Source organism: Clinocottus analis, unplaced genomic scaffold (genome assembly GCF_023055335.1).
Source record: "Clinocottus analis isolate CAN_PGR_092001 unplaced genomic scaffold, fCliAna1.0.p SCAF_7, whole genome shotgun sequence".
NCBI classification, from domain to species: domain Eukaryota; kingdom Metazoa; phylum Chordata; class Actinopteri; order Perciformes; family Cottidae; genus Clinocottus; species Clinocottus analis.
In genome coordinates, this window is record NW_027176229.1 from 17,982,523 (window position 1) to 18,118,318 (window position 135,796).

At 40.8% G+C, this 135,796-nt stretch overlaps 7 protein-coding genes across 18 annotated transcripts; 3 read left to right on the top strand and 4 right to left on the bottom strand.

Moving 5' to 3' along the window:
* Window positions 1-9,965: 9,965 nt before the first annotated feature.
* Window positions 9,966-18,248, bottom strand: ndc80 (NDC80 kinetochore complex component). The gene is made up of 17 exons (XM_068605309.1): window positions 18,125-18,248; window positions 17,580-17,681; window positions 15,714-15,797; window positions 15,182-15,308; window positions 14,737-14,909; window positions 14,335-14,437; window positions 14,091-14,180; window positions 13,897-13,990; window positions 13,660-13,760; window positions 13,196-13,340; window positions 12,585-12,790; window positions 12,199-12,348; window positions 11,868-11,957; window positions 11,663-11,755; window positions 11,367-11,497; window positions 11,082-11,184; window positions 9,966-10,748 (listed from the first exon to the last, which is right to left on the bottom strand). Exons 1-17 carry the CDS (start codon window positions 18,130-18,132, stop codon window positions 10,620-10,622), a joined length of 1,929 nt encoding a protein of 642 aa, XP_068461410.1. The 5' UTR covers window positions 18,133-18,248; the 3' UTR covers window positions 9,966-10,619.
* Window positions 18,249-18,998: 750 nt separating this feature from the next.
* On the bottom strand, window positions 18,999-46,241 carry nipbla (NIPBL cohesin loading factor a). 6 transcript variants are annotated; one of them, XM_068604586.1, is made up of 49 exons: window positions 45,878-46,241; window positions 44,196-44,272; window positions 42,267-42,411; window positions 41,823-41,988; window positions 40,951-41,051; window positions 40,718-40,829; window positions 40,249-40,409; window positions 38,672-38,820; window positions 37,826-37,916; window positions 37,338-37,559; window positions 36,187-36,429; window positions 35,337-36,082; window positions 33,549-33,762; window positions 33,247-33,423; window positions 32,978-33,151; window positions 32,657-32,818; window positions 32,460-32,569; window positions 32,280-32,366; window positions 31,793-32,024; window positions 31,206-31,357; window positions 31,007-31,087; window positions 30,755-30,855; window positions 30,449-30,578; window positions 30,246-30,328; window positions 29,667-29,799; window positions 29,190-29,333; window positions 28,977-29,063; window positions 28,414-28,634; window positions 28,196-28,298; window positions 27,898-27,996; window positions 27,532-27,678; window positions 26,606-26,740; window positions 26,309-26,407; window positions 25,932-25,985; window positions 25,734-25,842; window positions 25,462-25,592; window positions 25,141-25,281; window positions 24,951-25,044; window positions 24,588-24,742; window positions 24,336-24,426; window positions 23,969-24,142; window positions 23,608-23,798; window positions 23,185-23,292; window positions 22,539-22,739; window positions 22,028-22,174; window positions 21,538-21,890; window positions 21,212-21,386; window positions 20,321-20,518; window positions 18,999-20,220 (listed from the first exon to the last, which is right to left on the bottom strand). In XM_068604586.1, the coding sequence occupies exons 3-49, from the start codon at window positions 42,328-42,330 to the stop codon at window positions 19,873-19,875; spliced, it is 7,596 nt and encodes a 2,531-aa protein (XP_068460687.1). In that variant the 5' UTR covers window positions 42,331-42,411; window positions 44,196-44,272; window positions 45,878-46,241; the 3' UTR covers window positions 18,999-19,872. The 6 variants fall into 6 exon arrangements, with proteins under 6 accessions (XP_068460687.1, XP_068460692.1, XP_068460691.1 ...); XM_068604591.1 differs by having other exon boundaries at window positions 35,907-36,082; window positions 37,338-37,556; window positions 42,267-42,414; XM_068604590.1 differs by having other exon boundaries at window positions 35,907-36,082; window positions 42,267-42,414.
* Window positions 46,242-47,686: 1,445 nt separating this feature from the next.
* slc1a3a (solute carrier family 1 member 3a) lies at window positions 47,687-59,499 on the bottom strand. The gene is made up of 10 exons (XM_068605250.1): window positions 59,393-59,499; window positions 58,390-58,723; window positions 57,456-57,593; window positions 52,343-52,547; window positions 52,214-52,256; window positions 51,407-51,675; window positions 51,077-51,310; window positions 50,593-50,787; window positions 50,128-50,262; window positions 47,687-49,516 (listed from the first exon to the last, which is right to left on the bottom strand). The coding sequence occupies exons 2-10, from the start codon at window positions 58,571-58,573 to the stop codon at window positions 49,309-49,311; spliced, it is 1,611 nt and encodes a 536-aa protein (XP_068461351.1). The 5' UTR covers window positions 58,574-58,723; window positions 59,393-59,499; the 3' UTR covers window positions 47,687-49,308.
* Window positions 59,500-70,090: 10,591 nt separating this feature from the next.
* LOC137805311 (G-protein coupled receptor-associated protein LMBRD2B-like) lies at window positions 70,091-76,995 on the top strand. 2 transcript variants are annotated; one of them, XM_068605164.1, is made up of 18 exons: window positions 70,091-70,200; window positions 71,044-71,261; window positions 71,513-71,622; window positions 72,117-72,215; window positions 72,380-72,547; window positions 72,617-72,827; window positions 72,954-73,028; window positions 73,114-73,218; window positions 73,324-73,504; window positions 74,090-74,271; window positions 74,445-74,578; window positions 74,763-74,868; window positions 74,999-75,096; window positions 75,295-75,398; window positions 75,627-75,673; window positions 75,789-75,897; window positions 76,132-76,231; window positions 76,344-76,995. In XM_068605164.1, the coding sequence occupies exons 2-18, from the start codon at window positions 71,088-71,090 to the stop codon at window positions 76,405-76,407; spliced, it is 2,067 nt and encodes a 688-aa protein (XP_068461265.1). In that variant the 5' UTR covers window positions 70,091-70,200; window positions 71,044-71,087; the 3' UTR covers window positions 76,408-76,995. The 2 variants fall into 2 exon arrangements, with proteins under 2 accessions (XP_068461265.1, XP_068461266.1); XM_068605165.1 differs by having other exon boundaries at window positions 71,087-71,261.
* Window positions 76,996-77,471: 476 nt separating this feature from the next.
* On the top strand, window positions 77,472-85,409 carry golm1 (golgi membrane protein 1). 2 transcript variants are annotated; one of them, XM_068605376.1, is made up of 11 exons: window positions 77,472-77,754; window positions 78,921-79,062; window positions 79,697-79,876; window positions 80,066-80,120; window positions 80,245-80,347; window positions 80,494-80,617; window positions 81,007-81,169; window positions 81,357-81,584; window positions 81,701-81,865; window positions 82,008-82,106; window positions 82,727-85,409. In XM_068605376.1, exons 2-10 carry the CDS (start codon window positions 78,934-78,936, stop codon window positions 82,103-82,105), a joined length of 1,245 nt encoding a protein of 414 aa, XP_068461477.1. In that variant the 5' UTR covers window positions 77,472-77,754; window positions 78,921-78,933; the 3' UTR covers window position 82,106; window positions 82,727-85,409. The 2 variants fall into 2 exon arrangements, with proteins under 2 accessions (XP_068461477.1, XP_068461478.1); XM_068605377.1 differs by having other exon boundaries at window positions 81,010-81,169.
* A 2,166-nt stretch (window positions 85,410-87,575) lies between these two features.
* On the bottom strand, window positions 87,576-95,820 carry naa35 (N-alpha-acetyltransferase 35, NatC auxiliary subunit). Its single transcript, XM_068605375.1, has 23 exons — window positions 95,462-95,820; window positions 94,307-94,435; window positions 94,162-94,195; window positions 93,750-93,864; window positions 93,527-93,601; window positions 92,907-93,074; window positions 92,631-92,697; window positions 92,456-92,499; window positions 92,301-92,351; window positions 91,732-91,815; window positions 91,532-91,646; window positions 91,162-91,340; window positions 90,984-91,043; window positions 90,681-90,787; window positions 90,454-90,520; window positions 90,001-90,099; window positions 89,255-89,433; window positions 89,010-89,146; window positions 88,811-88,878; window positions 88,577-88,717; window positions 88,274-88,396; window positions 88,021-88,101; window positions 87,576-87,888 (listed from the first exon to the last, which is right to left on the bottom strand). Exons 2-23 carry the CDS (start codon window positions 94,425-94,427, stop codon window positions 87,829-87,831), a joined length of 2,175 nt encoding a protein of 724 aa, XP_068461476.1. The 5' UTR covers window positions 94,428-94,435; window positions 95,462-95,820; the 3' UTR covers window positions 87,576-87,828.
* On the top strand, window positions 95,562-121,085 carry agtpbp1 (ATP/GTP binding carboxypeptidase 1). Of its 5 annotated transcripts, none has more exons than XM_068605369.1 (27): window positions 95,562-95,891; window positions 97,386-97,444; window positions 98,530-98,660; window positions 101,898-101,965; window positions 102,508-102,571; window positions 102,895-103,041; window positions 103,289-103,420; window positions 103,595-103,688; window positions 103,903-103,940; window positions 104,179-104,387; window positions 104,505-104,682; window positions 104,977-105,018; window positions 106,046-106,146; window positions 106,683-106,799; window positions 107,208-107,947; window positions 108,463-108,546; window positions 108,710-108,799; window positions 109,045-109,193; window positions 109,438-109,525; window positions 110,364-110,508; window positions 111,027-111,177; window positions 111,907-112,087; window positions 112,312-112,441; window positions 113,069-113,200; window positions 114,001-114,177; window positions 115,356-115,507; window positions 118,880-121,085. In XM_068605369.1, exons 2-27 carry the CDS (start codon window positions 97,413-97,415, stop codon window positions 119,058-119,060), a joined length of 3,753 nt encoding a protein of 1,250 aa, XP_068461470.1. In that variant the 5' UTR covers window positions 95,562-95,891; window positions 97,386-97,412; the 3' UTR covers window positions 119,061-121,085. The 5 variants fall into 5 exon arrangements, with proteins under 5 accessions (XP_068461470.1, XP_068461473.1, XP_068461472.1 ...); XM_068605372.1 differs by having other exon boundaries at window positions 118,883-121,085; XM_068605371.1 differs by having other exon boundaries at window positions 106,049-106,146.
* Window positions 121,086-135,796: the final 14,711 nt, after the last annotated feature.

Below are 135,796 nucleotides of genomic sequence, written 5' to 3' on the forward strand. Positions count from 1 at the left end.
AAGTGTCAGCTAAATGAAATGTAATGTAATGTCTCAACATGATGGTTTCAAAAAAAAAAAAAGATCACCATAATGCAAATCATCAAAACATACAATTTAAGTCAGGAACCAGCTGGTTTTTAAGAGAAAGACATTGTGGACGCAGCATTATGCCAGCTGGCGTGAGAAAAGATACTAATGATAACCTAAGTGCAATCACGGTGATATCACACGTGTCTCGGGTCTTTATGAGAGATGTCAAACCACTAGAAGCTCTTTGTGCCACTGCACTGGAATCTGTCAGTGTGACTCAGGCTTTATGACGAGTCAATTGTAAAGACAAGCACAGAAGGAGGCATCACAGATGGAAACAATACGGCTACCAAGTCAAGACTTATAATGACAGCACCATACTGATGCTGCCCCACCCTGTTTTTAAAATCAAAAGAGACTCCAAGATTAGTTATCTTCTCAAACTCACAATCGGATGAAGTAGTTTGTCTTGTGTGAGTTTTTTAATCTGAAATCTTTAAAAACTTAAAAGTCATGAACAGAAAGACAAACAGAGAAGGGAGGTCTAAGGGTTTTGGCGCCAAGTTCAGGCTAAATTAAATTAAGATAGTAAAAAGTCTAAAGAAAACACTGGTATTTTAGTGATTCATACAAGAAGCAGGCTCTGAGCCACAGTTTAAGAAACACTGCTGTGCTGTCTTTGGACCGGCTACAACACAAAGCAGAGGCAGAGGGGATTACCACGGAGCTCTAACAGCACTGCACTGATCATCGTCAACTGGCCTATCGCCAAACCCTCAGTCTGGACCACCAGCCAAAGGCTCCCCACTCATCACTACTACTACCACACACACACACACACACACACACACACACACACACACACACAGCTATAGTGAACTGCAGATGCAGTATACGCTCGGAAGAAAACTATCATGAAAAAAACACCATGAAGACAGTGGCTTGGTATTTAAGAAAAACCTTCTATTTTTAAAATGTCAGCTTCTCTGGAATGTGTATGGCATTTTACAGAGGTTTTAATATGTTGTGAGCTTGCTTGATTATGATGGAAAAGGTTATTGAAATACTTAATACGTATAATGCAAGCACTTGATATTCTTTCATTTAAGTGAAATGAGTCATTTGAACTTCAGTAAACTTGAGTAAGCCTGACGTGGCTCAGACACAGATGCGCCTGTGGTGGATGCACTTATTTGACATTTGACTTTTAGAAATGTCAAGAGGTGTGAATGTAACACTATCGCCTGTGTGTTGTGGTGGGAGAGAGGTGTTCGCTCAGATGGTTAAATATTCAAGTGCAACCTGAGAATGTGCATTACGAGGCTCTGTCTCAGCCTTACACCTGTGGTACATGATTGTGTGTGTGCGTCTGTGTGTGTGTGTGTGTGTGTTTGTATTTATGCAGGAAGTTCAAATCTCTATTTGAGTGTTGTGGCAGAGGGCCAGTTTAAATAGATTTGATTGGAAAAGGTTGCCATTTTAATGTCTTTAAAACGGCAGAAGTTGCAATGAGAACCTGCTCTGTTGTCTGTGTTCCTGCTGCCCAACAGTGATGAAATAACAGAAGTTGTTTCAAACGCTCCTGGGACTACCTGAGTGTAAACCCTTTTCTGTTCGAATGCCCTCGCACCGAGCAGGCAAAGCCGAAGGTTTTGACAGGAGGGTTTCAGACGTGATTTTCCTTCCACTTCTGTCTGAGTTGTTCAAGTTTAATGATAAGAAACAGCTCACAGGCAGAGAGGACAGGAGCCCTGCTGGAGAGGAAGCTGGTCGCTTCAATGTGACACACTGCATCAATCAAAGAGGAAACTGCTGAGATGATGTGACGGTCTACTTGAAAACAGTGTGATCCTGAATGGCATCAACAAAGACACGCAAGCACACACATAGTCGTCTTTGGATTTATTCAAAACTGTACTACTTTCAGCACAGTAGCTTCAATATTGTACTTGCTGGTGACTACAGAATGACAAATGCATGCACAGCTCAGAGCCATTTCTACTTGTCCAATGTATTCACAATGTTTTGTCTGAGATCACCGAACACTTGTTTCTAAGATCAGCTTTTTATTGTGGACCCTGCTGTCAAGAGCTTCCGATTTTTATCTAGAATATTAGAATTCATTCAGAAAAAAACAATGAACTAACCTCAAGCAAACTGTTGAACAGTCGCTAAACTAAACTATTTGCTAACAGGAACCAGACGTTCCGGTTTCAAGCCGAGTGTCTCGAGTCTTAACAAATATCTGTAAAACATTAAATGTTGTCCTTGTTCTCAACAGTCACTGCCAAAAAGTCAGCTTTCCACAATTAAAATAATACTTGTTTTCAGAGCTTACATAGACCACTTACATTCTGTTCCACTCATTATTGCCTTACCCAATATATAAACATGAATAATTCACCATCTGAATTCAACACAGATATGTCTGTAAACTTCAGGAGGCTTACTGCTGGCAATACGAATGCTGTATTCTACACACACTGCAAGACAAGGCTACATTTTGGTTGGCACACAGTGGACAGCATCAACAGCCAGATAGTAATACACAATAGCTGGTAGAGAATGTGTCACAGTCGAACAGTTAGTGGCCAGTTTTCAAATAAACTCTGTTTTGGTGAATATGCGGTGACGAAACATATTTGTCTTTTTGTGTCTGCTGAGGCACTGCTCATGGTGTGTGTCTACAAGTGCACACGTAAACATGCAGTACCCTTAACGTTCCCAGTTTGTGGGGGGTTTAAAAAAATATGCTGACCGCATGTCAGCCAACCTGAACAAATGTTTAAGTCCTGAACTGAACTGCAGAAGGACCCAAAAGCAGAAGAGAAGAATAAAGTGTAAATAGTGACTAGTGTGTAGGTTGCAGCAGGTGAGCAGCAGTCCTGGTGAGTGAAGGGCTAACGAGGGACAGGTGAAACTAATTAGGGCGGGGCAGACAATCAACTCGAATCCATATGCTCAAACTGTGCAGAAACATTATCCGTACAATTTGAGCAATCTTTCTGCTTGTTTACCTGCTGCTGTGGTCGGGGTCAGAACCTATATCCCTAAAAAAAAAAAAACGGCAATTACGGTGAACATCCAACACAAACTTTAAACAGCTGTAACAGTCATAAAATGTCCGTAGCATGCATTGTCAATACACCAGTGTACATTCCTCTCATCGTGTACACATCTGGCTATGAAGGTACAGGGTGGAACTGTCTAATCCCCTTTGTAAACACAGCAGAGTGTGTGTGTGTGTGTGTGTGTGTGTGTGTGTGTGTGTGTGTGTGTGTGTGTGTGTGTGTGTAAGAACCCCAGGAGGCAAACCAGACCATTGGTCTCACTATCATTCTCCTGCTCTATCCCTCCATCCTCCTGGTATCTTTTACTAAAAAACCTCCCACCTTCCTCTTCCTCTCATCCCCCTGTGTTTTGATGTCCTTTAGCTTCATCCATTAATGTCCCCCCTGCACTCAGCCCTCCTGTTTTCATGTTCTCTTTTGTGAATGAACTCAAGACTTTTCTTGCTGTCTGCAGCTCCCTGTTTGTGTGTGCGTGTGTGTGTGTGTCTGTTAGTCCACATGCACTTGTGTGCGTGTGTCTGACTGTATATTCCCTGGTGTCAAAGACAGGACCCTCTCACTTCCTCCATAAACACCTCAGTGGTATGCAAAGGATCTGTAGCGAGCACCTCTGACTCCTCCGCCCGATGCAACTGCAGTCGTGCCTCGTAAATAACACGCATCTGCAGTTATGGAAACGTCTTCGTTTTTCTCAGAGTAGTCATACCCTGGGAAAAACAGTTCTTGGCACAGCATTAAAAAAAAAGAAGAAGAAAAAAAGAATAGAAGGAGAAAAAAAATGTGTTTCCTTTAAGGATTGTAGAGAACTACTGGGCTTCAGTACAGTGAATTGTAAATGGATCAATAGAGAATCTCATTCAAATTTCATCAATTGTTGAGGCAAATTTCACCAATTGTTGAGGCTACACTCCCTTGAGAGAGACCCTAAATACATTTTTTTACAAAAGATATTTCATTATGAGAAAGTAGGGCTAAGGTTAATGCTAGCTAACATTATATTCTGTGATCTAATAGAGCCTCATGATAAAAATATATGATAACAAGTCCTGAGAACTGGATCCATAATTAGGTGTGCCACATATGTTCAGAGAAAGCAACTTCTGTTCTGTTGTCTATTCATGCTGTGTAGTTATACTGGATTTTGTTTTATATTTGCTTTCCTGGGGAGTTATGTCCACTTGTAAATCATTGTCTTTCCTCATCATCACAACATTGTATTTGTGGCCTTATTCATGCTTTGTTTCCTGCCTTTAATGAATCACTGTAATTAATCGGCACCTAAATCAAAGTTTTACGAACTTCCTTCTCAACTTCTGTCTTCATCGGCTCTTTATCCACACAAGATCAAACATCTGATGAAACATTACGCAGATTGGCGTCAAAATGTAACTGACAATATAAGTACTATGTCCTTATCATCTAACACAAACCACATCTGTAATCTAAACTCGTTCCAAATGGAAAAAAGACAACACTGCAGCGTGCCAAGAGCTGACATAGCACCAAACCATGTGTGTATACATGGATGTACAGCTCGTCAGGGCACTAAAACAGTCAGGGCTTCTCAACAAGTGAGCATTCCTCTGTGATAACTGCACTGCACAAGTGTTTCCTCTTCTTTGTCCTTTTCAACAGCACAAAAACTAAAATATAGAAATTGCTTTAAGATAGAAAACAATCTAGTTAGTTTTTTTATATTTCAATAAAATCTAAATATTGGAATTGCACTGTGTATGGCCATGTTCATATTGTTTTTGCCTTACGCGATTGCACGCAGATGATAGAAACAGGAGAGATGTTGCAGAGTACGAGTCCTCTGAAGTTCCAACTTTAGACTCACAACATTTTGATCGCACACCCAGATCAGCCCACTGATCCAGAAGGGTGCGAGAAAACTGAAAAGGCCACTGAAGAAATGCGTCAAAAACACATCAGATACTCAAAATCAACAAGCGAACACCTTACGAGTCATTACTAGAACATGATTTCAGTGGAACAGCAAGCTTTCCACCAAATGTTGCAGTTATTAGCTTCTGATCAAATTAAAAACAGAAAAATACCTACACAAGTATTTACAAGCCTGACAGACATCTGTTTGGCCCCTGAGGTGAACGGACCCTGAAATGGATCCTACTAAGCCAGAAAGTGACTCACAGAGCAAAAGCAGGGAGCAAACAGTTCAAACCTCTGACTCACAGCCCCTTTATAACCCCTCTATAACCTCTCATAGTCTAGACTGACCTTCTTATGACCCCCATCCAGGCCCGAGTGAGCAGAGACAGAACTGATGGAAATCTGATACCTCCTGCTCAGTTGCCCTGTAACACACATCATCATCAAGCTGTGACAGAACTCCAGAGCCAGATTGCAAGCGTGTACGTTCAACAGTTAGCGGACACATCAACACACACACAGGGACCCATGTCTAACGGTTTTAAGGCTACTTGTTACCGTGATCTCGCAAAGGGGAAAGCAGAAGTCGGATAATAGCGTGGCATGTTTATTTGCCCTTTGATTCATTTAAGTTCTGCCATATGGTGGAAAGTTCCCCTGGCCACTGGGAAGTGGACACGTTTTTAACATACGTTACCACAACAGGAAATAAAACATTGACCTCTGTAATGTTTCTGCCGCGCTCTAACCTTTGAGGTACACAGAACAACAGCAACGGACTAAAAGAACAGCTCCTATCCACTGTGGACGGAAACACAAAATCACGACCACGGGCTACTTTAAGCCGAGTTAGTAGCATTATTAAAGACCTAATAGCTTATTTTAGGTTTTCCAATAATATATAAAAGGTTAATATTTTTGGAAATGCACTGATTTACTTTCTTACCGAGAGTTCGATGAGAAGATGGATGCCACCTTTTTGTCCTGCACGTTAGCTGGTTAGTTTAGCATAAAGACAGGAAACCATGGGAAACCATAAGCTAGGGAGAATATGACGTTGAGTTGCATTATGGGAAGTGATCCAGTGTTTTTGGAGGTGGACCCATACAAAGGACTGTCAGCCGTCTTTTTGTAGTTTGTCGTTCACGTGTCACAAGTGGGAAACAAAAAAATCTGTCGCTCACCGTTAAAAAATACTGAAGCCTTTTGAATTCTTCTGAATGCTTGCTTTCAATACATAGAGAGCAGACAGCTTCTATTAATTTAGTTCAACTTTAATCATGTTTTGTATATTTTATAGTCAAGCCTATGTGGATGTTTCACTTGACTGCAACAATAAACAGGACAAGGGCCATGCAGTATTTTGTCTCTATATCAAGATGAGCTGTATGGTGGAAGAATACAACAAAACATGTTCTAATACCCAGTAAAAAAAAAAAAGAAGCACCATCTGTAAAGTCTAAGTAAGTTTCCAGCTGCCTTTTCTTTATTTCTTGTGGAGCTCTATGTGACTGTGGCATCACTGTGGGACACACTTCCTGTCGTGTTTTATGGCTAAATCTGGGGATTTGGTGGATAAATTGTGCTGACACAAAAGAATAACATTGAAGAAACTGTTATGTTTCATGCCTTGGCTGAATTATGAGCGCGGTAAAACGGAAGAAAACCTGCTGTGCACTGCGAACCGGTCACTCACTGAATCTATTATTCAACAAAGATACCCTGATTACAGCACTTCACGCTGAGGCTGAACACACAAGTCAAACAGGACGCCGCTATCACGTCAACGCAGCAGCACACTGTGATGGAGGGACTCAAAACAAGAAGGAACCGCCGGCCACACACACACACACACACACATACACACACACACACACACACACACACACGTGGTAACAGAAGTAAACACTCGACTTGTTTACTCCGTCCAGCTATATTGTGACACTACTTTTTCCTAAAGGATACTCTAGTGATTTAACCCCAGACAAAAGATACAATATGTCTTGATGCACATCCATGTAAATGTTATTAAACTTAAAGATCATGGCCCTAAAGAAAACATGACGGAAAGGCCACACGCCTGTCCATCCAGCCGGCAGTGGGTCGCGGCACAATACAATCGGATGATCTCAAAGAAGCAGACACTCAAATGTAACAATTTTCAGCAGATATGATATTTTGAACTGAGGTTTCCCATCTGAGTCTGTGAGTACTCCTCTTTAATTCATGGGGACAAGCACGCGTTGCAGATTCTCTAGCACACAAAGAATAAACTAACCCGAACCAAGACTCTGCCGCTGGAAACCTGCACACATGTTTTCTTTCTCATCGGGCTGAAACGAGCACTCTGCCGAGAGCAAACACTGCACACAGCACACCGTGTATTTAACAGCAACAAAAGATGCATTATTGTTATTAATGTCTGTGCCGGAGTCGAGTTTCTTAAATCTGAATCTTGTTAGTTGCGTCATGTGGTGTGTGTGTGTGTTTGTTTGTGCCACAGCTAACAGCAGAAGTGGATTCGTCGTCTAAATCTGGAGACAATTAGCTGCCGGGGCAGAAATCAAAATGCCAGAGCTGTAGTCATAACGTCGGTCTAAGGAAGACAGATTTCAGCCGCACAATGGTGTTTTGACAGGGAGCTGGGAGACAGAAAAATAGTAGAGCATGGAAAGACGGAGCTCCCTTTCTCTTTTTATCTTCTCCGTTCTGCTCCCATTTCCCACATCTGTAGAACAGATCATTGTGGTGGCGGATGGGTGGGATTAACCCCTAATAAGACTCCACATTAACACCTCGTCGCTAGCGTGTCTGGCTGTCGCTGGTATGACAGATTAGCTGCCGAAGGCCTTGTGGTCCACGGTAGAGCAACAACACACACCTTGTGCAGGTCACGGAGCAGGGACCAAGATAACCTTTGAATTTACCTTGTACGTCTCCATCTGTCTCATGCGCATCCACACCGTCACATCCCCGCCTCCCTACATCTCCCTTCTATTAGAGGCCCCGTGAGAACTAGACGCACACACACGCACACACACACACACACACACACACAAAATCCCTAGAAGAGTTGGGTCTTTGCCCCACGGCCGGGTTAAGTTGACTCCCCCTGTGTGAGAGTGAGAGCACACAGTTTATTCAGAATTCATGGTGCATATCTTTGAACGCAATGATCCATGACAGAATAGGTCCATGCAGGCTGAGGACCACAGGCAATATGGCACGCACACTCTCTCTCTCACACACACACACACACACACACACACACACACACACACACACAAAGAAGCATGGAAACAGGCAATGAGCAAACAAATACAAGCAGAGGTCTATGCAGAAACGATGTACAAGGAGTCACACGCACACACGTTCAGGTAAGCATGCACATGCCTCCGGGCGCACAAAGATACACACAAATCATGACATTCATTTCCTCACACATGCAAAGACGCGGAGACGCATACACGCACTGTCAAAGTCTTGTGGAATGGCATTTATGGATGCCACCTGTCCACATGGAATCTGATAAACACTCCATTAAGTCACCGTATTAACACACGGCACCAGCCTTTCTCCTTTGCTTTGACTTCCACGCGCACGCACACGCACACACGCACACACACACACACACACATGTTGTCTCCGCTAGTGGTGGAAGTTATCCATCACATTTTTCATTCCCTCTCTCCATGGAGCCGCTCACAATCACCTCATCTTTTCTCATCTCATCTGCCAAAACATTTCTCTCACGCTCGCAGCCTTGGCGGTTTTTAAACGCCCCCCTCGTAAAAAACTTCCTCCACTTTACTGTATAGACACAAAAGTGGACTTTTTGAGGGTCAGGCCCCTGAAGAAACTTCATTATTCTAATTAATTTGATATTCATTTGAACAGTAATCTCTACAGGTCCCATCATGCTTTTTAACAGAAGGAAGGAGCAACAAAAGAACTACTGGCTGGGAAAACTTAGGTTGTTAAGTGATGAATCAAAGCAATTTAGTGCAACCATTTGCTTAAAATGAAGATTTTTGGTACTGAGGTCCTGTTTTTACATGTCGCTCTGTCTTCATGTTGATGTATCCTGTTCACCCATTTTTCGATTAGAACTAAAACTAAAAAAATGCAAAACCAAAAGAAATGATGAACCCAAAAGTATTTTAACGGTGTTCGGCTGCAGGAAAGTTTCTTACTTTAAATGAGTGAATTGGAAAAACATGCACTTCTGCACAATCATAAATCAACGCCACCGTGTCTAACATTAGCAGCTAAATCAGAAAATACTGACATCTGTATTTAAAAAAAGATTCCAGGGAAAACACTGCAAACCCTCAAGCGCCATGAGACGGTCTGACAAACACTGGATCAGATCTAACATCAGATACACAAAAGAAATATGCTTTTGAAAACTTAAATCAAACAAATGGTGGTTTGAATTGTGGACAGATGGCCACGAGATATCTGGACTGGCTATAGATGCCGAGCATGCAGAGTGCACTGAAGAAAGAAAAAGTAGGAAAAAGGTACAACGAGCGATGTTGACCAAGACAAGGAGAAAGCATCGTGGAGAAAGATGGCCGACTCAGTTGGAGTCCTCACAAACTTCTAAAATAAACACTTCCTTTGCCTGCTATTTCATTGGTAACCAGAGTTTGAGTCAAATATACATAAATCCCCAGATTATTGGGTTTGGATATCTAGAAGTATAAAGTTGAATTCATTTAGTTCTGATGGTGGAGCTGCAGGAATGCTGAATTAATTCCAGTGTTTGCATTTTTTTTGGATCGACCTTTAACAAGTGGTGCTATCAGCTGCTGTAGAATCCCATTGCACTCAAGAGTGTAAGCAGGAGATTCAATGTAAAACAACTAATACACATTATATTAGGTGCTTACTTCAGTCAAGAGATGTTAAAAGGCGTTTGTTAATGTCTGAATGATTTATTAAACCCAGTAGATATTGAAGAAACTGCAACATTAACAATATCCAATAGGTACCAGAGGAAAAACAGTAACTCTATGGCAACCTGAACCGGAGGCGAGTGCTGCCCCCTGGTGGCTTCAGTACAACACAACTATTTGACGAGGTAACGTAAGAACGGTGAGGATGTTTACAAACAGAATATTGACTCAACCTTTAAACAATAGTTTTTTTTGGGGTGTGTGTGAATAACAATCATTGATTAAAATGTATTTCAATGTTAAACAGTGAAACATTTTGAAGGATTTTTCCTCAGGCGCAGAAACTATTATATAGTATATTGTATACACATTTGGGAGTTTAAAAGTCGTTTTTATTTTATTCATTAATAACAAAAACTGCAAAGTGTTGACAAAAATGATACAAAACATGTTAAATACGAGCACTAAAAAGGACATGCGTTAAGACTTCAAAACCTCCATCTTGAGGCAACCGCTTTGAATTTAAATGCATCTGCGTTGGCAAAAAACACAGCTGAATAACTTATACAGAGAAAACTGAGAATGACGATTTTGTTAATCTATGGTTTTAAGTGATATGATGCATTTTCCACAACTTGTTCAGAACTAAGAAAGTAAGTTTAGTTTTTTCAAGATGGATAAAACTAAAAACAAGAAATGACAGGGAGAACTCTCCCGTCTCTGAAAGGCCTCCTTCCTTCCTTTACAGGCTGTTTGCTTTGGACGTGAAGCTCTTCAAAGTTTCCCTCAGCTTCTGTACAGCAGCTTCATCCTCTTCCACATCCTTGGAGCAGACACGTTGAACTCTGCTGTGCAGATCGTCCAGGCACTTCTGTTGTACAAGAACCACAGGAGTCAATGGGTTGTATCACACACACACACATTGATGTATTACAATGATACAAAAGCAGGTAGAGATGCTGCATGTTAATGACCAGTATGCATGGAAAGGGTTAAGATGTCGAGTCACTGATGGCACATCTAAACCACACTGACAGACTCACAATGTTCTGGAATCAGACGTGAGCTTGTGATGTTTGAGCTGGGTAAGAAATCTAAATCTACTTGGATACATAACTCCTTTGCTTGCTAAAACAAATTGAAGAATGTTGGAGACCGAGATTCGTCCGAGCAGTGCACAGAAGTAGAGTTGTAGGAAAGTTACCTCTGTGATCGACAAGTGGTTAGTAGCTGTGGAAAATACAGACGCGAGGTTGTTGGCTACTGTTCGTCTCTCCTCATTGGTCTCCTGCAGCACCAGGTGGTACCTGAAGAAGAGACGGCCGCAAGGGTTTTACTCCAAAAACAAAAGAAAACCTCCAGGACATTAAAACTCACACATCAAGCACCGTTTGACGAAAAACAAGAATGAACGAAGTCCATTCGACAATGCTTTGTTCTGTAGTGACCTCCGGCTCCAGCAGGATGAAGTAATCATTAAGTCACTCACTGTTGTTGCGCTGCCTTCAGTTGTTGCACGGCCTCGTCGTAACCGGAATTAACCATCTTCTGAAGGATGGTAACATGGTTCTCTGCTGACTCCACCTCCGCTGCCCAGTCCTGTTCCTCTTGGATAAGTTCCTTTGCAGACACAAACACACAGGAAACATACCGTTACTACATGAATGATGCCCCTGTGCGTGTTCCCAACACCCTTTTTTCAGCTAAGAAGACAAATAGTTGACATGTTCTATCTGGTGAAAGCAGTGCGGCGTTTCTAGCTACATAAAGCAGAATGAACTATACCTGCATGTCAGAATCCAATCGTTCATCCAGCTTTCGAATCTGCTCTCTCAGCTGCTTTAGGTCGTTGGACTTGTCCAAGATGTTGGAATTCACCTTAAAGACACATATACAGACACACATGTTTAAAAATGACCAATGAGAAAAAAACATTTTGTTATAATGGATGTCAGTATGGTCCAAAGTTAAGTGTGCAAGATTATTTTACCTGATCATTTGACCCCTCCAAACTGAATTTCATGTTCGCAAATCGACTGCTCTCTTCATCCACATCACTGGCCATCTTTCTCAAGAGCATCTGTAACACACAGCATAGATTTGTTTGAATCATCATCACACACACAATACACTTTTTTTCTATTCATTTCCAAGGCCTATAACGGTGTAAACATTTAAATATATTATGTCCAAAGCAACAAATAACCTAAGCATTGAGACAGTAAACTAAAGTGTTCACAGTGAATTGAATTAAAATCTATCAAAATACAAAAGTCTGGTTCTTGTACAGATTAAAATAAACAATTCTTTGCTGGAAGAACCTTTATCTGCGTTTCATGTTGACCCATGCTGCCGGGTCCACATCCAAATGGCTTGATCTCAAAATCATGACCACAGGCGTTCTCTGCAGACAGCGGTATCAGCTTCAGTTTGCGTGCCAGCTTGTGGTACTCTGCTTCCTTCAACTCCACCTGGGTTTGAGGAAAATAACAGGATAGGAAGGGCAAGGAAACAAGTTAAATTAAAAAGGTCAAAATGTGTGCCGCTGGATGAAAAACATTGGCTATAATACAGACTACAAATGGGTGGCAAAAATACACAAAATATCATTTTACTCTCAAATATCAAGACTTATGTCATATTCACTATCTTTAAAAAAAGTGCACTACTCCTGCTCCTTTGTGCATACATACTACAGTCGAGGTACCTTCTCTTTCACTTTGGCCAGAGCAATCTCCTCGTTCCACTGGTGCTGTTCAGCCTCTTCAAGAGACTTGCTGAGACTGGAGAGGGTCTGTTGGAGTTCCATCTTCTCTCGGTTGATCCGCTCGACATCGGCTGGAGTGAACTTCTGCTTCTGCAGGAGGAGTTGCAGTTCCTTTTGCTCATGTTTTAGAGACTCCAGGTGACTGCCTGCGAAGATAAAACATCAAAAAACATGACATATTCTAAATCAGACCCAAGCCCATGACACTATTTAATAACCACATGCTAATTTGACCTTGAATACTGTTAAGTTACTCCATAAAAATGATGTTACTTGGTGGGAGCTTTCTTTGCACTGAATAATGAGACATGTGCACTATGTGCAGTTTTAATAACACTGGAAAGTATGATGCTTATTCATTAAAAACAGGAATGTTAAATGCTTTGTAAGGACTCAAACTGAAAACGGAAGAACTTGGTTTACCTAAATGCACAGTAGTAATTCAGACATCTCCATGGTGACTTAATACTAAGACCCACACATATCAGATGCAAAAAAAGACCCAGTGAATCCTAAAGTCCTGGCTAACTGACATGGTTATATTTATTTACCAGTTGTCTCCAGCTCATCACTCAGTTCTGAAGCTCTGTTCTCCAGGTTGGCTCTAAAGGACTCCAGGTTGCTCCGATAACTCTGGAGCTTCTTGAGGTCTGCCTGCAGCTTCACCCTCTCCATTCTCTTGGTCAATAGACGGTCCTGAGCAGGGACAGAGAGACAATTCTTTGTCAGATTTATTGTTACCCACGCTAAAGATGTTTCATACAACTGATGGTGATAAATTGATTGCATGACCCAAAGTATTCTGGCTACCATTTTAACACATGTGCACCTCCAATAACTGTAATATTCCCTTTTCGGCCATATTATATTGTTGCTGATGCTCACCTTGACCACTTAGAATTATTGCAGTACAATTCATTAAAACTGTATTTAAGAAATGGTAAGTATCAACATTTTAAAATCATAAAATAATCCGTGCACATTGGGATGTGTAGATATAAAAAGGTCTCCTGACCGCTTGGCTCTCCTTCTCCAGTCGTTCAACCTCTTCACTGAGGATTCTGTACTTCTCCTCCATCGAGGCCAGCAGGGCCTCGTCAACGTTGTACAGTTTCTCTGTGAAGACAGTTTGTACATTTTGTGAGACTTACACAAAAACTAAATAGAAACTAACAATATTCTCAAATATACAAACAAAGCAATTCATTATTAAAAAAAAAACAATACATTTCATTAGAGAGGCTGTGCTTACTTAGTTTATTGAGGAACAATTCATCCACTTCCTCAAATGCATCTTCACCCTGCATGAACTTGGAGTATGCCTCAGCTGTGTAGTCCTGGAGGAGCTGCACAGAAGAGTGTGAAAAAGAAGAAAACCCACATGTGGTTTGGATTTAGACCGACAAAATAAGAGTAACCATTTAATGTTCAGTTCTGTTAGAGCACCTTGTTATACTCGGCCCCCTCCTCGATGTTATCCTTGTCTTCACAGAAGTCACTGAACAGCAGCTCCTGCTTACTCAAATACCAGGTGATCTGACACACAGAAGAAGCACAAACACTACTTTCAACTAGTTTCATTAAACACAAAATTGCACAAGTTTAGTTTATGCTGCATGCTAAGCAAATTAACCTGGTTTTATTCCACAGAAATTGATATTTAAAAATTTAAAATTTTTTGTCTTCTCACCGTGACTTGGTCAATAAGCCACATGAGAGCACCGAGTGCCTGAGGCCAGGTGTGGGGAGCTCCGACAGAATACATTGAAGACTTGGAGAGAACAAATGGATAGCTGAAACCAGAAACAGGGAGAGAAATCGAGGCAAATGATCAGCAATGTTGCTTAAACTGTAGAAAAAGAGTCAACATCAAGGCTCACAACCAATAGTACGGTACCTTAATGTTCAGACATCTTGTATCGTGATTTTGTTATATGCAGCATCCATTTGTAAGATGTTCTCTCTGTTGTTTTTTTTAAAACTGTCTTTAATATAACCCCACTCATTAAAGTCCAGTGGTTCAAAACTGCCTGAATACACTTAGCTCAGCTACCAAGTGCTTTTTTTTCTTTTTTTTTACGATGAAACTTACTTTACGGCTTTCAGGATAGCTGGAACCTCCTCTTCAACTTTTGAGTTTGGCATCTCAAAGGTTGGGTCCAGCTGGTGGTAGACAAACTCAAACACCTTCACAAACTCCTTGGTAGAGGGAGACTGGAGGGTCTTGGCTGACAAAGGGCCCGGGTAACCCTGATCAGTCAAGAACTGGAAAGACAGGAGAGAGAATGTCAGGCAGGGTCGAGCAACAGTATAGCTTCCCACTCATATTGGTCAACACCATCCTACTCTTTGCTGCAAATGAAAGTACAAAACAAAGTTCAGCTACAATTCGATTTCACACTCACAGATATCTTCAGTAAGAAACGAAATGAAGTGTCTGTTGCTGGCTGCCAATTAGTTTTTCTGGACACAACTACTAAGAGGCATCTTTGTGCGTGTGTATAAATGATATGAGCTGAAAAATAAAGTGTTTTTACCTCATGCAGCTGTCTGATACATTGTTGAACAAAGGATTTATCGTGCAGAGGTCTGGTGTCTTTGATCTTCTCCGTTCCTCCGAACCTTGAGATGGTGCTGTTGCGAGGCATGCTCGCTCCTACAGTCCTGCAGGCAAAACAGTAACACACCAAACAAAATCAAATATCACGTTTTATCACAAACAATGAATCTAACTTATTTTAACTTCTTTAATTTACTTATATATATATTTTTTTAATTCTGCCAATTTGTGTTTGTGACACTGGTTTAAATGTAGTAAGTAACTGAAGGCTCATTGAGAAGAAGTTTTCACAGAGACATTACTCTTTTTGAGATCATACTCACAGGATATTTATGTACAAAACTTTCCTTCTACACAATGTAAGATACAGACTACACATTTTTACCACTTTGTTTTATCTTACTACTGTTGTAATTGTACTGGTACAGTCTGTGATTCTATTGATGTACATACTGTATGTTCTCGGTCTTTTACAGTTGTTTGTATATTTCTAAATATTATTCACTTACCGGGCACCAAAGAAGCTGGTTCGTCTTTCAGAGGTCACAGACTGCGGTTTGGGTATGTTCAGCTTCCCAAAGGAAGGCTGCTTACTGTAAAGAAACAAAAGCATGAACAAATGGATGTATTTCCCTTTCTGACTCATTTGCTGCTACTACTCCATTCTTCAAGATTATTTTAAAATGTATTTAACTGGAAGAAGCTTTTTTGAGATTAAAACTCATGCGACAGGCAGCAGCGGTTTCAGACGCACAACATTTAACAGTTACGAACAATAAAAAATGTCCGATCACGGCATGGGTACTTATTAGCTCACATAGTGACAAATAAAGGTCATAGCATCCACAACCTGAAGTACCTTTTTTTTAACTCCTTCAATTTTTTTTTTTTAAACACTTAAAAAGACCAGCTCCACAAATTAATTTGCAACAAATCTGAAGCTGTGGAGCAGCATGCCTAAAACAAATTTCCTCGATTCAATACTGAAACTGGGGATAGATAACGGTGGTCAAGTGAGCCCACGTCCGCAGAGTGAGCCTCAATTGCAATTCTGAATGCACCTCTGTTCAAGGTGTTACGGTACGGGGGCTACGCAGCACAGAGAAGCCAAGCTCAAAAGCTCAAATGAAATGATGATATTCATATTCAAACGGCATATCCTTAAACTTGTAAATTCAAAAGTACAACGGAGTCCTGTTCAGACTGACCCCTGCTATGTCCATGTGTATGGCCTTGAGATTTTACTGTCAGCTTCAATGACATAATGATATTCATGTCACAATTTCCAATATTCAAAGGGCTACAAAAACAGATCCTTAAACTTGTAAAGTGAATTCACAAGGCAGTCTTGTTCAGACTGACCCATTCTATGTCCATGTGTATGGTCTTGACATTTTACTGTATAGTTTGAGAAAATTGACTTCAAAGTCAGCTTAAATGTAATAATGATATTTATAACTTAACAATTTCCAATATTCAAAGTCACTTTTCTCAAACTGTAGAGTAAAATCTCAAGGCCATACAGATGGACATAGCAGAGGTCAGTCTGAACAAGTCTGCGTTGTGATTTCACTTTACAAGTTTAAGGATCTGATTTTGTAGCCCTTTGAATATTGGAAATTGTGACATGAATATCATTATGTCATTGAAGCTGAATTGGAATTCACTTTTCTCCAAAACTGTACAGTAAAATCTCAAGGCCATACACATGGGCATAGCAGGGGTCAGTCTGAACAAGACTGCCTTTTAATTTTACTTTACAAGTTTAAGGATATGTTTTTATAGCGGTTTGAATATTGGAAATTGTGACATTATGAATAACATTATGTCATTGAAGCTGACTTTGAAGTCAATTTTCTCCAAGACTGTACAGTACAATCTCATAGCCATGGACATGTGCATAACAGAGGTCCCCCTGAACAATACTGCGTTGTAATTCTACTTTACAAATTTAAGGATCTGTTTTTATAGCTGTTTGAATACTGGGATATTACGTTTGAATACTTTTTGTGCTATCTAAGCCACGGTAGACCAACATACCGTAACACCAGCAATAGACAGTCAGTTATTTTTGTAAAACAAAATTACAATTACAAGTCTAAACAATGAAGCATCTCATTTAATAATGACTAGTGTTTGGGTCGGGTCCCAATTTGGCTTAACAGGAATATGAAACATCGTAAAACATATCTGATGTAATATGTTGGATACAAAAAGTATTATGAGACGTAGTCAAAGAGTAACGTGTAACGTATAGTTGTTTTGTGGGTGTGACTAACGTCAGGATATATGTGCCTATTGAAAGAGCGGACTACGCAGTATCTCTGCTTACTATACAATTAAAATGTATGACTTTAGTAGGACTTCCAACCAACCTCTTCGGCGTTGTGTACACCATGCTCATCCTGTTACCGTCTTGCACTCGTAAGACTGCAAGATCCGATGGTCTGCCGATTGTTCCTCGACTCATCCTTCCACTGGACGCAAATACAATAAAGATAAACAGATGCAGTTTGCTAACGTCATAATAGTGTTTTACAAAGTACACACAAACACATTCATATTGGAGTACTGATGTCGGCCACAGTATTAAATGAATGCCCATAACGTTAGGTATGTCCCAAACAGCCTGACGCTAACGTAAGTCAGGTCACTTAGGTTAGCTAAAAACAACTAGCGTTAGTTAGTTAAAATTCCTCCTTCGGTTACCTAGTATCACACCGGATTAGTCGTGTTCTCACTCAATATAATACGCGTTGTTACAAAGTACAACTCACGTAACGTAACATCGGTTAAATTAACGGTAACAGCAGCTAGCTAACTGTAGCTAAAGCCGAGCCACAATAACAGCGACGGGCATGATCTTAAGCAAAACAAAAAAAATACTTCTTATGCTTATTTTAGTAAAATAAAAACATACCGCTCCATATTTTAAGGTTGAAAAGTTAATGTTTCCTAAATGAATCGAGCATCTGAACGGACGAAGTCGCAAACCCCGCCAAAAAATACAAATATTGGCTAGTGATCACGTCACCGAAGTACGGAAACCCACTTGTTCCAAGAAGGCTTCGTAATGCCCTTTACAAATATGCCTTGTCCACAGCGTCAGACGCACACGCATTATCAACTTTACAGACCATGTTATCATCCCATAAAAGAAAGTATGTTGGAAGATCAGTTTAATATTTACATTCCGAAAATGATAAAAAAAAAAATAGCATATGAAAATGAGCAAATAACTTGCTGTATGAATAGAATATTTGAAAAGTTGAGGAAGTCCTAAAGAAGAATTTTTTTTCCAGATCGTACTACTAATGACTGTAATCCCAAAAGTCTGGCCATTTTTACTTTAGTGATCATATTGCTTCATGTACTAAATGCAGCTGGTATAAAAAGTTGCTTATGACTTCCGTAATGGGTAAGAATGATTCTCCAAAAGGGCAAATTCAGTAATACACCCCGGAAATGAACATTATCGATTGAAATCATGGTACATTTCATATAGTATAAAAATAATTAAGATCACAAAATATGACTTTACATCTGGTTGTGTTTGTTTTTAGATATTTAGACCAAAATACAAAAAAAGGTTTGTCTGGCATCATTTTGAAGGCTCTCCTTCATAAAGAGGAACTCTCCTTTCAGGCCTGTCTGTTTTAGCAGCATCCAGGCCCTAAACTTTTCTTCATTTATAAAATGTAAAGATCAGATTAACACTTTGAGCAGACAAGTGACAAAGAGAAGTAGAAAATTTATTGCAGTATTTGTTCCACCAAAAGGGTATAAATCCCCTTTCTTCTTATTACTAGGGTGACCTAATACAACAAAATCTACATTTACAAAATATCCTCCTGCAATAGGCCACATATACTGCATGCGTAGTTCGAAATAGAATAAATTATGTTCAGAGGACTCTGCCATTGTACAGCATGGACAAATAAAAGTGAACAAAAATAAAAATTAATATTTTTTTCTTTTTTCTTCTTTTTCCTTAAAATATCTAAAAGCTAAAAGGAAAAAACCATCAGGGTGCTAGTATATAATAAACTCCAAAAACACTTTAATAAGAACATCAAAAAGACTAATTTCCAACATTCACTTAAGGTTTTATTCTTTTTTTACAGCTTTTTTGTCTTCAGAGATATAAACATTTTAGGTTTTTGTTGTGTTAAACTATGATACAGTGGGAGTAGAAATGAGCGACTAGAATCTGCTGCACAACAGCGAAGGAGCTCCCACAACAATGTTGACAAAACATTTCCCCCCAGGTCTCTTTTCTGATAGCCTTTTTAAGGGATAATTTGGGTGAATTATTCCTTTAATGCCTTCCGGATTCTATCCTCTGCACTTGTACACAAACAAAACGTGAGCAGTCCCTCTAATATAATAAGTCTTATGTTTTGTGTCATTTTTGCAAGAATAACTCATGTAAAAGTATGTAGTGTCAAATATTCTTGCCCTCCTGTGTTTTCTTACAAAAATGAGGAAGGAGAGGAGCAGGTTAGGAATCCAGTGAAGTTTGGCTGTGTTGTTGGAGGTGGCAGGTCGAGGAGGAGGAGTAGGAGCAGGGAAAAGGAGGATTTTGATAAAGTAGAAATGGAGAAGGGGGATCAAAAAACGAAAGAAAAAAAAAACGAAAAAAAAAAAAAAAACACCACACAGGAGCCATTAGCTAGCTCCTCCTTCCCGCGCTGCATACAGTGAGCGTAAAGTCTGTACTACTTTGTTGCTCAGTTTGTGGTTGCTGGTCAAGGCAATCTTCTTGTAAATTATGTCCGATTCCTTAATTGTGTCCACCCAAGGCACCAGTTTGCGGCCGTCGCGTTTCTTGGCCTCCGCCCATGGCCCCGAGTAGGAGCCGGCCATCCAGTGGATGCTGTATCCATGGGAGGTCTTCTGGATGACTCGAGCTATTTGCGGCCGGTCCTTGTATTTGGGGCAGGAAAGGGCAATCACATCCATAGAATCCACTGTCTCGTTCATGGAGTCACCTGCTCGCCTTGACCTTCGAGAGGACTGCGGGGGAAGACGGAAGAAGAAAGAAAGTGTTGCACTATTTTCACACACATTTTCAAATGGTATTTTATGAAATAGTGTGCGTTTCAATTTTTCTCACCCCTGGCGTCCTTTCGTCTCCATCACTATAATCGTCATCAGTCTCTGGACCTGCCTGATTGCGCGGACTGGGTCCTGACATGGGGCCAGAGCCTCCCAGTAGGGCGCTTATGGCTTTGTTTCTGATGTTGGCGCTGGCGGACGCTTCTCCCTCCTCATCCTCTTCATCTGGGTCCAGATGTTCCATCAGAACCTTAAACTGTTTGGAGTGGAAAAGACAAGAAATTGACTTTGAGATGTGTAATTTCTTTCAAGCCACCAGAGGAAAAGCTTGGCGATAGTATAAGAAGTAACAAGGCAAGGTTATACACGTTGAGGTTGGTTCTGTAACAGAATATGCCAGCGTCCACTTCAGAAAAGACTTGCCACCACTTTGTTTTGTGGTACGCGTCTACACTCTTCGTTATGGAAAGAGATAGTAAGACCTGACTTACTGTGAAAGTGACCAAGAAATGATTTCAAAACAAAAGTTCCCTTCTGGTGAATGTGATCAGCAATTTCACATTAGTTAAGTCTGTCAGTCAGTCAATAATGAATAAATATATAATAAAACATAATAATTATTATTAAATAAATAAAAGGACTGGAGATTAAAGGAATTAAAGCAGCCAACTTAAATATTAATTATGTCAAAGATAGAGAAAGGTGTCTATTATGAGTAGAAAAGGCCTGAGACCCACTGCGGAGCCTCGTTATAGGTCAAAACGTCATTTAACATGAATACTGGACTTCCTTGACCCTGATTTTTCACATTTTACTACATACTGTTAACTTTCTTCAGATAGTTATAATTTACTTCGTAACTAAAATGCTGGCAGATTAACTGGCAATCGGCAATGTCAGCCTACATAACACATTGGCAATGATAGTCTGATGCAGCTGTATTCCTTACATCTAGGTATTGTCTGACGATTCGCTTCTTGACATCTGTTGACAGTGTGGCGCGTGCCATGTTGTTGGCGATGAAGTCGATGGTTTGTCGTGGGTGGAAGTGAACAGTGTTTTTTCGGTTCACTGCCTTATCGTACACCTTGGCTGACTCTGTCGGAGAGTACTTCTGAATTTTACTGTGGAAGACAAAAAAAAAGAGTTACACAGGTCCTACATTTCCCAAAGTGGTTTAAGGTTTGAACTGGTCAAACGAATCCTTAAAAATGTCGGTATATTTATGTATTGTTTTATTATGTTTATTATTTTATTTTATTATGTAGATCTCACCCGTCAGAGAATCCATATTGGTTTTTCAGATGCTGTTTGAGCACCAGCAGCAACAGGATGCCTTGAACAGCATTAGCAAAGTCCAAGAGACCTGAAGGATTGTCAGGGATGAGCCTCATTACTTTGTCCACATCCTCTAGATCCAAATCGTCCAGATCAGATTCGGACTCCGAGCTCTCTACAGGTTTTCTGGTCTTTTTCGGCCGCCGTACAACACCGTCAGTGTCGCAGTTTTCTTCCCCATCGCTCCGAGGAGAATCGCAGTTCATGCTTTCCTCTTCATCCTCTCCATCTGACGTGTTCTTCCACACCTTTACCTTCTTTTCCTTACGCCTCGGCTCCTTTAGCAGAAGCTGGACAGGAGAAATAAATAAATAAAACTCCATATAAATACTTATATAATTATAATAATGAACATAAATGCATTTCAAGATGTGTTCCGCCCTATGACGCAGACAAATGCAAGCTACTTTTCAACATGCTATCCTACCTCTTTGAAGGTCTGCAACAAGTTGCTGCCAGAGACAGACAGTGTGATGTCTATGTGGTGCATGATGAAAAGAGGCTCCTCCTGGCTCTGGTATGGGAAATAGGCCATGTTGTCTGCTACAAACAGCAGCATGTTTACTTCCGTCTTCTGCAGAAAGAAAGAAGAGAGAGAAAAGACACGATGGAGAGTCAGTGCCTGACAAACTCACACTGCAGTGTTTGTTTATTTAGTATACCTACACTTCTAAAATTTGCAAAATAGTAAAATAATTGGATTCAACATATTTATAGACAATAGTGTTCGTCATTTCTTTATTTTCTTTGTTATTTTGTCTATATCCCCAAGAATCATATTTAACATGTACACATTTTATGCAATTCTTACTAAGACACATTGCTAGCAAATGTGTTTAGAAAAAAAAAGAAAATTTCCCTTTGGCATGTTGTTAATGAAGAAATACTACTTTAAAATGAGTGCCAATATATGTCAGTATGACTGCAGGTTCACTCACAGAACTGTCATCGAAGAGGTTCAGCAGTGAGATGAGGAAAGCCCTCCGGTGTTGCCGGTTCCCCCGGATCATAGAGAAGAGGTGGGAGCAGAGTGCCGTGTTCGTCTCGTCCTGTCGGAAACCTCGTATGATGGTCCTCCGAGACGACTCGATGGCCTGCTGCAAGTTGAACGACATCTTCATCCCAGCCACTGCCTTCATCTGTGAAAGAATATGTTAAAAGAGAAGTGTTATAAACTCAGCATTTCAGAGAATAGTTCAGACAGCTGCTGCCAAGACTATCTGTGCCAATAAAATAATAACACTCAAATTTGTGTTGGAGTATTTCTCTAGAACAACAAAAGCTCCATCCACACTGTACAAAGAGAAGACAAACAATATTGTATCGAGAATTTGGATGTAATGCTTTTTTCATGCGTGTGCTCCCGGAGGTTTATCTGCAGGCCATTAATGGAGGAATAAAGTTCCACCACAAACCATTTCCTGCACTAAAGCACCTATGGAACATGGCTGTATCTGAAGTGATACGTATTTTATATTGTCATTGATAAACTTTTAGCTCTCTAACATTCTACCAACGGTGCTGAGAGGTTGCTGAGTGGGAGACAAAGTTGGAATTCTTAACCAGTTGGCATTGAACACTCACATGGATGAATCCTGTGTACTTCTTGTCAATCTCCACCAGTTGCGTGTCAGATTTGTTCCTCATGCTGGCCTCCGGGTCTGTTCCCATTGCAACGAGGTAAGGCACACACTGCAGAGACGTGACAAACAGAAGATGTGACGCTCACATGCTTATGTTCATATTTCTGTTAATAAAACAATTTAAGTTGAAGTAAATGAGGGTTCAATTATAATAGAGCATATGAAATATGTTTTTTTAAATTTTTATTTATGATTTAAGATGCTCTCGCACACGCGCACAAAAAGAATTGTTGAATATTATATAAAAATACCGCTTATATCTATTAACACAATTCTTAAATTCTATCCATATGCAATATTAAATTGAATTTCATTATTTATCAATTCCTGGAGGTGGAGTGGTTTGACAGCTTTTGGCTCTTACCTGCACAGGATGGATGAGACCCTGGTTGAGTGTGAGCGCGATGACGTTGAGAGCAAAGTGTCGTACACTGGACTGGGTGTGAAAGAACGCCTCCAACACCTGCTTTAGATAAAGCTGCATGATGGAGCTGCTCATCCCTGAAGAGATGTCTCCCATCTCCTTCAGATCCTCCTGTTTGGACAGTTTCTTCCCTGCAAGAACACAAAATGAAATGCGTTGCACCAACTTTTACAGGCAAAACTTTAAAAAGAAAACCATTTATTCATGACTTTGTACACTACAGAGTCTGTATGACCGCAGAGGATGTAACACTGGAGTGCTGAATCAAAAATCAAAAAAGTACAGCAACAGCTTCACTTACATTCTCTGTCGGCTTCCTGCATCCGTGTGTCTTCCTCCTGAAGGTACGTCTGGAGGTTTTTGAGGATCTGGATTTTGAGGTTGATTGAGGAGGCACGGTCAGCCAGGATGCCGTTGTACAAGGTCTTCACCTCAGGCATAAACATCTGGCTGGGATGCATGATCACAAGGAAGCCTGAGGGGAGAGAATGACACACAGCAAACACATGGGAGAACAAGTAAGCAATGCATCTCCATATACCTCATCTCCACCTGCTGGGGAATGAAAATGTGGACTGAGACACACAACACTCTATGCTGTTTTGCACACAATAAATATAGTGACCTTTACATGAGTCAAACCGAATAATTTAAAACGGTGTTCTTGCCTAAGCCGATGATGGCTTTGGTCTTGACCTCCTCGTCCTCATGTTTGGTGAAGTATACCAGCAGCTCAAGAACTTTCTCCTTGATAACAACCTGCACACAACACACAAAACACAGAGATGGTGTACATTTAATTATTTCTAAATTTCCAAAATTCTAGTTTACTTGCAGCAGAGCCCAAAACTAGTTTGAACGTACGATTGAAATCCATTGCTTCCCACAGCTTAAATGTCAAAGTTAAAATGCAATTCTACCTTGTTTGTGCCCTTGAACTCCTCCAGATCAAAATCAAAGTGCCGTGCCAGGGCACCCACAGTGAAGAGCGATCGCAGCAGGAAAGGCTTGTTTGCTACCAACGTCGTGCTGTTGGGATCCTCATGATGCTGAACCTTTAGCTTGTTAAGTGCTCCTGGAGAAAGAAAGAATACATTTCAAGTTACTTAGATTAACAGTGTGTCCTATAACACTGGTGGTCTACTCTTTTCTAAATTGATACATTGCTGAAATGCAAGTTCTATTTTCTCATCTTGGAATGTGGTAAAAGTGAAACTTTTGGGCTCAATACTGCAGACTTAAACTGAGCACAGGAGATCGGAGTTGCTAACTGTGTATCTCACCATAGAATCTGTTGAAGCAGGCCCAGACAAACTTATAGTTGTGCGTGACTTTGTTGACAACAGCTCCAAGACAGCTCACACAGTGCTGGACCACCTAGAGGAAAGGAAGAAAGACATCATGTCATCTCTATGACAACACCGATTAAATTTCACAGAATTTATTTTCTAAAAACAAGCCACTGCCACGCACCGTCATGCCGTATTTGATGATAAGCTTCATGAGGTCTTCTTCGATGGTGGCAAGGTAAGTTTCACTCGGGTGCTCCATCAGAGGAACCACGAGCTCCAAGATCTTAGCCACGTTGCAGATGACCATGAAGTCGTTGGCAGTCTGCGGGGAAACAGCACAACAGTCACTACTGGGGAAGCTGTGATAGATTGGGCAGCAACAATGACTAGATTGGGGGTCCTTAATTTTGCCACGCTGATATAAAGGATCCTTCATTTTATAATAAGCATATTTTCTAAATAATGAAGCAATAACTAAATGGATTATGTACAGACAACTTACATTACACTTTGTGGTCAGGTAGGGTTGCATGGTCATGGCATGTTTGACCATGAGCTGGGCCCGGATCTTGCTGAATAAGTACAAGGTGGTGATGGACGACACAAGCCGCGTTGAGTTTACACCTTTGGTGTCTACAGAGGAAAGAGGACATCAATTATTCTACTTTGAAATTGTATCTCAATCTTATGATAGAACATTGATTAACTCCACTAGCAGTATAGAAGGTAGTTTAAGTCAACTGCTGCATTACGGCACAGTTTAAGTTTGCAAACCTGAAAGAGACTCCTCGTATTTGAGTATGTGTTCGACCAGATTGTCAACGAGCTGAACACAGGCCTTTCTGGCTGGCTTGTACGTGGCATCCTCTTCAGTCTTGAGAAGCTAAAGCCAGAGAGACAATAGTCATTTAAAGAATGTTTGAAACTTTGATATATTCCCCAGCAAGTTAAGAAGCAAAATCCAATACTTACATTCTGAAGAAGCTGCTCAAACCAGTCATAGCCGGTGTCTCGACAAGCTGAAACCTGAAGTAGTGACAAGTGATTATGTGGTTGTAGGCCTCGGCCAACCAGTCATTCAGACACAGGTCGGATCTGTGTGTGTCTATGGACAATATTATGACCCAGACACGATGGCGTTTGATGTTCCGACATTTGTGGAACAAGCATAAAGCAGAACTCGTGGGTATTTCAATGGTACATGATGAAAAACAGTAACTGTTTTTACGGAGATAAGGCGGGCCCCTTTTCCGGCGCAAATACACAAAGTATTAAGCGAAGTGAGTTAACTCACATGAAAAGGCGTTGCGGAAATTCTTTTTTTTTTGTGAACGCAGCATTAAACTTACCACATCAGTGATGTTGAGGATCTTTCTGGTCATGGTCTCTTTGTCTTGATTTGGAGTCGGAGTAAACCACAACTTCTGGAATGTCTCATTCACCAGTTTCTATAAACAGCACAAGTTCATGTATCGTTAGTTTTGATCTATACTTCCTACAAAACATTCAATGGTTTTAGGGATGAATTTATTGGACCAGAGTTTATCTTAAAAGAGGCGTAATAAATAAAGGGAATACTAATGACGAAAGAATGGATCTCACAACAATTAAAATGGTGGAGTTACGAAAGTGCAACTGATCCATACCTTGATACCTTCCTCATCATTGACTCTGCGGATCATCCTCACACACATCTCAGTAATCTTGTTGAATGTTGGCTGCTCCAGACAGATGTCTCTGAGGATCTTGATCACTCGTTTTCTTACACTGATACCAGTGTCCTGTGCACCAAAACAAACATTTGCTTGGGGTGTGATTGCACTTTTCTGGCAATAGGTGGCAGTATAAGACCGTAATGAAGAGTGAACTTCCCATGAACCCTCTTGAGCATTTCCATGACAACAGGCACAACAATTTGTTCATCTTTCAGATGCAGAGTACAGAGAAAGAGCACAACAAAGTGTGTGTGTGTGTGTGTGTGTGTGTGTGTGTGTTGTACTTCATTTCAATTTTGATCGTGTGTATTACCACAGCAAAGACAATGCTCATGTTGTAATTATATCCAATCAAAATAAACTTAAAACATCTAAACCAGTCTTTTTTTCTGAAAACAAAATTGCCCTCCTATTCAAGAGCCCTGAATGGGACAAACCTCCAGTCTGAGCCGTGCCCGACCCTGGCACGCCGAAGTCTGCCATTTTTCAGCCTGAGCCCAATACCAATAACTCTAAGCTCTCTTTGATACACACAAATACACACACTCACACTCTACTAAGACTACAGTGTAATGCACATGAGTAAACTGCAACACTGCCTCCAGTAAAGTAACATAAAGTTGGGTGGCTTGGGCCATAACGATCAACAGCCAGTGCACAGCACGATGTATAAAATAACAATAGAAAAGAGCAGTGCAAAGAAAAAGTAAGCGCAGTATGTCACGTTACTGTCAGCTTATGAATGGACTGGCAATGCCCTGATGATGTTCTGTTCTGATAAATCAAAGTTCATACTGGGAATGTAATACCTCACAACACAATAACAAGTCTACAATGAGTCTGAATGAGCAACTTACCAGTATCCTCTCTATGAGCATGTCATAGTACTGCTCGGTGAGTTGGGGTCTGCTCAGCACAAATTTGCCAAGCAGCTCCACAGCTGCCTCTCTCACACTGGTAGAGTTGTCCATCAAGCGACCGTGGACACCACGCTGCATGTCAGACTGCAGAGAGAGAAGAGTGTGTCAGCATACAGAGAAACGACAACAAGATAACTTGCATGCACAGAATAGTCTAGGTAAAATAAGAAAGTACATCTTGACAGAGCCAAAATGTGACTAAAACAGAGACTAGGATGGCAAACATTGTGTGCAGTATGTGAAGCATATGCCCCATTTGGACATTGGAGAAAATTGTCTTTTGTGAACACAGCTGTAACATACCCTTGCCAGTATGCTAGGGTCCACAGCCACAACCTCAGAGAGACATTTCATGGCTTTAGTTCTTACAGCAATGGCATTTTCCCCAAGGACTCGCAAGATCTATAAAAGAAAAAAAGAAATGCACCAGCCTGATTACAAAAACTGATATTTTTCCATTCAACAGTTGACAAAACAGACAAACCAGTGAAACCTTAATAACCCCTTTACCCTACTGTGTGAGCGACTAATAGATTATTTTACATCGCTGCTGTAATTCATTCAAAAGAAAAAGATATTTAAAGTAATACTCAATTCTTACCTGTGTTAAATAAATATCAAAGCTCTGGGCGAACGGCCTCATGGAGGCCAAATAACGCACAATCAGACAGGAGTCCTCATAATCCACAGTGTCAGAGTTCATTCTGGGGAGAAGGGCAAAGAGGACAAATGATATAGGATTATACTCGCATCATGCAGTCGACTGACAAAGAGACTATAACTGACAGACAGCTGGCACGACAACAAAGAAATCTTTACTTCAGTGTGGCGAAATGAGCAGGCATTGCCTTGATGATGTTGCGCAGGAACTTCTTGCGCTTCTCGGCACGCTGCATAATGTCACCGGTGGTCTCCATCTCCTTGGCATGTTGTGGTCCGTCCGATGAGTCATCATCCTTGGAGTTCTGGTTCCTCATGGACTTCTCAGCTTCTGTTGTGGCGTCCCGAAACCACTGGGCAACGTAGAACTTTCTGGCAAACTAGAAGACATAGAAGGTGTCAGTATCAGAGTGAGTGGAATCAGAGAATATGATTTATTTAGAGCAATTTATCAGTGAATTAAAAATTCCATTAAGACGTATGAGTGATACTAGGATTCAGTTTTGTTATGCGAGCCTGGAGAAATTTATTTCTAAAGAATTAATGAGCAGACCAACAATTTTTAGTTCATCAGTCTTATGGTTACATAGGGTGTTTTTTATGTGGGCAAATAGCCCCATGAATCGAATAAATTTAGTCAGTCAATGTGACACTCAGATGTCATACATCTCCAACAGTGTTTAAAAGTCACCATTAGCATAGCCAGTCTAATGTAAACCCACCACCAGTGAGGCATCAGTCTCAGCATTCTCCTCTAAGTAGTCCAGAAGGGCCTTCTGCAGCTGCTGGGTCTCGTCAGTACCTTGAGACTAAACAACCAGAGAGAGCACATAATACATTTTCTGCTTGTTCCGTTTAACTTTATCTTTGTTGCTATAAACATCCATTACGTTCAGGAGATAGTGAGGTCATCAAATGTGAAGTTGTTCTTCTACCTGTTGCAGGATTCGATCGATTGATCTCTGGTCCATCCTGCTGGTGACGCTGTCCTTCCTCAAACGGGCAGCCACCGTGCCCAGGTAGTCTAGAGATGCTACTCTCAGAGCCATCTCTGTCTGCTTGTTACTGAACTGGTGGACCTGATCGGAACAGACAATTTCATATATTTTTTTACACTTCAGACCAAAATTGACCTTTACTTAAACCTTAAAAGAAAAAAATAACCAATCTTATCACAGCATTCAAGATGAATAACTTTCATGGATCTTTTTAAGTTGTTATATAACTAGTGTTATAAAAAAAAAAAAGTACAAAAGAATTATTAAAATGAAAACAAAATACATACGACAAAGGGATGTATTTTACACATGAGTTGCAAACTCTTCAGTCTTAGTCTCAGTGTTAAAGGAAGGTAAGTATGTCCGCTGCCTAGTTGCATTTCCAGTGGAAAGAAAGCGCTCTGTCATACTAACCAATAGTCGACCAAGCAGACTGAGCAGCAGCTCTGCAGCGGGCCACTCTGGTTTGTTCACTGTTGAGAGCAGGTCCTGGACAAAGTTCTCAAACAATGGCCGGTAATCCTCTTCTGCCTGCTTGCTGCCACATCTTAAGGACGGGGAAAGAAGAAGAAAAAGATGGAAACAGAAATAATTAATTGTAGCAAAAATGATTAGAGGCCGAGGGGGTCAGAAAATAAAGCAACCGAAAATGTAAAGTAGTAAATTGATATGCGAGGCCTAAATAGCCGTACTATTGATTGACTAATTCCATCAAACATGAGGAAGTGTTTGAGGACTTGACAAGCAAGTAGAATTAATTTGCATATTGTACAATACCCAGCATGCACATGGGAAACCATGCACACCATGAGGATGGTGGTGTTATGATACATATTTTTAGTGACTACAGAGGGTAGAAATAATGGGAAAGAGAAACGGTAGTGATTCTCCGGCCTTTTTCTCATGCATTGACGACAGTTTTAGTACAGTGCCACTTTGCAACTATAAGTACAAAGCCTATTGCAAGGCAGTACAGACTGGAGTGGTAATTACTTTTTGAGGAAGACTGAGAGGAAGTTTTGTGCTGTTCTCATTGCCGTCTCATACGAGTTGGTTATCAACACATCTTGATCCACCTAAAAAAAAACAAACAAAGGACACAAAAAGGACATGTGAGGACTTTTGAATGTGTGTCTGTATTTGTATACATTAGCTTGCTTGTGTGGTAACTTTTGTGCGTCTGCTTGCGGTCCTACCTTGCTCTCGTACTCGTCGAAAATGTCTCTGTCGTTGGGGAGGTGGACCACACACTGGATCAACTGCAGCACCAGAGCCGTCACCATTTGGATGTACAACGGCTCTCCATCCTGGTCTGAGCTGTTCAGCCTGATGACACGAGAGCCAAAGATACACGGTAAGTTACTATTATGGATGAGTAAAATCTTCACCTCAGCGATTATTCCGCTACATTAATGTCCAGACAATAATAATTTGATGCCTTATCCCTGAAAACACCTTGTGGACATAAATCAATGTAAAGTTTTAGGAGAAAAAAAAATAACCTGAAATTCCTGAGGGAGCGCTTGCTGGTGGGCAGTCTGGCCAGAGAGGTAAAAATCTCCTCCAAGATCAACTGTCGATGCTTCTCATAACGCGAGAACACCTGGAGACAGGAAATATGAAAGGTGACGAGTCTCTCCCTTCAGTTTTGTAGAACAGTAAAAACATGCTTTTTAAGGAATGTACACCAACAGCAGGATGTTTTTAACTATGAAAAAAAAACTGCAATTGAGTGTGAAGAAAAACAAACTTACTGCTGTAACTAGTTTGATGGCACACAATTGCAGCTCACTGACATTCTCCACAAAGAACGGTGTGATTCCCATAGAAGAAACCTGGAAATGAAACAGAGAGAATGACATAAATCATCATCTGGCTTGCAAAGAAATTGTTTGACTTCATAAAACGGATGACCACAGTCTGACATTATTTTTAAGTGCTCTCAGCTTTTACCTGGAGGATGGTGGTGTCCGTAAGAAGCTGGATGTCTAGGAGCTCCGCGATGTTGCTGACAATGTCGCACACTTTGTTGTACAACATGACAATCACGCGCTGCTTGTGTGTGGAGCACTTTGCACGCTTTGCCTTGGAGCTTAACAGGCCACCTAGATGGAAAAGAGAAACCCTTGTAAATACTTTGCAAAGTGTTTTTGATCATGAACCCTGATTTTACATGCCGAACATTTTCCATTTCTCTTCATGAAAAAAAAGAAAAGTTGTGTGTTACTTTGAATGACAGTCCAACATCATAATAGAGCAAACAGACGACGTACATTTCTTAATTCAGAGAGTCTTTTTGGCTGCTTGAGATGAGATGCTAGAGTTTTAGATAGTTTCCTCTACAGATCATAACATTTGTGCTTAAGGTATATACTGCCACGGAGGTGGAGTTTAGTAGCAGTTCTTGGATAGTTTTATAAACAAAACTCATGGAAGGTTCTAACATATTAATCAGCCACATAACATTTTTTTCACTAAGACCCCAGTGGCTATGCCACATATACACATGGAAATTAAAGCATTCTTGTCTTCATCCTCACCGCCATGAGGGTCCACCCTGTAGACTGGGTCATACTGTGGATACAGTGTGTTCTGAAGATGGAACTTGGTGTATTGTAGCACCCTCTCTATGACGTCTTCGATGTAGACAGCCTTCGGCATGTGCCCCGAGGTCATGATGTTAAGAGCTGTCAGACAGGCGTCTGCTGACTTTGTGACTCTCTCCATTATCAGGTCTCTCCAAAGTTTCTCCTCATCTTCAGCATCGGGTTCCTGAGGTGGGATAGGAAAGAAATATGAATGCGTTGGACAGAAATAAACTATCCAATGTTATTGTTTTTTTTATTTATTCTTTCAAATAAATCTTTTGCAGCATTATAACAATTCCTTTTACATTTTTATAGCCGGGTGTAGGTGGGTATTTTTCAACATGAATAATGTTTGTTTTTATTCAAACAGAATATCACAGAATTCTCATGTTAGTTAAACACCACCCTGAAGTATATTCAACACAGAATGGGAGCTCACATGGCTCATCATGGTGGAGAGCCTGGACCCATCCAGGATATTCTTTTCCAGTATGTTCAGCAGTTTCACCAGCTTTTCTGATGGGATCTACAACAACAGAGACAGTTATTAAGACCTCCATCTGAAACAGTACCACACACCAGTCAAACTTTATTGATAGTGATATACTATACACAGTACCCTGCTGGAGATGCCCATGGCCTTTATCTTGGCAGACTCGCTGCCCAGTTCACTCAGCTGGTGTTTGCCGAGCAGAAATTCTTGAGGAATCTCATCATCATCTGCCTCTGCTGGAAAACATGAAACCAAAGTGGAATAAAATACGGTGAGGTTTCTGCCTTTGGATTTTCAAAGCGATAGTCAGCCCTCATATTTACCCATAGCAGTGAAATCCACATCCTCCAGATTCTCCAGTATGTTGTCAATGCTGTTTAAGAACCTCTTGTATGTGGACGAGTCCATCAACTCTTCCTGGGTGAGCTTGGGTTCATACGCTTTTCTTTTCTTCTGCTTCTGCTTCTCCTTCATTTTTCTGGCAACTGAGTGGGAGAAATTTCATAAAAATGTTTTTTTTGTTATGTTTTCATTGTCAGATACCAAACACTCTCTCTACAAGTTCATTATTTGAAATTAATGTCACACACAAATGTAAAAAGGACATGATTGGATATGGGATGACAGGTGACTTGAATACAGACCTTCAGTCATGCTGGGTGGCGGTGAGTGTTCATCGGAGGATTCTCGGCAGCGGCTCCCTGAACCTCGTCTGCTGTCCCGGTTCCCACTTTTACGATTTTCTCCTGAACCCCGGCGATCTCTTTCTTCCACATCCCAGGACCTGTCTTTGTCTCTGCGCTGGCGCTTCTTTGCAGCTGTAGAGATTACGCAAAAAGAAGAAAATCAGGCCCTAAAATAAAAAATAAAAAAAAAGGGTATACCAAAGTAAACTAACTGTAATTTTACTCACACTCTCCATTTGCGTCATAGTCTTCATCTGAGCTGACCTCAGCATATTTGGGCTTCTCATTTACAGTGCTTCGTTTCCTCTTGTTCATCTTGACCCTCTCACAAAGGGGCATGGTTGACTCAATCTCTGCCAGCAGCTCTGGTGGCAGCTCCTTCAGAACTGCTGGGTCCATACCACCTGAAGATTTTGGCACATCACAATTTCAAGTTATGAACAAAAAAAGGAGTTCTGTTATCTTGTTTAGTTAACTAAATGGAAAAATACAAATGTACACAGAGTGGAAAAATGCTTCTTGTCCTTACCTTTGCTGGACCTCCCTGAGGAGATCCTGTTCTTTCCCGACTTGCTGTGTCGAATGATCCTCTGGATCTGGTCAACGGAGAGCTTCTTCAGAACCACTACAGGCTTGGGCCTCTTCTCAAAGTCCTGCACCAAACCAAGCCTCTCCAGTTTAACCTTGGGCTGTCCCCACATCTGACTTTCGTTTGACCCACCGCCGTCCTTATCACGTTTGATCTGAAGAAAAACAACCAAACAAAACAGTCAGAAAAGCTCTGTGCACACTAAAGCGTGCCCTTTGTTTCAAGAGTAAGATACAATAATGTAAGATAATAAAATGCACAAAATAGATCACGGTGATTGACATGAGATAAGTTATGATACCAAAGAACAATTCACTGTTTTCCCAACATTATCTGCATGTCTTAAACTGTATGAGTAATGGTCAATCAATATATGGTACATTGTCATCAATGCAGTGCCAAGACAGCAACTTCCCCCAGCCACAGAGTGTGACGAGGGCCTAAACAGAAGATTTGGAGTATGAATGTTTTCGCTCTTACAATATCCAACCCTTTCTAGCTGGCTGAAATAAATAAATTAGTTAATGGCACGCATCAGTCAATGAGATTTTATTTCATAAATAAAGAACATAAGGTTGTTAAGTATTCCTTTTCATTTATCATGACATTGTTCTGGATTTTTAGAATCTGTCTATTATATTATATGCTGAAAATCCTATAATTGTGGATACGTTTCTCAGACTCAATTTGATCCAGATTCAATCAATCCAATCCAGTCACAGCAAAGTCATGACTCACTCGCTAGCCAATGCGAAACATTGCATCCCATTGTAATCGCCACCAGTGACTGACATACATTGTAAATTACCAATTAAGCCAAAGCATTGCTGAGCTCTACTGAGAAGAACAGGGTGCAGCTCTAACAAGACGATAAAGATCAATATTGTGATCCCATTTCATTTTCCTGACCAATGCCAGTGACCTTTTGACAGATCGGTTTGAACTATATTTCTATTCTTCAGCAGCTGGATGAAGACTCTTTTCAAAGTCGAATCCCAGTAAACGGCCACATTTTCCGTAGGCATGACAATCATTGTTGTTGTGGTGTGCTGGGTGATCACTAACCAACTTTGATTGCAACATTAAACAACTGGCAGCGTGATCGTTTGCTTAGGTGCTTAAAATGTACTCCCATACGGTAGCTGCTCGTGCAACTATGGTCGTTTGTTCCTTAATACAACTGATCCTTCCTCATAGCATAAAATAAGCTATTGTATACAACGCACTTTTTTTTGTCAGCAAACACTAGCATATTTTTAAAAAATAGAATGGGGCTGGGGGTTGCATCTTTCAACACTGCATTAACAAGAGATGTGAGAAAGGATGAAACAAATAGAAGCTTAGTTGTCAAGAGAAAACTAGCTTTTTTTCAGTCCAGATATTTATGGCTGCACAATGCGGACGGTGAATGTTTTAAGCAGACATTTACCCACATGAAACATCTGAGAAACAGCATGGATAATTTCTTAAAAAGGTACTTGCTTTTGTTAACACATCGGACTATCAAATTAATAAACTCTTCTATTTTAAGCAGATGTTAGGTGTGGGTGAATGTATTCACAGATTTTTATCCAAGGAATAAACAAAAGGCGTACAAATGGGAAAACAAAGATGTAAACGAGAGTGAACGGTGGTGTGATTTTTTTGTTGTTGTTGTGAGATTGCAGGCAGTGAAAGTTGAATGATTGGTAGGTGGGTAGACATTTGGCTTGGGTCAGCCCAGATCACCTTAGGGATCTGGAAGTTCTTCAGTGCGCCACTATGCCCTCCAAGGAGCTGAGCAGGGAAAGAATCTGGAAGTTTAGCACCAGAGGCAGAGGATGCCGGTTTGGAACCATCCTGCCTATTGCCGCTCCTACCAGGTTCCCCAGTGGAAGAAGCCCGGTACCTATCTCTGTCACTTCGACAGCGCGAGTCAGGTGAGCGTCGGTCTCGACCACCTGTCTCGCTCCGATGCCTCCTATCTCTGTCAGCTTCTCGGTCCCTGTCTCGTCCGTGTTCGCCTCGGTTTGATGACTTTGGCATCTCTCCCCGTCTGTCAGAGGACTTCTCATCATGTCGGTGCTTTGATGAGTCCCGACCATCTCTCCTGCTGTCATGTTTATCGACCCTGTTCTTGATGACTTCCGGTCGCCCATCTGGTTTCAACCGCAAAGCCGTGTCAGAACCCTCCACTGCAGCCGGCCCACTAGCTGGTTCTTCAGGCCAGCGTTGGGCCTCAAGGGCTGGAATAGGGGCAGCCAGACAGGGGTCGAGCTGGCCATCAACTCGGCCTGCCTGCTGGAGGTCGATGCTCACCATGAGGGGAGGGCGGCTGGCACCATTCCCAGCTGCGGTGGCCTCTTGCGGGGTCAGTTTGCCAGCATTGCCCCCTCCTGTCGATCCACTTCCTGGGGCACCTGTGGGGCCACCTGGTCCCCCTGCGCCTGGCTCCAGGGGAAAGGAGTCCTGTTTTCTCTTCTTCAGTGGCTTGTCTGTAAAGGGAGAGAGATATAAATAAACAAACTGGCAAAATTTTGTTATTCACAACCATTTGTTCAGCATGTATCCATAGAGTCATGTTTATGCCTATACATACCTTTATCTTGAACCTCCTTGGAGCACTTCTCACTCGCTGCCTCTCGTTCTATCCTTTCAATTTCAGCGAGGGCATCCAGCTCTGCCTCGTCGTACGGGGAACTGGGAGGCTGGAGACCACTGGCACCACAAGCTTGCTGCTGTTGCATCCGAGCTAGATTTTGCTGGAGAACAGGCACCTGCTGGAAGCCCAGCTCTGCCTCCATATTATCAGAGCTCTCGTCCATTCCCGGCAGTGCATCACCTAAGATATGAACAAAACCACAGTTAGAAGGTTGTATTAAAAAATCAGAACCATTTATTTGCTAAGTATGTTACACATACGAGGAATTTGTCTTGGCGGGTGGTGCATACATTAGACAAACAACAACAATCATATAGAAACATATGAAATTTACAATAGAATATAAAATAAAGTACACAAACAAACGGATTACAGTACTAAAAACAAGTGTATTGTAGGTGTATGTGAAAGTGTAATAATAAAGTGACAAGTGTATCTAAATATGAGTGCTGAAGGGCTGTGCAGGGGAGTGACTGGTAGGAAATTGTCCTGGGGATGTCAGAGTCAGTCAGTGTGCGACCCGGGCTTTGATCATAAGCCCGACTGCCGATGGGAAGAAACTGTTTGTGGAGCATGAGGTCTTGGTCCTAATAGATTGCAGCCTCATGCCAAATGGAAGGGACACGAACAGTTTGTGTCCATGGTGAGAGGGGTCGGCTACAATCTTTCTTGCTCACTTCAGGGTCTTTGAAGCGAATAAGAGGGACGGCAGATTGCAGCCAATCACCCTCTCAGCAGAGCGTATGATGCGCTGCAGCCTGCCCTTGTCCTTGGCAGTGGCTGCAGCGTACCAGGCGCTGATGGAGGAGTGGAGGATGGACTAAATGATGCCGGTGTAGAAGTGCACCATCATTGTCTTTGACAGGTTGAATTTCTTCAGCTGCCTCAGGAAGTACATCCTCTGCTGGGCCTCCTTGGTAGTGTTGTTCTGAATGGCTTTAAATGGTCTCCACGCCAAGGCGTGAGGTCAGCATACCACCTCTTAATACAGCTAAATCATTAAAATGCTGTGAAAGCATGAAAATTGAGACGAAGGAAACCACCGAACAAAAACATGGGTGCCCAGCTAAGATTGTGCTCTTCCTTACCTGGGGTATCAGATTCATTTGACTTGACCCTGGACAACTTTAGTGTGAGTTTTGTAGAGTCCTTGTTTGGAGAGCTCACAATGTCGTACAAATCTTTCTCCTCTTTTACTGCGGGCCCCTTCTTCCTTTGCTGGAGCTGCAGGTTCTGGGCAGGTCCTCCCTCCCTCGGTGAGGCCGCATAGGGAGGTGGTGACTGCAGAATCAGCGGGGGACGAGAACCTGCTGGAAAGAAGTAACACCAAATAGAGTTAAAGTTACCCTCCAAAGGCAAGTAATAATCAGACACAGCACTGTCGTTACAATTGACACAAGCCGTCCTCCGCGACTGAAATTATTACTCTGGCCTTGTTTCACTGAGAGAAACCGGCCTCAAACCATTCTGTTGCAGTAAAATTGTAATCGTGAGTTTTAGGGAGCCAAGGAGGCCATTTCTTAAAAGAAAACCGACAGGCACTGTAGCGTCTCTTCTCCTCTTCCGGTGTACTTACGTTTCGGTGTTCCTTCACTCCCTGCTGGGGAGCAGCCGGATTGTGGAGACCTCAGAGAGAAAGAAGGATTTCTCATGGTGGAGTCCCCATCCTAGACAATGCAAAGAAAACATAGATGTAATCTACCAGGTATCGGTTTTAGAATAAAAATGATCTGATGAAGGAGCCCTGACTTCAGTGTGCAGGTCCATTATGTTTGCAAAAGTATAAGGGGGACCAAGATAATATGAACATGTCATTTTTTCCAGCAATTCAGAAGCGTAATGCTAATTTAAATTATTATTATTATTATTATTATTAATAAGAAGAAGAAGAAGAACATATTAAGATCCACCTTAAAACCAGTGTCCATATATACAATTGCAAAGTAAAAATACCAAAAGAAGATTAATCTCTGAACCCATTAAAAAACGGAGGAATCGCATGGTGTGTCCAGTTGTTAAAATCTGAACAAACCTAAAATACACACAAATATATAACCACACATGTTCCTGGTTGGTAAGCATTACTCTTAACATTTTAGAATTCATTGTCTTCTCTTTAGCCGGATCCAAAATATTGCACCTGAATTCATTATAAGTCGGCTTGTGCAGTTTTCCATCTAAATGCCCCCTGTTATCTGTTTCCTACATGAGCAGCGATAGACAGAACTTTTAAGTACAGTGACATCACATGCATGCCCTCAACATGATGATAGTAGAAAGTGTATTTTTGGCTCACATTACAAAACTTCCTAATCTAAAAATCTAAAAATAGCATTATTAAACATGAAACACTGTTGTTTATAATAGTATGCCTTGAGTAGTGAACTGAAAATGTACTGATTTTAGAATTTGTCAGTTGTACCTCATTGCCGAGTCGGTGTACAATGTTCATGTAGTCCTCCGTGCCGTGTCTGTCTGAGAGATGGTTGGCAGCGTTGGCCATCTGCCCCGATACTTTGCCCTCATGGATATTTCTTATACCACCTGGAACCATGGGACTGGCCACAGATACTGCCAAATAAAAGAAGAAAAAATTGGTCATTTTTTTATTGATCCATGACTGAAGCATTTATAATTGTTAACCAAGACAGAAGAAATCCCATAAAATGTTTGCCCCACTGACCTTTTAAATGAAATTATTAAATATCAACTATGGCTGCAACAACGAATCAATAAAATTTGATTATTACAGGTTGGAATTTCATGATTGATTCGTTGTGTCGCGCGACTATTACGCCATTGAAAAGGCGCAGAACAGTGGACAGAAGGTCCAAAAGGTTATGGTGCAACCCATTGTATCCTTTTGTATGTCACTGCTTTGTTGAATTGCTTACTACAATAACTTGGAAGCTAGGCTAACCGTTGTTGTTAGCTCGCAAGCTAGTCATTCATTCCCTGTGTTTGAGCAGCGCTGTTGGGTTAGATGACAACTTATTGAAACCATGTTTCTTCATTTAAAAATACCACGGGGGTTTCAAAAGAAGCAATGTGTAATTATAGCCTCTGAGGTACGGTATTTTGTATGACGTAAGGTTAAACTGGAATTCTAATCTCTCGTTCTCTGAGTTCTGAGTGTGTGTGTCAGTTCTGACGTTCAAACAAATCCTGTTAAGTTTTCAGATTTTTTTAAAATGATTTATTGTTATGACAGCTTAGGTCCCTTAAAACAAAAATATAATTTTTTTGTGTATTTTATTTTGAAAAGCCTATACAATTGGCCAATGTAAAGCATACATGTGTATGTTTTTTCTTTTAGTTCATTTTGTTTTAATTACTTTTACAGCTCAGGGATGTTCAAGGAGCAAACCTGTTTGTGCACTTTCTGAAGGTTTTTTGCATTGTGAATTTGCAATGTCATTTCTGTTTATGAATATATATATATTTATTTTTAACCTATTCATATTCAATTTATCCAAATCATCGATTAATCAGAAAAATAATCCACAGAATAATTGATTTTTAAAATAATTGTTAGTTGGAGCCCAAATATCAACTGTACCATTTTTACGTGTTTTTATCAAATTCTGACTTTTCGTTGTCCGAGGCTTCCCTGTTTCAAAGTGTGGAACAAAATAGTGTTATCGTTTGGGAAATCCCCGCTTAAACATCAGACTCAGCCGAGACGAAATACAGTTAGAAAGCTAAAAAAAAACATGAGGCAACACCTGTGAAGCAACTGAAGGAAGTGTTTAGTTCGCACTTAAAGTATCTTAACAAGGAAGGAATAAAAACCTCTAACTTTTGAAGTATACTTCTAATTGTCTAATGTCAGGCTGTTGTTTACCCCACATGCATGTCTGGGACTGCACTGGTGTCTTTCAATTAATCATACAGATGATGTATGTCAGCCAGCCAAACACACACACACACACACACACACACTTCAGCAAATGCCCCCTGATGCATGCAAATGAACATGCAACACACATATACTCTCACCTTGTTGTATCTGTTGGTGTTGGTTATAGCTGGGTGGTTGTTGATGGGGATACTGCTGTATGTAACCAGGGGCAGGACTCTGGGGGGTGTAGGGGCTGGGTACTGGACTGTTCTGGCCCGCGTACCGACTGATGGAACCAGTCTGGGGAGCAACAAACCGACTGGACAAGTAGAGGAGACAACAGGGAGAAAAAGTGAGCGAGCACGTGGAAGGAAGTTGCATGCTAAAAACAGTAAAACAACTAACAATACAATAATTTAAATTAAATATAATTGTATTATCCATCAATTATATTAATGATACTACTTATACAGACAGCAAATCATCCATGAAACAAGAGAACACAAAATATTGTGATGTAACTGGGATATAACTATAAAAAACAGGATAATATGTGTTAACGATTACATGGTTACAGTTTTTAGTAATGGTACATAAAGGTCTGCTAAATTCTGCAGCCTGACTCACCTCGGTGGATTAGGAGACATTGCATCCGGCTGAAAGTTTGCAGGCTGGGCAGGGCTATGCAGGGAATTTTGGGTGATCTTGTACGTTGGTACCATTGGCTGCTGCATAACATCTGTTCAGAAATAATGAGAAAAAAAAAATCAGTATATTGATTTATAAATATCAACATGAAGTTGTGTTTTATGGTTGCATGCTTTCATGTCAAAATGTGCATCAAGTAGTTAAATCCATACTTTTCTCCCTGAAGATGCCAGGGTTCCTGGCCAACATGGTCTGCAGCAGCAGTGGTGCATCTCCCTCTGGCTCATCGCTACCAAGGTTGTCCTTCAGCTCTCTGAAAACATGTGTAAAAAAATAGTTTAGTTAAGTAAGCAGCATCACAAATAGCAATAGGAAGAAAAAAATATAAGTGAATAATGTTTAAAACTCAAAAACATGTACGAGTACAAATAATTATTGCATTTAACATGTATATGAACATGTAGCCTACAATTTAGGGTTGGGAAATTGAACACTACTGTATTCTACAAGACAGTAGCTATCTCTTGTTTGTTTTTGGAACGTATGGACAATGTTGAAAACAGAAAGCCTTCATGGCAAAAATGGATTTACAGAATCTTAGGAATGACCTAAATTGATTTGGTTTGTCGGGTATATTTCAGTGGTTAAATATGAATAAAGAGCATTACCTCACTACAAGGTGAAAAGTAAAATATGGCCTCATTGCACAACCATATGTAATAATCACTATTATTGTCTATTGCCTATTGTTAATGTCTAATGTTGTGCCATGAAACCAAAGTGGCACCTTTCAAGATAAATGATAAAACATATTTTAACTATAATTTGTACAATGTTTTAATTGTTTTAAGTCTGTATTTAATATTTGCTCGCAGAAAATCCTCATTATTTATAAAGTCAACAGTAGCAGCTCTTCTGTTGCCTGTTCTTAAAGATTATTTGAAAAGTTATGTGACATCCTAAGCCTTAACACTGAATGCCAAAGCATTTTCATGCAAATGTCATGCCTCAAATCAGGGTAGGGTCCTGACTCTCTGTACAGAACACAATGTTGACACATACACACTTTCACTTATAAACTCACATGTGCTCTGTGGACACCTGGTTGAGGCCATGGGCCAGCTGGGAGGCCAGATTCTCATCCCGACAGCCCAGTAGGCAGGTAACTTCCTCTGCGATTCTCCCATTGTATAGGAGGCTCTTAGTGGTGGTGGCCGGGAGAGGGGAAGGGAGGGGCAGCTGGTTCAACACTAAAACAAGAAGAGAAAGATGATGCAAAGTAAAGAGATGGGAAAATAAAAAAATATAGATGTAAAAAAGAGACCGAGAAGGTGAGAAACAAGCATCAGCAATAGAGGACACGTAGAAAAGCAGGGAGAAGGAAAACAAAACATGGCACGAGACAGAATATACTATCACAATTACAAATTTACGTTGGTTAATATTTCAGATTGGCAAGTTATATTGGAAGAAGAGACACAACAAAATATGTGATGGTGAGTTTGAAGAACGGCTGTGTGTCACTCACAGTCTGTGAGGCTTGCGATCCCAGCAAGAGTGGTGATGGGAACATGAGGCATATCCCCATTCATGCTGAAGGTGAGGGTGGGGGGGTGTTGATACACAGGTAGATCAGGGGGCCGATGAACGACACCCGTCCTCACATCTCCTCACTCCTAGGAGAGAGGAAGGTTAGTCAGGAAAGGGACAAAGATTTTTTTGCAAAACAGCAAGAGTAAAGACAGGAGAAAGAAGAAGAAAGAAGGCAAGAGTAATTGGAGGAGAAAAGTCAAGGATTCACGAAATGAGTTGAGACATAAAAAAAGGGATAAAACAATAAAATAGATACGATTCAGGCACATCAAAAACATGGAATCAAATAAAGTGATTGGACCAAAATGTTCAGCAGAAATACTGCTAGGTCTGCCCTGATGCCGCACTGATATTGTGTTATTGAGAAATGGTATCAAATGCATCATCTGTAAGCCACAAATAAACGTGTCTCATTAGACTGTGTCAATCAAGAAAGAAAAAAAAAATCAACAATCTTGTCAATCAAGAAGAAACTGCCACAAATCTTCCCCTTTTTACTCATACATCTAGTATTATATATATATATATATATATATATATATATATATATATATATATATATATATATATATATATATATATATATAGTATTCTATAAGGAGGGGGGGGGGGCGCAGTACTCTCTGTACTCTGTGGGTTATAGCAAGGACACAGGATCAAAAATGTCATGTCACTACCAGAAGTGGAGGTTAGGTGTCTTACTCAAGTATGTGCAACAGATAAAAACCAACAGAGGCTTGAATCCAGGTCTTAGAAGACTATTCGACCAGCCTGCCGCTCGGTTATGTTATGGTATTATACTGGCATATGTTATAAGCAGAGGCAAATCAACAATTAATGAAAATATATACAAATAAAATATTTTAATGATTGCTATTTTTGTTCCAATCTTCAAAATAAGTCATAGTTTTAGCCTTACTTAATAACTAATGCTAATGAGTAATTTAAACGCAGATTACTTTACTTAGCTTCCTATGAGTAGCAAATATGCAAAATATACCAACATCTTGGTGGCTTCTATAGGAGGTGGAAACCAGTGGCAAACTCTGCAAGGTGAATATATTGTAAAAAAAAAACTAAAAAAAACAACTAAACAACTGCACAATATTGATACCACGATTGGCTCATTAGGTTAAATAAAAGAAAAGGGTTTTGTGTGTCGGGGAGCTTGCTCAGCCATGCATCATACTGCCACCAGATATGTTTTTAATGATATACAGACCCGGTAATAATGCACTCCAGTGAATAAGCTTTGACATTCTGATTGTCCCTGGTAGTAGAGTAGATACTAGAACAAACTTTGTCTCCATGTTCTACACTTAATATCACCAGTACTGTGAAACTGAATTAGTCGTCAACCGCTTTCAATCTTTGTATTACTACCATACCAGTGTATTCCTCTTTACTAATGTCAAACCACAGGGTACTTCTCAATTTGTTCAAAAGGATGGATGTGCACAAATTAGAACCCTATGTTTACTTAATTTGTCGTATACCCTTTCTTGCTAGGTGTCCTTGACCTTTTCAGTAAGATTGCACACGAGGTCAAAGAAAAGCAGAAGGAAATGCTACCGGCAATCTTCCGAATATCAGCCTCAGCTTTGTGGATAACCCTGGTTGCTACAACAAGCCAGTAGACGATCAGCACAAAACTCTTTTGTTTTCTGTGTTTCCTCCCCAAGAAACAATTATCATGAATGTGTTAGACAGCAAAGTGAAAGACATTGAAACCCTGAGCATCAAACCCTCCCTACACATGTTAACAGTCTGAGTTGTCTTTTTAATTAAGAGTAAGCCGACATTACTATTGTTTATATTGACAAGACAAAGAAATGATAAATGGCTCAAACCATTGTAATAATACCTTTTTGAAGAATTCAGTGCAGTCTCGGGTGGACTCACTGACATTTCAGATAAAAAAAAAAGTCCCCCTCCTTCAATCTGTTGAAAGAGAACATGGACCTGCGTCAGACTTTGGAACATAAAAATACATTTTCGTATGTGCACAATTTTGTGTTAAGTTGGGTCTGGCAGTCAAACTAACCCAAAACAGCAAAATAATGCTAGATACAGCGTCACAATATTGACTGTCATACCACAAGCGTGTCATGTGTGTAACAACCATGGCATCACTGCTCAACAACCTTTAATGCAACAGCACGCAGCACTTTTGACCTTATGAGAAATCCTTCTCCACTAATGCTAAGGAAATGCACGTTTGAAAACAACTTCTGCCGAATAGTAGAATAATCTGTAAATACGCTGGTGCGACCGTACTCCCAGTGCACACTGATCTCTCGTTGAAGTCATAGCGTAGTAAATACGTGCAACAGTTTCTGCACAACATCGCCATTGGAGGATCAACAGATGGATATTGTAAACATTGCATGAGCTAGCTGGAGCGATAGCATGCTCGGTAAATGTGCTCTTCCTCTACTACACAGTGGCTTGGCTGACAGCTGTGAGACTGACAGGCAGGAGGCAGCACAAAGGAACAGATGCACTGTGATGGTGGCAGCAGTAGGGGGTGGAGGGGGTGGGGGTGGAGTTGCATCCTTCAGGAGCAGACAGCCACCGAGCGCAGTCTGAAAAACTGCAGAAAAGCGATCAAACTGCATTTGTTGTCGCCGAGAAGCCAACATGCATGAGATTCCCGCCAACATAAATATGTCAACCAAACTACGAAAACTTGTTAGTATGACGTAAAGTGGCGTGAACTACGACGGAGGCGACGTAGCGTGTGTTCAGTTTGTAACTTAAGTCCCTCAAAAGGTTTCAAAACAGGAGAGTAACCACAGCCAACGTCAGCCCTGTCAAAACGGCTCCAGCGAACCAAAAGCACACCGCTCAGTCACACAAACGTAATGACAACACAACGACGAGCTGAAGCACAGTGGACGTTAGCGTGCACATTAAACTGTTTATATCTTAGCGAGCTGAAACCGCCTGCTGCACAAACCTACCAGCGGTAACTTCACGTCACTCCGTCCAGAAGTTTACTGTTACGAGGTCGGGTCTTCAAAGCCGACCTCGGAGCCGGAGTTACCTTTCACTATGTCGTTAACACCGCCTGACAACCACTCATAACAGTAGTCGTGTTTTAACGGCGAGCTAGCGATGCTAACTAGCTCCAATTGTTGTTGGTTCGCTCCTAACGCTGTCCAAATAAAACAGTGCTTCTCATTTAATACAAGGGGACGCTTGTCGGGATATATACGTGTTAGCCCCCCCTCCCCGTGCTCGGGATAACGAGACGGGTTGAGTGTGGGTATATGTAAAAGCAACTGTACCGATTTTAATTCCGTTGGCATTGGCCCGATCCTCGACGAATGACATCCAGTTTGAGGCCGAGCGCCTCGGCGGAGCAAAAAAAAAAACACACCTAGCTAGCTCGGCTGGCTAATTCGCTAGCTTCCGTTACCTCCTGGTCAACGGTTAACGGCGCCGTAGGTGGTAGCGCGCCAGAGCGGTTTTATTGACGCTACCGTCAATAATCCCAATTTGTAAACTCCATTGCATCGCGTTGAACGGGGCGGTTATATTTACCTTGGGATGATGCGTTCAAAGGGAGCGGAATGTGCTCTGTCCGTGTCCGCGTCTCTAGCTCCCCCTTTCTTCTCTCGCGCAGATCCTCCAGGAGGAACTCGACTGGCTTGCCAGCTAGCTGGTTAGCTAGCTTGCTAAGCTATCAACAATAATCCGGGTCGGACCGATTCGTTCTTTTTCCGCCACTCGAGGGTGAATGTTTCAACGTACATTCACGGGGAAACATTCGCTCGTCGGAGTTTCAGTCGGTCTGCACCGACATAAACAGTGAGTGCAGCCAATTTCAACAATAAACGAGAAATATGACGATTGTTGCGATCATCGAGAGGCTCTCCTCTCGTAGAACAAAATGCCGACCGGAAGTTCTGCCGTCTGACTGACCAAAGATCTCAGGAGTGACTCCCTCCATCGGCGCCAAACAAAATGCCATGCGACGTTTCGTGTTGAGCCGCTAGATGGCGCTGCGAGACAGCCTTACCCGTTCTGCAGGGGACACTACTTTTACTAAAACAAACAGCTAAATTCATCTATTATAAAGCATACAAATATAAACAAATCAGAAGTGTCTGGTGATGAAATAGGCAATGGATTTACCAACATTATACATTCCCTGCAGTCTCTTCTTGTCTTCGAAATATATAATATATACCTTAGGGCGCATTACAGTTCCTGTTTTCGGTTTATTGCTAAGACGAACTCCGTTGCTTTACTTAAGTAAAGTGGTAATAGTCTGCTGCTGATTAAAACAATGTTGTATTGGCGCGCAATTTTTATTTTTAGCATCATATGAACATCATCATATTAAGCATCGAAGCAACAGTATGCTACTTATGCAGAATGATTCCTCGGAGTGTTTCCTGTGTTATTTAACTACAATACAAGCAACATGTTTTGGCCAAGTTGGAAGCAATTTAAACTATTTACTTGTATTTTCGTCTATGATAATGCACTGTGTAGAGGCGGTTCCGTCCCTAATTTTGATATGCATTTTAACAATGTCACATAAAGTCTGAAATCTGAATGTAAAATAGACATAAAGTATGTATATATATATATATATATATATATATATATATATATATATATATATATATATATATATATATATATATATATATATATATATATATATATACCTGTTTGACCTCAAGGTGGCAGCACTGGCACTTGTTAAATAAAATGGGATGAGTATTCTGAGAGAAAATGCTGTATTTTTTTAGAGAGGCAATGGCCTAAAGAAGGCTTTACTACTGTAAGGCATCTTGGTTTGGAATACCAATGCAGCGAGGACAATCATGATTGGTGGAGGAAAATGATAACAGTTTTTCAGTCCAGTCCTATAGCAACCATGCTGACACCTTAACTCTCACTAATCTGTTCTGTATCTAGTCATTACATCCCTCTGGACAGCTCTTAGGTTTGAATATGGGTAGTTTGCACACTGCCTGTCCAAACTATCTCAAGACAAGTCAATTATATACTGCCCGATATCATAATTTGCCACTGGGGATTTACAATCTGCTTCTTAAAGAAAAGTTGAACAGGGAAACATGTATGCAATAGATGTCAAGTGTACAAAATACAGAATGAAATAAAAAATAAATTCTAGACAACAAGGGGGAGAACAATATGGATTGAAGAATATGGATCCAGAAAGGTGTCAAATGAGGATAAAAACAAGGATTTAAAACATGTAGATACATCTACTTATTACACAGATTACATGTGTGGTCATTCAGATGTCCACGATAAAACAATAAATACACAACCACTTGAGTTTATTTTTTTAATTCATAAAAATCCATGCAAGATAAAACTACAACTATTGTTCATCCATGTGTGTTTATGTGTATGCAGTCACATGTGAATTCATGAGAGAAACAATCACATCAAGAGAAACACCCGCAACTGTAAACAAAGGAACTATTCCATTTCCTTAAGTGTGTATAGGACAAACACAATTGGTCCTTTAAATCAGACAGTTTTGCATTTGTAAAACTAGATTGATTGTTAGTTTGGTCATAAGGTTTGTTAGAACATGTTATAATATCTTTACAGATGCAATCCTCAAGTAACCTTTTACAATCTACAATTAATGTACACAAGTATCTCCATGTATCTATACATACATATACGTACAATATATTCAGAAGAACATTCTATACAAAGCCACTTATACATTGTTATGTGTACTGAATTAGCTCAAGTACCATCTAGCTAAAACAAAGGATAGGGGAATTAACTGCAATGTGCATCCATATTAAATTTAATGAAAGATCCAATGATTACATTGTATTATCTAAAGAAAGCTGAATTGAAAATAGACAAACTGAAGTTAAAAAACAGACTTATTTAATATGAAAGAAATATTTCATACTGCTAAGTGAATGTTTCAAACAACTATTTTGTTCTTCAGGCCCATGCCAGAGAGTGTAAGGGATCAACTCACACACTTCCCATTAAAGCAGTACTGTATTCTTGGGCAGATTAGTAATGTTTAGGCATAGGCAGATATGATTTAAATAAACTATACAGAAATTTGAAAAGTATTTTTGGTGCTTTTTTGGTTATATTATAATGGCTTGAAATTCTGATTTGATTGCGTTTTCAAATTCTCAGCTGAGAACATTTTGGGATTATAACACGGTGAGTGATTTTGGTTCTTCAGTTTTCATGATTGTAAATATTGGCTTTAGGAATATGTATTAAAAAAGGGCTGGATAATTACCAAAACATTCTGACAGCACTTCACACTTGACAATTAGAGGACACGGGGATGTGTGCCTACACATAAATGACATAACTCATTCAGTCAGATGATGAAGATACACCAAATCATCATCCCAAAGAACTTAGCCCAGTCACCCCAGTGTATGTGCATGATATCCAACACTTTTCATATCAGCTCCCAGACATAATTTTTCAACCATTTCACTCCCATTTGTCACATACAACACTGCTCAAACGAAACAAAAGCAACACCTTTAATGCCGGGTCTTTGCAAGTATTGGCTGTAATCTGCCGCGACGCTAAGACTACTGACCTCTTATGGGTGAGATTAGTCATCACAGTTCTGAAAGAGGTTGGATATGGCATGTAGCCCACGGACCATCAGACTCTAAAGTACATCAGTGTTAATAGCAAACAGCTGCCAGCCACCCTATGGCAAATACAGTACTCAGCATCATACCACAAACCCTAAGAAAGACAACGCAACAGCGAACCACTTCAAGTCAACAGTGTGCCAGGAAAGACCACACTACATCTCACACATCTTGGCTGAAAATTATCCTAGCTGTAGTTCAATTTATTTCAAAAACCTCCAATCTTGTGAGAGGAACGTTTTCAAATTAAGGAGAGCATAGTTTGAAAGTAGTTCAAGGCAGTGCAATGTTTTTTTCCGAGGAATGTAGGCAACCTCGGGCAAACATCTACATCTTGGTCTCGCTGTGAGCGGGCCTCTCGGTATCATACTCGTTCTCCTGGCAGATGAGCTGGTACGGCTTCTTGTCGGCCTCCTCCACCACTGAGTTGCCCACCTCGGGGTCCTTCTTCTGCAACTCGTGGCGAGACAGGTGTTCCACTATACCTGCACCGATGGAGTCTCCAAGGACATTGGTGGTGGTGCGCAATCGGTCCCTGAGGAAAGACAGAGAACAGGTGAATGTCAAAGACGAGACGCGACAAGATGAAACAAGAGAAGAGAAGAAAGGACAGAACAAAACTAAATAAATTAGAAAAGGCACACAAAAAAAGACAAAAGAAGACAATGAATATCAAACTATTTTGTAGAAGTAATTGAAAATTAAATACACATGGAATGTGTGTAAGTGTGTTTGCTTAAAAGAGTATCATTAATAAACCGCAGGCATAGTGTTAATCGTTGCGGAGGATTTTTAAACCACATGAAACACAGCATGCACTGGATTCGGATGTCGACTGAATACAAACCAGATGCATGGACAAGGAATGTTAAGGGCGTGTCTATGGAAGCGGTCCTGTAATCTACTCAAGAGTGCACACCAGGTTGATTCCTTTTAACCCTTTACACTCCCCCCGAGAAGAGCCTACTTAATACTAACATATTATATCTATATTTCCTTTTGAATTAACCTCCTTCATCTCTCTCTGAAACCAGAACGTCGTGCTGGTGCTACTGGAGGAAACACCGTGACCATGTCATGTATTGTTGACTCTAACATTTTCAGTGAAAAGCTTCCCAAGATTTCATATACGTAGCTGATACTTACAGGAACCAATCAACTGCAATGATGAGTGAGATGTCATCAGTGGGCAGGCCTACAGACGTTAGCACTATCACCATGGTGACTAGTCCTGCCTGAGGGATTCCAGCTGCTCCAATACTGGCTGCTGTGGCTGTGATACTGATGGTAAAGGGTGCAGAAAGAAAGGCAGATGCAGAGACTGTATTGAGCTCTCAACCATTCCTAGCATTGAACACGGTCACGTAGAATCCCTTCCCTTGGTTACAATCTTACATTTACTGCCAGGAAAAGAAAACATAACTGGTGGCTCCATTTGTAAAGCAGCAAACGTTTTGGGGTTTTGGCGATGCTTCACTTGCATTAGAAATATTCTCCGGTAAATCCCAAAGTAATTAAATTCTTTGAGAGGGTTAGGGTTAAAAAGTAAACTTTTTTAAATTGTCGAATGAATGACATTAATGCATGTTTTAAGTACCGTGTATTACATACCTGATGGTCAGAATCTGTCCAAAGTTAAGGTCATAATCATTGATCTGAGCAATAAAGATGGCCGCCAGGGCTTCATATAAAGCTGTGCCATCCATGTTGATGGTGGCGCCAACAGGGAGCACGAAACGGGTCACGCGCTTGTCCACCTTGTTGTTTTCCTCCAGGCATTTAAAAGTGATGGGCAGTGTGGCAGAACTGAGGGGAGAGGCGGGAGAGTGAAAAAAACAGACACATCAATAAAAATCCTAGAAATGATCATAAGATGCTGAGTCATGATTATCAACGCTCATCATCTGTTGCATCCAGAGAGGCTAACGCTTCAGCAAAGTGTAAAACCACTCGCTGCAAGTCAGCTATGATTTTAAAATGGAACAATTTAATTTTCCTGGGCACGGAGTATCGTATATGACAGAATGACAATATTTATGTCCCTCCACCTTTCCTAATTTAGATTTATTTCTTGAGTCAAAATCCAATCAAATACCTTGATGATGTTCCCAGAGCAGTGATGAGGGCCTGCAACAGCCCACCGATGAAAACTAAAGGATTCTTCTTGGTGATGACCAAGTAGAGCGTTGGCAGGACAATTGTGGCGTGGATGAACAGGCCGCAAATGACTGTCCCTGTGTACATTCCCAGCTGGCCACCCATCGTTGAGATGTCATTCATCTCCACGATCTTACCAGCAATCAGGAACAGGATACCGACCGGGGCATACCTGACGTTCGATGAGTGTTACTGTTAATACAGATCATCCAACACTTCATTCCACGTTGTCCCTCTGATATCCATTCATCAATCAACTGGTACTTACCACATGATTATGGCGACCAGCCTCATGATGACTTCATTGAGACAGTCGAAGAAGTTCTTGAGGGGCTTTCCCTGTTCCTTCATGCTCCCAATGATCAGACCGAAGCAGATAGAGAATACCACCAGGCCGAGAGCGTTGACTCCATTGACTAAGCCTGGCACTGGGATCATCTCCTCCCGGGTGATCTTCTGGCTATCGTTGACTGAGAGTAAGGTGTCATTCACTGTAATCGTCACGTGGACTACTCTCTTGGCATACTTCGTCTTGAACTGTAAAGAGGATAAGTTGAATAGCGATTAATGTCTGGCGCAATAAGATTTTTCTAAAGACTTTAAGTCAAGAATATTGAAGTCAGGGTCATTTAAGATCGACCAAGTGCATCTCGATTTTTTGAACATAAAGAAAATGTCATTATTTACGCAGATTAGGATCTATTTAGTTGTGGTTTCAACTTCCTATATTACCATCTGGTACACAAAATGTCACAGGTACTCCCATCTGCCTAAAATATGTTGGGACAAAGAAATGAAAGTGGCACTGAGACGAGGGCCTCGGTTATCGGCTCCGCAGAGTCAGATGTAAAAGCGTGGAAAGCTAATTTACATTTAATTGCTGTGGAATTTAATTTCCTGTATTACAGAGATCTCCAGTAACTAGTTGAACGTCCACAGGAATGACAACAGCATTATGAACATATAAAAGAAAATTATGTAGAGGCTTTAAACAATGTGAATTGTGTACTATGCCAAAGTGAGATAATTAATATAATATTTAATGTAACTGCGGGACAAAGAAAGAGAGAATCACCTGTTTGGTGCAAGCTTCCACAATGTTAGGAGGAAACATGTTTCTGGAAAACACAAGAGAGGTACATTTTTGTCAGGATAAACAAATTATGTACAGATTATACAGATGCATAAATGTTTGTGTAGGTACCGGATGAGGTCCAGGAAGGCATCAGATGGGTTGATCTCCTCTAGCTGCGGCTGCTTGCTTAACTCTACCTTTGATCCTTTTCCAGGTTGAATAATGAGAACCAAGACGATACCGATGAAGACAGCAATGACAGTAGTGGTGGTGTAGTAGACCACCGCCCTCAACCCCATTTTTCCAGAAGCACGGCCGTCCAGAGCAGCCATCCCTGAAAATGACATAAAAATGAATCGATTGCAGTACAAATCTTTATCTTCCAAAGAGTTTCATTCATACATTTTACAATTACACACCAATAGCTTTCAGTCACATGCACTTAAGGAAGATCAAATTTTGCCTATCTTGTATAGTTGCATCAAGAGAGTGCAGGCATATTTCAAATGCAGCGCAATCATTTCAGAAACAAATTCAATTAGTGTGCATGGAGAAAAAAAAATCCCTTTCACTGTTAGTCGTGCTGCTCAGCGACTTTAAGTTTGCATGATGTGTCACTGACCTCTGTGAGCATGCAGTTAGCCTGGGAAAAAGTGCTGTAATTATGGATCAAATACACCTATCTGGATTATCTGCCCAGCTATCTATAACAACAAAGAGCGGCAAGAAACACAATCTGACTCTGACCTTTACCAATGGGAAAACAACACCTACTGTACAGCACCCAGTTCTAATGCACCACATCTGTTGACATACTATACAATCTACAGGTAATATAGCTGCAGGCAGAAACTCTTTGAAAACATGCCAGAGATTAGGTTCTGAAATTGTGATTTGGGGCTTTTGCTATCAAAAAGTTTTGCCTCACAGGGGAGTTAGCGTCATTCAAACTATCCTGTTCCCTTTGCTCATGTTCCAAAGTGTGACGTGAGTTTACTGTTAACACAGAGATTACACACAGGGACTAACAATCTGACCTCAATTTAATATTTGTGTGAGAAAATACCAACAGAGCGACATTTAATGCAGCATGATTGAAAAGAAACAGCTAATGATCGAGTTACAAAGGAACATGTTTTTCTTTGCTAAGTCTGGTGATCATTTTTGCAACAAAGGCAGAATGCTAATTATATGTAACCAACAATATGTGGCAAGTTTTATTAGTATTTGATTGCGTTTAAATGTCAATCCCAATGTAAATCACTGCTGTAGCAATAAAATACAAGTTTTCTGCGAGCCACGGAGTAGTTTGACGACTCATGGAGCCTGGAGGCTTAACCGTCCGCCAAAGCTCGGATAGGATGGAACAGGAACAGGATAATGGTGACGGCCATCACCATCAAGATAATGGTGACAGCCATCCAGAGAACTGGTTTTGGAAACAGATGAGCAATTGAAGCAGATGAGCAATTGGTATGACATTGGCGTTGTAGTTTCAAAATGGCAGGTCCTAGCTTGTGTTTGCATGCACCTACAGCCCCTGCTTTGGCCCTCTGTCCTCCTCTGGTCTCAACATGCCCAGGACTAAGGCTTTTATCCAACTCTTTGGATCCTCATCCCCCCTTCCCACATTCTCTTCCCCCAAATTCTTCCCCTCCTGTCCCAGCCACCCCATCTCTTGTTTCAGGGTGCCCCCGTGGCAGCCCTCCACCTCTTCCACCCCCACATCTTTGCCTCCTTCCTCTCTTTTTCTTTCTTGTGCGCCGATCTTATTGCTGCAATCCTTTCATTAACCTCCCCACCCCAATTCTCCTGCTCTCCTCCTATTCCTTTGCTGACAGCCCTGGGAAAACTTGTTGACTTAGTCAGCCCCGCACGCACACAATGATCCCCTGCCTGTTGTCCAGGCAACAACGGATCTCATCAATTCCATCCTTTCAAAAGAACGAAAGAATCAAGATTGAAGGAGAGCCGAATGACTTTCTTTCTCATATGGGGAATGTTCTTCGAACACAAAAAGTAGGGGAGGGGGCGAAATGCAAGAGGTCCAACCAGAGGGCAATTAACATCCACTGAACCTGGGCTGAGATTCACTCCACAGCTCGAACAAGACCTTTCTGAAGGCTTGAAGTCAGAAGGTATCTTAGGGAAAGGGATTTCTGTGCCATTCTTTATGATGTGCAGAGGTGAAAAATTAATACTCTGTGGTGGGCTTTTAGCTCTCATATTGACAAACCTGAAGAAAATATGAATTTTGTGGAAAAGACATGGTAAGTAGTTTGTGAGAAGTCTCTTATAATCCTTGATCCAGAGTTTTCCTACTCTAGAAACAGAGCTTAATGACATTTTTAAAGAAAGGTTGGTGAAAGAAAGACACATACAGCACTTTTTAAGGTCCTCAAACTGATGCTAATTTCAGCAGAAATCTGACAAACTGTGGGAGAAAAAGATTATCTACAGCTGGGTTACAGGTGTTGAACAACTAAGATAATACATTTCTTCCCATGTGAGTAAAAAACTAACAACCTATGTAATAATCTATTTATTCTTTTATCTAATTTACTTGAAAGTCTTAATTTCTTCAATTCCTTATAATGGCATTATATCCAGGTACTTTTTTGCTGTTGTTGCTTGTGTTGTTCTGACCTCAACTCTACTAAATTCCTGACAGCAAGCAGATGATATCGTCATCGGAGCTGTAAAGTTTTGTAAATCTTAGTGCTGCAATAATAATCCATCCATCCATTATCTGAACCGCTTATCCTCATAAGGGTCGCGGGGCGCTGGAGCCGATCCCAGCTGTCAATGGGCGGAGGCAGGGTACACCTTGGACAAGTCGCCAGTCCATCACAGGGCTGCAACAATAATAATGAATAAAATATATTTCATGGAGGGGATTCAGTGTGCTTACATTCCTGCAGGGTGGAACCAGATCCTTTCAACATAAAAGCTGTGTGCTTTAGGGTTGGATGTGACATTAGAAAAATGTCTTTTGGCTTTAGTTTGGATCTGCATAGTTAATTAAGTGGCTTTATCAGAAAGATTACAGTAATACAATTGCATTGCATGAGCATGACACCTGGTGTGTTGTACAGAAAAGGACTGATGAGTAATGCAAAGTACTTTATTGTTGTGTAGTAAGGCAGTGTAGACTTTCTAAATCATGTTGCACAACCAAATTAGTCTAATATTTAGTAATAAAGTAACAGAAATATAAACTTGATATTCCATGTAATGTATGGTTTTCTTGAAGTTGTGAAAACAAAGCAAAAGTAGGTGTAATCAATTATTTTAATAATAATAATTATTATTGTTATTATTATTATTATTATTATTAATAATAGTAATAACAATAATAATAACCATAATAATTAGTGCATGTAAAGGGTTATTTTTTGACTAATATAGTAGTTGATCATTTTTTTACGGGGCACAAAGAGCCGTGTGCTGGTTGACAACAGAACGGCACTCTTTGTTGGTTTCTACATGTTTTAGATGCTGTCATGTGACATGATGTCAGAGGACGCTGTTGTTATGCCTCACTGCAGCACAAAGCAGGTTATTATCGGACATGTCTCTGTCATCCCTTCATGGAATGGGCCTCTTGCCATGTCAATCACTGCTCAAAGATTGGACTTTCGTCTCAGCATGTCCCATGTGGCTTTATCAGTCAGTGCTGCTGACCAGTGTTTTTGGAAAGTCTATTGTTTTACTTCAATAACAAGTGGAGGCTCAGCCTCCGTCACAAACTCACAGGCCTTTGCCTCTGGAAGAAAAGACTCCTGCGCGCCTGACTTAGAGCATGAACCATGTCAACAGTGACGAATGAACTCATTATATCCATGGATTAGGACTGAAAATCTCAGTGTCGTATGTTTGTGTTTTTCTCAAACACATGCTAAGATACATTTGAGCTGCAGCAGGTACAAGATGTACTGAAACCACAAAGTAATTAAGCCCATAAATCCTGAATTGTTTATTTAATGAAAACACAATATATATACAAGATGGCTTTGGTCATGCTGACCATTACAACAGGGGTCAAGCATGTGACTGATACCATCATGGACGTATCACTGAATGGGCCTACCGGGCACAAGCGCCCAAAGTGTCAGACCCCCCCGCCCTTCTTCCCCCCCCTCTTATTGTGAGACACAAAGAGACGCACAATGACCATGAAAAGGGACAAAACAACCACAAAGTCACACAATGACCTCAAAGAGATACAGCGCAACTACAAAAAGACTCAAATTTACAACAAAGAGCCAAAAACAACAACAAAAAAGAGGCAAACCAACCACTGACAAAAAAATAACTACAAAGACACACAAAGCAACACTCGAGAGGACTACAAAGAGCAACAAAAAGACAACAAAGAGGCTCAAGATAACTATAAAGAAACACAAAACAACTATAAAAAGGGGCATAACAACTAAAGTTAAAAAATGAAATCTGTCTTAATTGTGGTGGTGGAGCCTTTTGCAGGTCTGTGAGCCGGCCATGACATCTAGTAGTGTAAATTCAAATCATATCTCTCAATGTCTGTTTGTTTCTCGCTTATTTGATCAACTTAATTCTGTCCACCACAAAACCAACAAACAGCGTAGACTGAACAAACAGCAGGCTCACTCTGCCACTCGTGAGGTGCATGCCGTTCTCTGTAGCCACGTAACAACAAACATTACTATCCCTGCTGAGAAAACACACACTATCTGTGAATCATAACTAAAATCTCAGACTCAGAGTATCGTCCTACTCTTTCCATATGTGTGAATGCATGCTGTGCTTTACAGTCCTTTCACTGGAAGGTCAAAGGTGGATGGGTTTTTGTTCGGTGGTGGATTATTTCTACAATGGTTATCAGAAAGCAGTGGACCCACACTGAGCGCACAGTCTTACTGATACAGATGTGCAGAGTTTGTGTGAACTAGGCGATAAAGTAGTGGGCTGCGTGTGGTGACCTAGTTCTTTGATATCAATTTAGAACAAAAAAGTTTCACTCTCGTTTGAACTGTCTTAGTAATGTGTGCTTATTTTTAGATATCTCAGCTACATCTGAACTAAAAATAGCCAACGCTTTTTCACTTTGTTTGAAAAGAAATGGTTTAGGTCTTTCAAAATGCAGGAATAACATTCAACATTCAAATAAATATATAGAGTATGAGGTCAAATGAAATAATGAAATGAACAAAATTCTGGTAGGAAATGTCCTGAAGGTACTAAAATGACCTGATGTTCGTACCTGTGATGAGGCTGGAAACCAGCAGGGGCAGCACGAGCATCTGAAGCATTCTCATCAGCAGCTCTCCAGGGAACGAGAAGTACTTCACCTCCCGGTAAGACATTTTATAAGGTCGCAGAGCAAATCCAAGTATGATGCCTACAGTGTGGATCAGATGTGGAAGAAAGGTCAAAACGTTATCAGCACATTTCAATAGTCCCATATTTGACACCTACAGTCAGGTGTAATGAACAAGATTCAAGCGTGTGAGTACATGATCATTGTTGCTGGCAAGACTTGACTTCTATACTTTATTAGTATAGAATATACCGCTATTTTGAAGGGGACGGGCACTTCTGCTGAGGTCATTTTTATACTTGAAGATGTGTGCAGTTGTTCTTTTATTCAGTTTCAGTGAAGTCTATTCTCTCAAAGAACCTTTCACCCCCACCAACTGGGATCCAGGTGGCTGACCCAGCAGCCCGAAGTGAAGAATATCCTAAATTCAACACATCAACAAGGCACATGTGTTTGTCAAGGCATGGGGCAAATCCGGTCGGGTTGCAGATGTGCATGCAGTGGGTGGGCCCGGCTCACTTCCGACAAAGTCAGATTTAAAGGTTAATGGCAACAAGTCAAGGGTCAGCTGCAGGGTGAGCTAAAGGCCTGTCTGCTCACTTCATGTAAGGCCCGTCTATTCTCTCATCCGGTGGGTTTTGTTTCCATTCTTTTCCTTCGTTCAAGCTGCTCGATTTGTGTTGGTCACGCCAGATTGATGAATTGTTGGGGGGGAGGCAGAAAATCGATTACCTCTTCTTGAATAGAGGAGTGGTGAAATGATGAAGGGGAGGATCAAATAAAGTCTCCAATAATATCCTGTTTTAAGTCAAATAAATAACAAAAACAGTGCAGCCTGATCAGGGTCTTACAGAACGGTGGAAAGGTACACACTTACCAAGAATTACAGCAGCTACAGTAAAGATCACAAAGACATTTCTCATGAAGAATCTTTTCACATCCTCCCCCGTGATGCTCTCCACTCGCTTCTTGGCCAGCCGGGATCGGTTCTGGACCGCGGACCGGATCTGGTGGAGACCGCTCCGGTTCCTTTGTGGGTTCTCCCCGTTGCTCTGAGTCATAGCTGCTTCTGAAATCTTCAGATCTGTTTAAACTTGCAGGAACTTGAACTCAACAGTCAACTTTGATGGAGACACCTTCAAGATGTCGCTGGATCAAAGCTCTTCCTCACGGTCACACCTCTTTTTTTTGGCTCAGGGCTTATGAACGTCCTGATTAAACGGGAGGAACATAACAAAAAAAAATTAACATGATTACAATCGTCATATTACATATTTTTACACACATAAATTACATTTGGTCTCTGCATTCACAGTAATTTAGGAGCAGTGGGCTGCTGAAAAGCCAGTTAGGAGTAACTGGGGGTTCAATGTCTTGCTCAAGGAAACTTTGATTTGCAAACTATAGGGAGACCAGGGACACATTTGATGTGTGCATTAAAAACCTCTGTGGAAAGGTAACCAACCACTCTGTCAGACTCTTAGTCTAGTCAGATAATACAAGGTTTGTAAGTTAAATTTGTTTTGAGTTGTGCTGTGTATCATGACTTTGCTGCAATCTATGGCACTCAAAAATTCTATGCAGCACATACAAAGTAGATAAAATAATATTCCCCCAACCCCTGCAAAAATATAATGTAACTCTTCTGTCAATGAAAGTATGTGCACATGAATGAATACCACATGTGTTCCACCAACAACCTTGAGGGCATTTGGATTTCCTCATATCTACGCTTGAGTAACTCCAGCACACGTGTCATTAGACCAATATTGATTTACACACATGCAGACACACACAGATACAGCCAGTGGTCAAATTGCAAATATGCATTCCTCGATATATGAATTGGTAAAATATTAAGATAGAAAAAGATGGTGTACCTTTAAACTTGAGCAACGAATTCCTTTGGTAATCTCAATGTTCTTTCAGGGGAAAAGTGGTGGTTTAAAGCCCCGATCAGCGTGGCAGGGACAGAGCAGCTGGTTGGTGTGAGTAACCAGCAATGAGAAGAAACAGGAGAAAACAAGCAGAGGGGAGGAGAAAGGAAAAGAGGGGACGAGGACATAAATGAGCCAGTGAGAAAATGGAGGCGGTGCTATAGTAGAAGAAAAACTGGAGTTAGTCACTCGCACAGTGTGGGCTTGTGGGGAGGTGAGGCGGGAACTAAAAAAGTGAAGTAATTTAGAGGAGAGGGTGGGGGTGCTTTTCAGACAGAGGGGAGCTTGAGGAATAATGAGCTTTCTAAGCAGGAAAAAGAGAAAGGACCTTCTTGTTTTCTTCTGTCCCTCTCAGTCGTCCTTTCAAATGTTTTTTTCACGCTTGATAAGTTCAGCCTGACTGGAGATTCCTGTGGAGCGGTGATTCAACTGACAAACAAAAGGCCTCCATCCATAAGAAAAAAAATTAAAGTGGATTAGCCCTTTATACATTTATTTTGGCACATGTACAACTCACACACTCATCAATCAATCAGACTTTTTTTTCTGCATTTTAGTCCATTAACATTGACACTAGACAAGGATCATCTTTGTTTTCATGAGAACGAGTGGTGTCTTTGGTTGGCTAAGATAAACCGAGTGGGGTAAATGTTTACCAAACGGCAATAACTGTGCTCTGCAACTTCTAGCTTTTGAAAGAACAATCTTAGCAAACATTGACGCGTGTTTTAAATCGGGATGTTTTTTGCAAACTGACTACTGTGCGACCCATTTAAATGTAATGACTACCCAGCGGTCGGGAAGCAAAACACTTCCACTGAGGATGATCCAAACACAAGCAGGCTGATGGAGTTTGGTTTGGCAGCAAAATTCAGGAATTCACAGTTTGGAATGTGATGAACGCTGAGGGTGCGTACGGAAATATATACAGTATGTGTGTGTGTGTGTGTGTGTGTGTGTGTGTGTGTGTGTGTGTGTGTGTGTGTGTGTGTGTGTGTGCGTGCGTGTGTGTGTGTGTGTGTGTGTGTGTGTGTGTGTGTGTGTGTGTGTGTGTGTGTGTGTGTGAACGTGGGTAAATGTGTCTGGGAAAAACATAAATGTGGGTGTAAATGAAAGTCTTACAGCTGAAGGCATCCTTTCTGACTCATACCAAAGGATTCCATGTTTGGCTGAAACACACACACACACACACACACACACACACACACACACACACACACACACACCACACAATGTACTTCCTGCTCCATATGACCTCAGTCAAATTATAAAACCTCTGATTTTGGCATGCGTCTTTTTTTCAATTAAAAAAGCAGAATCATTTTTAAAAATAATACCTTTGGATTTATTAATAACAGAGCTGCACTTCCCTCAAAATGTTATTTTTTTTTCTCTCATCCAGAATTGTAAGTATCCATCCAGGATTTGCTGAGATGTAGAGAGAGCTGCAGATTATTTCAAGGCATGGAACTTTGGCATTTATATTCGCAACGAGAGAGTTTAAAAGGTTTGTGAATTATTCTTAGTAAATGTTTATTTGGAAAGAAAATTGTCTGTTTAGTGTAAAAACAAAAATCAATCTTTTGCTGTTTTGACTTTGACTGTAGATGTCACAATGATATTGCGGCCCACATGCAACCCACAGATTGAGTCATAATTTGGAAAATTACCCTGAAACTAACTTGATTGAGTGACCATTTCAAATAATATTTTTTTTTTTTAAAAAGATCAAAAAGTAGTCTTTGGTCTATAATGTAAAATGGCGTTATATTTAAAACATAATTTTTAATCAGAGTTAACACTTTCAGACTGTAATCATTATCCATAACATGGAGCAACAAAGAAAAACACAGAGTTGTTAGCAAAATCAGCGTTCCTCTGAGACGCTTGGATAACAATCATTAGCATTGAACAAACGGGCAATCACTGACTAAATTGCAGTGTGAGAGAATATGTGCCGTGTTTCCATCTATCTCCGTCATCCCTCGGGCCTCAAACTCTCTGAACAGCTTCCCTAAATACTTCAGTTACTGACCTGTTAGAGCACAGGCAAATAACTTTTATTTTGTTTGCTTCTCTAAGTTATGATTAGTAAATTGAGTCTTTTTTCATTGTCAGTGGCTTCACTGCTGTTACTGCTGCGGAAAATCGTTCACATATGTATATATAACTTATATATTGATGAAGACAATGTACACTCCCTGACCACTGAATTAGATAAAGATACAGCCTACAATTTATAGCACTCCAATACACCAGCCACATATTCTACATTTAGTAACAAAGCATTGAGTCAAGTATGATCATCATGAGGTTAAAGTTAACAGTTATGATCACTGTCTGGTTCATCTTCTCTCATCCAACAGGTAGAAATTAAAATCTGCAAAACTTGTGGTGAAGACTAAGGAGTGTTTTTGAGGCTGCTGCTGCAGACCTGGATCTGTTCACTGACACTGACATTCTGCATCATGTTTTGTGAAGACATGTGTGTGCCGACTAAAACCTTCTGCACATACAACAGCAATAAACTCTGGTTCACTGCAAGACTCGGGCAGTTTTGTCGGGCTACAGAGGAGGCCTACAGAAACGGGAAAAGGATTCTGTACAACGAGGCCAAAAACACACTGACGATGGAGATCAAGGTAGATAAGAAGGTCCCTGAAAAGCTGGAAAACAAGTTTTCACCCAACGACCCTTTGTCAGTTTAGAGAGGCATGAAAGTACTCACGAACTACAGGAGACCATCCCCCCAATGAGGAAAATCACCAACTGGCTGATGACCTGAATGTCTGCTACAGCAGGTTTGAAAACTCCTCTTACACGCCGCCCGACTGCCCATCATCTAACAACCATGCCTCCTTCTGACCTCACAGACGGGAGGTTGAACAGCTGGTCCCTGCCTGACCCCTCCCCTTACCATACACAACAGCACCGTGTCTGCGGTGGAGTCCTTCAGGTTTCTGGGATCCATAATCGACCAGTACCTGAAGTGGGCCTCCAACATCAACACCATCTGGGAAAAGGCCCTGCAGAGGTTGTACTTCCAGCTCAGGAAGTACAACCTCTGATCCTGTTTTACTCCACCACCTCTGTTCTTCCATCACTGTATGGTTTGGATCGGCCTCCAAACAGGACAGAGACAGACTGCAACATATAGTCAGGTCTGGAGAAGGGCTGGAAAGATTGCTGCAGACCCTTCACACCCTGGACACAAGCTGTTCCAACTCCTTCCCTTTGGTAGGCGCTATGGAGCACTGTACGCCAAAACCACCAGGCACAAAAACAGCTCATTCTCACTGGCCATCACTCTGATGAACAATTAATCAGACACCTCCATCTGCACTACTTCCACTATTACCACCTTTCTGTACTAATATATAGCCCAAAATTACAAATTACAAATTTGCATCGGGTCCCAGGACCTCACATCGGATCAGAAAATCTCAAATTCATTGTTCATTATCATTGTCATGTTCATATACATTATTCAATATATATTTATATTGTACATGCTAGTTAAATATGAATGTTGATACTTAGTTTCTGTGTTCTACTCGACTGTCTTTTTTAAAATATTTCTCTTGTCTATTTGTACATCATATGTACATGTGTACGACAAGGGCAATTGTGTAACCAGACTCAAATTTCAATTATGTATACACACACACACACACATGGCCAATAAAGCTGATTCTGATTCTGATATATTTGGTTACAAGGCAATGCGATTGAGAGCCCACATACACACACTGAGGCAGAGCAAGTCCAAGTGAAAGGACTTAACTCCACCAGCAGGTCAAAACAGGGGTATCAGTTATCATGCAGAAAAAAAGGAAGACATGGGTGGCCGAGACAAAGGAGATCAACCAGGCAGGACTCAAACAGGCTGAACACTAACAAACCAAACACGAAAGGAACAGCTCGTTGATAAACTGCTCGGCTGCTTCAGGGGGTCCTAGGGAAGCATAAGAGACACAAGAGATTGCCAAGCAGGGTCTGAATGGACCCACGGGACGCTTGAGTGATGGTTACGTACTCTGCCAATTCAGTTGGCATCTTCAGAACAACACGGTAGTGACAGAGCTGCATTCTTCTGCTTTATCCTGAAAGTTTTCTGACAGCAGATTTGAAGGCACTATATGTCATCCAATATGTTTGACTTGCGGGGACCACTTTTGACCAGTTTGTTCTGGCATTGAGGACCCAAATGTAGAAACTAGGAAAGAAAAAAAGGCTTTGCAGACAAACAAAGAAAGAGGGCCAAAGCAGAAACATCAATGATTTAACCATGATTTGGGAACCGGAACATTCTGAGTTAAATATTGTGGGCAAGTGGAGGAAGTTCCTCTGAAATGCATGGACCAAGAGGAAGGTAAGATTTAAAAAAACACTCGCTGGCTCTTCCCATCACCAGATGTAAAAGGGCGAACAAGGCTGAACAAATAGCAACAAAGATGCAGTTAGTAGCTGATATCACAACTCTTTCTTCTCTCAGTTGTTATTTATCATAAAAATAGTGACAACAAAAATGAGTCTCTATTCACATCTTTGTATGGGGCAGTGAAAAGCAAAATAATCTTATGAAAGTAGACCATTAACTACACTAACCCGTTTTATGTCCATTATCCAATTTGGTCAGAGGACATTGGACCGTGTGTGTGTGTGTGTGTGTGTGTGTGTGTGTGTGTGTGTGTGTGTGTGTGTAAAATAATTATTAGATGTGATGTGAAAATGTTATTGATTCACCACAGCCTTCAGTTTAGCAAGTGTTTTATAAAAATTTCCAAAGAATGCATTATTATGCAAAATCATCCCTGAACATTGTGTGTGTGATAGCAATACTGGGGGACCGAATTCCTGGCTCTCCCATCATTGAACATCAGCTCATCTGGAAAGCCTTAAATAAGCACCCCGTCATTCCCTCACCGCAGCGACCCACATGGCATCCGTCGCACAGCTATCCCAACAAAAACAAAACAGACAACAGCCGCCTTTGTCTTGCTGTCCCCATGCAAAGCGAGGGATCGGCTGATGGGGTCAGCTGAAGAGCAGAACTTGTAAACTGAAGAAAGGAAGAGAGACTCAGGCCTCCTGTTGTAAAACGCACAAACACAACAGAGAAGCAGGTGAATGGTACACATTGCCATGGATGCTTGGAAGAAAATGTGTCGCCTTTGAACTGAGTTTGTGTGTGTAATTAATCACTTTGTGGGGGACAAAGATCGATTCATCATCTGGACCCACCACCCATTTGTGGACAAAACAATGTCCCCACAAGTTTTAGGTCAGCCTGCGAATCAATAATGTATTTTGCTTATTGAATTACATTAAAAGACTATTTTCACATTCATCTACTTAGGGTGAGTTTCATTCTTGCTAAAAGCTATATGAGGAGATTGCTACCAATCTTGAATGGTGGTCATGAAACTACAGTGAGCCGCTGGTTCAATTAGCTTAGCACAAAGACTGGAAACAGGAGGAACCAGCCTTCCTGGCTCTGTCCAAAGGTAACAACATATTTCTACTATCAAATACGTTATATTTTGTTTGTGTAAACTCTGCAACATTTTTTCTGTATAAATGACAGCAAGGAAGTAGATGTCATGTTGAATTTATCATTCAAAGCAGAGTCTCAAAATGTGTCTGGAAAGGATGATTAACTTTGGGGTTAGGACTTAAGGCAGAGACATTGGTTAGCGTTAAGCATGTACAGTGGTTATGGTTAAAGTTAATCACCAAGGAAAGAAAGTATATCAATCTTCATAATCTCTCTATTCAAAAAGGCCTTTTTTATGGGTCACAGAGAATATACTCTTTTCTCTCATCCACCCTACACCACAGATGAAACAACTTCCACGCTCTTACATAAGAAGTTACCAAGAGTGCAGTGTCTCAAATACTTCAATACGAATCTTGGTCTCAGTTCTGTTAAATAGATTATAGAAGGAATGTGGAACCAAATAGGTTTCTGTTTTTCCATCCTGATGTAATAATCTGTTTGTTCATTGTAGACTCCAGGAGCCATGTGTCTACAGCGGCATCACATGTTTGAATGGGATTGACTGTAAAGGGATCAAAGTGGAGAATCACATCTTGACATATTCTGGCAAAAAAAAGCTTCAAATAAAGACTTGGGTTTGTTTCAGCCTCTCTGAAAAAAAAGATGCCTGTTGCTGACATCCTCCATTAAAATTACATAAACGTTTGGAGACGGATGTTCAGGCACTTTTCTTTTTCTCGAAAGTGAAGGAAATGAAGCTGATGGTTTGACAGCTTCATCGCCTCATCAACTGTACTGTAACTGAAATGATGTCATCCGCATTAGGCTCACTTTTAACCCTTGTGTGGTGTTCGAGTCCTTGTGTTGTTGTATGTCCTTGTCGTTCCTGCACAAGATTGCCCCCATTGTTGATAAATTCAAGCACTGACACGTATCTGCTCTTACATTTCATCATCTGGCTTGTGGGAACCAATCTTTATTTGGTCATACATATCTCAGCTGAAAATTGTGGGCGGGACACAAATAAATAAAGCTTTGCCCGTGTGGTTCCTTATCACAACCAATCAAGGTGGCCAAAATATTCTCTGCTCAGATGGCCTTGCAATTGATTTTGAAAGAGAAAGAGAAACTTTTGATGATGATGTAGAGGAAGAGGTTTCAGAATGTGAGGATCACATTTAAGAAAATTCAGAGTCTGACAGTAACTTTGAAGAAGAGGATGAGATTGAGCAACAGCGAGTTCCAAAATGAAGACGAGCACCAGGAGCAGCCCACATGTTCTGACCTTGGAGTTCTATGGTCTAACCTCAGGTTTATATGCTCTGACCTCAGGGTTCTATGTTCTGACCTTAGGGTTCTATGGTCTAACCTCAGGGTGCTATGCTCCTACCTGAGGGTTCTACGCTCTGACCTCAGTGTTCCATGTTTTCGACCTTCAAGGTTCTATGCTCTGATCCCAGGGTTCTACGCTCTGACCTCAGGGTTCTATGCTCTAATCTCAAGGTTCTATGCTCTGATCTCAAAGTTCTATGCTCTGATCTCAGGGTTCTAGGCTCTGACATCAGCTAGTTCCAGGAGAATATGTGCCCAGGAGCATCACTCTTATCTTGATTATAATTGATTTTCTTTTTTTTATTACATTTTATATATAAAACATACACGCACACATGCACAATTTATACACAGATACACACCGGTCGAACCCTCTATTTCAGCACCACTGAGTGTGTGCAACATTAGCTGGCCCAGGCTGCACTACCAAGCCAGTTGTTTCAAACAGGAGTGGTCCACTCCCAGGGGAGTGCTGTATCCAGGGCAGGTTATAAGATCTGTGGTCTACAGTGGCCCTCTAGGGACATATAGAACTGAGACCACTTTGTTCGACGGCATCATTGTGCACAAGGGTTTCCCATGGATCAAATGTTACAGACTTCAAACCCAGGGGTCTCAGCGCACTCATAGCAGTTGTTCAATGGGCACGATGGGAGACGAGGCTGTTCACACACCGCTTCTCACTGATCTGAATGAGGCCACGCTGGACGTCGTCCCGGTGGCTCGTCGGGCTAGACGCATGATTAGAACAACTTGGGCTCAAGTCTCTCTGAGGAGGAGAGAGAGAGACAGAGAGAGAGAGAGAGAGAGAGAGAGAGAGAGAGAGAGAGAGAGAGAGAGAGAGAGAGAGAGTAAAGGCAGCGGAAGAGACAGAGGGGGTCTAGACATTCAGTAACAGTTGCAGATTGGGCTCAGAGGCAGACTTCACCACACAAGAAAACAAGCAGCCCCCTTTGCTCACAAACATGGAATCTCCACGGTTCAACATTATGTGATAAAGGAGCCACATTAAATAACAGAGAACCAAGGGTTAGGATCATTTTTGAATAAATCTGGAAAACAAAATTTTTCTCTGTCACAAATACAAGTTCAGAATTGTTGCTTTCTAAGGCATCAACAAAGTTCATCAGTGTGCCATCACATCTGCATTGCAAACACCCCTGGTTATCTTTAATATGTGCCCAATATAGAATTTCAATGATTTTAACTGTTGGGATACTAGGGGATCTTTACCGTCTTCAGTGTCGTAGTGCTAAATGTTGATTGGTTGCTATAGAAATGTCTGATTGTCGTGCCAGGTGCAGTGTTAATCACCTCAATCAGGTTCACCTGTGTCTTTACAGTAAGTACCTGCAGAGGGGTGACTCTGCTGAAGACTGAAACGTTGAACTCTACACTGTCATCTTCGCACTGACTCTTAGATAGGACAGGGCTTTGGTACTAAAAAAGGTTTCAGTTTCCAATAATCGGTGCCCCGTGATGCCAAGGGGAGTGACCAGAAACATGATCGAGACAGGTGTTTGAGGGTCTCAAAGATTTAAACATGACACCTTTCTATTTTGTATCATAAACAACTGGCCAAAGAAGCCCATCTTTTTGAAAATAGGAGATGAGAGTGCTCAATGACGGTAGAATAAAAAAGAGCAGACAATAGCTTGAAGGAGAGGCAGCTATTATCTCATTGTATTACAGTTCACTTTTTAGTCTCGCTTTTAAACTCTGTGGGTCTGAACTCATTTAGTTTTTTTTCCCCTTTTTGGTTGAATTCAAATATCATTATTGTTTTTTCTTTTCAGGAACTTTTGTTTAAATTAATAATCATGACTATAACGAATCAACACATTATCAGCAGCAGTAGCAGACATGGCATTAGGAGGAATGGTTTCAGTATTCATCCTTCTAGAGTCATGCATTGTAATGTTAGTAAGTTATTTGGAAGTTGTGGGGAAATTCTGCACCAGCACTTCAAACAAATACTATAAGGAGGGGTATTTGTCAATGTGTGTTGTCTTTGTATGATGCCGAAGACGTTTTAGGACAGATTCATTACCTCCATCTAGTGGTGAAAACTGTTCAATAATAATCATAGTAATATTCAGTGTAATCATTCTTGTGACAGTTTACCGAACACATACGTTCATTTTCTTCAGTGGCACTACACAAAGAGTATATATGAACACGAGTTGACTTGTCTGCACCTGTCCATCTTTGTGTTAGATGTGAGAAGTGAGGACTGTTGTTTGTGGGATCAACAGAAATTAAGCTCAATCCAGAATTGAATCACAGTAAAAATCTAAGAAAAACAGGATCATTATATTAAGATTAAATTTCACTCACACACTTTTATCACAGAATGCTCAGGGTATAATCAGAGCATTAGGGTTTGAATGGTCACACAGCTTATTACACTAATCCCAGAGCGAGAAAGAGAAAGATATAAGGGGTTAAAGTGAGAATGTAGGCTGACAGATGGCCTCACTAAGTACCTGACTAAACCTGACTGCCAATGCTGTCAGGTTTTATCTGCACTCTAACTGTCTGGATCTAGCCCTGCAGAAACAAGACGGGAGCCAAAGTGTAATGTGACAGAGTCCCCATTGAGTCTTGATCTACACGGAGCGTAATACCACCAATTTATGAACCCGATGGAGTTGATGGATAATATTCTACTGGACTGGCCAGGATCTCTGGACATTTTTGGGTCAGTTTGGTTGGAGGCACTTGGTGTGTCCAGGGTGGTTGTAGACTGGTCTGTTTGTTTGAATCTTGTAGAACATCTGTGTCTGGACCTGATGAGCCAGATGGACATTTTACTGGAGCACCGAGCTGTGTGCTTCAACATGCTGGGCCCTCTGTACGCCGACGACCCATATGTGTGGATGTCCCTTTGCAACTGAAAAGGATCGAAGATGTTTGTCAACCTTAAATACTTTTTTTTTCCTCCCAAATTTTGTCAGTTGGAAAGCATTTTTAGACCATGAGTCTGAGTGCACAAGATCTGTCATTATCATTGTATAAACAGTTTGTGGGATGATGATTTGATTTGATGTGATTTGATGTGATCTGTTGTGTTTATCTAAAAACATCTAAATGTTTAAGTGTGTTATTAATCTGGTGTGAAAATCATAACAAAACATTATAATGCTGAAAAACTTTGTGCAAAATTGTGTTGTGTCACAATTCAAAGTGTGGGAATCCTAATAAGATGAGAAACATTATTTTGTATCATTGCAATTATAAATGATGGGATAAAATCTGCTTTGTAGTTAAATAAAAATGTACAGTAAGAATAATTGTTTTGCAGCTCAAGGAACAATATTATCTTCTGTAGGCAGAGTATTTTGTTTTTATATACACATGTACGTTCTATGTATTTAGCATATACGTGACAAATAATTGTGACTGTAGAAACATTTTGCCATATTCAAAGACAGTGGTGAAGAGGTACGTGGTGGGAATATGTGGCTGATAACCATGCATTTCCTAAATAATTACTCTGGTGGGTTGCTTGGGAATTTCATTTTGGGGATCATTAAAGTTTCATTCATGTATTTTTCATCGTGGTTAATTTGCTGGAAATACTCCAGTAAAGTGGAAGTAAATACACGGAGGTACTTTCCACCACCGTTCAAATGTGGGTCGGTGGGCTACTATGTCACGATACCTGTTTGGCTGTCGGACCACGATGACGCTATGGTCCTACAGCCCGGTTTCCTGTTTGAGAGACGCCATTGCTCGCATACATTACCCAGAAGCCCGAGCTGCGTCAGCAAAGAGCGCATGCTGTTTGACCGTTACGTAATGTAGTTTCAAAGGTTGTGAACATTTGTCGGGCTTCGCGTCTCAGGAACACGATGTGACAGCAAATTTAGACAGCTTATTGCTTTAGAGGCTCCAGCGCGAGAGAAGACATCCAAAGGTGAGCATTTCTGCCTGTGATTGATTCAACAACGGACTGTTAATGCACCGATTGATTGTGAAGCGATGATCAACAATACGAGACCACACTCGAGCCTTGTCCTGCTTTGTTGTTGCTTTCTTTTTTTTTTTTTTTTTAGGATGTCAACATGACCACAGACACAGGCTAGATGATAGACATAGGGAAAATATTTAGCTTTCACCATAATTCAACTCTTGGTCGTAATAATTAAGATTAAAATATATAGCCTGGTGGGCTGCAAATAATAAACATTGTAAACCACTCCTTTTTTTTTTATATAACACTGTTAGACAACGCTGTATTTAAGTCAAGACTGTTTCTAATACGGTTGAAGTAAAAAATGCAAAGCTAACTTCTTCTACAAATGGTTAATAATTTGTATTGTATATGTACCATTTTATAAAAAGCATGCCATTCAGTTTTAGGCTTGTGTATATGAATCCTTTGATAGTCAAGCATTGTATCTCATGGAAAAACAGTGGCATTGAAATGAATAACTGTGAACATTAAATTGCTTGCATTCACATCACATTATTGCGTTACAGAAGTCTGCAAAACATATTTTCACACGTCAGTGAAAGTTCAGCATCAATAGAAATGATATGTTCAAGTTTCGAAAACATAAAATACATTATTTGTAGAATGATTAGCTTTAATGGAAAGTGCATGTGATTGGCAGTAAGTGGTCATATGTTCTTTTATTTCCCTGCTCCCTCCACCCCCACCTCCTATCATTCTCATATGTTTAGCTCCTACTGTATTACACCAGATAAGAGCTGATATCCCATTGGTTTATCTCTGTGCGTCTCTTCCCCCCTCCAGTGTGCCATCATGAGTTCTTGACGCCTGTCTCTTCATTCATCAGTATGAGCGGTGCTGCGCTGGCTGTAGTGGTGGTGGTTGTTTTCCTCTTGGCACTCTACCTCCTCCAGCGCTATGGCGATTTGCGGAGGCAGCAGCGGATGGTCCTCTTGGGGACGCTGCTGTCCTGGTACCTCTGCTTCCTCATCGTCTTCATCCTGCCGCTCGACGTCAGCACGGTATGAAACCATTGCAGTTGTTCGACGTGTGTGTGTCAACATTATGTCTTTTGGCCTTCGGTAACAATAGTTGATTAGATGTTCTCACAATCAAAACAGGGTCAACGGGATGCGAGTTTGTTTTGTTATTGAGAACAATCTGATTCTGACTGAGGTTGAGTTGTGTTTATTTATCTTTCCTGTGCCAGTGTAATGTGATGAATAGGCTTCGTCATGGAGCTGACTCTGTGTACACTCTGCTCTTCTTTCAGACCATCTACAAGCAGTGTGTTCTTGACAATGCAAACCACCCGGCGCCTGTAACTCGAACGAGACTCACTAATCAGACAGATGACAACTCCTCTGTTCATCCAACTGTCAGGTAAATGAGATAACATTTGATTATCTGGCACAGTTCTCACATTTTTGCAAATTGCATTTGAAATAGGCTTCATACCCTGATGTTGTCAAACTGTGGCGATGAAAATAATCCCAACACCTCCCAACACTTGGTTCATTGTCTCACTTATCTCTTATTGTATCAAGCCAGATGGCATTATTGGTATAATTGGTCCAGGTTTCGATACATTCATAATGTCTGAGACGTCTGCCTTCACCTCAATCCAATAAAGCTGAATTAAATGATTTTTATGGTGCTCACAAAATTCCAATTACATTCATACTTTTCAGCTGCAACATGTCTATCCATAAACATTGTCAACCTTTTATTAATGCTATTTCACATTGAAGAGTTTATTTGGTGTGTCGGATATGAACTTTTACTAACAAAGTGTGAGTATCCAAAAAGACTTGACAGCAAGGCGTATCACTGAAGTGTTCTTGCAACATGTATTCTTTTATGTGTACGTGTGACAGTACAACACAGGTTTGTGAGGAGCCATGGAGTTATATACCCGATGGCATCCTGCCAGTGTTCTGGAGAGTTGTATACTGGACATCCCAGTTTCTGACTTGGTAGGATACTCACACACTCAGTCACTTATTTGAACTTTGACTCTATCTACTGTGTCTTCCACCTGTTATTAACATAGTTGTGTTTTGTTATACTGTGTGTGTGTGTGTGTGTGTGTGTGTGTGTGTGTGTGTGTGTGTGTGTGTGCCTGTGTGTGCGTATGCAGGCTGCTTTTGCCATTCATGCAGTCTTATGCACGATCGGGAGCTTTCTCCAGAGTTGGAAAGATTAAAACAGCGCTCATTGAAAACGCTATCTATTATGGCACCTACCTCCTTATTTTCATCTCTCTGCTCGTCTATGTGGCCGCTCACCCACAGTGGCAACTCACATGGTAAGTCCTCCGTGGTTCAATTTAGGAAACATTAGATGGCCTGTGGACTTATCTGTAAAACATGTGCAGGACAGAGCTCCAGACCATCGGCATTACATCCGCCAACACCTGGGGCCTCTTCCTTCTGGTGCTCTTGCTGGGCTATGGCTTGGTGGAGATCCCCCGTTCTTATTGGCTCTCATCTTCCCATGGTTACCTGCTGGCCAAGACTTACTTTAAGACAGCAAAAATGGCTACTGAGAAGGCGTCGGCAGAGGAGAACCTGGCAGATGTTATGGAGGTGAAACTTTATATACAGTTCTGTGCAATATAAGTATGAAGAGATTCCAGCAGGTGCTGAATCTGAAAGTGTTTCAACAGACTTTGCATCTTTACTTTAATAAATACAAACATTTGTTATTATCAGGAGGTGGCCGGCGTCCATGAATCTGTCAGATACAACCACTGTCTCAGGAAGTGTGTGGACACCATAATTACAAAGGTGAGAAATACACGAGTGAGTTCAATGCTGTGTTGACAGTCAGGCTGTGTGGGAAAGTCTTCATCTGAGCGTCCTCTCTTTTCAGTGTCCCACTGAGTACAGAGAAGAGATGGAAAGAACTATGGAAAGCTCTTGTGGTGAGCAGAATGTCCTTCCCACCAAAAGAGACTTGATTAAGCTGCATAAAAAAGTAAGGACTTTTTTAAACATTGCACTGTGGGTTTAAAGGCAACAGTGCTAAAATACATTGGTGCATGTAGTAAATGTAATAATTGTGTGTGTGTGTGTGTTTCAGGTAATCTCTGGGGTGCAGAGACACGGTCAGACTCAGGTTCAGTGGTCTATCTTGTTAGATGAGGCCTTTCATCTCGAAGATGTAGCTAAAAACCAGAGCAGCCCAGCCCGACTCTTCACCCACAGTGCCCCGTCAGAACACTGCGGGTGGATCCATCGGTTCATCTACACTCCTACTGTGGGTGAGTTCAGTCAGGACAAAAATCTCAAATTTACAGATGGAAATTAAGGATAATTTCTCAACAACTTAATTTAGGTACCTAATGGCAGTACTTCTGATCAGTATTAGCATTTAGTGAGACCGAATTTTCTTTTTTTACTAGATTTTTAATAGCCTACTTGTGTTTCTTTGACTTTTTGGAATATATTTGTTTAAATTTCTCAACAGTTGTACCTTGGGATCCTAAATGCTGTTTTTTTTTCATTCTGGCCTGCTAATAAGAATGATGACCAAAGGTTTTTCACCCAGCTACAGCAGAGTCCACTTTCAACCGGCCAATTCCAATGTCTATGCTACTTTTAGAACTACAAAGTAGTTTTTAAGAAAGAGTTTTCTCACATTTGATTGCACTTATTCTTTAAGACCTTTGCTGAAGTTTTACTGTTTTTGCAAATTGTGTTTTATTTAATAATAGAACCCCACAATGTCTCTACTTCTGTTGCATTTGTGGGCTGCGTGTCACTACATCAAAAAAGTAGCTCAACTTGAAATTGTTTTTTGATTTTTCCTCCATCTGTGTGTGTGTGTGTGTGTTTGTCTGTCTCAGAGTGGTACTGGGAGTGTGTGTTCAGGCAGAGTTTCTACAGACTGCTGGCAGTTCTCCTGTGTCTCCTCTCAGCAGCAGTTGTTTGGTCTGAGTGCACCTTCTTCACTACACACCCGGTCCTCTCCCTCTTCGCTGTCTTTGTTCAATTGGCTGAAAAGCAACACAACTACATTTGTATCGAGGTGGGCACATATTGAGTGAGGCAAACAGAAATGCACAACAAACCTGAGCTTTGCTAAGCTAAAATAAATGTGTAAATACTCACTGCGTTCCATAGTTTTGACACGTAGATTCTGAACAATATCTTATCCATTCAACACCATAGCTGACCTGACTCTTTTTCTCTCTCCACCAGATGGTGTGCTTCGTGAGTATCCTCTTCCTGTGTGTCTGTGTCTACTCCACAGTGTTCAGGATACGAGTCTTCAACTACTACTACCTGGTGCCACATCACCAGACTGATGCTTACAGTCTGCAGTTCAGCGGCATGTATGTTCCTCATAAAAGTCATATTACGAAATATGAATTTCACACAAAAGGCTGAAGAGGCCAGTCTCAAACACTGTTATTTGTTTTAAACACCAGCATGTTTTCTGGTCTGGTCTTGTCACATTGTGTTGAACTCCTGTATTGTGATATTGGAGTTGCTTCTCTTTTTTTTTTTCCCTCTCAGGTTGTTTTGTCGCCTGACCCCTCCTTTATGCCTTAACTTTCTGGGCCTGATTCACATGGACTCCGCCATCTCACATCAGGACAGAATACAGACATCCTACACCTCTGTGGGTCCCACGCAAACATGCAACACTTGAGTGTGTGACCACATAATAAATATATGTGGGAATTTCTAAATCTATCTGCATTGAAACCAATTGGAGTGATGCAATGTCCCTCTTTATTTCTCTCTGTCAGATCATGGGCTCTATGCGTGTGCTATATTTTATTTCTGATGGCTTCTATATCTACTATCCCATGCTGGTGTTGCTGCTCTGCTTTGCCACTTTTTACAGGTGCGCCAATAATCACTGACAACTAACACTATTTGCATACATTTTATATAGATAGTAGTTTTGGTTATATGTATTAGCTTATTGATAATGAAAGGTTATTTTGTGTGTGTGTGTGTGTGTGTGTGTGTGTGTGTGTGTGTGTGTGTGTGTGTGTGTGTGTGTGTGTGTGTGTGTGTGTGTGTGTGTGTGTGTTTGTAGCCTGGGCTCCCGCTGTTTGAACCTCCTAGGCTTCCACCAGTACATCACTGATGACCACTTGACCTCTGACCTGGTGGATGAAGGCAGGGAACACATCAGAAGAGGTAGTTCAATCACACATTTAGTCACTCACATTTCTGATGTTCCTGTTTAAGGTTATAGTATTCTTTTAATTATATATTTTGAGCCACATTATTGCAGACGTGATTAATTATGTCTTCCTCTCTGGAATCTAGTAGACACAAATTAGTTATTAAGCAGGTGATGGTTCATTATTTTACTTTTACTCTTTATTTCTTAGACCTCTTTTACTTCAACTTGTTCTTTTGTAGAAAGAAGAAAAAGACAGAAAGCAGAGGATGGAGAAAATCGAAGATGGGTTAGAAAAGTTTATTCTGTCAAATCATTTATTTTTTCAATTTTCTGAGAAGCCAAGAAAACCCTCCCAGTGTGTTGGCTTGCTGTTTTCTAAATAGTTTGGTTTTCTGTTTCAGGCCTGGAGAGAGCGGTATGGAGTCCAGGGGGCTACTGGGCGAACCAGAGCTGGTTATACTGAATTGAAGGATGACCAGAGCTGCTCGGTCACAGACGTCACAAATAGTGGTAGAGATTTAAGAAAACTAGTATAACCATGGAATAGAATATTTTGTGTTTCTCACAGCTACTGAATGTAATATGACAATAAGGTTTTTTTTCAACAGCATGATTTCATATATTATGCTTGTTTGTATTGTGCTTTGTTTCTGGATAATTTGGCAATAACCTTTCCCTTATATCCATCAAGAGGTCTTCCTGCTTACAGGACACAGTGTAGACATTGCGCTCTGTCTTTCTCAGTTAAAACATTCACCAGAAGAGATGGAGAGGAGGAGGAGGAGGAGCAGAGGAGAAGTTTACTGCGAGATTATTCCAGTAATGAAGGCTCACCAAACAAAAGGTTTGTTTATTTTTTGCTCAATTAATGGGACATAGTGTTTAATTGGAGCCGAATAACAATTAAACAGGCTTCCTTAATCACATACTCTGTCTCTCTGTGTCTGACACTGTAGATCCACAGGAGGACGTTACCTTTCTCTGTCACCTTCTCGGACACGCATCTTTGACGATGTTTGATGCACTGAAGGCATGGGAGGAGAGCAAACAACTGTAGTACAAGCTGGAACTGGAAAAGGACAAACACATGCACGTCTTCTTTAGGAAAGTCTGAATGCCAAGGATTATACAGGATTTCCGGAAATAAAGAGGAAGATACAATCGGTTAAAAACATGAATCACTGAAAGAGAGCACTGACTGTGATTAACCTGTTTGTGCAAAGCCAAACCTTTTTTGAATATATTTTTGATATTTTCTGTGAAGCAGTAATGTTTTACAAGCGTAGATTGACACCTGCAGTAGTGTAAGGTAAGCCACATGATACATGTGAAAATGTATTTCATCACACAGGTTCATACATTTTAATTAGTAAGAAAACAGGTTATTGTGAAAGCTGTGAAAACAAAATAAAATGAACACTAATATATATAGTCAAAGGGAGGATATCAACACCCTGACCTATTTCATATTGAATATTTTGTGTTTGGAAAGACATTACTTTTTTGTATGTGTTCTCGTCTACAGTTAATTATTTTCTCTAAGGTTATGTACATTTTGTATTTGTCTATCCGCCAAGAGTATGCATTAAATGATAACAATTTGACTCATTTTTGCAGTCTTTATTACATGACAAATTACTTAAATGCGACCCACCAACACATAAGTAGCATGTCTTTTAAGATCTTCAGTGGTTTGATATTATAAAAGAGACTGCACATGTCTCAAAAGCTATATCAACTTCTAGTTCAGATAAAACTAAATGAAAAGTAAAACAGAATTTCAATTATTTGTTGTATTTTTTATTTTAATTGACAGAAGGACTTGTGTTGGACGGTGCCCGTGCTGCCTTCTAAAGCTCTTCGTAAACTATACAACTCTGTCATCAGTAGTTGAACACTCACAAGATTGACTGCAAAAGTAATGCCATACTGTTATTTTACTCAACTCAACTTAATCTTACCGAAGCACTCTGTGTCGTAAATATACGTGGCTACGTTCATTTATTTTAGGTTTTATATATGTTGTGTCAGTGAAATGACCTCAAACGCCCTTTTCCCACAGCAAGCAGAGGCATCACCAACTGTCCCGGACAACACAACGCAGAGGGACTTGGCTCAGTTGGCTATTTGTATGGCAATAATGGATCCGAGCAGGCGTTAACTGCCTCACGGTGACACGCAGATAACTGCCGGAGGAAAAACGCGGCCAGGTTTTCAATTATATCACTCGAGTATCACTTCACAGACTGGGCTCGACATTTAATGAAAGTGTCGCGACTCTCGAGTCTTCCGGGTATTAAGTTGATTCTTGTCGCGAGCGTTAGCTAGCCGCTAACCGAACGAACGCAAACGTCAACTGGGGACAAGGTACGTGAACGACTCGGCGCGAGCTGCTTTTGACTCAAAATAGTTAACCAGATTATGCTTAGCGTCAACTAGCGTTAGTTCATTAACCTTCTTTTTCGTTTTGTCTTCTTTATTTTTTGTAAATGTGACCACAAACGTTCAAATTCTATAAACTCTCAATCTAACCTAACGTCTGTGTGATGACCGAGAACACCGACACTCGCTTATTTTGGACCACAACTATACCTTTCTGGCTTAGTTAACCGTAGCTGTCCCACGTTAGCAATAGGCCACACAAAGACGCGGCTCAGGTGTATTACTAACGGCACCTCACACGTTTATGGCGCCGTTATAACCTGGCTTTCAGGCCCGCGCTGTGATTTGTTAGCACATTTGTATTTCCCTTATCTTCATCTTCCCAATGCTTGTTTGTCGTCTTCAGCTAAAGCTGACTCCTCAGATTGTGCTACCAACACAAGGAGTCATGCGTCCACGTTAATCAACCTATTATTATTATTATTATTATTATTATTACTATTATTATATGTAGTATATTATTTTAGCTAAACGTCGCTAAATTACGCAGTTCATTGTATTATTCTTAACCGCTTTTTGCATTTGGGTCTTGCCTGCATGATGGGAGGAATCAAAGCATGAGTGTTGTATTTCAGTACCGATGAGCCAGTGGGAATTATCTTCAGTATCTTGCAGACATTTTAACTGGGTCAGCATTGTTTAGAGTAAAACACATCACTTTAGTGCTCCACAGTGTTGAGGATTTAGCAACACTGTGTGTGTGTGTGTGTGTGTGTGTGTGTGTGTCATTAATGTTTTATTTTGTGGTCTTAATATTGTGCAAATACAAACAAAGTGTCGGCCACATTGTATTTTTAAAGAAACTGCTGGAGATAATACTGCTATATTGAACAGATATTATTTCCTGTATTCTGTGTTTTCGCCGACACAGGATCAGCTCACTGTGTCACTTGCAGGCTTGGCAGTGAGCTGTTGTGTCTGTAAGGAACCTGCAAAACTAAAATATCTGTGGATTCCTTAAATGACTTTAGCCCGCTCAAATAGTAGACGTGATTCAGGGGTCAGTGACAGAAATGACTTGTTTTAAACATAGTATTACACAGTTCATGGAATGTGCGCTGTCCCTGGCTGCTGTTTGTGTCTGTGTCCAGTCTGTAAACAACTATGGGTGGTCTGGGAAACGGTCGTCGTGGAGGAAGGTCACCCCCTCTAATGATTGGCGCTCTAATTGCTTGTATCCTGGTTCTGGGCTTCAACTATTGGGTGTCGAGCTCCCGCAACCTGGAGCTACAGGTAGGTTAATTTATATGTGTCTGTGTGGTTGTATAACCATAGTGAACAGTGCAAATACTGCCTTTTTAAAAGAACGCTGTAAAACCTTGAGTTATTGGAAGGCTACATTCTGCCCTAGAAAGGATGCAACATTAATTATACAATGAATATACTTATACAAATGCCTTTTGTTGGAAATCATGACCAATCAATTTACGTTTTCTCTCAGAATAGATATTGCAATGTCAGTTTCTAGCTTCAAGCATTCTAACTTTTGTTCTTCAGTTTCAGGGTTTTGGTTGTGTCAATGTTTTTTTTTTTTTTATATGTATATACTTCCGCAGCGTTCCAACCACATCCTTTATGCAAGTTTCTATTTGCCCTAAACATAATGGTTCTTGCATTGTGCAACGGAAAAATATTATGACCCAAATATTGGTGCTGTTTTGTAGAAACATTTATGCAATTGTTGCTGACCTTCTTTTTTTTTTTTTTACTGTCTTGGGTATGTAAGTGGCGTAAAGAAAAAAAAATCCCAAATTACAACCAGTGTGCATTATATTTTGTCATTATATATATTACAATTTCTTAACGCACAGTCTGATTGTTTTTATCATTAACTACGTCATTACCTTTTTGTCTTTATGTGATACAGACTAAGCTGTATGAGTTGGAAGGCCAGGTGCGACGTGGAGCAGCAGAGCGAGGAGTAGCTGAGATAAAGAAGAATGAGTTCCAGGAAGAGATTCAGAGACAAAAGGACCAGATCAGCCATATAGAAAGCCTCTATAAGAGACAGCTGGAAGGATCTCAGAACACCTGCAGCCAAGAGAAGGTGCACACAATGACAAAATCGTACCTTCAAGTATTGTTTATAAACTATTGACACAGATAAATCTGAGGGCCTGAACTCTGCTCACTTAAGGGATCCATGCTAAACTCCACCAATAATCAAAGGGGGAAAAAAAAGCTATTAAGCATCTGTGAATATTAATAGTTTATGTGTTTTTTTTTTCATTTGAAGGGCACACTGCAGCAGAACATTTCCTCCAGTACCAAAACCATACAGGACCTCAAAGGTAGCTCTAAACCTTTATTTCTCAAAAACAGCATTGAGTTAGCATCCGACAGAGCACTGTAGAAAAAAGATTATCATTCACTTCTTGTGTGTCTCTTAATGTCTCTTGTGTGTCTGTACTGTAGGTCAGCTGAATCAGCTAAATGATGACCTGGGAAAGCTTCAGAAGGAGCTGCAGAGTTGCCAGGGCAATATCAAAACCCTCAACAACAAACTCACCTATGATATGTAAGAAAAAGTTTCCTGAAACAATTAGACAATCCCATGATAATTAGCTCTGTTTTATTAATTGCCTTAATACAGTGAATTTGTGTCTGTCATTGCTGTTTAACATGTGTGTGCGTATGTGTGTCTGTGCTTCTACACACGTGTAGGACCCATTGTCAGTCCCAGGTCCTGTCCCAGAAGGAGTTGTGTGATGAGAGAGTAGCCACTGCTAAACTTGAAGTTCAGAAGAGAATGGAGAAGCTCATAACTCCTTCAGGTGTCTCCCCACAGGTATGTTGGTTTCCTGTTTGACCCAAATGAAAGGATATAAACCATGTCTCGTCAAGTATTGGCTACAGTATATATAGCCGGATCCACTTCTGATCCCTTGTTTACTATAACCAGTTGCACTCTGGGCCTGCCATTTGTCATATACACACTATTGCACTGGGTTTGAAATCCTCAACCTGCTTTTCTTTGTTTATGTCTTAACCCGGCCTTCTTAACAACCACAATTAATGTTTACTAAGTCTGTTCAAAGTCATTCTCTGTTGTCTGTTGACAGGCAAGTGTGCAAATCGAGTTGATTTGAATGCAAATAGCATTAAGTGTATTGATGCTTCTTACTTTTTATGCTTTGATGAAGTAAAGGAATGTGGTGGATGATTTTTACTCCTCAGCAGGAAACCGCTGTGTATGTTCCAGCAAATGAGGGCGGACCAGTCATGACTGAGGTTGATGCAGTTAAGACAGTAACCGTTGTAAGCCACACACCAAGCCTCTCTCAGCCAAAAGGAAATGATCTATCTGAACTACTGACCAATGATATCATCATGGACAAAGGTGACAGACATGGATGTCCTGGCGGCTTCTTCCCTGAATTTAACTCATAAAAGCATGCAATGACATATGATATGATATATATGTACATGTATTTGTATATAATGCACATCCAATGCATTTTGTGTGACTTTAAGTGTAGATTTACAGTGACAAGTGTACACCCTCACATTGCCTTTTTATTTACCAGGTCCCGATGCCCCAGTAGATCTGCCATCACAGAAGGACCTCTCCAAAGTAGAGTCCCAGACGGCTCCCGCAGCTGCTGCAGTGAAGCAGGACATTTTGCTACCACCAGCGGAAGCTATCAAAAAAGAGGAGGGGGAGGCAGCAACCATGGAACCTTTGAAGAATAACCTGACTGAGGATAATGAGATTGAGCTGATGGATGCTCATGAGGAGGGCACTCAGACAGAAGGTAGAGGGCCCGGTTCACTGAAAGCAATCAACTAGTTTGTGTTTCCTATTCAGGCATTCTCAGTGAAGAGGTGAAATTTTAATAGAAATAAAAAAACAATTTTGTCATGTCCCCAGAGGCAGACCCTGGGATGGAAGGCATGCTGATTGGCCAGGAGAAGGCAGATGAGACTCTTATTGGTCAGAAACTTGAGGAGCCAGAAGAATATGATGCAGACGTGCAAGTTGTGGGTGAAGTTGATTTGGAGAAACGACAGCAGAGCAAACATGCTGAAAATATAGGTATGTGTGTCTCAATAGATTTAAAACTGTGTGTGTGAGAGTGAAAGAGGGAGAGAATGAGAGTAAGATATTACTTTGAAGACCAGAGCACAAGTTTGATTGAGGGATAGTTATTTTGTGGTAACATTGTACTTTTTGATAGACAAGGAAATGGAGGAGGAGCTGGCTGACTATAACGGCGATGATGAGAACGAAGGCGAGTTTGAGGCAGACAAACAAGCTGAGCTTGCTCAAATCTAAGGTACACACTGAATCACACACAGATGAGTTACTCACCGACACTCGCTTTCTTTTTCTCTATGTTTAAACTGTTTAATAAAACATTAACTCAACAAGTCACACATTGTAATTGTATTAAGTATAAAGCTAATCTCCGAGTAGAATAAAAGTTGTTCATTAATCATCACGGGGTTGTTGCTTTGTAGGTTCAGTTAAACTGTAACTTTCAGAGGTTTTAAACACAATGATGTGCAAAGATAAATCTGATTTCTGCAACGCGAGATCTGAACCGCAGCTACCTGCGGCTGAACCAGCTGTACGCAAAGGTGATTGATGCAGGCGCTACATAATAATGGGGTGTCTTTATTGTTCATATTTTTCTTGGGCAATAGCAATTAAGGAAATAAATCTGCTTTCAGATTTTCCAGTTTAGCTGACTACATCATTAACACAGATTTACATTGGTTCTATCTTTTGGCACGAACAATGCGTTCAATTGCATTTATTTATTTTTTCGCAGCTCAGTAAATGTTTTCCCAATTTAAATGTAGGCGTGCTATAGACACTCTGCAGCTATATTAATAGAGAATATAAACACACGTATGCTTTTGTAATTCACACAATATATATGTTTTCTTTCAGAGCTGGAGCCTGCACAGCACATACGGAAGCAGGACCCCTCACACAGCTCAGCACAACATCAGGTTAACGCAGCCCTCCAAACACAGAGAACATAAAACAAACCACACGATAATCTCTAGAAGAAAAGAGACTTGTGACAGTTAATTTCTAAAGCATTTGCTACCTGAAATGTTTTTTTATTCATTATCTTAATTCATTTCCGTGCATTTGATTTAAATAAATGTTTCCTATATAAGAATAAGATTATTTACCATCCCATGTTCAACTCACAATATTCTAAAATATTGTGAGTTGACAAAAAAAGACTGAGATAGGCAAGGATGTCAGCCAAGTATTATCACTCATGGTGTCCATGCACATGCGTATGCATACACCCCCACAGCGTTTTTATGTTGGTGACTGTGCTTACATAAATTTTTGTATGTTTCGGTGATACAGACTACTTCTAAGTACCATCACCTACTTAGTTTCAGTGTTCCTTAAACACCTTAAACATCTTAAGACCCGGCACCAATTAGTTGGCTTGCAAAAAGGAACTAGTCAACATCCCTGGAAATCAGTTGATTTTGATTATGTGACTAGCTTTGTTGTTTATGTTCACTCCGTATCTTAAATTCTGAATACTAAGTCAGGATAATATGCACAGCCTCTTCGGGTTATGAGGCGTGAATGACTGCAGTAAGTGCAAACCATCGAAGAGATCCCAATGACAGAACTCTGCAGTACAGGCACAATAGTATCCTCAACAAACGCCTTAAGTTCCTCCTGCACACAGTCGCTCATAGAAAGGTTACTGACTTTGAGTCAGTGGTCGACGGTCAGTGAACGCTAATGAGGCCTTCCACAACCGCAACAAATTAAGGAATTGGGCAGAAATTCTTTTTCGACTGCTGAGTCCAATTATGTTATTTTTAGATTCAACCCGATTAAACAAATGAAAACAAGCTTCTGTTGATTCCCAAGTAGCCAAACATGTTGTGAAAAGGAAAGTTGGCTGGTCTGTATGCTGACTAGTTGTCATGTTTTAAACACTATATTATAATTGCTGCAACTTGACTTTTTTTTATTAATGAGCAATCTTTTCTGTAGCGTCACTGGCAGCATGGCTTTTCTTCTCAGCTGTATTCCACAAAGTGTCTCAACATTTGGGATCAGTAAAGCAGAAGAACAGTTTGAGATGACAACAAACCGAATAATTTGAAACTCCTGTATGATATGAGAGGATCAAACATCTCATTTATTATGCCTTATTGATTCTGTGGACGCTAGTTTTCCCCTACGGTCAGTTGCTTCTGACACGTTGGAAGTGGAAGTGGAGCCGTGGTACATGCATCCTGACTTTGGACCTTTACTTTGTGGATACTGCCTCTGCTGTGCTGATTTGAATGGACTGTTTATTTCCCTTGAAGCAGGAACACCGTGTTGTGCTTTTGGGCTTCTGCAGTCCAGCAGATGTGAACTACCCATAAACTTCCAATCAAAGCGGCAATATTAGGCATTAGAAATGAGAAAAAGATCAAATCTAGTGGCGGGATCTTTGGTTGCATTGTGTTTTATACAGGGCAGATGATTTGACTTTGTCCTCCTGGTACTTCTTTCATAGTTGGTGACTTTGACTGAACAGCCACCGTTACTCAACATGTTGTGGTTTTAATTGTTTTCATTTCCGCAATGCTTTGACTCATCATTAACAGTTTATTTCTGAATGATGTACTTTATTTTTTCAACATCTGCAGCATTACTGTTTCAAGCTCAGGCTGAAGCTGCTCAGCCACTTTCGTGTCTCATTACATTTGGGCTGCCGGGCATTATTCAATCTCACAGAATATGCTTCATATACTCGTAAAGATGATAGTTTTCCTAATGTGCAGAATTCTAGCAACATATCTACAATGATGAAATGCACAAGGCTTAAGAGAGTTTTTGATGTTTCGATGTAAAGGTTCAGCGATTTTTCAAAACAACCCTTGGTTTTATCGTATTAATGACATATATTAGCTTCAAAATGCAAATACAAAATATATATTGAACATTGTTGACTGCTTGAACTCCATGAAGACTCTTCATCAGGTAACTTTTCCTTTGAGGAACACAAATTGAAAAGAATTGTGGTTTACTATTACAAACTCTTTTCCTTTAAGGGTCCATGTTATCATTGCAAAAAAATGTCAAATATAATTTCACACCTAAATAGTAGTGTCCATTTTGTTAACTTATTTTTTTATTTATATTAGATTTCAGTGCTGATGACAGATTAATGGTTTAAACCAGCCGCACATCAGCACTTTTGTTTTCTACTAATGAAGCTCCAACTCATTAATATCAAAGTGTCTTTTGTCTGCTTTTTTGTCTCCTCTTTGGTAAATCTTTCAGGATAAATGTGGTTCTAGATGTCATTTTATTTGCAAAGTTGCTGTTATTGGTTCTGTTGATTGTGTCTGACACTGCAAAACGTGACAAACTACGGCTTTGTCTGTCTGCCTGGTTACGTAAGCACATGTTTCTGTGTCCATGTACCTGTAGAGAAAATGTTTTTTCATATTTATATATCTGATTAACTTTTTTTGTTGTTGATTTCATTTGTTTGATTTTATTTTATTCCACACTGTGGAACGAATGTTTGAAAGGTTTAAATGAGCATAGGTTTTAATGATAGAGAATAAAACATGTTTTATTACCACTATCAAGAAATGTTTTTTTTTTGGTGTCACCCTTATTTGTGATGAAAACATAAAACGGCTAAATCACGTTTGCGCTTGTACCAATGCAAGGAAGGTTTATTTAGTGTCAGTTTTATGACAAGAAAAGAATATTAAAAAATAATCAAGAGAAAAAAATAATCCCGAGAATACAATGTAATAGTCAAAAGAATGACCTCTGGTCTTGCAGGTCTGTTTGGTAATCCACACATTTCCAAATGTTCATTATAGACCAGGAGACATTTTAAAACAGTTTCATGTGACACACACTTGTTTCTTAGTGTTAGTTAGTGGTGGTGCATGCTCTCATTTATCAAGAGGTTCAAATGCAAATGAAGTTGAAAAAGGGAAAGAAAACTAAAGAGGGAAACCGGAACATTGCTGCAGGATTTTGCTTCCTTCCCGCTCTGTATCTATCTGTATATTAACAGCCTAATGCTGAGCAATACAACGATACCTGAAGAAGTCACTTTTATGATTTGTTTTAAATCCTCAGAAACCAAAACCCCAGCAGTTTAAGGTGAGAAATATAAACCTAATAGTATTTACTACAGCGATGACACCACAGCATGTGTGGAAAAAATATGTTGTAATATATAAAATATATAACACTCTTATCTGGTAATGTCATCAGCTTCTCAAAGTGTGCAAACTACAGGAAGTGTGATGAGTAAACCTCAAGGGTTGCAATGTCACTGATGTACTTTAAATATATCATGTCTTTTAATTTACACTCATAATCACCTGCCATATAAACCTATTTTCATGTTGTAGTAGAATTATGAAGAGACTAAAGGGATTGTCCAGCTAAAGTATCATTAAAGCTATTGTTATACTTAACATTAGGTATGTTAAAGTGTTACTGAGACAAAAAAGTATACCAACGGGTGTAAAACAATTGACAGAGTTTCTGTAATCTCTTTACAATATATCTGATTATCAAATGTCTGTGAACAGTTTGACTATTCCACTGATATTTACTATTTCAGGGTACACTCCCTTATTTGGATAAGCATCCTAAATCCTAAAACTATAACATAGTATTGTTGTGTATTTCAATGCTTCTGGATTATCTTCAGATGGGTTTAATTTTTGAACGTAACACAATAATACCTCATTGTCAGTGTGAATCGCACAAAAGAGAAATTTACATAACCTACTCTTCGCTTTTGTTAATTTGTTTATGAGGTTGCTCACTTTACTAGATGTCTCAATACAATAATTTAATTTTTTTTTAATTTTTAAAGTTTTAATATATGTACTTCTTAACTGTGTATTGTTTTTCTTGTAATTATAAAGTGCTTTGGAACCCTGGTCTGTGAAAGGCGCTGTACAAATAAAGCTTACCTACTTACTTACAATTAGAGGACCAAACTAGAGTGAGAGAGTTTATGCACCATTATTTCAGCATGTCACAGATGAATCCATATTAATAAGCATTTTGTAGAACATACTAACCCACTTGTCACATTTGGTAACCTCATGTAATTCCATGTTTGTAGAAGATCTACCTTTTCATAACTATTCTTCAATTTGAATTTTCTTAAAGTGTCATTTAGTGTGTCCCAAATGGATTTTATCGACTTAACAAAACATAACAAAAAGTTCCTCTGTTTCACTGAGGAATTAAGTAAAGACACGTTCTATTATGATATGTGTGACAGTTACTGGTCAACTGGACAATTGCTTTGAGGAAGCAGTGCAGATGGCGCCTTGGCCTGAAAAGTATCTCTGCCACTGCTGTTGGTTGTGTATTGTGGATCCCTTACGTGTGTTGCAACGTTACTCTGCACATTGAGAGGTTGTTGTCTGCAGATTGTCCTGTCTCGGTTTCACAATGAACCGATGCAGATGAAACTGGTGCCGAAGTAAAACAAGATACTATCGTTCTCCCACGCTCAACATTTTCATTCAAACGAGCACATAAATACATAGAAAGGTTCCAAATGATTGAATGATATGCACTCATTAATAATAATATTATTATTATCAGTACAGCGCTTCTTTTAAAGCCTTCACAAAACAGTTCTGGGGGCAGCTTAGAAAAAAATTTGGCCAATCATTTGCCAAAAGCACCTTAACTTTCTGTGTGCGCACACACACACACACACACACACACAAACAAACACACACACTTTCACAGATGCAGATATTGTCAGTCATTTAGGTCCAGGTGTGAGTTTTCTGGTCTGGTTTCATCTCTTGTTCAGTTGAAAAAAAGAATCGGATGTATCAAACAGTCCTATACACAATTTTAACAGTTAGCTGTAGCTCGCTCGCGCAAACACACGCGCACACACGCACTGTTCAGACACGGAGCGTGTCAGGGTCATTGCACACTTGATCAGGTGAGGGTATGGTCTTCATGATGACATCATAATCAACCCGTGGCACGAAGCAGAATCATATAATCTTGACCACAGGAAAGTACTTGTGAGCTGAGAAGTCAAATTCTGGGAGCACCTGGGGATGCAGGAAAATAAACAACATCAACAAAGTGTACACAACATTGAACTAAGAGAAACCTAAACCTTTCACAATGTCCGAATACCACAGAACCAAATGATAATCCAGGCAACGCGCTTGTCGTCTTACCGTGGTCTCCTTTTTGTGGCCTCCAGCCAAGAGCTTCATAACTACGATGTTGGGTTTGGCCACCTTCAGTATACGGATCACCTGTAAGCAATCATTAACCGTTATTTACCGTCAGTTCAGAGCAATACAGCAGAAAAATATTGACCCCAAAAAACGCAGGCTAAGCTTTTTAATGATATGAAATGCTGTCATTCTAACAGTAGGCATTTATAAATAGTAAAAAAAAAATTGAAAAAAAGCTAATTTTCCGTACCTCAGGATCTGGGCAGGGGACATTTTCTAAGATGAGCTTGGCCTGCTGGAAGTGTTTGCTGGCGGCCATGTAGAGGTCAGCGGAGCCTGGCGGAGGATTGTACTTCTTTAGATCCGACATCTCCTGGAGACGGCAAGAAGGGCAAAGTCAGAGAGAGCAGGGAATTCCAACAAAGGGCAAAAAAGAGGAAACAATTTGGAAAAATGAAGGTGATGAGAATGTGATCAGGAAAAGAAAAAATGGGGCGGACTAAGAACAATAGTAATAGTTTCAAAGGAAGTGGTACGTCCACACCAACAGTACCTTGAACTGAATATAGTGCACAGGTGGGGGCGTGACCACGCTGTTGAAAGGAGCGAAGCGATGCTCGTAGCGAACCTGCTCGCTGTCCAACTCAAACTGAGGCTTACGCACCTTCCCGTCCATATCCAACGCCACCATAGTCTGAGGAGAGACGCAGAGGGTTGATATGACATCAGTGTGTGTGTCCAATAGGAGGGAAGAGGAGTCAAAAGAGCATCTGTGCTGATGTCCTACCTTGTACATGCCAGCACACATGTTCTGGTACACTTGGCTCATGGTGATCTCCTTGTTGAGAGGGCGAACTGCAGAGGAAACCCAAACATCACATCATTATGAGGACAAGCACCGACTGCACGGGAGGATCTCCACATCTAACGACGTGACATTATTTGTGCAGATGCCGGTAAATTCGTGGTCCACAGAGAGAGCGTACCCTTTTTCTTCTTCTTGGTCTTTTTGCTGCTGCGGCCTTTCACCTGCTCCTCCATTATCCGCTCCTCTGCCATCTGGGAGGAGTCGGCTCTACTTAGGGTGGACATCAGCCACGCGTAAAGGAACTCAGACAGGTACCTGCGGTCAGAAACAAACAGGTATTTATTTACAGAGCATTAAAGTGAACCCGTTTACGCTGAGATTTCGGGTTAACAGGCTTAAACAAACAAACGTGTGTGCTCTCACCAGTAGATGTAGTAGTACTCATGCATGCTGTACAGCTCGAGTTCAAAGCCGCTCAGCAGGTATTGGATCATGATCCTTAGGTTATGGTAGAGGATCCAGGTGCCAAGACAGGCTAGATGCTGTCGCTGTGGCTCAAGTTTCATCAGCAAGCTATGCAGGGTTGCATCCACCTTCTCTGCCTGCAGAGCACAAAAAAAGACTAGTTTGTAGCGTAGGTTTCCCTTCAAACTATTAAAGGAAGGAGTTAGGCGCAGACTAGTTGTACTTCATTTTAAGAGGATTCTTCTTAGAAATAGTTAGAGGATTAGCCCGGATAGCCTGCTAACCCCGCTATAAAAAGGCATAAGATTCACAAAATACACAAAAAAGATACGTTTTCATCCACGTTTTACTAACGTGTCTTCCTTAAATATAAATGGCCAAATCTGAAAATCAACATGGTCTTATGCAAAATGTCCATTAAAGAATGATACACACAAATACAGAGTCCGGATATAGCAAGTTAACACAAGTTAAATGATGACTCCAGAGAAAATGTTAATTAAGTGTTGTGTCTGAGAGGGGTGTGTGAATGTGCAGGACACTGTGAAAGGTTTATGAATTATAACACACTCCACCTGTCCTCATGGTAGGTGACATCTCTCTGCCTAACTTGTGTGGTGCAAAAAAAAAGAAGAAGCAAAAACAGTGGCGTTGTGTTTGATTATCGCGAAACAGAAAAGAGGAATACAACAGAGGAAACGCACCTCGTCCTGTAGTGTGGCAAACTCTTCAAGAATGTGACCCAGCTTGTCTCTCTGTCGAGCTCGGTTGTGTCCATGGATCTGGATCAGACTGCAGAACGGCTGCCGGGAAAATTGACAAGACACAAACAAATAAACACAGAGCTACCCAACTTGTCTATTGATGTCGGGGGCTAATTACAGACAAGCTTATACTTTCAGTGTTCCACCCAACTTCCAAAAGAGAAAAAAATCCTCCAAAAGCAGAAATTAAAATGTCCTGTCATCTTTACATCCTACTAGATGACCACGGCTCTCATTGGACTCTCTTTTAAGAAAGCAATATTACAACTTCCCTCCTAAACTATTAACTTATTATTGTACTTCTGAAACAAAATGAAAACACCCTCTTTAAAGTTCACAAAGCGACCACACAAACATACTGGAATGTAACTTTGAGCAGTAAAGGTAACATACCCTGGAGCAATGCGTAACAAAGGAGTCAATGTAATCCTTTGCCTGGTGGTTGTTGAACAGACAACACCTGGAGAGAAACAGGTGCAGACACACAATAAGCTTGAGACAGCCGATCGTGACACAATGAGCTCCCTCAAGACAGTTTGCATATCATGCTTGCACAAAACAAAAATAAACCCGTTAATGGCAATTATTGAGTCTTGTTCAGGGTGTATCGACAGTCTTACTTGTAGGAGAGGACCGGTGGGCTGACAAAGTATCTCAGTGCATCTTTAATCATGTCCTGCATCAGGTGGGTCCCAAACACTTTCTTGTTATCTATCAGGAACGTTGTCTGGATTTTGGAAAACAGTCCTTTTAGTTCTCATACACCAGGTGCGTTAAACTGGTACGTTTTTAGTTATATATAGAATATATGATATCACCTGAAGAGGTTATTTGTTGTTACATGTATACAAACCACCTACTCTGTAGGCATCAGAGGACAAAAGCAGTGACTCTTCAGAATCAAAATGGCATTATTAACGCACCTGGAGCAGAGATCTGGAGAGCACACAGGGAGACTGCTCACTGAACTCACAAAAGAAGTCCTGAAAAAAAAACACACAAACACACTAGTTATAATGTTTCAATTCACATGCCTTTATCACGCATGATGTCCTCGGTTAATGGTTCAGACAGCATAGTAAGATGTGGGAATGTGTTCACCAGTATGCCGTGCAGGTTGGTGGTGTTGATCACATCGCAGACGGTCTTGATGCGTTCTATAAGTTTGCTGAAGTAAGCCACCATGTCCTCCCTCTTGATGATCTTGGCGTAGCGAGGAAAGGTAGGTGGCAGCAGCCTCTGGTTTACCAGGGGCTCGAAGCCCATCATGATGGGATGGTCTGCGGCATTCACAGAACATTAAAAATACAAAAGGTTATCACAGGTCACGTGTAAAGTAAAACCTCTCTGTAAGGCAGCCTCAGCACCTTTCACAGACTCCGCTGAAGAATCAAACCTTTTGTGTAAATTCCTGACGCGGGCCAAGTGAATCAAAAATATGTGAGTTTATGTGTCCGAGTGCATACATTACCTCCTTTAGTGGTGTCATTCTGTGACTGGATGCCGTGATGAATACTGGAATGAATGGCTGATAAGAGGTCAGCGGCCTGAGCCACGAGCTTCTGGGCCTCGCCCACCGAGCTGGTCTGAAAAGAAAAGAAGAAGATGAATCCACGTTGGTAGTCGTGAACCTATTCTTTGCCTAACAGTGGTTGTTAAAGTGTGTATTACCTCTTTCTTGGTAAAGGTGATCAGTGCAGTCAGTAGAAGGCGTGTGAACTTGATTCTATTGAAAAGTGCCAAAAACTGCTGATGCTGGAAAAATAAAGTATGAACACATTTAACAGGATCACATGTACAGGCAAAGCTATTCACACTTCCTAATTTGTCTTTCAAGCTTTACAAGGCATGATGAATAGCCACTATGCTATGATGAGGTCCATTTTAGGGTCGGATTCTTCCTTCCTCCTTTATTATTATTATTATTACTGTAATGAAAGAGCTGCAAATTCCAGACAAGAGTCTCCAGAGATCATATGAGGCTCACACTCTGCTCGACAGTAGAAATGATAACAGACAGAGATTGAAAAGGGTTTCGAGGTTTACTTTGTGGCTGAAATGCTGGGATACTAAACTAAACTAATAAAGACCAGTGACACAATCCAACGGTCTACTTTCATGTTTATTTTATGTTAAAACTGCATCACGTCAGTCAGAAGAAACTATAGTTCAGCTTTCAGGTTATCTACATAAATGCTATTCCAAAAGCTCAATCTATATGAAGGAATGACCTGACGTACCTCGAGCTCCATCTCTGGGTCTCGCTGCTCACCCTGTCGAATGCGCGTGCTCTGAGGAGGTGGGAGAGAAAAAATGTAATACTCAGCATTTTTTAATCCGCATTGTTTTATTGAAATGGCAAAGACTGTGGCTTAAACTGGCCAAGACCAAATACCTTAACTTTCCGCTGCAACTCATCCTCCACGTCTTTCAGCATTCCTGGTAGGAACAGCAAATAAGAGAAAGAGGTTACCTCAGCTTCGCTTTTCTGAAACAGCAGTAATACTCAGCAGGGGTCTTAGTACATGCGAAGCTGTACTCAAGGATCTATCACAAGACAGTAGTTGTACCTGTCACCCGCAAGTCTGTAACATTATTAGCCATCTTGAAGCCATAGGTCATGGCCTGGAAATCCTCCTAAAGAAAAATATGCAGTAAATCAGCATGGGCACATATAAATACGACACTGAGTTATCAAATGACCTATTGTCATTTTAACTTAAATAAATGTTGACATAAATACCAGTGGGCAAAACAGAAACAAACGTAAAGTTAATACAAAAAGTCCCAGATCCCTACAGACCTTAATATCATTGACAAAAGCTCAAAAGAAGGAAGTTGCTTACCTCTTCAAACACAGCGGCCTTGTTCACTTTCTCTCGGGCAATGTCACACACCTTCAGGATGCCTAGGGCAAAGGCTTTAAGGGGTGGCTCTTCAATCAGGTCGGGGTTATGGACATACAGACAGGTAAACACAGTCTGCGCCAGGGAGTGGCCCTCCAGCCATGTGATCTACGAATATACACAGACACACACACACACACACACACACACACACACACAAGTGAGTACTGGCTTGCTCGTAGTGGCGCTGATCTAAAATTCAATGGGATTCAATCACAAGGATTTGAAACACCTTCATGACTTTAAAAATGAAGGTTGTTTATTATTTGAGAAGAAACAAAAAAGAGTTAAGTTTACATTCCAGAGGGGGTTGCCGTTTTGTTTCATATTTTCTTGTAAAATGACAAACATCTTAAACTATCGGTGACTTCTCAAAACAATGTATCAAATGTTTTTTGTCTGCACTACATCTCCCCAAATTCAACAACATTGCAGTAAACCGTGCAAAGACTAACTCTGTCCCCCCAAGTATGCCATTTGTGGGCCAGTAAAATGCAAACTCCTACATTTATTTTACTCTTAAATTGCAACTGTTACAATCTAAGAAAGTGATAACTCACCAAACAGCAAAAACATGTGTCTATGATCCCAATTAGTTCAGGAAGACTAAGGTCTTTCACCTTAATGGCACCTTCCTGAAATGATACAGTAATACAAATGACTTAGTGGTTGATTTGACTTTTTATATAAATATATATCAGAGTTGTGTTAAAACAAAGAAAATTAAATGTAGACTTAATGCCTATCAGTTTACTATTTTCATTGATGGCAGCGGTACTGTACCTTGATAGCTTGTTCAAAGTTGAGTACTTTCCTATTGACCTGATTTCCAATCATTCCTGCGTCCATCTTAGGATCCATCATCTCTATGGCGGACATGGCCTCAAACAGGCCAAACCTGCCACCAGAGCAGAATGATTATTGTCTGTGTTGTATGCATGTTTACAAAGGTTAAAAAAAATCCTACATATGTAGCTGATGCAGATACCAGCTGGTTAAATTACAACATGTTTATGCAAAAAGGAAATACAATAATTCCAGGTTTCATTGTAATTACTCCGTCTTGTCAATGTTATGAAGTCTCTGAAACTGTGTTTAGACAATTGGCGCATACAAAACACTAAGCTACATTTTTTGCGAGTGTAAGCAAGCTGACTATTGAAATTGGAGAGAATTGTCACTTTGTCCTACTCACAGTTTGTCATGAAGCAACTCTCCAAGATTCAACTCTGCATGAATTAAGGATGAAGACGAAGAAAGAGAAAGAAGGAACGTGTCAGTACCCTTCAGAACTGCCCCAACACAAGATCCACTCACACAACCACTTGCAGAGCCTGTACCTGTGCATGCGCCCTTGAATTCATGTGTAATATCAACCCAGTTGGCATTGTTCTTCATCTTTTCTGGGATGCCTAGCCCCCAGCCAGCATCATCATCATCAACTGCTGACTTCATCACCATGGTGACTACTAAAGAGAAACACAAAGTAAACCAGGATAAATTGTTTTAAAATACTACAAAATGTCAGATATTACGAGTATCATTTTAAACTTGCGCAAAATGTCAAAATATTTGGTGTCTGACTACAAAACAGATCATGTTAACATGTCATTTACAGTAGCTTGGTATGTCCTACATGTTGCTGTATGTTCTTAAACACATTGACAATACTGTTCATACTTAACCTCTACCCCTACAAAGCTGAACACATTGTGTATTATGATCTCAGGCAACAGGAGAGGATTAACATTAAGCTCTGTAAAACAGACTTGTGAAACTTAAATTAGAGCCTAAAAAGGAGTAAATTGGACGCTTGAGTGCACTGGAAAGTCTCAGCCTTTTAAACCAAGAACAAGTCAATACTGTCACGGGAATTTAAGAACCGTACTCATTTTCTGTACGACTGATTAATGATGACATATGTACATGATAATACAAAAAGCACATCTATCAGATATTCGGAAATATATTTCTTTGGATATCTAATGAGTAAAGAGGTCACAACTGCAGCCAACGACGTGATATGTGTCACATGAACACGTTGAACTCGATTTCATCTGACAGAATAATTACTTGAGGTAAAAGAAGACATTGATGCATTTCCTTCAATCTAGAATTGAGAAGAACATCAACGTAGCTAACTAGCTAACATGTCAATGACGTTACCCAAGAGAGTGACAGTATGTCAGCTCATTGGGCTATTCTGGCTCCATCATCTACACATATGTAATGACTAACCTACATGTGTAATGTTTACAAAACCGACGTGCGTTACAAACATTTCAGGTTACATATGCAAGGTATCAAAGGACGTAAGATGCATAAGACATGTTTGCTAACTATCACCAACGTCAAAGTAGCTCGTAATACCGTGTGCTAACAAGCTAATGTTGCCCACAGTGGATGTTCCCTATAAACAAAGCTTGAGTAACGTCAAAACAAAATAGTAGAACTGTTATTCAAAACCCATAATGTCGTTGTAAATGTGCACGTACCTTAGTATTTTGTATTAACCATGTAGCTAATAAGGATCTCTTCAATGACTGTAAAAATCGGCGCATACATTTTACGTCATCGGCCTCTGTCAACATGGGACATGGGAAATGCAGTTACGATGGAGCTCAAGCCAAACAAAAACAGTTTAAAACAGTTTATAGTTTGAACCCCGGCCAGTTCAGAAATACAACTTTATAAATGTTATATTTTGGTAAAGGTAATGATACATTTGGCTCTTTATGGGTCTTTCGACCCTCTTCCTAACTGTGCCTAAAACTACGCGGATAAACATCCTCTCGCGATAGCCCAGCTGACAGTTGGGACTGGGCTCATCACAACACCATCAGGGCGTTTTAGGCGAGCAGTAGCAGTTCGTCTTATCTTTTTATTGGTCCACCCTGTATAGGACTGCAGCTCCTCTCCGGACAGGTTAGTAAAACCCTGGTTCTCGTTGGTAATATGCAGGTATATTGCTCCAGCTATTATGCGCTGTATGTGCTTCATTGTTAGCATATACTTCTCCGTTAGCTTGCGGCGGCTGCCGCAGACAGGCGGCCGTTTATGAGTGACTCGTCCAGCAGGTGCAGCGGAGCGTCTAAACCCCGGAGAGGTTATCTAACTGAGCATCTTGTCAAACAATCTCGTTCATGATAGCCTAATAACAGTGACTAACTAACCCACGTGGGCTGGCGGTGTGACGGTGGCTTATCATGTTTTTTTTTTTTTAATGGGTTTTGGATTCTGGTTTGTGGAAGGAGGCGTCCCTGTGGAGGTGTTGTGGTCAGGCCACCATCTGTCCTGCGTGAATCGTATCTACAACATGTCAGTTTTACAATTGCTTCGGATAGATTACTGCTCACACAACCAGGCTCTTTATGGTCTGATCTAGCTGCTCCTCCTCAGCCCACACGTACCCGGGAGGGATTTGAGGTCTTCAGGTAAAGATACCTGTCTAGTAAGAAAGGTTGGTGGACTTTTTCAGGTTTACACTGCAAGTTTTGGAAAAGCTGACATGAATTGAGGGTCAGCCAGTTTAGTTAAAAGTCAATTTATTTGAATTAAAAGACACTTTCAACGTCCTATTGTTGTGGGGTCTTATTTCAGGCTTTTTCTTTCGTTTAGCTTTGTGTGTTATAGTTTTGTTTACTACAAAATGTGATGTGTCATTTTAAGCAACTGATACAAATGTTAAGACCATGTAATAACATCTGTATCTTTATCTAACACCAATGATGTTGAATAGCTTTACATTTCACAGTAGCATTATTTATGACTCATCTTATCTTGGCCCATAAATGCTTCTGTATTCACTGTGTGACCTAATTAAATCTATGACTCCTTAAGAGACCTGTGTGAATTTACTGTAGGCTAGCTGTAATCTTTTGACTTTTCTGCTTTCGCTTTTTTCTTCTTCTCTTCTGAAATAAATGTTGCTGTTTGATGTAATGCAGCTGAACGCTCATACTGTATTGCCCTTTTCAAACTTTGTGTTCAAATTACCTGATCTATGGGTCTATTGTCTGCAGACATTTGAGATCTGCAGCATGCAGGCCGGCCTCTTTGTTTCGTGTAAATTCAGTCAGGCGGTTCTGTATATCTGATATTAAGTCTGTCCTGGTCAGGTCAATATGAGCCACCTCTTTGCAGCTACAGGTTGTCCCAGCACATGCAGGCCAGGCCGCCAGTTTGTTCAAGGGCTGATTTGTGTGTTCAGTTCAACACATGTACAGCTGCAGGCCGTTTAGGCGGATTGTCATCTGGTTTTCGCATAGTTACATATTTGAGATTACAACAGAGGGATTTCAGTGGGATCTCTTTTAGTGCAATGGGCAAAGGTTTATCCTGCTGTTTTCTAAAATTCTACAGTATTTGTATGCTTGTCCTTTTTTTTCAATCAAATCTTCGTTTTTATTTCACTTGCAGACGACATGAAATGTTGAAGTGGTAAAAATGAACAAACCCAAAATGGCCACAGAGAAGGGGTGAGTTGCTATTCCATTTGGAGACAAACACATACATGTGCATATGCTGATCAAGTTTAAGTATGTATAACTTGTTAATTTTCAATTTAATCTGTGTCCATTTGTACACAGTGTACAAATGAACACACTTGTACACTTATGCACAGTGTTTTTATGTAGGCTTTACTTCTGCTTCAGTGTGTTTTCCTTTTGTCAAGAGACTTACGTACATGTTTCATCATTCTTTAAATGTTTCAATTTTTTTCCTTCTGTCTCCAGAGCGTACACACACACACACACACACACACACACACACACACACACACACACACACACACACACACACACACACACACACACACACACACACACACACACACAGAGTCTCTGTCTCTGACTTTATAAGGACATAAGAAACTGGTCCGTTGGGAAGAATTAGAGAGTTTTTTACTTTTTCTCCCATGTTTGCTGTTGCTGAACCAACTGCTGACCTCTAACCTCGTGTTTCCAGCTGAGCGCCGCTGAGCTGCGATTATAAGTGGGGGATAGGTCACTGTCCCAGAAATATTGAAATAAAAGGAGCCCGCCACTCAACTTCAACAAAACAAATGAAGTTGATCTTAAAGTCAGTAATTAAACATGGTCTGCTAATTATTGTTATTGTTATTATTATTATTATTATTTTACCATTACATTGTTTTACAGAAAGAGTGGCTATTTTTGATAATACATTTGACTCACTGTGCTCATTTAAGGGCATTTGCACATATGAAGGGCTGCTTTATGTTTGTTTTGCAGTGCTAGATAAACTAAAACTGATCCATCATTCTAATCCTTTTAATCCTCGACATGAAGCAGGAAATCATCGCAGATTTTTCTTTAAGCACATGCTTAAGTATTAAAGCTTCCACTTTCAGTGTAAATGCATCATCATGATTCATCATGCTGTGTGTGATACTTACACTGACCGCTGCCCTTTCCAGATGGACTGTAATAATATATATATATTTTAATCCTTTCTCCAAATGCTGATACCAGAGTGAATAAAGCCAGTCTGCTCCATATGTTCCTCCTAAAGGTAACACTGTGTGTGTGTGTGTTTCCAGCGTTCCCAGTAACTCCAGAGTACTGATGCTCCTGAGCCAACTGGAGAGGATGAATGGAGAGGCCATGATTAGGGATGTTGAAACGGCAAGACAGATCACTGCAAAGATATTTCATCTCATACAGACACAGGGTGAGAGCAAACGCACACAGAATAACAATGCAATCTACTGTACGTTTTATAGACAAGCAATGTGGTGTTATGCAAGTGTGTGTGTGTGTGTATGTGTGTTTGTGGGTCTGTCGGTCCACAGGTAATCTGTCATATTGCTGGATCGAACAGCCCCATATTTTGTGTTTACCTCTCGTGGTTGTGGTAATTCACACCATACAAAAAAATGATTTTATTGACCACCATTGACTACTGACTTAACACTCTGCTTTATCGGCCAGTCGGGACAACAAGTGATCAGGAGCTGCTTCAGCAATCGGCTAGGTTAAAGACAAGCCTAGTTCTGTTTCTATTTGGCCTTTGTCGAGGCTCCACAGAAAAAAGTTGGTCTCATTTTGAACTGGAGTATCTGCAGATTAATTCCATACTCAATATTGGTCACTTATGGTTTTACTGTGTGCATTGTCCCTGCAAAATAAAATAAATAAATAAATATATTATGACCCACTAAAGTTTGGATACACGATACAAGATTAATAAATCAGTGTTTTTGTTATCTTCACCGCCATCTGGACTACAAAGGGAGCTGGAAAAGACAATTGTGTGAGATTCAACTCTTTTATTTATTTTTTGTTCGTTTGGGACTTGAGAGGGAGACACACCTCGTGGAGTTCTGCACTTTTTCTGTAAAATATGTGTCCAGTGTAACTGTTAAAGTGTGGATGGATCGTTACAGTGTCTCCAGATCGAGTTCTCTGATTACTCTTTTGAAAGGAAAGTAGAAGATCTGACCGCAGAAGAAAGCCCTGTGCGTGTTGCAGTGTAGAACAGACTGAAACATGAGTGTCTCTGTTAGCAGGTTCCCATCTGCCACTCCAAGGAGCTGCAATTAATAGAAATCTCTGATGTAAGAATCAATGCTCTAGTGCTTTACCAAGTATTTGTCAAACTGACATACAATTGAAGAGGTATGATAATTGTTTGTCTTTTTTTAAGCTAAAGTGCCTTTCACGTGTTAGGATTTTCTCCTTTTCTCAATTTGATATAATTTCAAGATTAATATCTTTGTATATTTGTAACACTAGCAATTTGAAGACACAATTTTGTGGCACAAAATTGTGATATATCAGGTAATTGAAAAATTCATCAAATATTGACGAAAAAGATTAATCAATAAAAAAAATAGTTGATTACTTGCAGCCATTACTTAAGAAAAGTGGACCACAATACTGCAGTTAAGCGAGTAAATTCCATATTTTAGTCGGTCATTTTTTTTATTGTGGATTATTTTTGAGTGAGGATAACCTCAGTGGAGCTGAATTCGGCTGAATCGTCACCTATTTTGGAGCCTGCTGGTATACTTTGAACATCTTTACTATTGCCGTTCATTTATACTTTGTCTATCCTCTCCCCATGATTCATTGCTTCCACTTCAAAGCAAACTTGTGGTAAATCCATCATGACTGTTAGACACAGTGAAAAAGCTTCCGTCTGTGACCTCGTCAATCATGATACCTCAGCTGTTACTCTCTCATCTCCTGCTCGGCTGTCTGTCACACCCTGCCTTCAGCCTCAACTTGAAATGTGCATGAGTGTGACGATGGTTCGGGTAAAGGAGGGGGTCTGTGACCCTGTTCACGGTAACTATACACCTCAAGAAGGACTTTGCTGTACTCTCGTCTCATGTTCGGAGTTCATGTAGCAGGAGGCAGTCGAGATATTTCAAGAGAAATAACAAGAATCGTAGGGAGAAGAAAAAGCCAGGATTTGAAAGTTTAATGTAGAATGAAATCTGTCATAGAGGCAGCAGCTCCGTTTTATCTCTTATTTGCTGTCAGAAATGTATTCTCTGTTTCTGTTTGAGAATATAGCCGCGCTCACTTTCCACGCAGTCTTGAGAAAGTGAGGAGGAGCTGATTACTAAGCTCATAGTGTTCTTTCCCTAAGGTCCGTGGGTTGGTACACAGTTGCATGTTTGACCAGAGCAGCAGTTTACCTCTGGCCTTCGAGGGAAAGAGAAATAACAATAATAACTTTCTAAGGGCCTTTCAAGGGACTATCAAACTCCGAGGTGTTTGAGTCACAGCGGACCTGTGCATTTTGTACGACTCCAGAGGCAGTGAACCTGGTATTTTGCAATACATATTTTCACCCACGTCTTTGGTGAACTTTGAGACCTTTGTTTGAAATGGAGTACCGATACAGCAAGACACACTGCCAATCTGTGGTCTCCCCGGACCCACCAGGTAGGGTTCAGAATGATGACAATGTTTTGGCTATTTTAACTTACAAATCCTCCTTTCAGAATCCTCCACTGATACGTAGAGATTTTCACAATAGCGTGATACATTTCTGAGACAATTATGTTAAATATTTCACTGTGTTCTGGTTAGTTTAGAATAACAAGTCTGACTTCTACAACCGCCACAGTTCGTGTGCATTAATTTAAGCTGTCAGCCATGGCTGACTAATATCTACAGCCACTGAAAAAGGCATAAATGATAGGCATCTACAGGTATTACCTAGCTAGTTATTTTATTTTTCAGTGCCATCATACATCATGGTAATTCATATTCAAGCACAAATCTTGAATAAACAATAAAGTGTGTGTGTGCGTGTGCGTGAGAATAGTCTCGAGTTGCCAGTTTGTTTTAAAGACCGTTACAAAGTCTGGTATGACAGAAATGTTTTGAGAGGACATGGAGCAACTGAAGTGTGTGTGTGTGTGTGTGTGTGTGTGTGTGTGTGTGTGTGTGTGTGTGTGTGTGTGTGTGTGTGTGTGTGTGTGTGTGTGTGTGTGTGTGTGTGTGTGTGTGCTCAGATATGCTCCTAGTTGTGTAAGTGTGTAAAGTGAGATTATAGAAAGTGTGTTTGTGTATATCATCAACTCCCGAAAGCTGCACCCTTGATACCTTTCTCATTTTTCACATCCACCTGCTGTTATGATGCATTCCTAAATTAGTGACAACATATAATTTGCTCATTCTCCAACGAAGCAGGAGTTGTAGCATTCCAGTTACTTTCACATCCTGTCGAGTGGTTCAGTTTCTAAGAAGATAAAGGTAGAGCTCATGTCTCAGCTAATATTTGACACATGTCAAATACAAATGTATTGTATCGATTTTTTATCTTTCCATGTCCACTCCCTTCCACCTCCCCCCATTTTTCTTGTGTGAGAAACTCCTTATTTGTTTTGCAAAAATGCAGAACTGCTTGTCTTCACATTTCTGATCCTGTTCATTGTGTTGTGTGTTGCAGAGAAGAGCGGAAAAGAGGTGATGTCCAAAGGCTCCAGTGGCATGGAGGTCATTCTGGCTTCACTGGAGGTCAGCTCACTCTTTAACACAACGAGAAACAAAGCTTACCCCGTAGTTTTTACTTCTGTTTGCACAAATGGATAGAGTGGTAAATTTAACTCCCAAAGACATATTAGTCTTTGTGCTAAGCTAACTGGCTGCTAGTGGTAGCTTCATTTTTACCGTACCAGAGTTGAATAAATCTTCTCCCTTAACCAGCGATAAGAAAGCAAATAAGCTATTTTCACTATGTCAAACTATTTCTTTAGGGTGTATTTCCCTCACTTTGAGACAATCTTCTTTAAACTAACAGACCTCCACGATGTGAGCTTTGCCAGAATAAGCTCACTGTTTAATACATTGCATGCAGAGATGTAAGAAATGCATCAATGGTTTTGTATGAACAGCTGTGGGAAACCCGGCTGCAGCTGGCACATGGATGCATTGTTGGATTTGAGGTTATACTCACAGGGAGTCAAATAATATATGAAGTGGTAATTGCACACTATGCTATAATTCAGGATGTACTCCTACATGTTGTTTTAACAAGTGTCCCTGTGCGGCTTCGACAGAACACCAGAGATGTCCAGACCACTCTGAACATTTTCTACATTCTCAGTGAGCTGCTGACTGTGGGTGAGTAGAGTGAGCTCTTTTCCCCCAAAAAAATGTATGAGCAGTTTATGCCCTGATTTTGAGAGCTGATAACGACATTTAGTTCCTTTCTGGATAATCATAGTGGGCAATTTCAGAAAATAATTCTTGGGGGTACATTATTTTTTCATGCAAATAGTAAATCCTGAGCTATACTTATAAATGGTAAAAGTTAAATAAATCTGGGATCTATAAAGTAGCAATGTTTTAAGGTTTACGCTCTGCAGGAATTCAACTGCATAGTCCCATCATTAATCCTGTTTTATCACATCTAATGCTGTTTTTTTGTTGTTTTCTGTCATCAGGCAGAGGTCGCAGGGTCGGAGTATTTGTGTCTAAAGGAGGAACGGGAATATTATTCCATATTCTGATCACTGCAAGTAAAGAGTTGCCTCCCAGCGAAGAACTCATGCTGCAGCTTCACTCGCTGCTCGCCAAGGTTGGCCCAAAAGGTGGGTTTCATATTTTTCCTCCGTGAAGCATTTGCAAAGTTAAACTTTTTTTGAATTGTTTACATCCTTGCCTTTGTCGGCGCATCGCCACATTTCTTGGCGTGTTACTTCATCAGTGGAGTAGCACGCGAATCAAACTACCCGTGTCGCCGCATGCATGCGTGTTTGTCCTTGTGTGTACGCAATACAAACAAAACGTGGACTTGTAAAAACATTGCTCGCTCTCTGTCTGATCATGTGTGTTCAGACAGAAAGTTTGGAGTGAAGGCGCGTTTGAGCGGAGCGCTGAACGCCACGGTCAACTTGACGAAGCAAAACCTCCAGAATACCAAACTGCTTCTGCCCTGCCTGCAGGTTCTCAGGGTTTACTCCACCAACTGTGAGTTATTTTTAACTTCGAAATTCACAGCTCATAAATGTTTTTTCGTATCTATTGGATTTCAAGCAGATGAGAGCCAAGAAATACGACAGAATCTGAAGCAGCTTTCAGTGGTATTTGATGTCTGTATTTACTTTTGACTGCTATCTCCTGTTGTGTTTTGTTTTTGTGAAGCGGTGAATGCAATCTCTTTGGGTAAGAACGGAGTGGTGGAGCTCATGTTCAAGATTATCTCACCGTACAGCAAGAAGAACACCAGCCTGCTTAAGTAAGCAGTCAATTGTCATAATAAGACAGCATTAATTCTGTGTTATAACACACTAGTGATACCCACGGGCCACATCTCTTGCCTCTTTCAGAAAGTTAAGAGTTTTTTATATGTATATATATATATATATTTTTTTTTTTTCTTTTGATCTGTAATTGACATTTGTGCAGCAGACCATGGCACTGTGTAATTTGCCTTGTTTCTAAATCAACAGAGTAGCTCTGGATGCTCTGGGAGCGCTGCTCAAATCCAGTGAGTAATTTTCTTTGTAGCGTTGACTTTTGACTCTTCAGTAGTGTAATGATCCTTAATTGGTGCTGGTTCCTTTTTGTCTCTTTCATCTCCACCATCATTAACCCCGCTGAAGCAAACGCAGTCATGGATCATTCAACATGGATTTGAAATAACCTCATCACCATTTTAACCCTTTTTACTTTTCCAACCCGTCTCCCACTTCCACTCTCCCCCTGCTCCCCTCCCCCCACTGCAGAGACGAATGCTCGGCGTGCAGTGGATGCTGGACATGTGCATGTCTTGCTGGCTCTGTACCAGGACTGGCATCACAATGACACACGGCATCGCCACATGCTGATTCGCAAAGGGCTGCTGGTCTGCCTCAGGAACATCACCAACATCAAGCTCGGCAGGAAAGCATTCATAGACGCTGATGGCATGAGGATCCTCTACAACTCATCCACTGTGAGTGAGAATGTGACATACACGTGGCCAACAATTAAAGCATGCAACACACACACACACACACACACAAACTCCATCTGGCGTACTCTTTACTTTCTGTATGATTTTTCTCTCAAGGAGTGTCTCCCGGTGCGGACTCTGGATCCACTTGTCAACACTTCGAGTCTCATCATGAGGAAGTGTTTTCCAAAGAACCGTCTGCCTCTGCCCACCATCAAATCAGCCTTCCAATACCAGCTGCCACATGTCCCTGCTGTAGGGCCTGTGGCGCAGCTGTACAGCCAGCCACTTGGGGGTGAGAACACAGGACTCTCACACACATACACACACACACACACACACACCTCACTAGAGAGTCCCCCAGAATATCACAGTGTATGCGCATGCCTTTCACTGATAATAACGCCGTACTGGGAGGCACATTCTTTTATCGCAGTTATGGCTCCTAGATTCAGTCCTGCATAATACACAGACAGACAGACAGACAGACACACACAGACACAGACACACACACACACAAATAATGCTTGAATCCCTTGACCGCATGAATTGTTAATAGCAACACTGCTGCACACAATGTGCCTTACAGGAAGAAAGCTTCATCAGCTCTGCGACAGGCCCTTAAAGAAGGGTAAGACATACGTACGAAACAACGCCATCCTCAGAATACATAGGCTCACTCACTGCTGCTCTCTCATTCACCTCACGTCATACTCTAACTTCACATACTAACACATCACATGTGTTAGTAATTCACATGTAATGAAGATGCTTAGCAGTTGCATGCTCACTAGTCGACTGATTCACTTGCACTGTACTCAATTTGTTTGCCTCCTTGCATCCACAGGTTTTTTAATGAAGTATTTGACCTCAATTGCGCTTCCTTTAAAAGGTGCTAAAATCTAATTCTGGCTCGTACCCTGGGTGGGAACCGAAAAGTGGATTTTTCCTCTATGACGCTGTGGGTCAGGACGGCGTATCTCGGCTGTAATCGCCTTATAAGCGTCAATTAGCTAACCAGATGGGAACTTAAATGCATGCGCGGCTGGACTGGCTAAGGAAGCAAAGCACAGACTGAGTAACTGAGTCTGCTCAGAACACCATTACTCTGCAATATCTTTACTTCGAAAATAGTTTGATAAGACATGTCCTATCAAAATATTACTTGACATGTAGGACATTGCTTAATGTACACATCCTCACATTTTAGTGAATTCCTTGGAGAGTGCAAAGTCAAACGGGAAGTCTATAAAAACAATGATATACATGACAATTTTGACAGCTCTTGGCGCCTCTTAGCGCGACATTGTGTTGATACCGATATTCTCAAAAATATGCCAGTAACCCAACCATGGAGAACTAGTGCCACTACATTGACTTGTCATTGAGATCACCAGCTCATTGTATTTGAAGAAATATAATCATGATTTCTTCTGTCCTGTAAAAATCTCTCGCTCATCTCTGAATCATGGCTGCTCACATCTTTTTTTTTTTTTGCTTTACATTTTCTTTGTTCTTGTCATAGCAATTAAACTCAATGTTCAGGAACTCTTGAGTTCTACCAGTCTGGTTGTGTGCCAGGCTGAGGCATATTTTATAAAATAATAAACTCGAGTTCCGACAGTCACCCTTTAATGTTAATCTGTGTGTGCACCCAGTAGATGATGTGGTGGATGAAAGTGACGATAACGAGGAGACGGACGCGGACACAGAAAACGATACTGACAACGAAGAGGACGAGAAGGATCAACACACTGCGGTAACTTTCAGCCTTCAGATGCACACATCATATTTCACATGGTAGCATTAGGTATTTCACTTTGTGTTAAAAAAAATATTGTCTATTTTCTCTGTATGACATTGGTGTTGTAGAGTTTAGAGTGATAAGTGATTTACAGCTTAAACATTTCTTCTGCATTTCTGCTTCATGTTTGATCTTCACAAAGTAGTGATGTATAATATAATTAGCTAAAGGCCAGTTGTTTAAAAATCATGAAACCATTATTGACATTTGGGGTTCATGATATTCAATTTAATCTCTATAGATTAAGTCATTTGGGTCTTTAGAGCTCTGTCAGAGTTGCTGCTGATGTTAATGAAGTCCTCTAAATGTCCAGTAGAGGGTAGTCATAACTCACCAGACAGTGCATATCACACTCAAACCATGATATCAAACATGTTATATAATTTCTGATATGCATTTGAAATTGCTAATTTAATCAAACCAATGTTCTGCCCAGTGAAGTTTGACATTTAGATATGGGTGTTTTGTTTCTTTGTGTAATTTTAAATCAGAATGAGGACATAGAGACGGACCTAAACAAGCTGCATCCCAAAAAGAACCCCGGACGTCCATTCGAGGAGTTGAGGGTCTATGAAAGGTTCTTCTTGGAGCTTTCTGAAGACTTCCAGGTGAGTAATTTGTGACCTTGTTGACAAGATTTTAAAAAAGCTATACATTTATACAAACATGCATGGTAGCAGATTTGGTGTCAATAAGATCAATTATTGTAATTATTATAAGATGTGACAGAGGTAAACAATGTGTTGGCACACTACACTCAGTTATTACAATAACATAGACTATTCACATTGTGTCTTATTGGCTCAATGTCTGCTCTCTTGTGTGTCAAAATTAACTGTTAGAGATTGTGTTTTCTCCAACACGTCATAGAGAAATATCTTGTCAATACATCATACTATCTTGCATCTTCATTTTTAATTTTATGATTTTTTTTTTATGTATTTAATGTTATGTGGCCCCTTGCAAAAATATTTGTTGTACGCCCTTTTTCTAATCGGTATATCTTATTCCTACAGGGTTATAACTTTGAACCATCAAAGAGTGCCTCTACCACATTGTCTACTTTCTCCTCAACCCGATCCACGCGGCCAATCATAGTGCCAACAGCTCAAGCCCTGTCCCCAAAGCACGTCCCCATAACGAGCAACGCTACCAAAGGAGAACGCACGCTGCCGTCACCCTTAGTGCCCACTCCTGCTCCTCTGACACCTCTAGAACTGGACACCATCCACCTCACCAAGGACCAAGACAGAAAAGAGGAAGCCCACATTCCTTCCCCCGACACACATACAACATTGTCCTCCCTCACCAGGCCTCCTTCTCAAGCGCAGACGATAGAGCGGGATCTAGCGCATGTGCTGGACTGTGTCTCTCTCGAGGCGGAGGGAGCTCTGAACACAGGAGACGTAGGATGGGGAGTCAAACAAGAAGGATCCCCAGTCAATGCCACAAGGCACATCCAGTCCCCACTGCTCCTGGAGGGCATCGCTAATCGTCGCGTGGGAGGAGGCGGCAGTAACTGGGGTTCAGATTGCGGCTCAGAGGGAGCTGAGGATGAGGCAGGGGATGGAGCAGTTCTGGAGGTGCCAGACACGGCGCTGCTCCTCCCGCTTCATGACCCCGACCTTTACGTGGAGATGGTGAAGGGAACGCACTCCGTACCCCAGTACGCTGAAGTGGCTTACCCAGACTACTTTGGCCATATAGCTCCAACATTTAGGGAACCTCTTCAGGAGAGAGTATATGGTGTTCAGAGGTGAGATATTGTTATTGACACTGTGGTTGGCAGAAATAGTTGAGCGTACAAATGGAAGAGGGTAAAAAAAATATATAAGAACTACATGTACAATAATGTTTTTAATCCCAGAAAGATTGATCAAGTTTTTTTTTTTTTTTGTAATCTTTTATTTGCACTACAGACATGAGCATGACTTTGTGCTGACTCATGAGGCTCCAGGCAGTAGTGATGTTTTGGTGATGCTTTTACCAAGGACAAGTTGTAATTTTAAGGCACAATTTGCAAAAAGTTAAATGCAAACATGTGATTACATTTCTGGGTGTCATGTCAGTCCAAATAGACTTTTTCATCTGTGTTACAGTTTTTACTTTAAACTTTGCTGTGTATATAAGCTCATGGTGGTGGGAAAAGGCATTTCTTATAGCTTATAGGATTCTTCCTCAATAACAAACAATATTTGTTAATGGAAAACATATTTGTCCACCCATTGTGTTAATCATGAGTGAGTTTGTTTTTTTGGTCTAATCCTGCAGGTCTAAAATATTCCAGGACATTGAGCGGTTAATTCATCCCAATGATATCGTGGATAAAGTAGTGTATGACTTGGACATTCCCAGGTGAGTCCCTCTTACTGAGTAAAGCACTGCAACACTGAGGCTCCATGGAGCTCAAATTACAACTAAAGCTACAGTTTGTCTTTATTTTTGGATACCAATGAGAGCTGTGACATCCACAAAGCAGATGAGCTTAATCTATTGTCCACATTGTGATGCGTTTCAGTTGTCCTGTGATTGAAGACAATGGCGAATCACTGAAGTTCAACTCTCAGTTTGAGTCTGGCAACCTCAGGAAGGCAGTTCAAATGAGGAAGTACGTGTTTATTGTCACACCAGTTACATGGGAATAAGTAAGGGCGACACAATTTAGATGTGCAGTTTTAACAAAATCACCTTTCAATAGAATGCAAACATATAAAGCTGTGGTCAAATTTTACTATATTCAACCGACTTTCACAAGAATTTAACAGAAATTAGATTGAAAACAAAAGAAGAATTAGAGATCAGTGCTGTTGGTGGTTGATGATGCTTATATATTATGTTTTGCTGTTTCTCCAGATATGAGTATGACCTTGTGCTGAATTCAGACATCAACAGTAATCACTACCACCAGTGGTTCTACTTTGAGGTGAGCGGCATGCGCGTTGGAACCATATACCGCTTCAACATCATCAACTCCGAGAAGTCAAACAGCCAGTTCAACTACGGTGAGATGCATAACTACGTGTCAACCGCCCAACAGTTTGTCATTCTCCTCTGCCCGACGGAAGATTTAATTCATTTTTGTTATAACGTTCAGTCAATATGAGGTGGCTTGAGCATCAGACAGCACGTATTCTAAACGTTTGTGTGTTCATCTTCCTGTGTGTTTGTGTGTGTGTGTGTGTGTGTGTGTGTGTGTGTGTGTGTGTGTGTGTGTGTCTGTCTATCTTTCTGTCTGTCTGTCTGTAGGTATGCAGGTGCTGATGTACTCCGTGCAGGAGGCGATCAGTGGCAAGCCTCGCTGGGTCAGAACAGGAACAGACATCTGTTACTACAAGTAGGTGCACTCAGAGGGGAAAGGCAGAATCTATCTTTTTAATAAGTGTTACAGTAACATGGACCAAGTGCACAGTTTTCATGCAGCATACCAATCCTGCTGTACTGCAGACAATGTGCTGTAGTTTATTGATTATGTGTATGTTTATGTATTTGATATACCGTAGATGTAAAGCACTCTCGACTACTTTATTGCTTGCTACACTGTCAAAGTTATTATGAACTGGTATTAATGTACTCAGTACGGCAACATTTTTGAAAAGCGCGATTTGGCATGCTTTCTTCACAAATTGCACCACATTTATTTATGAGATACAACTTTACAATCAATTAATGCAATTCAATACAACTTTCCTGCCATATAGTCTTTTTATGCTTTCCCATAATGTTACATTTGAGGGCTTTACGGTTTTGGGTTTAGACATCACAGAGTTGTTTGTCCTCCCTACACATCAAGGAAGAACACTGTTAGAATCCCATCGCAATGTAATGTAGTCCAGAACTACATTACCTTCAACTATTACCTCAGTAATGATTATATCATTTATTTTGACACATTTATGATTTTTTTCAGAATTGGGTTTTGACAGAAAATATGAAAAGAAAACTATAAATATATGTGCAACATATCTATTTTTAAATGAACAAGTTGTCCAATTTGTGTGAAGTATAAAGAACATGTACAATGTACAGAGATAAGTCCAACATTATAAACAGGGCAGAATGTATGACACAGCCGTTGTATTGCATTGCAGTAGATGTGTACCTTTATAAAGACATTGAGTGTGTTGTGAGTGCTATATCGTGCAACTTTTACTCATGACTCATCTTCTCCTTAGGAATCACTTTGCTCGGAGTTCGATCGCAGCGGGTGGCCAGAAAGGAAAGTCCTATTATACAATGACCTTCAGCACAAGCTTCAGCCATAAGGATGATGTCTGCTACTTTGCTTATCATTACCCGTATACATACTCCACTCTCAAGGTACTAATACAATACCACTGTTTGCTAGAGACCACTAGCATTTAGTAGTATAGATATCTGTGAGCACTTACAACCACTTCTCGTCTATATTGTCTAGTTGTAAGGGTTTTGCTGCCTACAAAAATTTACTGTTAAACCTCCCAGACCCCCAGTGAGACTCTAGATGCAGCCTCATGATAGTCAACTGTTTTGTTTTCCTTGTATAATTTACTTGCCCTTCAAATCTGAGCTCAGATAGCTACTGTGCTCGCAAACTACTGTACACTCATTATGTTAATAGTTATCTTGATTAATTGCTTTTAGTGCCTTTTTAAATAGGGTTAGGATAAGTGACTATGCATAATTGCTTATAATACAAGCAACAATGGAGAAGCCCGATCTGAATCACATAATCACACATGTCCCAATAAACAGCCAATGCAACAGCACAACAGTAAAATGTGTGAGGGATGGGGGCTTAAATGGAAGTTGTAGTTAATGTTCATCAGCAAAATGTAATTCTGTCATTGTTTCTTCAGATGCACCTGTCCAAACTGGAGGCGTTGAGGACACCACAGATCTACCTGAGACGGGACGTCCTCTGTGAAACTCTGGGGGGAAACAGCTGCCCTCTTCTCACCATCACTGCCATGCCAGAGTCCAACTCTAATGATCACATCTGTCAGTTTAGTAAGTAAATCACCTCAGGTCTTACTTGCTCACCATCACTGCCAAAGCCGAGCAAAACAATCTCGGCTGCAGAAAGAAATGTTTGTAGCTTCATCAGCCTTTATTGTTTGTACCCATAACTCACATTCTCTGTAAGAAGTTGGTTATCCTAATGAAATACAATCCTAGATGCTAAAAAAACATCAATGAAAATGAGTTTCATGACAAAATCTTGATTACGTTGGTATGCAAACCGATGTCCTGTAGCAATTGGTAATTGGCCATACTATCTAAACATTTAATGACTGTTGTGTTGTAAGTTTTTAGATAAACCTTTCTAATCTAATTTAGTAATTTCGGTGAGCTATTTCTCCTGCTTTTAGAAAATCTGTGTATCGAAATAATTTATGCTTAAAGGTCCAACTTCCTCATGCTCGGCTCCAGTTCTCAAAAATGTCCTCTAAGAAATTCACCCATAAGTGACAGAAATGTTTCTTTCTAATGCTTAAATAATTAAATACCAAATCCTTGCAAGAACATTACTGTGTTACTGCTGTATATACTACCGTATATACTACATTAGAACCGTCCTGGGGGATCAGGGCATGCCAACGTTCCCAAGTAGGTTTTCCATCCACTGTAGTTTACTGATGCTTCCTCTCAGCTGTGAAAACTTTAAATTGAAGAATCTGTTTTCCTCATTCTTCTATTTGTGTTTGTGCTGTACTCTCCCTCTCTCTCCCCCCTCAGGGAATCGTCCATTGATCTTCCTGTCGGCCAGGGTGCACCCTGGAGAGACCAATGCCAGCTGGGTAATGAAGGGCACGCTGGAGTTCCTGATGGGCACCAGCCCACTGGCAGCCAGCCTGAGAGAGGCCTACATCTTCAAGATAGTCCCAATGCTCAACCCAGATGGAGTCGTAAATGGGAAGTGAGTAAAAATTAGTATAGAAAGAAATCAGCACGTTTGCAGCTTTCAAGTATACACACTGAAGATGCAAACACCTGCCGAGCCTGAGCCTTCACGTTGGTTTACAGCACATTTACTTCATGTTGACACACACACAGTCTAGTCTTAAAGGGTACTCCAGCTTTTGCTTTGTTCTCCTTCACTCTGTCTCCTCCCCCTCTTCTGCCATCTTCTTTCTGCTGTAGTCATCGTTGTTCTCTGAGTGGAGAGGATTTGAATCGCCAGTGGCAGAACCCCAATCCTGAGCTCCACCCCACCATCTACCACACTAAGAGCCTGCTGCAGTACCTTGCACACATACAAAGGGCACCACTGGTATGACCTGTTATTAACTGGACTTACATAACTTCAGGGGTATTTTCACTTTGCCGCATCATCTTTCATTTGGAAAGTATAAAGGAGCTCTCCTAACATCTTATTAATGCTGGTGCAATTTCTCCTGTTCAGCTGCACGCTCTGCATGTCCACTACATTTCACATCAATAAATCATCACATCGGTTTTGAGTCATTAATGCAGTTACCATAAACAGCAGCCTCCATTGCCCTCTGTAATACACTGTGTGTCAGCAAGTTGGATATAATGGGATATTGCTTTTATAGGAGATTTGTTTACTGCACAAAGGGTGATGACTTAACAACACAAAGCAAGGTGAGGCCGCTGTTAGTCCTCTGAAAATAGATCTGAGGAAACGTCTTGAGAAATATGAGCAGTACCACTGACATTTACAGCTACTATAGCACAGCGTCACTGTGCATGTGACAATGATACAGTGAATTCATGTTAGCTGTTCTAACATTCATTTCTGCCTCTGTTTTGTATTTTTGTATTAATTGTGTTTTCACACAGCTATTTAAACAAGTTTTTAAACATAGAGAGGAGATGATCTGAATCCTTTTTGTGTGTGTGCGCACGTGCTTGTGTGTGTGTTATTTATGCACAGGTGTTCTGCGACTACCACGGTCATTCCAGGAAGAAGAATGTATTCATGTACGGCTGCAGCGTAAAGGAGACAGTCTGGCAATCCAATATCAGTGCATCGTCCAGTGACTTACAGGAGGACCTTGGATACAGAGTGAGCACACACACACACACACACACACACACACACACACACACACACACACACACACACACACACACACACACACACGCACATGTCCTGTGCCTCACAGTACTATCTCACTCTTCCCCTGTGTTTTCAGATGACTGTTCTCACATCGCTGAATGATAATTGGTACAAAGAGATCACCTTTATTAAGTTTTACAGAAAAGAGACGCCATCACAGCAGCTTATAATTAAGCACATGTCTGTTCAATCCTCTGTCCCTCACTAAAGAGCAGATTGTAGCGCCGCATTACATCACTTTGCTTCCTGTTTATCTTTTCCTCTGTGGCATTGCAATGAATTTCCTTTTTCAGTTCAATTGAAATCAGTCATTAACATGTTTCAACACAAGCTCTTTTCTGACAAACATACTCAAATTGCTTTTAATTTAGTAATTTTAATAGTTAACCTTGAATTTTACTGTGCAGGGGGGGAAGGACTTTTTCTTATCATTCACCTATCGAGCTGGTCAGGCCAAGGTCCGTTTGTTGCTTCTCTTTGCCATTATGGAATGCAAAAATTATTTTTAAGTCAGCAGAATGCTTACCAAGCTGAAGTTTGAGAGTTTTCTCGTGGACGAGTCGCTTCGAACTGCAAGGCCACAGCAAACATTGTGAAAAGCAGCAGTCGATAATGTTGCTTTCTCAAGAACTGCTGGACATATAAGCTATAAACTATAAAATGTACTTTACCATCTGCCCCTCGATGAACTCACACTCACACGCCGACACAAAAACACTCAAAACAGTTTTGTATGTTTTTTTCAGGCGCTTCCTAAGATCCTGTCCCAGATCGCCCCGGCCTTCAGCATGGTCAGCTGTAGTTTTGTTGTGGAACGTTCCAAAGAGTCAACAGCCCGTGTTGTTGTATGGAGAGAGATAGGAGTGCAGCGCAGCTACACCATGGAGAGCACGCTGTGTGGTTGTGACCAGGGAAAATATAAGGTAAGCGTGTATTTTATTGTCTTCTTAAATGCAGTTTTTACTATCGTTTTAATGCAGTTCAATACAATAGCTCTTTTGTGCATTGAAATAGTGGAGATAAATGGGAGGGATGGGGAATGACACGCAACAAAGGCCCCTGGCTACACTCAAACCGGGGACATTGTCGTTTATGGTCGGCTTGACCGCTTATATACCAGGGCGGCCTGTGAGTTTTTTATTCTATGCATATGTCTACATTAATGAGCTACAGTTGGGAAAGGAGGCAAATTACCCACACTATTTTCAAAACTTGAAGAAAACAAGTTAAACATTATGCACAGTGAATTGCTCGGCGAAGGTGTTTGGTTTTATTGCATCTTAGATGTGTTTTGTTGTGTCCACCCCTCTGTAAGTGAGAGGGAGGTGCCTCGATACAATACGTCTGATGACATGTCCAGCAGGTGGAGCTGCAATCCTTTTTCTTTGCTTGGCCTCTGTCTTTGTCCTCGTTTCTTTTGACCCCTTTACCTTCATTTCCTCTCTCGCTGTCTTTCCACCCCAGCTGATTTCCTTCCTCCTGAATCCTGCCAATGTCTAGGGATGCCATTTTGGCACTGATTAGCACCCCCACCAGTTAATGTGCAAGTGTTTATCCAGATGTGCAGTATCTAATGTCTACTGAATTGGAGCTGCATAGCTCTGTGGCCACGCCAAGTTGTGATGTCCCGAGCTCTGCTCTGGGGAAATAGGAACATGAAAGTTTTTTTGGTTAAGTCGGGGGTTAGCTTTGTGTGTGTGTCTCCTCGAGTGAGTATTCAGTTACATGTATGATAGTACAGCACTTGTGAAGACTTTGTTAGCCTTGAAGGTCTGAGTGCATATACTTTAAAATGTGCTTCCTGCAAATGAAATATATTCTCACGTTTCGACATGAAAAGTTTCCTCAGCAACTGCTTTCCAGCATTGAGAATTGGGGCGTTTGAAGATGGACAACAGCTTCTTCCCCAGGCTCCAGTGCTGCTCTAAAAAAAATGTAAAAGTAGATTTTTGTTGGACCCTGGAATTGTGTTTTAATTTAGTTGTATGTTGGAAGTTTTTGGGGTTGTGGCATCTTTGTGTGTGGCAGTTCCTCCTGGTTAACATTTTACTATCTATCTATTAGTATTCGTCTTTGATGTGCATGTACATGTTCTCTCCAGGGTCTTCAGATCGGCACCAGGGAGCTGGAGGAGATGGGAGCTCAGTTCTGCGTGGCCCTGCTGAGGCTGAAGAGGCTGACGGGGATCCGCAATCACCAACACCTGCTGGATTTAGAGAGCGATATCATTGGGACGCAGTCTAAAGTGGTCAGGTTAGTGCATCAGGCTGCAAAGTCACAGGTGCACATGCTAGATGCTTTGCGGCTACTTAGAGTGTTACTTAGAAAAAAGGTTCAAAGCACACATACACACACACAATACACAGTCAAGTAATGTAGTCTGTGATCTAATAGGAAAGAGAAGGCACTGTAACAAAACTCATGACAAGAATCAAGGGTTTTTTCTCTGCATTGTAACCTTCCGAAGATACAAACTTTTAAATACATGTGCTACCTGGAGGCGTGTAGGGTTCTTCAGCTTGTCCTCATAGGAAAACCATTTTTGGTTCCTGGTAGAAGGTTTTTCTAAAGGTTCTACCTGGAAGTCGTTCAGAGGGTTATACCTAGAGCTGTCTGTGGAAGGTTCTATCCAGAACTGCATATGACAGTTTATACAAAGAACAATACAGGACCCTCTTCTATCCAGGTTCTACTGGGATTCATTTGTTTTTCAAAAAAGTGTTCTTCTGAAGCAAAGGGTTCTGGGTAGAACCGTAGCCTTTCAGGAAGAACCCTTTTTGTAACCCTTATTTCTCTCAGGTGAGAAGTATTTTCTGCTGCCAAAAAATTCTACCTGGACATCAGTAAAGTGGTTACAGAAGTGGTTACAGACAAATCCCCTTCTTTCCTGCCAGATACGTTCCCCCTTTGCCACCGATACTTAACGGTGTGACTGTCACCCCGGATCTCCTCTGAAGCACTGCTCAAGAAACAAATGAAGGCATGCATATTGCTGTGAGGATCATTGAAATTCTATCAATGATCATGCGTGATGAATATAATGAAAACTCTGGAGTGAGAGGAGAATCGGTATGAATAATTGTCTGCGATGTCATTATTTATCTAAGGTAGAATAAAACAGCCATCACTTCTTTTCTTTTGATTAAACCCTTTTCACCTACACAAGGTTTTTTGAGGCGACAGTGAACACGCTGGTACATCGTAGATTAAATGCACATGGAACATGCAAATGAGTGGCCGACGGTGCCTTCTTGCACAGTCGCTTGTAGTTGGCATAGGCACAAGTGGGGAAGAAACATCTATTAAAGAGACGTGAGTGTCAGAGCATGTCCCCTCCACTAAGGCGCCTGTGCATTCAGGGTACAGAAGCATTTGACGTGTTTAACTGTAAGACAAACACTGATCTCGCTAGTCAAAGTATTGTTTGTATTATATCTTCTCATTGTTTATAACGTCTGTTTGTAGAATACTTCATCTTGAATATTATCTTTGACCTGGCCTCTGTTTCTACTAGACACAAAGTAAAGAGTTCTCAAATAAAGTTATCTTATTTTTTTTTGGTTCTATAAACTATTTGTATTCCTTAAATTTGTCTTTATTTATATTTAAACATGTTTTTTATTCAATTCTTAATTAATGAATTGATATAACATGAGTTAAAGATGAATGAGGACAATTATAATTGAAGTCTAAAATCATAATTTAAAAAATCAAACGTGGTAGTTATACTAAAGTGTCTTGAGTCTTCATCCATGTTTTAGGAAATGGCTTCAAACGGTCACGAGGCAGTGACCTTGTACATCCTAACAAATGACCACACAGCTTAACTGTATGTCAATCAACTCTATTAAAATTCCCCGTTCGAAAATGTGAGGTCCACACAGATCAAATTGTACTTCAGTTCAGTACCGCAAATAAATTATTAAACTTGGCCAAACCCAAGCCTTGACCACCAAGGTTATCTTAATTTCTTATTTCTTTTTTTTTTTCATGTCAGCAATCTCTCCTCCACAGATTTGTTAAAGCAGTTGATTTGAAAGAATGGCTTTAAACTCAAAACCACTTAATGCTCACGTCTCTCCTTCTGTCTGTGTCTCCCAGTCTCTCTCTTTCTCTCCTACTCTACTCTAATATTGATATATTCATTCATCATTTATGTGTCTGATCATTAAGGGACTGCAAAAGTGTTTTTGTGCGCTTGTGTGTTTGCGTGAGTGTCCTTTGGGATTGGTTGCTCTCATCCCGAGTTTATGGTTTTATGCGTGGGGCTTGGTATGGTACCACTTACCATTTAATAGGTCATCACAACAATGATATTGTGGCCATTGGGAGGCGTCTGCAAATAAGTGGGTGTCTCAGAGTGAGTAAATGGGTAGATACGGGCATGGGTGTGTTTTTGCGTGATTGTAAGGATGATAGGAAGAGAGGTACTTATTTAAGCGTTTGGCGATATGGAGATGTATCCCTGTGAATGAGGGTAATTAGGGATTTTAAAGCACATATATAGTTCTATATATTGAGATGGACTGTCTGTGGAAAAGGCTGCAATTGACTGATACAGAAGAAAATAACTCAAAGAAGGAAGAGATGGGGTTTGGTACTTCTATAATGGCCTGTAATGGTCGACTCACAAGTCTCATTATCTGTTTGAAAAACATTCTGTCCATCATCATCACACACACACACACACACACACACACACACATACACACACTTACTGTACATATACTGATGCACAACTTCTCAGTCCCTCTCTGCTGCACTCACACACTGGTGAGCTTGGTGGGAGATCATTGTCTGAGCCCCTCGGATCGACTGTCTCCCTGGGATCACGTTTCAGACCATTAACACCATTAAAAAGCCACTAAAACCTCAAAGAACCAGCAACCATTTAACCATTAAGACCCACAGGAAAAAAACAGTCTCCCCAGTCTGCTGAAACAATTGCTCGATATACAGAAAATTCATCGAATAATTGATCAAGACACTTAACAAGCACAAGTGACAAATTCCCAGGTTCCAGTTTATCGAAATTAGGGATTTGCCGCTTTTCTATTGTGCTTTAAAAGACCCCACAAACTCCCAGGAACTCAATGTGATGGGATATTATTTTGTGAACAAAATATAAAGGCACACTGTAAGATTACAGGCTTCGTGTCAGTCCATTTTATTTCCACCTAAGCACATCAAATAGCAAAGATCATATTCATCCAAATAAACTGGCATATTGTTAATCTTACATTTTGTATGAGTGTCTTGTGCCAGGTTTGATTTGTGCTTTCAAGAAATGGGCTTCACGACAGTACATTTTCAAAGGCCATGAAACCCATTTCCGATGAGTGTTTACTCTGTGAAATCAGAGCGCTCTTAGTCTTCTGGGCCTCTGAGTTCAGCTCAGGGTGAGGAACAGTAACATGACAGTCATATGCTACACTAATATATGTGAAGATATGTATTTGTTTTTAAGAAGTACTATGCACATGTTTATCATTTGTTCTATATTTTCTCAAAACACCCAAACACATGTTTTCATTTCAAATATCCATAGACATCAACGAGTTGGATACTACTACCTGACCATGTTAAAGGTTTTGAAATTGAAAACACTTTTATTTTGTTATCCAGCAGCAGCCCCACCACCTACGTGATGGAGGAGGATGAGCCGTCCTTTCTGGAGGCGATAGACTACAGCGCAGAGAGCAACGACGAGGACGCCGAGCCTGAAATCGAGCACGGCATCGAAGTCCAAGAGAATCCCAATCACCTCGATCAGCTGTCGGACTGCGAGACGAATCACAGGGACTAAACGCGTTAATCCCTTCGCCACCTGTAATCTGAGTATCTAACCAGCCTCTGCTCAGACCGGTCAGCGGAAATATTCAGAACACACTTCTCACCTTGTGAATAAACAGCTTAACACCTTATATAGGCACTTTACGATGCTATGTAGGCTACATTGAGGTGCTCCTTCCCCAGATGGATTGATTTCATTGTGCCCACTCGAGCCGACTGTGTTGCTCAATGAATGTTCTCACCTTTCACCGTCACCCTATAACCTTCATGGACTGTAACCCCTGACCTCAGACACCATATAGCCTCTGAGATTCACTTATAGCTAGCCTCAGCAGCAAACAGCAGGCACCGCCTATCCTTAACTGGAACCCGTGTCCACTTGCTCATTTCTCACAGCCAAGCTTACACTGAAGCTACCTGACCAGGCTGTGCTAGTGTAACAGAGCCGGTGGCTTCTGACAGGCACTGTTTGTTAAACTCCTCCCACACATCACCTTGTGTTTGGTTCAAAACTCCTGGTGATTGGGTAAAACTGGATCTCCCTCGCTGACCAGCTTAATGATCCAATCAACCTGCCTACTTATTTCATTTTTTCTTCCTTTCTTTAGTCTCAGCTGGGACTTTAAATTTAGTATTCCTCTATGGTGACATTTCCTTGCGTTGGCTCCTTTCTGCCATTTTTTTTTTTCTGACAAGGATGTGGCATCGAAACGGGATGCAGGGATGACCAAACGTCTCTATCGTAGCTGCAGGTCGACGCCCGTCATCATCGGTGTCTCGTGAAGAGAACCATTCTCCGATGTGACGCCACTCGAGCTGTGACCTCACTTCCTCCATTCACCCTTCCCTCTTCGACCGCAGTGCTCGTTATCAGATTATCTATGTGCTGTTTGCCTTGCTTTAACCAGAACTAAAACTATTTATATTACTCAAATGTAAAATGTTCACGTCTTTATCAAGACAAAACCTTGTACTTAAAAAAAACAAAAAACGAACAAACAGGCTCACATACGGCATTAAAAACATGAAAATGGAATGTAAAATATCCACATGCACTGTTGGTGTTTTCATTGTTTTTAATATTTGACGGTATGTAAAAGCAGTAACAAACAAGACGCATGTGCTTCAGAGAGCAGAAAACTCTTTTGCACTTTGGATAAACACTACAAATGCAACACGGAGAGAAACTGAATCACTTTACAACTCGTCACCTTTTGCAAACCTCAGCTTCCGTCACCTCTTTACTTTGACGTTCTCCGAGCCCAGTCCAAAGCTAGTGGTGACATTGCTGTGATGTTTTTAAGATCATACTGGAATTTAGTTTCCTTTTTATCCGTTCCTGAGATCTATGTGTAAGTTTCGTGGATTAGCTGAGGAGAGACCCATGCATTAATCCAGATGGTGCTTTGTATTGAGAGTATAACGTTTAGTTTGTGCGACTATTTCTTTACTTGTTCATGACGAGGTACTTTTCTGTTGCATTTATACAGCATGGCTATTTTCTGTGTTTTTTATTCTGTAATTTATTATTGTTTTGGGGTTCCAAACCTGTATGTATATGAGGCTTTTTAAGTGTATGAGTGCAAGTGTGTGCGCGCAGGAGTTAAGTTATTCCATTATTCAGCTGGTCTAATGCTCTTACAAGTGTGTTTCTTCTTTCAATTTGATTATCTTCTCTCGCTTCTCCTTCACTCCCCCAATCCTGTTCTCTCTCCTTCCCTTCTCACCTCCTTCATTCCCTCGTTTTCTATCCTTCTATTGGCTCTACTTGCTTTCAGATTTCACTCATCAACAACTTACAAACCCAGGGAGGTAACTGTTCTTGGCTCGCGGGTCTGTCTATGGGATATAAATATTGTGAACCAACGTCCCTCTGAGAATTGTGTATGCTGTCATATTTATGTTTGTCCTTTGCAGTTTATGTCAGGCTTCTTTTGTTTTATGTTTGTACTGAGGAACACAAGCAGTGATAGCGATTCATAGTTGATCGTAACGCAGAATATGAAGATACGGAAAATAAAATGAATGTCGTAAACTGTCTGTTGTATTTTATTATTCTTAAATGTGTGCTCATGATGACCTTTCTCTCAAAGTTGGTAAAGTAACTGTAATGGATACTAACCAAGTTATGGGGAGAAAGAGAAACCAAAAACTTAAACATTGAGGGGGAAAAAAAAAAAAATTCTTACAATCTGGATTTAATTTTTAGAGTTTTGCTTTACCCTTTTGGTTTGACCTTCTGATGTTAGTTTGGATAATTTGGTTAAACTGAACTTTATTTAATGGGTCACTCATGTTTTCAATACCTCATCCGCTCCCTTGTAAGTCTATTGTCGCTGCTTCTCTGCCGTTACCTGGTGAGAAACATGTTCACATCTCTGGGATGAATGAGGATTTACTAATATGTTTAGTTTAGGTGTACAGAGAATATATATAAGCATTGTGAGTTCAAGAATTTAGGAGGATTAGTGCTGTAGTTTTACAAATCAGACACTTTGTAACACACACGCGCCCATCTCTGTCAGTATTCTCCTGTCCATACTGAAAAGATTTCTTCCTTAAGCCATCGCAGTGTAAACGATAGGAGACATAATCCACTGTTTTCTTTCTGGGCAAAAAAGTATTTTAAAGTTCAACCAAAGGTAATGTGACGCTTCAGCAGTCTTGAGTTAGATGATCGTGTCGCTATCGCCCTACCACAGCTCAGCAGAGAATAATGTCTCTGGAAATGAAGGAGAAATTTGATACAAAAACACAAGGAAGATGTCCCAGAATATATATATATATATATATATATATATATATATATATATATATATAGAGAGAGAGAGAGAGCTATAGATGTATAGCAGAAGAATTATTTCCCCTTCAGTATCTGCAGACAGGTATGTATACATCTATATATAAATATATGTTATCCATCTATCGATCTGTTCTCTGCAGAGAGAGAAGGGGACATTAATCCTCTTTAATAATGGTAATTTTGCGGGTGATAAAGAGATAATGTTTTTGTTTCCAGGCAGATGCAGCAGTTAAATCTATCAAGAAGAGGCTTCAAAAAAATCTGATGATGTAATGGTTTGTCCTCAATCAACCTCCTGCTGCGCAGCAGCTCTTAGTTCAGTGTTGAGGGCAATAGAAAATGATTTTATTTGTTTCACAGAAGCCATCAGGAGTGGTAAAACTGTCTTCTTGTATTTTATTTCAAAACTATGACATGAACCTGACAATTAACCTCTGAAACACGTAACATCACCGGTAGCTGTCTACAAAGCTCTGTCTGGGTTTAGTTTGAGTTGATTTATTTCTGGGCTAATAGAGCATAAGTAGACACTCAATCACTGCACGTCAGTGGCACAGTTGTATAAGCATTTGTTTAGCAATGTACCTCCGCTGCTTAAGTGCCCCCGAGTAACCTAATCTTTTGCTTCTGAGGAAATGAACAAGGAGAGAAGAAAGTAAGAAAAAGCCGGCATAAGCACATGTCTTAAAAAGAAGTATTGTGTGATGCTGAATAGATAGAAATGGACAGGAGGATGCAGGCGATGGATAAAAGATAGAGCGAAAAGGAGAGAGAGAGAGAGAGTGTGTTTGTGTGTTAAAGCAAAGAGGACGAGAGGAATTTGGAGAGGTGGACGAGAATGTTAATCTGAGGAAGGCAGCAGGGGGAGAAAAGCTCTTTTCCTCTCTAAGCCCCACGCCCTCACTTCCTGTCCCTGCTGTCAATCAGAGCAGCTGAAGTGCATCCAACAAAAGATCCCCCCACCAACACACACCCTCCAACCACCACCGTAAACAGCAGCACCAACCAACCAATTAACTACTCTGGTTAGAGGACAGTGTGTATGTCTGCGTGCGTGTGTGTGTATGTGTGTGTGTGTGTGTGTGTGTTGCAGGGTGGAGGATTCTCATGTTCATCAGAGACGCCTATTTGGAAATCTCTCTCTCTCTCCCTCTCTCGGTCTGCATTCAAGCAGGCACCATGCCCAGCCTCCATCCTCACACTGACGAGCTCATTTCTGTAGTCTAAGTGTGGCTCCGTGGGCCTCTAATAGCGTAGCCAATTAGTGCCAGTGTCCGACTTGGCCGCTTCTCCAACTCACTGGTGGTCCCACTGAGGGACAGAATGGCTCCAATGAAAAGGTACAAGTCCACAAAGAACGGCCCGACAAAGACGTGTGTGTATAGGCTGCATGTCACAGCAGCACACAGGACTGGAAAAACTGTGCGTGTGTGTGTGTGTGTGTGTGTGTGTTCAGATAAGCATGTATTACAATAAAAAAATATATATTCTCTTGTATTCTGAGCTTATTCCCTGTGTTATTACTTACTTGTACTTGCCCTGTCTCTCTATGCCCCCGGGATCATCCTCTCGGGTTCCCCAGGGTGCCTGCCACGCTCACGCCCCACTCTGCCTGCCCCGCCTTCCTCGGCTCCGTCTTCCATTGCCCTCTTACCCTCGGTCTCCGCTGCTCCGTCTCAACCTCTTGCCCGTTCTCATCACCCAATATCCCTGCAATAAACCTTTCACTTATTTTACTCTCCCTGTCTCCGAAACTACGGACCGCCTCAACATATTGAATTTGAGCTCCTCACCCCAAGATACACAACCTTATTTACTTTGAAATCTATATTGGTGGGACGCAAACAGAGTTGTGTTGCTGGAACTGAGATACAGGCGCAGCTTACTAATGCACAATATGTTGGAGCGAGACATTCGGGTGCTTTAAAAGTAATATGGAAATACGGAAAATCTATTCTAAAAATTGGAAACCAATGCGAAGACGCTTCTCTCTCGGTCTCGAAATGACTGTAGATGTAAAAGGGCGTTCTTTACCAATTGAATACTGCACTTCCATAATGCTGGGCCACTCATAAGAGACTATATAGACTGTATATATGCAGTACAAGCCGTTGGTTTACTGTTATGAAGCCCCGCAAGTTCATCATTTAGTCTGTCCCCATTTTGTTTTTTACAACCAGAAGTACACAAAAGGGTGGAGCACAAAAACAACTAAATGCTGGACTATACTTTTTGGAGGCAAATTGTTTTAACAATTTACTTTCATGAACTAAAAATACTGGGAAATGGTTTCTAAGACAAAAACACAGACAACTCCCAGATCATACAAAACCCGAATTAAAGCATAGCCTGCTTCATCATTTCTTTCACTCTAATTGGGATCACCATTTACTAAATGAAGAAGAATTGAAACTAGCGATTGAAATCTGTGGGTCTTAGATAGCATCTCTCACTGGTGGAGACACTAAGTGTTTTCTCGTAAAACTACGAGTCCTTATGTGCAGCTTTTTCTAAAAAGCCCTCGAACACAACAGAACAAACAGGGTTCGGTTTCACTGGTGCGTTTGTGTGCGTGTGTGCATGTGCACGTGCGTGTGCATGTGTGTGTCTAGGATAGTAATCGTGGCTGGTGACAAACCGACAGAAGACAGCTTGACATGGAAGAGACAGTCAAACACATTGCGTTAAAATCCAATGCCTTGCAAACATGATCACAGACGTTCACATGGATCCACTTTTTCCTCTTTGCATATGAATAGCCCTAGATAGTAGATACGCACACTCACACAGACATAATTGGTTACGTAGGGAGCAGAGAGGCAACTTGCACTTCTCGTTGCCGTGGTAACCAGGGAGACTGATTTTTCTAGAAGCACTTACTCACATCCCGTCTGTTATTCACTTTGTTTGTTCATTCATTCCTCCTTTTAGCCTTTCTTTATACTACTCTCACACTGCCACACTGACGGGTGTGTGCCAAGGAGGATCTCTCTCTCTCTCTCTCTCTCTCTCTCTCTCTCTCTCTCTCTCTCTCACTCTCTTACTCTCTCTCTCTCTCTCACACACTCTCTTACTCTCTCTCACTCTCTCTTTCTCTCTCTTCAACCCATTTCTATTCCCATCTCTCCTCCAAGAAGATGCGCCCTTAGCATGCATATGCAAATGAGGCAGACTTGAAACCAATTAAAACGGCTTGAATAACGAACAGCATTGTGCGCTCAGATCCTCTGACACGACATCTGAGCGGTTACAAAATCCGTATGATATCAATTCAAAGAGCTCCTGCCTGTTTTATCGGCACAATGGGGACTGATTTGATCATTTCATCTGGAGACGTTGACTCCTGTTTTTAAACTTCCAACCCCAATGCAGCATCACTTCCCTGTCCCTCGCCTTCCACTTCTGTTTCTGCCTCCTCCTTTTGCCTGCGATCCTCCACTTCCCCCCTCGACGACCCCACAGCTCTCTCCAGGGTGTATCAGGTTATCATTGGCCAGCAAAGCAGGAAACAGGAAGTATTGCTCAATAGACAGAACTCTGGAGATACAATAATCACACACACACACACACACATACACACCCACACACACAAGGACACCCTTCCACATCAAATCACTCTGCTGTTTTGTAGTGTTTTCTTCCAAAAAAAAGAGGGAAAGTATGTCGAAGATCCAGAGCAGCACATCAATTATGGACAGATTCACAACAACACAGGTGGGAAGAAAAAGGAAACAAAGTCTTCTGTACATGCATGGAAATATATACAGAATAACCCAGCGTCATTCAGGATCAGCTTGATTTCAGCACAGTAACTGGCAAGAGGAACATATTTCTCATGATTTATTGTTATGTTAAGCAGTGGAGGGCCTCATCCACGTGGTTGATTGGCCCACTGCTACACAAGTGAAGTATTTTGTGGAGGAATTTAGGAAAGTCTCAGGTACTTTTCTTTAACATGGAAGTTTTTACTCTCACATCAAACAGGGGGATGTGTATTTAACTTACACACACAAGGCAATGTTTGTTAAGCAGCAGTAAAAAACAAACAAACAGGAAGACGGAAATAGATGGGAGAGAGGAATCTTGGTGTAAAGTTGGGGGGAAATGCTGAGAGGAAATAAAAATAGATAGATTCAAACAACAGGAGGAAAAACATGCGGGGATTGTGTCAAAAGAAAAGAAGGGAGAGCTCTACCACTTGTGTCAGCTGTCTGTCAAAGAGAGAGAGAGACGGTGAAAGAAAAGACACAGAGACAGCAAACGCTGATAGTCCTGAGTCAGCGTCCAGTCAGACCTCGGACCAAGGCGACACAGAGTCGTCGATGGACGGACGCCAGCAAGGTCAACAGTCATAACCTTCACGTTAACACAAGGATTTACTACTCACTAAACACACTGTGCACATGGATGCATTAAAACACGCAGACACACTTAACATAAAGCATAAAGCATGGTAAGTTCATGGGAAACAGCCCGATAAACATAATACTGATGAACGTGGTGGAAGAGTGACTGGTGATGATAGATCCAGAGAGAGACAGGCACAGACAGACTGGCACACGCATTGTCCCAGGAGCGTAATTAATATGTACGTTAAAGTACGTCTGATATGAGTGCAGCAATCGCTCTGCGTCTTGCTCTCTATGCCCACATATCCCTTTTTTGTTCACGACCTTGGTCCTGAGAGCTCAATACACTGCAACTAAATTCACCAATCGTCACCAATTTCAAAACACACACAAAGAACCTTGAAAGGTACTTTTAATATTAAAAAAAAAACACAACAACATACATACACATGCTGCAAATTCAAACTGCGCCAGCAAATGTGAGGAACACAAGCAAATACAAATTGTTTCAAGTTGCACAGAACAAAAGATAATTAAGGGGAAAAATAAAGCTACTAAAAACAGATGTTACTTTCTCCATTGACAGTCACTCCATGACTTAACATGAAAGAGCTTATGGTATTAACCAGACTAACACTTGTCTTCATGATTTAAGTCTTGTCTCTTGTGAAACTACAAAACATGGGTTGAAAACACTTTAGATAAACCATTAATCTGACGTTTGTGTCTTTTGTCAAAGTATGTTTTCTAGTGCAGCGTCTCATTCGCCTTATCGGGATGCACGAGGCAGTAACGGGCTCATCACTAACACCTAACACCCGGAGGCATTAAACACCCGCTGGCATGACAATTGCTAAGAACGGTGGGTGTTTGTTCCCCAAATTGCCAAAATGGTGGTGCGTTCCACTACAACTACAACTGGCAATACAAAAGTAAGATTAACACTTTATCTGAAGTGATTTCTTATCACTTTCTGAAAAGTCTGAAAAGACTTCAAGGATGAAGTTTGAAAAATTTAATTTTGAAATTGTACGTCTTGTTAACTGGCCCACCTCCATTAAAAAAAAAAGCACAAAGCCACTTCCCTGAAATTGTTTTAATCGAACCGTCCAAATGTTTGCCAACATTAACGTACTATAAATTAGGGGAATAGCAGATATTACATTACATTACATATCAGCAATAACATTTGATTCATTTATTTAGGATGTAAATCTGAAATAAACTCAAATAATTTGCTCATTTTCTGCCCACTGACAGGTAGTCAACATCAGTTTATATTTCTTATGGTGTCTCTTTTTATAGCACGTTTTAATGCCTCATATGTTACGTTGGTGAAGGTGTTTTCTTCATTTGCTGGTGTTTGGTCTATTTCTATGTTTCCTTAAAACAGTTGCAATGTTATGTGCTTTCAGGGCAACCACCCTTCACTCTCTGCATGCATCCAAACTGTTCATGTACAAGTGCAAACAGAATTAATTATTCAAAGAAGGAGTTAACAACATGCTTTATACGTGCATGTGTTGGTAACTTTGTCTTTAATTGACAGAAGTAATTGTCAAAGGAGAGATTGATGAGGAGGAATCTTAAACAAACAATCACTCAGCGGCAACAAGGAGAGAATGTGGGTGTGATACAAAGAGCGTATTTAAAACCTGAGCACCCCTGACCAAACCGATCAATAAAAAAACGATTTTTCCAAATATAAACAAGTTACCTTTTTTTTTTTTAGGTGGCAAATTAAGGTTTCCTCCAGTGTTTATCTTAAAAATAATGGAGATACATGTCTTCTCCCCTCAGCTGTCAATCAAAACAACTGTAATCCGCCAAAGTCTTAAATATATGACCTCCTAAGCGACCCCAGTGCTTGACTGAGTGACTGTCAAGGTAATAGGTAGCTTCCAATCCCATCAGAGAGAAAAAGCAGTTGTGTGACCCTCCTTCAAGATTTAGGAGGTAATTTAAGGATTGGGGCAGGCAGCCAGTACTCGACTGCAGCAATTGACAGAAGAGTTGTTATCGATGCAGAAGGCAGAGATGGGATGAGGGGCGAATTCCTGACTGAAAGAGCTTGAAAGCACTTTGGTATGTTAAGAGCAAAGACCCACAGGAGCCACAACACATCAGAGTGTGTACAATACAACAAGCTTCACTGAACACGTAATACAATACACCGCACAAAAACACAAGCGGAACTTGATCATATATGTCATCTACAAGCCAGAGCTCTTAAATCTTAGTTTCATATAAAAAAAAAATGTTGGATTTATAGTTCATTTGAGGACAAAACTTAGGAATATAATGCTTATTTGTTTTCTTGCCAAGTGTGGGAAAATAATAACTGTATCTCTATAAAGTTAAGTGTATAGCTGGGGTCAGCTTAGCAAAAAGTTAGTTTTTTTAAGCATCTATAAAGCTTATTTTTAGTACACTGTTACTTGTTGGTGTAATCTGTACAGACATTACACAGGTAGTGTGAAAAGAAGATGTGGCTTTACGGAACTTACCTATTTTTTGGAAATCAACAGACTTAACCAAACCTTTGCTTACAAAACACCAGAAACGAAACCTGAAACCTATAGCTCAGAGCCATGAGCCTGAGTCTGCCTGGATTATCTCTGTTATCTCTGTTCCCAGTATTCAGCTGCATCGTGACAATCTCCCTCTCTGCAAGAAAGCTAACAGATACTTATAATTAACCAATTCATAGTTCAAGCTAATCCCAACGCTGACATAACATAGCAATACAGACACAATGCATACGATAAAGATGCTAAAACACTGGGGAGCTGAGGTGAACTTCAGTCGGGTGATAATTCTCTATGAGCAACACATTACATATAGTCTTTTTCTCATTGTTAATATACGAGTATTGATTAGCGCAGCTTTGAAGTGAACTGCGTGAGCGGTGGCTGTAGCATAGAGCTCACTTGTAAATGACAAATGTTCTCTATCTCGACAAAGTCGAAGCCAGGCAATAAATCCAAATGAAACAATCAGTGACTGTAAAACGAAAAACATTTAATTACACACAATGGATTACTTGTACTTGTTTCCCAGACCTTATCAGGAACTCGCAGAGCATGAACTGTAATATTTGGCTTTAATGCTTGGACACATCATTGTTTTGTAAGTAGGTCAAGTTTCTTTTTTCCAAACAAACAGGGTGAATTTCGGGGTTGAGATATGTACGGAGAGGTAAAAGGTTTAAAAATAAATAAATTACCATATGTGAGTCGGTCGTGTGACGTAGCATGCACTGTGTTTATTTACCCTTTTGCACCTGTGGCGCCGTCATTCTAATTACATCCACTCAGCGCACTTTTTTCCTCTGTCTCCAGAAATGAGAGTTAAGGGTTTAATTAGTCCTCCATGACCCTCATCAGAGCCAGTCTACCTCAATAACAGCCGCCTCAATCAAAAGAGAACAATAAGCTCACACAGGTGAGCGAAAATGCAAACGGATGAGCACCTCCAAGGGGTCTTATACACGCATGCACGCACACACACACAAGCGCACACATGCACACGTGCACACGTGCATGCACACACGTGCATGCACACACTTATACTCAGTGGGGACAGAGGTCCGCTGAGAATTAGTCAATTAAGCTGTCTAACCCTCGAAGAAAGATCATTGATTGATTATCACTATAGGTTTAATAATTCAGATGTTTTAATAGCAGCGCTATGGAAGCAGGGGGAAGATGAAGAGTCAGGGACATGGGGGTAGGCCAGAGGAAGAGGAAGAGTAGATAGGGGAACAAATGGAGAAGATGTGGTGGAGAAAAGAGAGCAGTAAAATGATGAGGGGTAAAAAAGAGCTGAATGCCCCCCGACTGGAGGAAAACATGTGATTTCTACTTTGTGAAAAAGAAGATGATTACCCTGAGCGCAGCTGAGGAGAAACAAGGGACTCCAAAACATATAAACAAATGGGACAAATGAAATGTCTAAGGCTGCACTTTATGCCCATTACTTTCTTGATTAATCGATTGAATGGTTTGGTCTCAATATTCAGTCTATAAAACGATAAAAAAAGATGAGAGGAATATTTTTGTGCGCAAACGCTTTGACAATAAAAGTGGATACTTGTACATGTTTTATCTTTTTGTTTGTTGGTAAAATCATGTCGTTCTTTTTGTTAGAAAATAATGAAGTTCAAGATGACAACGTGAAATGTCTTGTTTTGTCTGACAAAAACCGCAAATCTAAAAATATTCAGCTTCCTATTACAAAGAGAAAAGCGGAAAATCATCTCATTGCCAAAGCAGGAAGCAGTAAATTCTTGATTGAGCAATGAATTTAACTGAAAACAAATTGTTCAATTGCTTATTTATTTTTTTGTTCTAAATACTTCCACGGGTATCAGTATTAGTGCCCACTCTTTGGCATAGACATTTGGATTTGGATCATTCGTGATGTACAAAATTTAAATAATCTAATTGGCTTAGCAATTAGAGCCTCATCACACTGCCATCATGATATCATCTTCACGCAATCAGCTTCAGCCACAATCAGCGCAATGAAATTCAAATCAACATCTGGGTATTCAGAGAAATCATGGCAGATGTTCTGCATGTGCATGCTAAACGCCCTGTTACGTCACCAAGGCAGAGGTCCCTTCTTCTGTATGCTATGCTAGTAACAGAAACAACTTAGGTACCTGTTAATGCTACTGTGGGAATGTTGCACTACTGAAATGAAGAAATAAATCAGTTATATGGTCCCCCCCACCCACTCCATTGAAGTATAGTTTGATATCAATAACATTATTGTTGAACTCCATAATACTCTATGTCTTCTTCTTCCTCTCTGTTTGGTCCTCAATGTTTGTCTTTCCGGCCTCCGTTTTTACATTTTTCTCATGATTCACGCCGGCTGTATGAAAAGAATTGTGTGAATTGTGAAAATAGTAAGACACTAAGTCAGCCACCCTTACACCTGCACTTTAAGTCCGTGGCATTTTGTCTGACGTGTTCCTCCTTGTTAAAAATGCATTAACAGACTGTAGAGGAGAAGCTCTTCAGCCCGAGAAGCACCGCTTGTGTGAAAAATTCATGAAAAAGGGTTTTTTATCCCCCACTTGTTTTATGGAGGAGAATGCTGTCTGATCTCGTCAACTAGTGCATCTTGACCCTTTGACAAAAACATGTTGGCCTTAAAGTGCACACACTCACAGAGAGAGAGCCAGAGAGAGCCAGAGAGAGATACCTTGTAGGAACTACATGCCTATATTATCTCTAGGTTATCAAATTCTCAAGTGCTTATCTTAAAAAAAAGAAAGCATACAAAGACTTATAGGAAACATCTGTTTTATTACAATCCCATGCTTATTTCTACAGTCATAGTTTTGGTAATAATAGCATTGTATTCAGCAAGTTTCTGCAATTTCAGAACAAGACATCGTCACAAAAGAGTTCAAGAGTTCATTAGTTAGCATGCAGCGCTAGCTAATCTGCCTGTGCCAAATACATTTTGTCATTTATTTATAATTTATTCCTGACCAACGTGGCAACGTGACTCCAATTAACGATGATCTCACGTCGTTTAAATTTAAGGACTTACTTTGTCAGCTGCTGTTTTCAAGGTCAATAATGATCTGTCAACTTTTAAACCTGCGATTATTGTTTTCATATGGAGGAACTTGTTATTTGTCCCACTATGATTCATCTGGAGCCTGATGAATCTCTTCATTCTCTTTTAATCTCACCCTCTGTCTGCTGTTTGGTGCTTTTATTTTCATTTTTAGGATTGTTCAGTAATCATACATGCAAAGCCATTATTAAGCGCAGCTGTTAAGTCTCATTTCCCCGGTCATTAAGTGCTGTTTTAAAGTCTTGGTGGTTTAGCCACGGAGATGTGAGCCAAATCAACAAACTGTTCCACTGAGGCTGCCGAGGTTCAAACCCCAAACACACGAGCGCTGTGCGCCGCTCTCCTCCCCTGACCACAACTCCCAGCTGCCCCGACACCACTCACGCTCAAACAGCATGCATCCATAAGTCACACAATTCATGAACCAGGTAACGGTTTGGCCCTTAACACTCACCACACTCCCACAAACACCCACACAGCGGCACATCGCTCCTCCTTGGGCAGTACAGGAGAGTCACTGGTGTGATTGCATTATTGATTGCCCTGGATATGTTTTTTCTTCTTCTTCTTTTTTTTCTTCCTTCTTAAAAGCATTTAGCAATCTGGCAATTAGTTAGAGCTTAATGTAGGATGTCAAAACAGAGCTATTGATCCAGCTCGGCAAGGGGGAAAGATTGATCAGTCAACTCATTACGTTGCTGGCGCTGCCTCGTCATAAACACTCCAGATGAGACTCCATCAAAAGCCCATCCCTCCTTTAGTGGCTCTTCTCTGTTGCTCGCTCTGTCGTTCTCCCTCTGCATCAGGCTCCCCGGTGTTTTCTCTTGTTGGCCGCTGATGCTTGATTGCAGCGTCTGCACCTGTTTTGAATTCAGTCTATTATTGCTCTCTTGTTATTTGTCCATTATTGCATTGATTTATTTTCCCTTTTTTATTCCCTCCTTTTTTGTATTTGTTGTAACCTATTATCAAACAATTCATTTCCATCTTTCCCACCTAGTTCCCATCTCTCTTTTAATCCTATCTTTCTCTGATTCCTTCAGATATCTCGGCACACACTAGGAAATACGCGAGCAGTTATCATTCAAATCTCCAACGGGCAAATTAAGCTGATTTAGTTTGGTTTGTGTCACTTGCATCAATTTATTAGTCAATCATATGAAAACCAGTTGCAGACACACTTGATTGCATTTGCAGAAACACGTTGCTCGGCAGTCATTTCGCAGAGTGTCGTATTGTTCAGTGGACAGACGCTAAGCTCATTAAAGGAGGCACAAGCAGCAAAATAATGAGGGCTGGCATTTATCAAGCACCACACTCTTTGAATTTTGATTAAAGTTGTTCTTTTTTTCACATCAATGCAAGTAAATATTCAGTAGATCACTACGGAACAGATGGGTTAGAATTTAAGGTTGAAACCTGGAGATCTGACAAATGACACCGAAACCACACAGGTGACAAATGAGACTAAGTCATTTGTGTTAGTTAAGTTCATATAATTGTTACTTTATTGTGCACATGCTAATAAAGGAGATAGCTTAAATGCAACATGTCTGTTGCCCCTCTGACCATCACTGATTGGGGCACTGTCATAAAGAAAACATTGAGTTGGGTTCATAATTATATCGCTAATAGTTTGATGTGAATGGTTTTATTTCATGTAATTTTGCTTAAGCCAACTCCATCTAATAATGAAAAGCATGTGACTGCATACTCACTCATAATAAATGAAGATTCACAGTCCGTCCCTCCTCCTCAGCCACATTCCCTTTCTCTCTGGCCCTTTCGTTTACATTTTCCATCCATCCCCCAGCTGCCCTCAGACCTCATCACCTGACTGCCCCGCCCATCAACACACCTCTTCACACCTACATGGAGCCTGTTACCGCCTGGCTTTCTGTCTGATTTTGACCTTTGCTTTCCAGCCTGGCACTTTTGATTTATTTGACAGCCTTCCACAGTTTCGACCGTTGCCTACCTCATGATTCCTGCGTCCTTCGTTTTCTGAATCGTGACATTAAATGAGATTTGTCAAATGTTAAAACCTATACACTGTCCAACATGAACCTCGCTACAAAACTATCTTCAACCCTGTCTTTGGCTGTCCTTATGCTAAGCTAAGCTAAATGCCTCCTGGCTCCAGCTCTGTACTTTGAATGCTCAGACATGATACGAGTGCTGTCTCGGCTCTCGGTCTCTCGTGTGTGTGTGTGTGTGTGTGTGTGTGTGTGTGTGTGTGTGTGTGTCATTGCTGTTGTACTGAGGAAGAAAACAAACCTGATGTGAGAGAACATCATCAGGTTTGTGTATTTTGTGGCCAACAGATTTCCGTTTTGAAATGACAAAAACAAAATCAGGAAACAGCTCATTTCCCGATTTCCCTTTAGAAATATGAAAACATAAAATGGATAATGATCCATTTTCCACTTTTTGTTTTGATAATCGAAAACGTAAAACGAAAAACGACCCATTATCTGATTTTCTTTAATGTGCTTAAACATGATAATCGACAATTACAATACTGGGTGGAAATCTCCTTCTTAATTTTTGTGTTGTGACCCGAAATCTATCAGTCGTTGGAGGTGTATTTAATTTGGTGTCAGACATTCATGAGACGCACATCAACAGAATAGCACTGCACGAATATTTTCCTGCAGGTTTTATTTCAGAACACTGAATGACCGGCATGTCTTGTGGCGATATCGCCACTGCCTTATGTACCAAGTTTGGGACAACACGGGGTTTTTCAGAGAGGAATGTGCGCAGGTGGTGTGCTGCAACCCAGTCTCCCACAAATGACGTTCCCCCAAAACTAATACGACTAGAATAATAATTGACTAAAAACATATTTTCTCCCTGATTACGTGGGTGCTTTACGTATTCCAAATACGTTGATTATACGTCTGTGATTGACGTATTACAAATGCGTATATACGTTGCTTATACACATATTTTAGTTGTATTGTTTATGACAAATATGTTTATAATCGTGTGCTTGTGCTATTGTTTTCTTGCTTTCCCGCTGAATTTAAGCATATTTAAAAGTAAGGCTGGTAACGGGGCCGGTCTGAAGACCGCTCGGCCTTAGGTGCCGGTAACGGTGCGCGTCGCACTGCAGTGAACTCAGCAGACATTCGGATCATCTCTCTGGTCAAATCAGCTGCAGCTGACACTGACGTGAAACATATTCCAAACATCTCAACCGTACTGGTCGTACAGAAATGTTGTAATATGTCAAACGCACAAACGTGCTGGTACAGTTTAGACGCTTGGATGTGGTCCGAAATGTTCCTGATTTTGGTTTTCTCATTTCAAAACGAAAATCCGTTGGCCGCAAAATGCACGGGCCATTTTCCATTTGCCTACAGTTTATTCAGTCCTTTATCTCTTCTGCACCTCAGCTTGTTTTGAGTGTTTGACTGTCTAACTTGATAACAGCTTTCGAATGGGATGTCATTGAGAGGAGAAACGCAGGAGCATTAAGCCCTGAAGATGTTTTCGAGATCAACTCTCGACATCTGTTCTTACCAAAAGCCTCACTATCTCCCTTTGTTTGTCTTTCTCCTTTCATCACTTTCTCTGATGATTTTCTCCCACCCTGTCGTCTCCTCTTTCTCCCTTTTTTTCCTCGTCTGCTCGAGCCGGCACCATCTCCTCCTCCTCCTCCCCTCCCGTCTCCCCCGTCTCCCTCTGTGCCACAACAAGTGTCTTGTATTTCCAATGATGATTTGGCTCATAAATCTTGATAAAGCCACGGGCTGTTCCGTTTTGGTGGAACAGGAAACTCTTGCAGGAGCAAGAGGAGACAGGGGATGAGCAATGGCTCTCGTTTATGAGGCTGTCCTGTTTTTCTGTGTTTTCCATTTTGACGGTGTCTTCTGGGAGAGAGCATGAGTTGAATTCACTGGAAGGTTCTGCAGAGGTGTGGTTCCTAATCATATCTGTATTTGTTCAGCCACCCTAGTGTTTGTGTCTGCTTCTATTCCATCTGTTTTTGTT

Bases quoted from the DNA above. Each gene is read 5' to 3' on its own strand.
- agtpbp1 (XM_068605369.1), top strand. From the start codon at position 97,413: ATGAACAAACCCAAAATGGCCACAGAGAAGGG. The intron at 103,042-103,288 runs GTGGGTTTCATA...ATGTGTGTTCAG, and splicing joins CGCCAAGGTTGGCCCAAAAG to ACAGAAAGTTTGGAGTGAAG. The intron at 104,388-104,504 runs GTGAGTGAGAAT...TTTTCTCTCAAG, and splicing joins TCCTCTACAACTCATCCACT to GAGTGTCTCCCGGTGCGGAC.
- naa35 (XM_068605375.1), bottom strand. From the start codon at position 94,427: ATGGTGATGAAGTCAGCAGTTGATGATGATGATGCTGGCTGGGGGCTA. The intron at 93,602-93,749 runs GTACAGTACCGC...GTATCATTTCAG, and splicing joins ACTTTGAACAAGCTATCAAG to GAAGGTGCCATTAAGGTGAA. The intron at 90,788-90,983 runs GTGCGTTAATAA...TCCAAAATCCAG, and splicing joins TCTCCAGATCTCTGCTCCAG to ACAACGTTCCTGATAGATAA.
- golm1 (XM_068605376.1), top strand. From the start codon at position 78,934: ATGGGTGGTCTGGGAAACGGTCGTCGTGGAGGAAGGTCACCCCCTCTA. The intron at 80,121-80,244 runs GTAGCTCTAAAC...TCTGTACTGTAG, and splicing joins AACCATACAGGACCTCAAAG to GTCAGCTGAATCAGCTAAAT. The intron at 81,866-82,007 runs GTATGTGTGTCT...ACTTTTTGATAG, and splicing joins CAAACATGCTGAAAATATAG to ACAAGGAAATGGAGGAGGAG.
- LOC137805311 (XM_068605164.1), top strand. From the start codon at position 71,088: ATGAGCGGTGCTGCGCTGGCTGTAGTGGTGGTGGTTGTTTTCCTCTTG. The intron at 75,097-75,294 runs GTGCGCCAATAA...GTGTGTTTGTAG, and splicing joins TGCTTTGCCACTTTTTACAG to CCTGGGCTCCCGCTGTTTGA. The intron at 75,898-76,131 runs GTAGAGATTTAA...TGTCTTTCTCAG, and splicing joins CACAGACGTCACAAATAGTG to TTAAAACATTCACCAGAAGA.
- slc1a3a (XM_068605250.1), bottom strand. From the start codon at position 58,573: ATGACTCAGAGCAACGGGGAGAACCCACAAAGGAACCGGAGCGGTCTC. The intron at 52,257-52,342 runs GTACCTACACAA...TGTGTTTTCCAG, and splicing joins GCCTTCCTGGACCTCATCCG to AAACATGTTTCCTCCTAACA. The intron at 50,263-50,592 runs GTATGTAATACA...CTTTACCATCAG, and splicing joins GGACAGATTCTGACCATCAG to TATCACAGCCACAGCAGCCA.
- nipbla (XM_068604586.1), bottom strand. From the start codon at position 42,330: ATGAATGGGGATATGCCTCATGTTCCCATCACCACTCTTGCTGGGATC. The intron at 38,821-40,248 runs GTGAGAGTATAT...TTTATTTGGCAG, and splicing joins ACACCAACAGATACAACAAG to TATCTGTGGCCAGTCCCATG. The intron at 23,293-23,607 runs GTAAGAGCCAAA...ACGTCTCTGCAG, and splicing joins GTCTCATCCATCCTGTGCAG to TGTGTGCCTTACCTCGTTGC.
- ndc80 (XM_068605309.1), bottom strand. The intron at 15,309-15,713 runs GTAAGTGAATAA...TTTTGCCTGCAG, and splicing joins ACCAGCTTCTTTGGTGCCCG to GACTGTAGGAGCGAGCATGC. The intron at 14,438-14,736 runs GTAAGTTTCATC...TTCTGGTTTCAG, and splicing joins GCTATCCTGAAAGCCGTAAA to CTATCCATTTGTTCTCTCCA.